The sequence below is a fragment of the Eumetopias jubatus genome, unplaced genomic scaffold (assembly GCF_037043125.1).
Source record: "Eumetopias jubatus isolate StellerSeaLion01/CBP00866 unplaced genomic scaffold, mEumJub1_p1.0 scaffold_4, whole genome shotgun sequence".
In the NCBI taxonomy this organism is placed as follows: domain Eukaryota; kingdom Metazoa; phylum Chordata; class Mammalia; order Carnivora; family Otariidae; genus Eumetopias; species Eumetopias jubatus.
Genome location: NW_028274810.1, coordinates 77,095,419 through 77,239,597, shown reverse-complemented (window position 1 = coordinate 77,239,597; position 144,179 = coordinate 77,095,419). Strand labels below are relative to the sequence as shown.

Below are 144,179 nucleotides of genomic sequence, written 5' to 3'. Positions count from 1 at the left end.
CTCCCCCCGCCCCATGAGCAACAAGCGCCATCAGTCCTTCGGGTGGCAACTCCCTGAGTGCTCATCGCTCTTCACTCGGCTCTCTACCAATCGCTCCCACTTGAACTACGGGGAAAGCATCCCACAGGTGCTTCCCTTTTTAGCCTCTTCCCAGGTCAGTTCATTTCCCCGCAAAGTCAACCTTCTCATACACATTCACTCCCTTGTGCAAAAGCATCTCCTGAGCACCTACTATGTGCCACACACTTTGTTCAGAGCTGAGAATACCAAAGCAAACAAGACACAAAGCTGATTCTATTGCTCTCCTGTTGATGGCTCTCCGCCACCTCACCATGGAACCCATGCTCCTTGCACCCGGCTGCCCCCTCCCATGAGGTCACTGGCCGACCTCTCTGTCCACAGCCCCCTCCAAGAACCCAAAGATTCAGCCATCACAAGACAACTCACTGTCTCCCATGCCAAGCACTCTCCTGCCCCCAGGCCTTTCTTCCTCCCCTTTCTATCTTTCTTTCCCCCTTATGAAAATCCTTCCCCTTCTTCAACAAGAAATGGCTTCAATGACATTTCTTCTGTGGAGTTGCCATAATTCCCCAGGTTGGAACTAATCACCCAATTCTCTTCGCTTCCAAAGCAGAGCTCTAATACCAGCATTATAACATTTATTTCTTCCAGGTTTATGGTTTAGGTAATGAGGTGGGGAAGTTATTATCTGGCGGCTGATGCCAGATTTTCTCTTAGGGAGAAAAATGTTGTCCTCTGGGAAAATACCTTGAACTCTAGCCCCCAGGTCCCTCCCTTGGGGTTCACAGATTCAGAAGGGAGGGGTCAAGAGTTGTTATCTGTGTTCCAGGGTGGGCGGGACAGAGGGTCCTCCCGCGCGCTGCCTCCCCCGGGATCCTCTCTCCCAGAGAGAGACATGAGTGAATAAGGCAAGTCTGGGGGAAAAGCAATGCAGGGGGCCGGGACACAGGGGTAAGGTGCTGGGATGAAGCAGCACGATGTGTGCAGGGAACAGGAGCCTGTCGCTAGCATGCCATCTTCGTGGGGGCATGGGAGCCCACTTAGGGCCACCTGTAGATTCTGTCTCCAGAACACACACGAGCACAGGTGTGCACAACAAAGTGTTGCCCTGAATTCTGGGAGGTTCACAGGCCTTCCGGACCTAGTCATAAAAAGTGAGTGGGGAGGAGGCAAGTGGACACATGTTGCCCAGGCTAAGAATGGCTGCACTGAGCACAAAAGTGAGGCCGGAGTTGAAGCTGGGGCCACAGGCGGGAGCCTGGCCATAGTGGACGTGGAACGTCGCGTCCGGGGCTTGGGGCTTGATTCTAAGTAGGATGGGCTGCCGTCAGCGTGAGTTACGAAAGCCATCGCAGAACGCCGCAAGATTTAGGGAGAGGTGTGCACAAGAGATGATGAGGGGAAGCAAGAAGGGGGCAAAAGAGGACAAAGTGAAGAAGCACCTAAAAGATGGGTTGTATTCAATTCCTACAGCAGCTCTAACAAATGACCACACATTTGGTGGCTTAAAACAACACAAATTCATTCCCTCAGAGCTCTGGAGGCCCGAAATCTGAAGTCAGTTCCACAAGGCTAAAGGCAAGGTGTCAGTAGGGCTGGTTCCTTCTGGAGGCTCTAGCAGAGAACCCATTTCCTTGCCTTTTCTAGCTTCCTTGAGGAAAGCTGAGGCATAGCAGCCTTCAATTTCAGCAGCCCTGAAGACCCCTCTGTGGCCTCACTGGACAGTCACACTCTCACCCTGGGACCAGGCCCCCCACTACGCGGATCCCATGGTGCCTTTGCATCAGCCACCTGCGCACCCTGCCTGATCCCCCAGTGTTCCAATCACACAGACAAGGCCCCTCCCACTGTGGGCAGCCACCAGCAGACAGTCCTTCCAGGACCAGCCAGGTCCACTCTGACCCCAGGCTCCAGTCTCAGCCCCAGCCCCACCTCTGCCCTGCTGAGGTGGCAAAGGGCTGTCCCGCCTGGCCTGGCTCCCACCAGAATTCTGAGACAGAGAGTGGAAATGGGGAGGAGGGAAAGGAGACAATCTCTTGTTACCCTACGTTCTTCTCAATCGTTTGGAAGTTAGAATTTTGCCATAAATCTTTATAAATACTGAGAGACAGTACAGCAGTTAAGGACATAGGTGCTCATGTAAGACACCTGGGTTCAAATCTGGCTCCTCTACCTCGAAACCACGTGACTCTGGGTGACTTGTTTTACCTCTCTGTAGCTCAGTTTTCTTACCTGTATAAACAGGAGAATACCAACAAAAGAACACCAAGTGCTTCGCACAGTGCCTAACTACCTCACCAGTGCAATAGTTAAAAGACACAGTCGACCTGGTTTTGAATCTCAGCTCCATTACCTATTAGCTGTGCAGCCTTAGGCAAGTTGCTTTGACTTTTCTGTGCCTCAACTTTCTCATCTATCAGCAGGGCTGAAGATCATCATTGTATCTACCTCATAGAGTTATTAGGAGTAATCGATGAGTTAGTGTACCTAAATCACTTCGAAGAGTGCCTGGAACAGAGTAAGCACCGTGTAAAATATTATTATTACTTAATAAGTAAATATTAACTATTATAAATATACATTGTGTTATTCAACATAAATAAGATCATACCATTAATATCATTCTACAGCTTGTCTTTTATACTTAACAATGTGTCTTGCATTTCTTGGACTCATTTTTACATCAGTATTTAAAGATGTTATCTTACTCTCTTTTAACCACTCTACTGCTGGATCACTGCACTGACCATAAGAAGGAAGTACCCAACTTATTTAACTATTCCCCTGTTGGCGAACGCTTAGGTTGTTCCTTATTGCTTTTATAAACCATGTTGCAATGACCATCCTTGCTCTCTGATTATCCCATAAGTATTTCTCTGGGAAAGATAACTACAGGTGACATGGGCAAGTTGCAGGGTATGTGCATTTTTATTTTATTTATTTCCTCTTTTCAGGTCCACATTTTTTAATTGAGGCATAATTGGCATATAACATGATATTAGTTTCAGGTGTATAACATAATGATTCGATACCTGGATATGCTGTGAGGTGATCACCATACTAAGTCTACTTTTCCCCTGGCACCATACAAAGTTATGTAATATGCAATATGATATTGTTGACTATAGTCACCAGGCTGTATATCACATCCCCATGACTTATTTATTTTATAACTGGAAAGTTATACCTCTTCACCCCTTCTCCTATTTTTCCTACCCCTTACCCTCCTCACCTCTGGCAACCACCAATCTGTTCTCTCCATCTTTGAGTTTGGTTCGGTTTTGTTTGTCCATTTGTTTTGTTTTTTAGAGTCTGCATATAAGTGAAATCACGCAGTGTTTGTCTTCGTCTGACTTATTTCACCTAGCGTAATACCCTCCAGGTCTATCCATGTTGTCACAAATGACAAGATTTCATTCTTTTATATGGCAGAGTAATTTTGCTTGTGTTTGTATACATTCTAAAACTCTACATTTTTAATCCCATTCTCCCACATTTATTTTTGATGTCACATTTTACAATTTTTTATTCTGTGTACCCTTTAACTAGATGTTGTAGTTACAGTTATTTTTGCTTCTTTTGTCTTTTAACCTCCATGCTAGCTTTACAGGTGATTAGTCCACTACCTTTACTATGTATTTTCCTTTACCGGGGAGATTTTTACTTTCACATGTTTTCTTGTTACTGATTAGTGTCCTTTCTTTTCAGCTTACAGAAGTACCTTTAACAATCCTTGTAAGGCTGTTTAGTAGTGGTACACTCCTTTACTTTTTGCTTATCTGGAAAACTCTTCTCTCTCCTCCAATGCTGAATGATAACCTTGCTGGGTAGAGTACTGCTGATTGAAAATCTTGCTTGCAGCCCTTTGAATATGTCATGACATTCTCTTCTGACCTGCAAAGTTTCTGCTGAAAAATCTGCTGATTATTTTATGGGGGTTCCTTTGTGTGTTACAGGTTGCTTTCTCTTGTTGCTTTTAAGATTCTTTAACTTTTGACATTTTAATTATGTGTCTTGGTATGGATCTATTTGGGTTCATTGTATTTGAAACTCTGGGCTTCCTGGATCTGGATGTCTGTTTTCTTCCCCAGGTTAAGGAAGTTTTCAGACATCATTTCTTCAAATAAGTTTTCTGTCTCTTTATTTCTGTCTCTTCTCCTTCTGGAACCCCTATTATGCACATGTTGTTCCACTTGATGTTGCCTATAGGTCCCTTAAGCTATCTTCACTTTTCTTAATTCTTTTATCTTTTTGCTGCTCTGCTTGGTGGAGTTCCACTGCCCTGCCTTCCAGGTCACTGATCCCACCTTCTGTTTCATCTAGCCTGCTGTTGAATCCCACTAGCATATGTTTCATTTCAGTTACCGTATTCTTCAGCTCTGTGACTTCTGTTTTGTACTTTCTTATATTTTCTATCTCTTTGTTGAAGTTCTCTCAGCGTTCATTCTCCTCCCAAGATCGATAAGCATCTCTATGACCATGACTTTGAACTCTTTATCAGGTAGATTACTTATCTCCATTTCATTAAGGTCTTTTCTGGAGTTTTATCTTGTTCTTTCATTTGAAACATCTTCCTGTTTCCTCATTTTGCTTGATTCTCTGTGCTTGTTTCTATGTATTCGGTGAAACAGCTGTCTTTCCCAGTCTTGAAGGAGTGATCACTGGAAGACTGGGAATGTGTTTCAGTCTGCCATCTGTTCAGTGCCCTGGGGTGCTAGCTTGCCAAAAACTGTCTCTCTAATTGTTTCAGTCCCATGGGGCCCTGAAATGCAAGCCCCCCTGGCCACCAGAGCCAAACATTCAAGGGGCATCCCCTGTGTGGACTGCATGTACCTGCCAGCATTGGTGGGGCCACAAGACAGTGTCAGGCCGGGGCATGCCTTCCCACCAGGTTGGTGGAACAGCATCATGGGGGTGTACTGGGCCAGGGTGAGCTAGCCCACCAGGTTTGGCAGGGTGGGGCCACAGTAGAGAACGGTGCCAAGGCAAGTGGCACTAGCAAGATAAATGTAGAGTGCAAGAATGGCAAGTGCCCACCAGTACCGGCGCTAGCAAGGGAGGAGAGTGCAAAAATGACACCCACCAGGGCCTCCTTCCCCAGAGAGTCCCTACAGACCCCTGGCCCCCTGGCAGACACTTTAAGCTTAGCCAACAAATCTCCTTCACATATGGTCCAGGTGCTTTTCAACCTACTACTTTTGTGGGTCCCGGGATAAGTGGGTCTGTGCATGAGTCCTTTAAGAGCAGAGTCTTAGTTTCCTACAGCCTTCCGAGTCTTCTGGAAGTAAGACTCATTGGTTTTCAAAGCCAGCTGTCTGGGGGGCTTGTCTCTCCAGGGTAGGTCCAAAGGGTTGGGGTGCCTAACGTGGGACATGGCCATTCACTCCTCGGGGATATGCTCCATATTTGTGAGATCTCTCATGCTTATGGGTCACTGCACCAGGCGTGGGGTCTTTAGCAAGACTACATCTCTGCCTGTTCTACCCATCTTTTTATCCTTTTTATCCTTTGCTGTGGAGGAGCTGTTCAGCCAGTTTTCAGGTCTTTTTCAGAGAGAACTGTTCTATATGCAGCTGTAGATGTGGTGTGTCCATGGCAGGAGGTGAGTTCAGGGTCTTCCTATGCCTCCATCCTCAGGATGTGTTGATTTTCAATGGACAGAAGTAGAGGAAGAACACTCAAACCAAACAGGTCCCCAAAGAAACTAGGTCCTTCTTCAACAGGCTGTAAGGGAAGGAGCACTTTTGGATTAGACGCTTCTTATGCCTTTTGGGGTATTTTGTCTCCTCCAGATGTTCCCTAGGCAGCCAGAAAGAGCCACTCCCACCTGCACCATACTCCCTGTGCATTTTGATTTTTGATGGATGTTGCTAAGTGGCTCTCCAAAGAGGTTCAACCAACTCATATATTATCCCCTACAGTGCATGAGAGCACTCATTTCCTCAACCTTTTCCAACACTAGACATCTTACCTATTTTTATAAATTTCTATCTCTCTTAAGGGGGTAGGAGCAAGTTCATTTTGCTGAGCCCTTTTCCATGAGGTTGAGCAACTTTTCATATGTTTATGGCCATTTGTATTTTTCTTCTGTCATCTGCCTGTTTACAGCTTTAATCTGGTTTCCTGTGGGTTATTTGTCTTTTTCTTATTGATTTTTAGGGCTTGATGATTGATTAGATGTGGGGAACAGGGAATTAAAAGTCACATATGGTCTTCAGGTTTGGACAAACACGGAGACCACGGGGCCATTCACTGGCATGGAAGCACTGAGGGAACGGTGCCCAGGTGGGGCTATTGGTACATGGTTGGACAGAGGCTGGAGCTCCACCCTCTGGGATGCTGCCATATCCCCCTCCCCTCATACACATGGGGCTTGGAGGGCTCCAGACCAGTAGTGTTAGCAACCATTACTCACAAATAATCAATAGCTACTGTGTCCACCATGTGCCAGATACTGTCCTAGGCAGTGGGAACATAGCAGTGAACAGACAGATAAGAACCCTTGTCTTAGTGAGTTTATATTTTAATTAGAGGCAGACAATCAAAGTTAACCACAAATAAACAAGATGATTTCAGATATTGATAAGTGCTGTAAGGCAACAAAACAGTAATATGATAGACAGTACAGATGGGGAGCACCTATGGTTGGGTGGTCAGAGGAAGACTTTCTGAGGTAACATTTGAGTCTAGATCTGCACGATGAAAAGGAGCCCTGCCGAGATTTGGAAGAAGAGCATTCCAAAAGAGACAGCAGCAGGAGTCGAGGATGGAGCCAGGCTGAGGCCAGATGTTACCGAAATGGAAAGAAGACCAGCACAGTTGGGGAGCAACAAATGTGAGGGTGGGTGGGGAGAGGTAGTATGAGAAGAAGTTGTGGAAATGGAGAACGGCCAGATCAGGCAGAGGCTCTTGAAGCCACGGAAAAGAGTTTGGACTTTATTCCCTACAAAAAGGAAAACTCTTCAAACGCTCTAAGTTTCTAATGAGGGACAGTCCTGATATGATCCACGCCTTAGAAAGCCACTTGATAGAGAATGGATTATAGAGGAGCAAGAAGAGACCAAGAAGTCCAAGGTGAATAGTCTATAGGCTGCATTTTGGGTAGAGCCTATAGAACCTGCGAATGGAACAAGAGAAAGAAAGGAGTCAGAATTGAGTGCTCATTTTCTGGCCTGAGAAATTAAGTAAATGGTGGAATTAGATGGGAAAGATGGTGAGGGTGAATACGGCTGATTCGGGCAGGAGTAAGAGAATCAAGTGTTTTATTTCAGATATGTTAAGTTCAAGGTGGTTATCAAACATCCTAGGAGCACTGGGGCTTGGGGGAGAGTCAGAGCTAAAAGTATAAATCTGGAACTTTCTGCAAACATATGGTATGCCGCATATTTATTGCTTTGTGGCTTGAAATCCAACTCTCCACCTTCTTCCCCAAAGTACCCAGATCTCCCTTTTAATAGAATTCTCTTATCATCTTGGCAGGAGGCTAATTCCCAGTCCACAGCAGCTCTGACAGGAGAGCTGAGCTGGGGAAGGAAGGGTCAGGTCATTGAAAACCTTCTCATTTTCTCCACCCACTTCCTGAAGCAGGCATGTGATTTAAGTTGGACCTATCAGACCCTCATTCCTGATGCTCTGAAGCTCAAGCAGGTGCCTCAAGGACAGAAGACACAAAGATCAGAGTCATGGTAGTGGCCAGTGTCTGTGAGGATAGAGACTCCCCTGAGTCTCAGGGAGAGTCTCATCCTCAGCCTGCAGGAACTGACCTTCACTGCAATTCCTGCTCCAAAGTCCCACCTCCTTTTTCCAGCCTGGTCTCCCAGCTCTCATGTAGTCTGGGAGCACCCCAATAGGCTTTTGGTAGATTTACTCTTTGCTCACAGCAGCCAGAGTTCCTTTCTGGTGCTCACAATCAGGAACCCTGACTGATATATAATATTTAAAGTCCTGTGGTTAGATGAGGCCACCCAGGATAACATTAACAAAGAAAGAAGGACGGAGGAGAGGATGAGTTCTCTTGTAGACGAGCCATGTTTGGAACAAAGACTTGGAGACTACGACAGACTGAATTGTATCCCCACAAAATTCATGTTGAAACCATACCCTCCCACCCAATATCATAGTATTTGGAGATGAGGCCTTTGGGAAGTAATTGGGTTTGGATGAAATCCTGAGGGTGGGGCCCTCATGATGAGATTAGTGCCCATATAAGAGACACACCAACAAGCCTGCTCCCTCTCTCTCTCTCTCTCTCCAGGTACACATAGTGAGGAAAGGCCATGTGAAGACACAGCAAGAAGGTGGCCATCTACAACGCAGGGAGAGAGCCTCCACCAGACATCAACCCTGCTGTTCCCTTGATCTCGGGTTTCCCAGCCTCCCAAACAGTGAGAAACAACTTCCTGTTGTTTAAGCCACCCGGTCTCTGGTATTTTGTTGTGAGAGCCCCAGCTGACGAAAACAGAGACCAAAACTTCCAGGGCACCAATAGCCCCCAGTGGGGAAGGTATTACTGATCTCTTTAGTAGTTAACCCAGCCTGGAGCTGGAATGGCTCTCTGGGGTAAGGAGCAAGATAAGGCCTCCTCAGTGGAGATCCTGGTATGGTAGGAGATGGCATATGTCCTGTCAGAGCAGAACCAGGGTGGACGATGAGAACGGTCAGAAGGATTTGTTGTCAACAATATTGCCACCAGTGGCTTAGCCCCGGGAGGTGATTGTCACAGTGTGGAGAACAAAGGCAATGTTGCAGTGATGAGGACGTTTAAAGAGGAAAAAAAAAAAAAAAAAGGAAGGGAGAAGGATACAGTCAGAAGGGAGGAGGAGCTCCTGAGATCCCAACCAGAGAAAATGTCCCTGTGGCCATTCCTACAGCAGAAGCCATATAGGAGTCAGATACCCATAAAGTGGAACCACTTACAGCACCCTGGGGCCAGCACCAGTGATAGCAATCCCTGAGAATGCACACCACCAACCACCTGCGTCTTCCCCAAGTCCTTGCTCCTGCACCTGAGCCTCATTCTTCACCATCCCAGGAGCAAGGACATTGGCTACAGCAGGGTGGTGAGAGCCAAAAAGGGAGCAGAGATCCAGGGGGTGGGGCCAGAGTCTGTGTAGCCTGGGCTAGGGCCTGCCCCCCAATCCTAGGGGGAGCACTCGGGGGCTGAGGACTGGACAGATGGGCCACACCGAAGGGATATGGATAAAAGGAAGAGGTGTTCCCACCCTGAGAGCATCGGTAGGTCAGATGTGTAAAATCTGAAGGTTCCCAGGCCTCTTGTTTTCTCACTTTACTATGTATCCAAATCACCCAAGAAGCAGGTCCCCTGGAATGTGTAGCTGTCAGAAGCCCCACCTTCCCGCTGCCGGGTCACTGAGAAATCCCAGCCTCCGCCAGAACCTTCCAAAGGGGCACGCTCATCCTCTGTTCGGCCTTCAGCAGGATCTGCCAGGTTGGAAAGCATCACTGTCCCCGGGCTGTATGTTAAGAGAATGGGGGGGGGGGGGGGGGAGGGGTGACAAGAAAGAAAGAGAAATGAAAATTAAGGACTTCAAAATTTTTTTCAAGTCTCACCGCAGCTTCAGTGACTCTAACCTTTAACCCCCCAAAAAGCATCCCTGCAGCTTTCAAGTGTCAACGAAGTGCTGGGCCTGAGTTATCTAACCTCCAGCTTGAAAGAACCAGAGCAAAAAGGTCAGAAGGAAAACCACGATACGTGGCAGGAAGTTTCTCTGCTTTAGACACTTGAAAGGTAGAAGGCGTTCAGAGAGGGACACAGCCAAGAGAAGTCACCCGTGTAAAACAAAAGATCTCAGCTGAGCAAGCCAATCCTTTGAAACAGCTTACTTGTGACTTAATTTGATCCCTTACTGTTCAAATAATTAGAAGGAATCTTTGGAAAACACAAAATTGACCCCTCACTCCCATGCTTCACACCTTTGGACAGCTCCCCAACGCCTGGTACCTCGTCTCCCAAAGTGTGACCCGCAGTAATGGACGTTGGGCAAACGAAGGGCTCCTTGCTGCTGAATAAGTTTGTAAAACACTGGGTTAAACCATGTTAGACAGGTTTTTCTACAGGACTTGTCAGAGCCCGTATTATGCTAACGGGCATCAGCCATTGCCAGGACGGCGAGGCATGCAGCATTTCCATACCTGATGAGACCACCATGGAATCCTTGTTTCAGGGAGCATCCCTCAGGACTATGGTTCCATGGATCACTTCGGGACTTACACCCAACCCCTTAGTCTGGCACTCCAAGGGTCTTCCACACCCAGCCTCGAACCCTACTTCTGGCCTCCTCGCCTTCCTGCAGCTACACCTGAAGTTCTAATCACACCAGTGATTTGCCCTTTACAAAGCACTTGAAACACTTTCGTCCTTTGCTCAGGCTGCACTCCCCGCCAGAGATGCCTTTCCTCCTCCTCTTTACCATCAAACTTCTACTCATGTTTCAGGCCCTTGCTCAAACACACGGCCTCAATGGACCTTCACCTGCTCCCTCCTGCAAAAGTTAACTGCTCCCTGTTCTAGGCTCTATCACAGAGCTGATCAACCTGCACTGTGATTAGCCCGAGTCTCTCTGTTATTAATTGAAAGCTTCAAAAAGGCTGGGAGTGTGAGCCGACTACGGAAATATGTGTTGGCAATATTAATAGCTTCCATCTGTTGGCACTTCCTAAGGCCAGGCATTATTGTAAGCTCGTGACATGCATTAACACGTGTAATCCTCACAACCTCACTTGCTGGGTAAGTACAACTATTATCAGTTATTATTAACCCGGTTTTATAGATGAGGAAGCTGAGACTCAGAAGACTTACCTTGCCCAAAGTCACACGACCAGCGAGTGGCAGGGCAGGGACACAGCGCTCTGCTCGCGAAAGTTGTATTATGTCCCTGGAGGGCAGCAGAGGTGAGCCAGAGCCCAGGGCCGGCTGATTCAGAAACCGCATGATGGCATCAAGGACGCGGGTTCTTGATATCTCTCTACGGTACACCCTCGGAGAATCAGCTCTGCCCTCGGGTTGGCTCCCCTCATGGTGCCAAAGCCAGCAGCAACAATTCCAGGCATCACACCCAGACACAACAATGTCCAGAGGAAGAAAGGGAACATGGAGTGGAGACTAAAAGCATTGTCTCCGGAGCCAAACAATGTTACTTCCCAGGAGTCCGACCACTGGCAAGTGAAGAGTATGCAAAGATATAGCAAAGGTGGGGGGCGCCTGGGGGGCTCAGTCAGTTAAGCGTCTGCCTTCAGCTCAGGTCATGGTCCTGGGGTCCTGGGATTGAGCCCTGCATTGGGCTCCCTGCTGAGCAGGGAGCCTGCTTCTCCCTCTCCCTCTGCTCCTCCCCCTACTTCTCTCTCTCTCTCTCTCTCTCTCTCTCTCAAATGAAATTTGAGATATTTTCTCAAATTTAAAAGAAAATTTTTGAAAAAAGATATTACAAAGATGGAACGGGCTGTCTTAAAAGGAGCTCCCCATCTTCTATCACCTCAGGTTTCCACCTATAAATTCTTCCAGCCCTTCTTGGCCTAACATACATACTCTTTTTTTAGGAATCAGCTTCAACCTCACCTCCTCCAAGAAGCCTTCCCTGATGGCACCACCCCCCACCAGCTGGATTTAATTTCTTTGCTGGGTGCCTCTGGGTAGTCTGCCCTTGCCTCATGGTTCTACTCAGCCCACAAGACTGTAATTACTTGTTTCGTTTTCTGCCTCCCACCCCAGACTAGGAGCTGAGCGAAGGTAGGAAGCATGAATCTTGTCACCATCCCCAGTAACTGCTACAGTCCCCACCCCATGCAAGGGGCTTAAGAAACAGCTGCTGGACGTTCAAGCAGAAGACAGAAGGTCACTAAACTGAGGTATTGGCACGTGGGCTTGGCAGTGAACTTCGATCACGTTCAGGCGTTGAGGTGGACAATTCTCAGGCACATCAGCTTGTACTTGCTCAGGGCCACAGAGGAGCCTCGGCCTCATGTCCAAAGAACAAGGTGAGCCTTGTGCAAGAAAAATGTCTCCTTAGGTTTTCCCCCACAATCTGGGATAACCTTCCAAAAAGTATAGTCAAGAGTCAAGAGGCAAAGCACAGACTCTTGAGTCACACAAACCCTAGAGGTTCAAGATCTAACTCTGCCACTTCCTGGCTGTGTTTAGGGGCAAGTGTCATCTTCTCTCGGGGCCTTATTTTCTTCATCTGTAAAACGGGGTTAAAAGCGATACTTCCTCCAAAGGGCTGTTATAAAGATTAAATCAGAAGAGTTCTACAGAGAGCCCGGCACATAGTCCCCAGTAACCACTGGCTGCTCTCTGGGTTGCCTGGGCGGCTCAGTCGGTTAAGCAGCTGACTCTTGGTTTCAGCTCAGGTCATGATCTCAGGGTCCTGGGATCGAGCCCTGCTTCAAGCCCCACATCGGGCTCCACGCTCAGCGGGGAGTCTGCTTCCCCTCTCCGTTTGCCCCTCCCCCCACTTGCACTCTCTCTCTCTCTCTCTCTCTCTCTCTCTCTCTCTCAAATAAATCTTTAAAAAAAAAACAAACTCTGGCTGCTCTTAGCAGTGTGCACATTCACAGTGACAAAGCAGTGTGGAAGGTGGTGGCCTGTTCTGTTTTTTTAAAGATTCGTTTATTTATTTGAGAGACAGCGTGCATAAGCAGGGGGAGGGGCAGAGAGAGAAAATGCTCAAGCTGACGCAGGGCTCGATCCCATGACCCTGAGATCATGACCTGAGCCGAAACCAAGAGTCAGACGCTCAACCGACTGAGCCACCCAGGTGCCCCAGTGGTGGCCTGTTTTATAACCAGATCTCTGGACTTAGTCTCTGGAGCCCCAAAGAGATTTGCTGCTGGGAACAGCACGACGGACAAAGGGTGGAAGGTTCGCTGGCCGAGCACACCACTGCCCCTCAACAAAGATGAACTCGTGACGATGGTCATCGACAAGAGCTGAAAAATGCAGAACAGTGGGCAGGGTCAAAGCCAAGCTCTCTGAGTAATACTGGCTAATTGCATATTGAGCTGGAGAAGTGTTTTAGGAATAGAACTCTCATCAATTTTTCCTCTAGGTCAGTTTTAGGAATCCCTGCCACATAAATTGTTGAGAAGCTCCACAGTATGTTGAAAAGGTATAGACAAGGAGTCAGGACACTTCGATTCTCGCCCCAGTTCTGCCTACTGCTCGCTTCCTCACCTTGAACAGGCCCCTGCCCCGCTCTGGCCTCAGTGAGCCCCGGCAACCTCACCAGTGTGCTCAGGTTCTGGGGCAGGTCTCACAGCATGGCAGCAAAGACAGCAGCCTTGCCTGGCTTCAAATCCCAGCCTCACCACTTAGAAACTGTCACCCTTAGCAAGTCATCCAATGTCCCTGAGCAAGTTTTGAGCTTGTTTTATGTCAACTGGGGATTATAATTATACCTGCTTCACAGGACCTACCTACCTCTGTTCTCCTACCAGCTCTTATGAGGATTAAAGGAGGTAATTACATAAAGCTCTTAGCCAGTCCCAGCACAGGAACACTCAATAAGTGGTAGCTGTTATGATTATTTTGAGTCGATAATTCTCTCGGCACTTTTGATGACAGGGAAGCCTGGGAAAACCTTTGCACAGACCGTGCATTTGACAGAGATGCATAGATCCCCTCCAAATAGGGACATCACAGCCCAGAGGGGTAGTGAGGGGCTCTATCCCAGGCTTTGTAGCTTTCTGCTTCATGCAGCCTCAAAGTGCCTTTGAAACAGTCAAACACCTTATCAAGGTCTTTGGCTCTGAGTCTCAGTCGCGTTAGGCGTCAGGTGCACTTTGCTACTTAAACTGATGGCTTCTATTCCCAACAAGGACTAACTCCACCTTAAAAAGAAAAAAAAATTGCTTGTAGGGTTTGGGAAAATGGCACACTGTACTTTGTATCCATTATTAGTTTTTAATCTTTTTCTTTAAAAGGAAAAAGAAAAACTTTTGCTCTGCCAGTGGTTAAAAACCTAAAACCTGGGTGGGAGAACCAGACAGACTGGGACTTAAATCCGGGCTCTCTACCACTCACCACCCATGACCAAGAAGAGCAAGTCCCCTCATTCTTGTAAGGCTCAGCTGGATCATTTGTAAAAGAGGATTAGAAATAGTACCTATCTCTTGGGGTTGCGGGTGGGATTAAATGTGGTGATGCAGGTAAAGCTCTTAGCATAATATCGAGCATCCAGTAAGGACTCAATAAGAGGGGGACATTATTGGGGTGCCTGGGTGGCTCAGTCGGTTGAGCGTGCGACTCTTGGTTTCAGCTCAGGTCATGATCTCAGGGTCCTGGGATCGGGCCTTGTGTTGGGTTCCACTTCCAGCGGGGAGTCTGCTTGAGATTCTGTCTCCCTCTCCCTCGGCCCCTCCCCCTACTCACATGCACTCATGCTCTCTCTCAATTAAACAAATAAATAAAATCTTTAAAAAAAAAAAGAAGGGGACGTTATTATTATCACCAAGAAAAGCTAGTGGGGAGATGAATGCATACACGATAAGGTGGTTGAGAGGCTGAGAATTCTCATTATGTAACCCACCCATGGCGGTGTTTAGCCAGTCGGTAAACACTACCAAGCGTGGACTACCCACGTGGCTACTGACGGGCTCAGACACACTACAGAGAGGTTCAACCCAGTCAGTCACTTACCCACTTCCAGATGGACAGAGCGCTGGTAACCAGCAAGTTCCTTCCTATCCCTAGATGTCAGCTTCCTTGCCTATCCGAGGGGAGGGCCAGAATGGAGGGTCTTTCAATTTCTAAATCTCTATGATTTAAGGATTATGCTGACTCGCTAAGCAACTGTGGTCAGCACGTTCACCTGGTTGCCTGATCATGGCCCTATTACGTCTTTCATAATTATTTAAATGTGTCAACTTGAAGCCTTACGGCAGAGAGATCTTCCAGAAGGGCAAACCCTTAGCGTGAAGTCCACACTCTTCAACATGACCGAGAAGGCCTGAGGGAGGTAACTTCCACTTCCTCCTCCAGCGGTGCGTGGCAACCCCCCCCCCCCCAGGGTTTTGTCTAGAGTCTTCCCACATGCCATTCTTGTTGCTTGAAACCCCCTGGCTCTTACCCCTTGCCCCTTTAGTAGGTTTCTTCCTGGAGAGCCTCCCTGACCACCACAGACCCAGAGGACCACCTCTCCGTCAGCCCCTGTTCTTCCCCATTGCAGCACTATTCCTGTTGGCTGGTCCACTCCCTCAATAGGTGGTAAGCTACTGAGGGTGTCTCTGTGCCCCCATCCCCAGTATTTCTGGAACTGGCGCCGTGCCTGGCTATGGAAGGCCATTGTAGCTCTAACTGGGGCAGATTCTAAGAAAGAAAATGCAGCGTGCTGACCTTCCGACTGATGGGCCAAAAATAAATAGATAAACAGTCAAGCTCCAACAACACACCTTCTTCAAAGTCTCTCTAGAAAAGGTATGAGAGGGGCGCCTGGCTGGCTCCGTCGATGGTGCAGGCGACTCTTGATCTCGGGGTTGTGAGTTGGAGCCCCACGTTGGGTGTCGAGATCACTTAAAAATAAAATCTAAAAAAAAAAAAAAAATAGAAGAGATAGGAGAGACACCAACCACACAAACTTGCACGTGTATGTGCTCCTATTTATTACCGGACAAGCAGATACACCTTTAACTCCGGGATGGGGAGGCGGGAGTTGGAGGGACAACCATACTTAGATATTTCCTCTCTGATATTCAGCCCCTACCCATCCCACTCCCACTCGAAGCCTTCGGGGGCAGGGGGCAGCTAGGACCATCTGGAGCAAGACAAGCATCATAAGACCAGCTCAGTCAGCCCAGGGGTTAGGCTAAGGTGCTGCTACCACCTTGGTACAGGAACAAGGAGGAAAACAGATCCCGGGCTGAGAGGCAAACATCTGTGCTCCCTCTGACTTCATTTTCTGGTATCCCGATCATTTAAAAACTTGAAAAAGAACAGGATGTCTTTTCTTTACCCGCATACCTAATTATCAAGAATACTGAAACTGTTTATATCCTTTTAGAGGAATAAGATAAGAAAACATCTTAAGAGGAAACATGACCCATACTTTAAAGGATGGACATCATATGCGGGAAAACATTCCAAATGAGATCAATATAAACAGGGTTCATTGTATTTTAAATAGCAGGACTTAAGTAGGCTTTTATTCATAACGGCAGTGGACAATCCTTTAAATTATGCTGAAGCATCAGGGGGACAAAAGGAGGGAGAGAGCTAAGTGTCCAGAAAGCCTATCTGCCCGATCCTAAATGAAGCAAAATTAAAATGCATTTTTCCAGAAAGCTAAACAAATTGTAAGGAACAATTAGGTAATGACTATTCCTCTAGTAAAAATGTATATATATTTCTGTGTCCCTATTTATAATAGGGCTGGAAGGTGTCAGAGTCCTCTAGTTACACGGCGGCTGGTTTGAGGCTGAGCTTTAATTTAGGATAAAAATACTCAAGGAAAAAATGGGAGCAGGGACTTCGGTCTAGATAGAACTGTAACCCACAGTTAAGGCTCTACCCAGCTAGTTGGTCCCAGCTTTTGACCATGAAAGCATCCGGCAATAAACAGTTCACCCTCAAAAAGCTCGGGTTCTGAACCCCGGTGGAATCGGCCTCAGGGTCTAAGAATGCAAATATCGTTTTAGGAGCAACCTTTACAAGTTATGTCATCTAACAGCACCTCAGAGACATGTTTATTTCTTAAGGAAAAAACAAAACAAAACAAAACCCGGGAACTTTCATGCTTTTGTTTGGACTTTTGAGACCGAGTTTACCAAAGTAATGCTCAGCACCATTTTACAGGGCTGCTGGTTAAAGATGCCATTTTGATTTTAATGGGCAGATCCGTGAAACCTACCAGCCAGGCACGCTCCCACCTCGGCTCCCCCAGCTACCAGGAGAACAAAGTGAAAGCGGACCCGCGTCCCGGAGAGTAGTCGGCGACATCCGGGGGTATTTCTAATTTCCTGATAGAAAACTCTCCAGTTAAAAAACAGGCTAGCTAGTAATCTATTTAAAACCACGGCTGACATGATAAATGAAACAGAATAAATGTATACAGAGAGTGAGCCTCCTCGGGAACGTGGGGCTGGGGGGGAGGACCGGAGCGCTTCTGCTGACAGCGACTTTCCCGTCAGTGGCCTGTCTCTCTTGGAGGCAGCTGTCAATCACGGGCCAGCCCGCGCTCCCGGGGGAGTTCATTGTGCCCGCAGACAGTTGTGGAATAACTGCTCCTAGGCGTCGGAGCAGCAGATGGAGTGTATCTGTCAATCATTGTCACTAATTATTAACTTCTGTCACTCAGAGCAAGGCAACATCTCGGCGCCTGATCCGCTGTGATTTGATCTGCCACGCCACCTCGGAGACAGACAGAGCAGCCCTTCATTCCGGTCACACTCCCAGCACTTTGCTGGGTCAGCCGGCGTGACTCAGTGTTCTCGCCGCCCCCCCCCCGGCCTTGCTCCCCGCCTGCCTGGTGCACGTGGGGGTGCACGTGGATGTGCACGGGCACGCGTGCTTCCGGAGGGCAGCCACCGCGAGGGGCCTCCTTCAGGGGCCCAGGCCTAGGGGGGGGAGGAGGGGGCGCTCCCGCTCATTAATTATTGAAAGGAGGACGGTTTTATCTTGCCCGCTGGCAGAACCAGGGCCAAAGTGTAAAAGAAGACCAATTTGGAGGGTTTTCTTCTCTTCACACCACCCTGGGACCAGCGATTATCAGCCAAGTTCACATTGATTATATTCCTCTGATCTTTTCTCAACCCTCTGATTTTGGAGCTGGAGATGTCAGCCTGAATAATTAATTAAGGCATCTGTAGCAGGCTTTGCAAACAGGAGTTGCAACCTAAGGGGATATTTGCTACCCTGGGTTCAGAGAGCCTCTCCGTGACAAGACTGGGAAGGGGGCTTGGAGATGTTCAAAGGCCAGCCTCCGCAAGAGCAGGACACGACACTTGCCCAAGGTCACACAGCTCCCTGAACCCGCACCCCCAAGGAAACCTCTCACCGCTCACGGAGCTCAGGAGCTCCTGGGTACTGTGCCGGCTGCCCTCCACCAGACCTTCTGGGAAGATGGACAAAAACCCCTTGGAGAGGCTGAATCACCTCCGGTGGTCTCCCACCCATGCTCTGGAGCCAGACTGCTGTGTGACGCTGGATAAGTCACTTAACCTCTCTGAGCCATGATTTCCTCATCTACAAAGCAAGGATAATTCTAGAACCTTCCTCAAAGGCGTGCTGCAAGAGTTAAATGAGAATATTCCAAGTTAAAGTACCCAGCACAGTGCCTGCCCGGCACATTTGAAGCTCTCAATAAATAATAGCAACGATTGTTCACACCAGATCAGTGCAGGGGCTGGTCTAATCTCAAAAAGTAAAAATTGGATTTTAAGATCCACTGGGAAATGCTCATCAATTATTATTTTTTTAAGTGCAAGTGACTATATTGACGTTGGCCAAACTCTTAAGTCTAACAAACCTAGTTGTAGCTCCCATAACTAGGTCCTTAGGGGCCCGTTTTGGTGGATTGACAAGGATTTGTGGTAAGCATATCAATCGTTTATGTGTAAACAGTAATGCATACTTGGCTGGGTCTCTTCACAATCAGTTGTCCTTTTAGGTAACTAAAGCACTCCCCCTCACTCGGTTGCCATTCCTATTTGCTTTTCTTGAGGGAAGGGGCTCTGGGGAGTTCTAGCCCAACCCTGATTAGAAAATAAACCCAATTCCAAATTCTAAAATCACAAAATCTGACGGCATTTGCAAAAAGCACCCTACTGTTTCCAGCACCTGCTGGGGATGCTCTAGGCCACCCGAGATGAAAAGCTGGTACTTTTCCCAACCTCCAAGGATCCCACCAGAGCCCCTGCTCCGGTTATGATGATGGTGTAACAAATTATCCCAAAACTAGGTGACATAAAACATTCATTTATTAGGCTCTTGGGTTCTGCGGGTCAGGAATTCAGACGGGGCACGACAGGGGTGGCTTGTCTCTGCTGCACGATCTTGGGCCCTCGAGACATGCTGCACCAGTGGGGCTCACTGGGCATCTCCCTCTTTCTCCAGGTAGCCCCTTCACATGATCTCTCCAGCACATCTGCTCCAAGGTAGTCAAGCCGCTTACATGGCAGCCCCAGTTCCAAGCATGGAGAGGAGAGGGAGGGGAGGGGAGGGTGAGGGGAAGAGGAGAGGGAGGGGAAGAGGAGGCAGGAGAAGGGAGGAAGAAGAGACACCACTTATCACCTTTTTTTTTTAAGATGTTATCTATTTACGTGAGTGAGAGAGAGAGCATGAGCCGAAAGAGGTTGGTGGGGAGAGGCAGAGGGAGAAGCAGACTCCCCACTGAGCAGAGCTCGATCCCAGGACCCCAGGATCATGACCTGAGCCGAAGGCAGACATTTAACCAACCAAGCCACCCAGGCGCCCCTCACCTATGACCTAACCTCCAAAGTCATGCAGCCTCACTTCCTCTACACTCTCTCTTGGTCAAGGCAATTACAAAGCTCTGGCCAATTTCAAGAAGAAAATCAGCCTCACACTTGTAAGAAGAGCATGAGTCGGGTGCATATTGGTGTGGCCATCTTTGGAAATACAGTCTGCCACACCTTCTATGAGCACTGTCCAGGAGGCTGGAAGCCAGACACACCATCGTCAGGGAAGGTTCATGGCTCCAGCTCTGGAAAAGGGTGAAAAAGCTGGGGTCTCCGTTGAAGGTCCCACATAGGACAGACACTCTGAAACCCTGAGTGGGAAGAGGTCTTGAGGGCACTCCCTTGACATCACGCTCAGCCTCTGCACATGGTGGCTTCACTCACAGCCAATGCCTTTGCCTAGCCTTTACCCTGCCAATTCCTTGAGATGAGTGGTACCCTCCAATTCCTGCAATATGCCAGGGCCTCCTGCCTCAGGGCCTCGGTATATCCCATTCTCCCTGCTAGGAATCCTCAGGGCCAACTGGCTGGAACAAATCACAGCGTCATATCGTGGTCACCCAGCAGAGCCCGAGTTTGCCCCAGCCTGTGGCTGCCAGCAGCCTTGCTCAAGGAGAGCTCATGTTTATCTGTTCTTTTCTCTACAGGCTCTATATGGGCTCCTTCCTGCTCTCAGCCAATAAACGGTAAGCCTTGCTGTCTAAACAACATCAAATTCTGTGGATGTCCCAGTTTTATGCCCCGAGTATGTTCAAGCCCTCCTGCTCAGGTAGACCAGACCCGGGGCTTCATGCAGACACTGTCCAATAGAACTTTCTGTGATGATGGAAATGTTCTATATCCAGTTCAATAGCCATTAACCACACATGGCTACTGAGCACTTAAAATGTGGCTAGTGCAACTGAGGCACTAAATTTTCAATGTAGCTTAATTTGATTAAATGGAACTTAAATTTAAATAGCCACATGTGCGGGCGCCTGGGTGGCTCAGTTGGTTAAGCGACTGCCTTCGGCTCCGGTCATGATCCTGGAGTCCCGGGATCGAGTCCCAGGATCGAGTCCTGCATCGGGCTCCCTGCTCGGCAGGGAGTCTGCTTCTCCCTCTGACTCTCCCTCCTCTCATGCTCTCTCTCTCTCTATCTCATTCTCTCTCTCAAATAAATAAATAAAATCTTTATAAATAAATAGCCACATGTGGCAAGTTGCTACTGTATTGGACAGCACAGATTGCCATTCTCGGGCCTTAGAGCAGGTCCAAATCCTAAGGCAGAAAGGAGATTCAAGGCTCAAGGACAACCCTACCAAAGACAGGCTCATCTCTGTGCCTCCAGCCCCCTTGGGTCCTGACTAGCTCGGACATCATTTAAAGAAGGGGAAAAGAAATGACAAAAGAAGCCTTCTCTACTGATTGCTCCATTCAATCCAGTCTTTTCTGAAAATTATATTCAGACCGCTTCTCTCACTAAATATTAGAAGGTCAAGGAGCTGGAATTCAGCATCAGAAAACCAACAGGCTTCTGCCCTGAGCATCCTCTCCATCATCCCAGCACCTGCATGGAAAGCAGAAAACATCCCAGGCCAATTTTCTGCCCTTTAACTCTGAGAGACCAGACTGCCAGAGCCACCCCCCAGGTGGTGAAAGAGGGCGCAGAGCATGCTACCAAAGGAATCTGAGAACACCGGATGGGCATTCGGCTTCATCTGGGACTGACAGGGGCTTTAAGCAGAATTAATGGCTCAGTGATGGGTCTCATTAACGAGGTGGGATTTTACCCTTTTCCTTACTGTGATTGTGGGGTGGTTCTTTTCCCCCTCTACTATTGAGTGGAAGGAATTTTGTAACAATGTTAGCTTATTTGCCATTTCTGAGAGGGGGAAAAATCAATTAAAAAAGAGTCAGGGAGAGGGTAAAAAATTAATTTCTTTATCATTTGTGCTGATCACTTAGGACAGGATTTTCCCCTGCGGGGATACCACAAAGAGTCACAGTACTTCTGGGGCATGTGATAAAGAAAAAGTTCTCTCTCCATGCTGATTAACGTTGCCATCTCCCACTCTTTCCTGCAGAAGGGGCTTGGAATTCTTCTGTTCAGTCTCCAGCTTGATGTAGCCCTCCTGACTTCCCCACCCACTCACCTTCGGGGTGCTCAGCAGAGGAGGTCCTATAAGGAAGAACCGGCCGTGGTGGGCTCCCGGTGGACAAGCGCACACCCTTTACAAAACCCAAATGCATTTTGTCCCTCCGGCAGACCTTTCTGGGGAAAACCTGGCTGTCATTCCCTCTGATGAATCTCTTCCTAGAAAACAGGGAATGAACTCCCCGACACTGAGCCTCCTCACCCCTCCCCCCGTACTTAGCCAGAAGCTTCTAGCGCTGCAAGCAAGTCTCTGTGTGCTCTCATAACCTCTGACAACTCCGATCGCTAACCATATTTCCGTTGGAGAAACTTTTATAAAATATTACAATCAATTCAATTGCATTAACACATTTGAACCTCTAAGTTCAACACAGTGGAAAACACAATACTTCTCTATTACATCAAGTGTCTGGTCAGATATATATCACACGAAACTGAAACCAGAGGCACTGGGGGACCCTGTTTATCCCAACTTAGCAAGAGGAATTATCTGACAGTTGGAAATGAAAAACTACTAATAAACATTACGGTTTATCGAAAAGTTTAAACAATAAGATTAAGGGAACTTCTGCAATATTAAGAAATGTATATTATCCTACTTTACCTTGCTTGGGGAATTCCTCAAGGATTTATTATTCTGTTACACCACCAAAAAGCCTGTGTTATGTTAAGGGATTCTGCCTTCCTGCCTGCATTCCACATGAATCTAAAATTAAGAGGCAATCTTTCTTTAGCACATTGTACTTCCCTAAATTAGGTTCGGTTTCCAGAGCAGGATTTGGAAATCAGTGTTTTTTTTTTTTTTTTTTTTTTTTTCCTCCAGGTACCATTGGCCCCTAATAATAAATGCTCTGGAGAAAACAGTCCCCTTTTCTCTAGTGCTTTTGTTGTTGGCACCGAAAGGCCGCTGAGGATGCTGGGATGGGAAGCTAACCTCCAGGGCCCAGGGCCCAAGGTACAAAAGATGGAGAGGAGGCCCAGGCTGCTGCAGGGAGGTGTCAGGCCTTTGGCCAGCCGGGAACAAAGAGGTCCTTGGGCTTTTCGGGCTTCCAGAAAGCAGCCTCCAAAATCCTCACAGATTGTGGGCTGAGTGGCCTTGACCCATAACAAAGTCCTGCTTCCTGGACTGCCTTGTTCCCTGCCTTCACACCTCATCTCTCAGTGGGTCTCCACTCGGCCCCCAACAGCAGACCAATTCTCCCTCCAGGCGTGAGGGACTTCAGGAGAGCAAGCTCCAGCTGGGAAAAGATGGCCAGGCATCTAACAGCCTCTTGAGATTCAGATTCCTCCACTGTAAATAGGGGGTGTTGATATAGTAACACAGAGGCAGTCCCAGCCTTGGGTTTACATATGTATATATGTGCATAGGGCCTTTTCAAGCCCTCCCAGGATATGACTTGAGTCCCCAGACTCAGATACCTATGGTCCAGATTCTGCTCCCCTGGATGTCTCTGTTCTGCCCCACATCTCCCCAGGTGCGAAACTCAGCCCCTTGACCAGCGTCCCCTGGAAATCTAGGCACCCTGATCCCTTGGTGAGTTCCAGTAGAATTTAGGAAGATTTGGGAGTGGCACAGGGAGTAGGGAGAAGGCAGAGAGACGGGCTGCATCAGACAACACAAAGAATGCTACCACTCTGTCCCTCAGGCCCAGCTTACCGCTAATAAGCATCCCAGCTGATATATCTCACAGCTGATAAGCAGCAATGAGCATGCCACCACCCCAGCGACACCTCCTCTACCAGGCACCCGTGTCTTTGAACTGCTTCTGCACCCTGAGTCATCCACACTCTCAGCCTCCTGGGAGAACAACTTCAGGGATCGGGGCTGATGATACAGCCAGATCTCCCTCACATGCAGCTCACGGGATACAGCCCATGGCTAGGATTTGAAGGTTTCTCTCCTCCACATTGCTAATTAGCACCTTTAGAAGGTGATTCTCTAATCCTGGTGGTGTTCGTGCCAGCCCAGCCTGAACAATAGGGCAGTTAGATCCAGAGGGAGAGGGTCCCGTGTGCTAGACCGGGACAAGGAGATGTACATTATTGTCTGGAGCACACCTGACTCCTTGGCTAGCCTCTAGAAATCTTTGTGTTTCCAAGTTCGGTTTACCCCCACTGCAGAATGGGCAACATTATCTGTCCATATTGGCTCTGGTTAGATCTTCACTGGTGCTGGCATCTTATATAATCTGAAACTCCAAACCAAAATCACTTTTGTCACCGAATTGCTTTATCTCACCAACCTGTTACTGTGGCTCTTTGATCCTCACCCCTTCCTTATGATCTAATTAACGACAGGCAGGTAGGTCTCTTAAACACCCCCCTCAGGTGGAGGTGTGAGGGCAGAGCTTGGCTCGGGCAGGTTAGCTCGTTTAGGATGAGCTTTCATCCACCATGTTCATGTATGTTGGAAATGTCCCCAAATGCATTTTAATCTCCATCTGCCATTATAGGGAAATTTTCCCAAATTTTTTTATTATTACATCTTGTAGTTCTAGAATATAATGTTTAACCATCAAACCACAAGACAGGCTTGTACGTCAAGCTCCAAATCTTTCCTCTCTTGGAAATTTCTGCATCATAAATCATTAGCTGAACACCCAAACATATAATGGTTTGCACTGGTCTTCAACCGTATTCTCTTTCTTCCCAGCGCAATGGAATTAACACTCAAACCTGACTTTCCTCGGGCCCCCAGGGAAGCCACCAGGCAGCTGCATTTCTAGTCCAAGGAAGGTTGTTTTGCCAAAGTGGATATTCCAATGATATACACATACCTGACTTACAAAATTTGGGAAAAGTAGCCGATGAAGCCAACTATAACAGAAACCTCCCCCGTGTGCAGCAGAACCCACTCATAGTGACATCTGCCCCCGTCCCTGTAGCCAGAGCCCCCAGATCATCTCTAAGGTGGAAACCTCTAAACCCAAGCACACCCTGTGCTTTGTGGGAAAGATGAGGGTGAGCTGCAAGGAGGAGCAGATGCTAAAAACAACAATGTCCTTCCAACTGAATGTTAGGAAAATCATCCCTGCTTCACAGAATCTCTGGCCACTTTAGCCCATTAGCCCATTTGTTCTTCACATCCTCCTGTGAAATAGGTATTATTGTACCCATTTCATAGATGGGAAAACTGAAGCACAGAAAAGCAGTTACTTGCCAGAGATCACACTGTTGGGAAGTTGGAGAAGTGGGAGCGTGTACTCGGGTCTGTCCACCTTTGAAGATCTTCCCACTAGTTACTCATAGTCCCCCCACCTCACTCCCCGTGCCCACCCCCATCCTCCAGTGTCCGAATCCCTCCTGCAGCATCCACGTCGAGGGGCCGTCCTGCCTCTGCTCAAACACCTGCTAGGATAGAGGGCTCGTGCCCTTCCGAAGCACCCTCTGTCCCCCAGCAGCAGCCCCATCCAGTGGGGAGAGCCAGGAAGCCATCCACCCCACACTGAGGTAGGATGATAAGAGGAAAGTCTTAAAACCTAGCTTCTAGAAAACTTAACAAGAACCACTCAAAACAGGAGAAGAAAAAAAAAAAAAAGAAAATACAGCAACACCCAGGAACCTAGCCTGCTCCAAAGCGCTTGTCAACTTCGCTCCTTGAAGGGAAACAGGAGCAGGGCAAGGAAATGGGTGATAGAGAAGACGTCACACCTGGTACTCAACCTCTGTGGGTCTGAGTGAATCTGGCTGGGCCCATCTGGAAGATGGTTCCTAGCACCAACCCAGCTAAACTTCCAGGGAGACTTGGGTTGGCCTTTCTCACATCCTCATCCTGCATCTAGGGGTAAAAAAGAAAAAGCTGCTCCCAAGGAAAGGACACACAGGGTACCAGGCTCTCCGCCGCGATCCTCACCAGGCACTTCATCTCCCAACTCCCCTGGGAGGTAGCTACTATTGTCCCCGTTTATAGATGAGGATTTGAGCGCCGTCTTTGTCTCTTTGCTCTGACCCAGGCATTTGCCTCTTGGAGCCCAGTTGCCCCATGCTGCTAGAAAGGGGCAGAGCCAGGATTTGACCCCACTAGACTTCAGAGACTGTGCTCTTAACCACTAGCTACACTGCCTCAGCGTATTATGACGCTCCCACAGCAACACGTAGTGTGTCTGCCAGTAACTTTTATTTATTTTATTTATTTTTTAATGCCCAAATCAAGCAACCCACAAACACAAAATCATACAGAAACCACAAGCCCAAAATCACTGGGTCAGAGAACAGGTTGCTAAAAAGCTTCTGAATTCACTTTCAAAGCCAGTATAACAGTAAAGCCTTACACAGGAAAAACACAACCGAAGACATTTTGTCTTAGATATGAGTAGTGAATAACAATCTAAATAGAAAAAAAAAAAGAAAGAAGAAGAAGAAGATAGCAGGAGGGGAAGAATGAAGGGGAGTAAATCGGAGGGGGAGATGAACCATGAGAGACGATGGACTCTGAAAAACAAACTGAGGGTTCTAGAGGGGAGGGGGTTGGGGGGATGGGTTAGCCTGGTGATGGGTATTAAAGAGGGCACGTTCTGCGTGGAGCACTGGGTGTTATGCACAAACAATGAATCATGGAACACTACATCCAAAACTAATGATGTAATGTATGGTGATTAACATAACAATAAAAAATTTAAAGAGAAAAAAATATATAAAACAATCTAAATAGATTATTAGTGACCAGAATGCTGCCACATATTGGACTAATGTAACTTGGCTAAATGGAGTTCATCCCAGGAATGCAAAGCTGGTTCAATTTTAGCAGGTCTGTTATAAGAACTCACCATAATAACAAATCAAAAAAATAAGTATCATCTTACAGATGCTGGAAAAGAATTTATAAATTTCAACTTTCAGTCCAGATTTTTTTTTTAAAGATTTTATTTAGGGGCGCCTGGGTGGCTCAGTCAGTTGGGTGTCTGCCTTCAGCTCAGGTCATGATCCAGGGTCTTGGGATTGAGCCTCGCATCGGGCTCTCTGCTCAGCGGGAAGCCGGCTTCTCCCTCTCACTCTGCTGCTCCCCCTGCTTGTGCTCTGTCTCTGTGTGTGTGTCAGATAAATAAATAAAAATCTAAAAAAAAAAAGATAATAATAAATGAAGATTTTATTTATTTGAGAGAGAGAGTGTGCGCACACAAGTGGGGGGTGGGGAGAGGGAGAAGCAGGCTCCCAGCTGAGCAGGGAGCCCAATCCCTGCTCAATCCCAAGACCCTGGGATCATGACCTGAGCTGAAGGCAGATGCTTAAGCAACAGAACCACCCAGGCACCCCCCCATATTTTAAAAACAGGAAAAAAACCTCTTAATTAAATAGGAATAGATGGTATTTCATTAACATAATTTATACACCTTAGGCATCAAAACAAAATCCAGACAACACTGAGTGTTGACAAGGATGCAGAGCAACCAGAACTCTCATGCATTGTTCGTAGACATGCAAATACTTTGAGAAAAGGTCTGGGACTTTCTTACAAAACTAAATATATACCGACCCTGCAACCCAGCAATTCTACTCCTACATATTTTCCCAAGAGAAATGAAAGCAAACGTCTCCAAAAAGACCTGTACATACATGTTCATAACACCATTATTCATACTAACCCCAAACTGGAAAGGATCCAACAACAAGATAATGGTTAAACAAATGGTGGTATATTCATATAACGCGTGTCTGAGCCTGCTCAGGCTGCCATAACAAAATCCCATAGACTAGGCAGCTTAAAGAACTGAAATTTATTTTTTCATAGTTCTGGAGCCTGAAAGTCCAAGATGAAAGTGCTAACATGGTCGTTGGATTGCAGATGGCCATCTTCTGGCTACATCTTCACATGGAGGAGAGAGACAGCAAGCTCTCTGGTGACTCCTCTCATAAGGTCCCCATCAGAGCAGGGCTCCACAGTGATGACCTCACATAACCCTACTTGCCTCCCAAAGGCCTTATTTTCAAATACCATCAACATATGAATTTGGCGGGAGACACAAACATTCAGTCCATATCAGTGAAACAATACTCAGCCATAAGAAGGAACTGCAGATACCTGTAGGACATGGACGAATCTCAGAAACATTATGCTTTGTGAAAGAAACCTTACATAAGAGTTCAATTCCTTTTATACGAAGTTCTAGAATTGGTCAAACTCATTTACGGTAGAAAAAACTCAGAACTGTGGTTGCCTGAGGTGGGGGCATAGGGACTGAACTCGAAAAGAGAACAGAACTTTCTGGAATGATAGCAATATTCTATATCCTGATAGGAATTTGGGTTACACAAGTGTATGAATTTGTCAAAACTCATAGAATGGCATACTTAAGATTTGTGCACTAAATTCTATGTGAATTTTACCTAAAAAAAAAAAAAAAAGAAGAGGAAGAAGCAGCAGAAGCAAACATTGAATAATAACATACATGCTGAAATTTTTGGAGGTAAAATGTACTGTTGTCTTCAATTTACTTTGAAATGCATCAAAAAAACAAGATGGATGATGGATGGATGAAGGGAAGGGTAGATGGATAGACATGCAATAAAGCAAGTATAGTAAAATGTTAATTGTAACAACCTGGCACTGAGAATATGAGTGTTCCCTATACAATTCTTTCAACTTTTCTGTGTTTGAATTTTTTCATAATAAAATGTTAGAAGAAAGAGCCAGCTTCATACTTAACAGTAAAATAGAAGCCCTGCCATTAAAGTCAAAAGTAAGTCAAGGATACCTTCTATCACCAATATTATTTAATTTCTTTCTGGAAGTGCCAGCAAGGTGGCAAACTCAAATGCCTTCAGGGGTCATGCAGGTAATTTTTTAAAAGTGAAGGTAATTAGGTTTTAAACAATAGGGACTGGTTAAGCTCCAGAATCATGACCTATCTGGGGGGCAGAGGTTCATGTGCCCCACTGTATTTTCTGCAGCAGGAATACCAGCCCAGCATTGTCTTACCACCTAAAATTGCAGGTGAAGCTGGAATTCCAGCTTTAATATATGGGCAAAAACTCTTGATTTTTTTCAAAGATGGTTCAATTATTTTGCAAATACAGAAAATACACCTGGTCCTCAAGCAGTTAGTTAGCAACCTCCATACTAGCAATTAGATAAGAAGAGAAAGAAAAAAGGCAAGATAACCCCAAAAGAATCAACTGAAAATCTATTCAAAAATCTAAGAGCTTCAGTAACATGACTGATTACAAATGTAATACATAAAAATGGATAGCTTTTCTATATATAAATCACAAGCCATTAGAAAATACACGGGAAGAGGGAAAATCCCATTTATAATAGCAAAAAAAGGAGATAAACCTAATAAGAAATGTGCAGGACCTATGAGGAAAACTTTAAAACTCCGGGAACCTGGGTGGCTCCATGCATTAAGCGTCAGACTCTTGATTTCAGCTTAGGGCTTCTCTTTGAGATTCCCTCTCTTCCTCTCTCTCTGCCCCTCCCCCACTCACATGTGCTCGCTCTCTCTATCTCTCAAATAAGTAAATAAATACTTTTAAAATAAAACTTTATAACTCTGCCGAGGGTATATCAGAAAGTATAGGCTAGGGGCGCCTGGCTGGCTCAGTGGAGCATGCAACTCTTGATCTCAGGGTTGTGAGTTTGAGTCCCATGTTGGGCACAGAGATTGAAAGGGAGGGAGGGAGAGAGAGAGAGAAACAAAGAAAGACAGAGAGAGAGAGAGGAAGGAAGGAAGGAAGGAAGGAAGGAAGGAAGGAAGGAAGGAAGGAAGGAAGGAGGGAGGGAGGGAGGGAGGGAGGGAAGGAGGGAGGGAGGGAAGGAAGGAAGGAAGGAGGGAAGGAAGGAAGGAAGGAAGAGGGGAGGGAGGGAGGAGAAAGAAAAGGCTAAATCCTGTTGCAGAACAACCAGCACCAAAATCTCGGTGGCTTAACACAATACAAGCTTACCTTTCTCACCTGAAGTCAGTTGTGTATCTGGGTAAGTGTTCAAGACAGCTGCCCTCTGTGTGTGGCTCATCAAGAGGCTCGCTTTCATCACCATCACCCTTCTCACACCTCATGCTTCCATGATCACCAAGCAGGGGAAGAGAACACAGAGAACTGCGCTTGGGTTTGTCATTGCCTCGGCCCCAAAGTGTCACATGGCACTTTTGCTCCTATTTCACCAGCCAGAACAGGTATGTAGCCTTGCCATGTGCAAGAAGCTGCAAGATGTAGGGGTATGAATCAAATACTTGGTGAGAATTTACTGCGTCTGCCCAGAGTAAATGAATATCATAAAGTGATCTTGATTTTAAAAACTCACAAAAGATATCAGTTCTCCCTACGTTATGCTATAAATGTAATATAATCCCAATTAAAGTACCAACAGGAGGGGCGCCTGGCTGACTCAGTTGGTGGAGTGTGCAACACTTGATCTCAGGGTTGTGAGTTCAAGTGTGGAAGTGACTTAAGAAAGAAAAGAAGGAAAAGAAAGAAAGAAAGAAAGAAAGAAAGAAAGAAAGAAAGAAAGACAGACAGACAGAAAGAAAGAAAGAAAGAAAGAAAGAAAGAGAAAGAAAGAAAGAAAGAAAGAAAGAAAGAAAGAAAGAAAGAAAGAAAGAAGAAAGAACCAACAGGATATTTCTTGGAACAAGACAAGTATATCTTAAGTTTACATGTAAAAAGAAACGTGTAAGTATAGCCAGAAAAATTCTGTCAAAAAAAAAAGTAATGGGTATGGGAACTAGCCCTTCCACACATGAAAACATAATACAAAGCATCAGTAATTAAAACAATTTGGTACTGAAACACAGAGAAACCAATCAATGGAAAGAATAGAGGGTCTAGAAATAGATATAAACACATTATTGGAATTCAGTGTATAATAAAGCTGATGTTTCAAAACAATAAGGAAGTTTTTTATTATTTTATAAATTGTGTTGGGACAACCGGGTAGGATTTTGAGGGCAAAAGTCAAATCCTGACCTCACTTCTTATACTAAAACATATTCTTGATAGATAAAAGATCTAAATATTAAATAAAACTATAAAAATACAAAAGAAAACATGAAAAAATTTGAAATTTTGGGAAGTATTTTAAGATCTAAGTAAGATACATATCCCATGAAATATTTGAAAACTAACAAATACAACTACACAAAAATTTGAAAGTGTCTGCCAGACAAAACAAAAACAAAACCAAAAGTAAATGGCAGCCTGAGAGAAGGCTAATTCCCACATTATGTAAGAACTTTCAGAAATCAAGAAGAAAAAGTCCAACCCAATAGAAAAATGGTGGCAGACAAAAAAGAAAAGAATACAAGTCACTTTTAAACATTAAAAAGATGTTCTGCTTCAGTCATCATTAAATAATACAACGGATTATTATTTTTCATCTATCAGATTGACAAAAAAAATTTTGTAATGTAATAAACCCTAGCGTGGGTGAAGACAGGGAGATGCCAGCATGCTCAGGTACTGTCAAAAGGACTATAAATTCGTGCAAGTTCTTTGAAGGATAAATGGGCGATAAGTTTCAAATTTTCAACCTACATGTCCTCTGACCCAGGGATTTTACCTCTAAAAATGTTTCCTACAGATATCCTCACACACATGTGCAGAAAGCACGCCCAAGAATGTTTGTTGTGGCTTTATGCGATCACCAGAAAAAGAAAAAGAAGAAAACCAAAAACCTAAAGATTCACCAATAAGCTAGTTAAATACGTAAGAAGTATAGTGAATGTTGTAGAAAGAGACAATAAAAAATGCAGATGAACAAGGTGGGAGAGGAACACCCACAGGGGAGATGGGGATTGGAATCGACTTCTCAATGTAGTCTGCTTTCTACTATTTTGATTTTTGAATTCTTTGAATTTATTATCGATTCCAAAAACAAAACTGAATTTTAAAACAACAAGAAAAAAGAATGAGATCGATCTGTATATGCCAATACAGAATGATGTGCAAATATGTTAATTGGGAAAAGCAAGGCACAGAAGCCTAATCTAGTATGCTACCACTTGTGTGGGAAAGCATATGCATTGAAAAGGTCTAGGAAGGGGGCGCCTGGGTGGCTCGGTTGGTTAAGCAGTTAAGCGTCTGCCTTTGGCTCAAGTCATGATCCCAAGGTCCTGGGATCGAGTCCTGCGCCTGGGTGGCTCAGCTGGTTAAGCAGTTAAGCATCTGCCTTTGGCTCAGGTCATGATCCCAGTGTCCTGGGATGGAGTCCTGCATCTGGCTCCCTGCTCAGCGTGGATCCAGCTTCTCCCTCTGCCTGCCACTCCCCCTGCTTGTTCTCTCTCTCTCTCTGACAAATGAATAAATAAAACCTTTAAAAAAAAGAAAAGGTCTAGGAAGATACATAAAAAACTGCTAACTAGGGCTTCCTCTGAAAGGAAACTGGAAATCTGAATGGGAGAACTACTTTTCACTTGTTTTTAACCAAGTAAATACAATTTCAATTTTTAAATCCCTAGCTCAACATAATTGGGCTGGAATCACCAGGAAGAAATCAGCAGAATCCCACAGAAACACTGATGCAGAGTTTGTGGGGAAAAGGAAGTGCCAGAGCAGGGAAAGGGCCCCCTATCAATACTCAGTGACCTGAAGTATCCATTCGGCTGGGCACTGAGCTTTGGAACAAGGGCAAGACGTCCAAGTCAGGCCCACCTGGGCTTAAACCCTGCCTTTGCTACTTCACTGGCTGTGTGGCCTCAGGCAAGTTCCTTCACCTCTCTATGCCTGTTTCTTTAGTAATTCAGAGGGAAGTATTACACTTGCCCATGTTGCGATGGTGAAATGACACAATCCTGGAAAGGCCTGGCATGTAGCAGACATTTAATTGGTAGCAACCGAAGCAAGGCTAACTTGACCATTGCTCGCTGCCACTCGGGAATATTCTCTGGCTTTTGGAAAGAATTAGATCGAGCTAGGCCTGATAACGTCGTAAGCTCTCCAGTCACATCCTTACATCAAAAAAGGCGGTGAGAGACCAGAATGTTTCTCAGGATTGCGTTTAGGGGCGAGGGAAATAAACTATTATCCCCTTTTGATGTTTTTTTCATCAAAATGTTATGAGTATTAAGAAGTCGTCCAGGCTCCCCACCAATCAGCAAAGGCCAGCTCTCTCTGGAGAAGTCTGCGACCCCGGGGTTGGAGGGACGTTGCCTTTTCACTTTCGGTACCGTGGTGTTGTTTGAGCTTTTCTCCACTAGCACCCAGCGCCCTTTTGCTTTTCAAAGAAGCCAGTACTTTTGCTTTAGAGAACGAATGGGCATCGGGAGCCCGGCCGCTGGGCCGCGGGGCCCCGGAGCGCGCGGCCCCGGCGGCCCCGGCGGCCCCGGCGCCCGCTGCGCCCGCGGGCCGCGCCTCCGCGCCGTCAGCGCCGCCATCAGCCGCGCCGCGTGCGGCCCCGCGCCCCGCTACTCCCGGCCGCTGGCCCCCGGCAGCAATAATGAGCCACGGCGCCGTGACCGCGGCCCTGGGCTGCGCCGCCGCCAGCCGCGCGGGCGCCGCATTAGCATGTGAGAGGCCTTCCTGTTTGTTCTTTTGTGTCACTTTCCAGCCCGAACGCTCGGCGCGTCCCACGCCGCGGACTGAGCACTGGGGGCCACCGACGCGCAACGCAGCGGCGCGGCTGCCTCCGGGTGACCCCTGCCTCCCGCTCTGCCCGCCAGACCCCACGCCCCCCGCCCTCGCCCGGGGATGACGTGCCAGGCGAGAAAGGGCTGCAACCCGGGGCAGAGGCAGGCCTCGCCCCACGGTCCGCCCTGCCCGGGGTCTTCTCCTGCCCACTGTCCCTGTAGCTGCGGTCGGGCGCACAGCCTCTGGAGCCAGGTGCGCTGGAGTGGAATGATACCGGGCCCTGGTCTACAGCCTCGGCTATGTGTGCCTCAGTTTCCCCACCTTTATAAATGAAGCTGAGTACATATCTCACAGGAGTAAAGGCCTGTAAAAGCACTTACCTTAGTGCTTGACACATTATCTAATTTATTCTTCAACAATCCTGAGAGGTGGGTATTAATACTGTCACAGTAAATGGGGCTCAGAGGGGTGAAGTGGCAGAGGTCTTGACAGCTAGGAAGTTACTGCACTGCTGGGGGAAGCAGCCAAGAGCAGAAGTCTTTGTCTCTAAGGTAGACTGAGGTGTGCACTTTGTATGCCACTAAAGTTCTCTGGCGCAGGAAGGCTCTCAGGAACAAATGAATTCAGAAGAGGGGGCTGGAGAAGAAGCCTGTGCTTGGGGTGGCACCTTTTTAAGAAGGAGCTAAAAAGCCCCCCCAGGTTCAGGTGTATGTGTGCATATGCACCTGATGCCCCAGCATCAAAGGGAATGGCTGCCTCTTTCTCCCATTCATGCACCAAGTATGTGTTGAGCACCTGCAATTGCCTGGGGGGTGGCGGGGAGTAGTGGGAGAGAGGGAAGGAGGCAAAACCTACTGTGAAGCTACAGTAATCAAGATGGTGTGACACTGGCATAAAGATAGACATATAGGTCAAAGGAATAGAATTGAAAGTCCAGAATTAAATGTTGACATTTATGGCCAATTGATTTTTGACAAAGGTGTCAAGATAATTCAATGGGGAAAGACTAGTTGTTTCAACAAATGGTGCTGGAACAACTGGATAGTCACAGGATCATATACAAAAATTAACTGAAAAAGGACCATAGGCCTAAATATAAGAGCTAAAACTATTGAACTCAGAGGAAAACATAGGAGTAAATCTTTGTGGCCCTGGGTTAGGCAATGGTTTCTTGGATATGACACCAAAAGCACATATGCACAAAAAACATAAGTTGAGTTACACCAAAACTAAAAACTTCCATGCTGGAAAAAGAAAGGAAGGAAGAGAAGGGAGAAGAGAAGAGAGAGGATAGACAATGCCCCAAATAGGGGGAAATATTTGCAAATCATATATCTAGTAAGGAACTTGTATCTAGAATATATAAAGAATTCTTACAACTCAATAATAAAAAGACAAATAGCTGAATTTTAAAAATGGGAAAGAATATGAACAGACACTTCTCCAAAAGGGATCTACAAATGGCCAATAAGCACATGAAAAGAAACTCAACATCATTAGCCATCAGGGAAATGCAAATCAAAACCACAGTGAGATACCACTTCACACCCACTGGGGTGGCAATAACCAAACAGACCAACAGCGTATGCAGAAATTACAGCCCTCAACACTGCCAGTAGGAACACAAAATGGTGCAGCCATTGGAAAATAGTTAAACAGAGTTACCACCAACCCAACATCTCCTAGGTATTTACCCAAGAGAACTGAAGACATACGTCCACACAGAAACTTGTATATGAATGCTCATGGCAGCATTATTCATAATAGCCAAAATGCAAAAAAAAAAAAAGTTCATCAACTGATGAATGGATAAAGGAAACATGGAATATCTGTACAATGGAATATTATTTGGCCACAATAAGGAATGAAGTACTGATGCATGCTACAACATGGAAGAATTTTGAAAACATAAAGCTAAGTAGAAGAAGCCACTCAGAAAAGACCACATATTGTATGATTCCATTGATATGAAAAGTTCAGAATAGACAAATCCATAAAGACAGAAAGATTAGTGGTTACCAGGTGTTGGCAGGGGAGTTATACTCAGAGGGAGACAAGAACAGATAACAGGAAGTAACTGCTAATAGGTACAATGTTTCTTGGGGGGAGGGGCGGTGATGAAAATGTTCTGGAATTAGAGGTAACAGCTCCACAACTCTGTAAATATATAAAAACCACACTTTAAAGGAGTGAGTTTTATGGTACATGAATTATATCTAAATAAAACTGTTTTTAAGAAGAGAAGGGGTTTGAGCGTTACTTGTGCGCAGTACAAGTCATTTTCAAAGTTAGGCAGGTTGGGGTCAAGGAGGACCTGAGTTCCAGGCACAGGGAACAGCACATGTGAACCTAAGACCTGAGAGCAAGAGAAGAGCCACGATGGGGGGCTTGGAGGCAGTCACAGGGGCTAGAGAATAGCAGGTGAGGGGGAGAGAAGCATGCACATGCGCAGACCTGGCTCACTCTCTCCCATACCTTATCCCATCTATAGCTGCCCATAACCTAGTCTCCCTCAGATCCCTCAACACACTACCCTCTCTTACATCTGCACCTGCTTTTCCTTCTGCCTGAACCTCCCATCATCCTTTCGCCCACCCGGCTAATACCTTCCTATCCTTCAAGATGCAGCTCAGATGCCTCAGCCTCTGGAAACGAGCCCTCCAACCTCCCCCTGCTCCGCCCCCCGCCCCCCTCCGCCGGCTCCCACCCTGCTCCAGCCTAGGACATCTCCACTTCTGTTCTCCCAGAGTTCCGCAGCACGCCTCTGTCCCGGGGGTTCTCTGGCTGGACGGTGAACTGTGAGCACGGTCATGTTCAGTGCTGAGAACCCAGCAGGTTCTGTAGGAAGAGCTCTGTGTCTGTGTTGGACAAGGGACTGAAGGAAAGGTAGAATGACCGCTGCTGAAAGCCGGCTTCTCAAGGCTCGTTTCAGCCATGGCTTTGACTTTCATCCTGACCTGTCCGCCCTCCCCAGCTGTGCCGTCCATCCACATTCCCCTGGGTCCCTGGAATCCATCTCTGGGCACAGCAAACCCCTACACTGGAAGAGCACGGTCACCGCCAAAAGAAGCCTGGCTCCACCTCCGGGCTGTGTGAGCATGCGCAGCCCTCTCTGCGCGTGCTTGCTCACCTGTCAAGGGATCATCGTTGCCTGCCTGGGCTTCCCTCCCAGGGCCATGTGGCTAAAATGGAGTGTGGCAGATATTCAGTGCAATCTTCCAACTCAAGTGTCCAAGGAATATTTTTTTTATTTTCTTTCAATAAATCCAAGCCCGACTCTGAAGACCCAGCCCTCTAAACCACGGTCAATTTTATCACTCATTATTGGGGTTCTTCCTTGCTCCAGGGTTGCCCCACGATCCTGGAGTCTTGGGCAGCACCAAGCCTCAGAGAGGCACCCTGGTCACCCGCAGTCATCTGCCCTACTTGTTCCCAAGGACATGCCCAGGAGGCCCAACCCCACAACCCCACCAGCCAGGCAGCTCTCCATGCTACACAGCCAGCCTTCTAAGGTCATGTTAGCTCTCCTAGAAATGGGTCCCTGCCATGCCCTTAGAGGGACGCACTGCCCTCTCCCTTTTCAGTTCCCTGATGGCTCAGTCTTCTCTTTTCTGATGCTTTCCAAGGCACTGCCCACTCTCTAAGACACGATTTATCGAAGGAGCCTTGGCTTTCAGAACAACTTCTGCTTTGTCCTGTGCAAGAATCCGTGAGGCAGAGGAATCCAAAGGGCCAGGCTATTGGCTTGGAGCATAGGGGTTGGGGAATAGAAAAACATAAGCAAAATGCATTCATACGTCAAAATTAGATCCTGCCACAAGCATGCACCCAAAAGCTTTAATAGATTGTGAAGGGCCAGGCCTCGGGTAGAAGCCACACAATGCCAAGCCCAGCCTGTGTGGTGCTTCAGTTACCTCTGTGTGCAGACATCATTTGGGAAATGCCTGCCATAGCAGGCCATTAACCAATAGTAATTTGTGGAATGGATGAAAGAACAGGAAGGTCTGATTTCTTCAGTTCCAAGCAGCAAGCTTTCCTGACTTAAGCAGGGCCATCAAAATCCAAAATTAGATGCTTAACACCTGACCTCAGCCTTTGGCCCTCTTTGGTTTCTCTGTTGTTCTAGATCAAGGGCAGGATCTGCAGCCTGAAGGCCCATGGGGACTGCCCCACCATGGGACTGCTACTGAAAAGAAAACATCTTGTTGAGCCATCTTGGGGACACCCACAGTAGCCCTAGCGTTGAACTAGAGCTTCCTAATGCTGAGTACCCTCCTTGCTTCCATATGGATTTGCACTTGATCTGCACCTGAGTCCTACCGTATACTTCTTTTTACACTGAGAAAACTATAGCACAGAAAGGTGGGTTCCAACCTACACCTGTCTGACTCCAGAGCCTGTGTTCCTAACCACCCTTGCTCCTACTGCCTCCAGTTGTTTAAAAAAAAAAAAAAAAAAAAAGGTCTGGAAATTTACCCAGGATGGAAGAAGCACATTCAGTACCTTAGCAGGGAGACAATTACTGGCTTCTAGCAGTTTTGGGGAAGGGGCTGCAATGCCCACTCAGCACAGGCCCACAACCCAAACCAGTGTGTGTGTTCCTGCCCCTTGATACCACACTCACGTCTAAAATGCCCTATGGTTCTGGGACTCAGAATACAAGGTCAAAAGGCCCAGACAGTCTCAACCATGTTATCCCTCCACCAAAATACCTTCAATGCTTTCCCATCACCCCCACAACCAGACCCTCCACCTTTCCCAACTGCTGTGGCTGAAGCATGGGTCTCAAGTCTGAAGACCTGGCTTTGTGTTCCTTCTGGGCCCCTGGTTTCCCATCTGTGAAATGAGAGTCACATCTCTCAGCGCTTGCCACTCCAGTGGCTTGACTCCATCACTATCTCTGCAACCTCATCTCCCAATGAGTGCCTTCATACTCCACCCAAAGCCCTTGCCTTGCCCTGGATCCCTCCTGCCTTCTCTACCCTGAGCCTTTGTGCATGTTGTCTCTTCCCATAAAACCTCTCACCTCCTAACTCTGCCCACCCAAATCCTCCTCGTCCTCCCAGCTCCGGCCCAAAATCACTTCCTCCAAGAAGCCTCCTCTGATCCCAAAAGGAGCCATCTCCTCCCCTCTGAACCCTCCCAGCACAATGCCTGCTGCTCTCCCAAGAGTCACATCTCCCTCACCTCCTTTTTATGGGGTTTTATGCCCATGAAGAGGCACAATATTGTTTGGGTTAAGGGCAAGGTTTTGAGTCAAACAAGGCTAGATTCAAATCCCAGATCCCTTGACTATGATGATCTTGGGCAAGTGATTTAATGGTCCTGAACTTCATTTTCCTTATGTGTAAAATAGGAATAAAACAACACATCCCTCAGAGGGTCATAGAGAAGGTTATATAAAACGATGCACATACGAACTCAGTAAATAGTGGGTATTACTATTGTCTTTTCTTTTTATGCAAAAGCTCCTTGTGGGCAGACATACCATCTTTCTCATCTCCTTACAGAAGCTCAGCAGAGGGTCCTTCTTGAGCATGGCTAAACATTTTTAGAATAAATGAAATGATCAGAAGTGGTTTTAGGCATACACCTATGTCCCTAGCAGAATTATTCACACCAAAAGCTGGAAGCAACCCAACTATCCATCAATGGATAAATGGATAAACAAAATGTGGTATGATCATAAAACAGAATATTATTCAGCCTTTAAAAGGAAGGAAATTCTGACATATGGATAGATGAACCCTGAGGACATTATGCTAAGTGAAATAAGCCAATCACACACACACACACACACACACACACACACACACACACATATATTATATGATTCCACTTATATGAGGTACCTAGTGTAGCCAATTCATAGATGCCAAAGGTGGAAGTGTGGTTTCCAGGGACTGGGGGAAGGCGGAATGGGGAGTTGTTTAATGAGTACAAGGTTTCAGTTTTGCAAGATGAAAAGCATTCTGGCAATTGTCTGCACATTGTAAATGTACTTAACACTACTGATATGTACACTTAAAAATGAGGAAGATGGTAAATTTTATGTTATGTATATTTTACACAATTAAAACTAAACAAAACTAAAATAAAATAAAATCAGTAACTTGTTTGGACCTTAAAAAAATAAAAGCAGATTTAGGCTGAATCCCTCAAAGGTCCCAGTAGGAAAAGAGCAGCTGAAAAGAGGTACTTAAAGCTTAAAATGTTTGAGTATAAATATTTTTTTAATGTCTGTGAACCAGCCATATATAAATACACTCAAAACGAGCTCATTTTTCTTCTCCTTTCTGCTCCGAAGGGTGACATAGAGATCATCAGCACAGGAGGGACCTGAACGACCTGCTGATTACAGGATAATATTCATACAATGAGGTTAAAAGCACTGGCTGAAAAGTTCTTTCATAAAACCTGCTACATGAGAAGAGAAAATAATTTATGAGAACATGAACAATTAGCACTTTGTAAAAAAGAAATAATGCACTTAACTTGATCCCTATATTTAACATCAATTAAAGATTATCCTCATGAATGAAACTCGACCTGGAAATTAACAAGGGATTTAAATTGCATTATGCAAGCGACAGAGAGAAGCGCGTGCACCAGTTCAGGGCTTCCAATATTCGGCTAAAATGGCATCTGCACACACTTCCTCATATTTCTGCGAGCTCAAAGATATTGTTGCAACATACAGGAACATTTGTTTCAGCTCCAAAATCCCATGATAAAAATCCCTAGGTAGTTGCAAGCAAAAGGTTGGCATCCTTCATTTTTAAAAATAACTTCTGGGTCATTTTTTTTTTACCGACAAAACTAACCAAGAGATTCCCTTAAAAAGCATGTCTGCACTGCTCCTAGATTTGAATCTGGATCATTTCCACAGAGCTATCCAAGTGAATCTATAGGGCAAGGCTAGATCAGAAATTATATTCTGGGTCACCTGGTTCCAAGTCACAGAACATTTTATTCCCTAAAATGAGCAGCTCAAAGGGTGTGAAATAGGTCTTAGAAAACAAGCATGGACTATATTTACGTGTGGTTTTTTAAAATAGTTACCATGTATTGAGCCAGACTATATGCTAAGCAACCCCAAACCCATGAGGCCGGTACTGCTAGCTCCATTTACAATGAGAAGACCGTGAGGCTCAGAGAGTGTGAATGGGCAGATGTGGAACTGGGACCCAGGTTCCTCTGTTTCCAGAGCTCACCGGTAGTCACTACCCTTTAGGGTGGAGGGCAGATATGGTGGCAGAAGCACAGAACCCCTCAGAGGACAAGCACAAGACCCCTTCCCTGAATGCTCCAGAGCCTGTATCAAGACTAGAGACTGACCTCTCTCAGTTTGTCTCCTTCTGGTACAAAGCATCCTGCTGCTTCCCAGGGGATATGTCAGGACCACAGCTCTGATACTGATTGCTAAGAACTGCCCTGCTGGGAGGAAGCAGAGAGTTTTTTGCCATCTTCCAGACCCCCTGGAAGAAAGGGTCTTATTCACAGCCCAGAACGTGCCCCTGAGAGATCTGGCTTTGTTTTTTTGCTATCACTGTTACTCTTGCCAGATCCAAATTTTCTGGTTATTGTTCCCGGCGTTGGATCTGGGGACAATTTACCTCTTTGCTAAAAGAGAAGGAGAGAGAGAAACTCAACTCTCACAATCCTGGCTTGGTGTGTGTGCGTGCAGAGCACAGGTTTCTCCCATTGTTATCTGGGGAAGAGAAAGCAGATGTTAACCACTACCCTTGAGAATTCACCTTGCTATGCTGTAAAATTCTGCATTATTAACATTCCAAAATCCTTCCACTCTTGTACGCATCTTAGATGGGAATGAATTTTTGAGAATTCAAAAGTGTGGAGAGGATGGAGGTGGCAGAAGTTTATTAAATTGGCCCAGGGCAGTTTTGAAATTTGAAAGTTTCTCACTCTCCATGGCTCTGGGCCAACTCTGCTGAGCAGTCTGTGTAGAGTTTTCTCGTTGGGTAGCCCTCTATATCCTCACAGAAGGTGAAAGGCAAGTACCATGGACTCCGGGGCATGCCAGGAAGAGGGTACAGTGGCAAAAGGAAGACACTCCAGATGACTTCACAGTCAGTGCACTAAATATTAGTTACATTAATGGATTGTTTTTTAAGACAAATAACTCTAAGGCAACCTGTCTTTTATATAAGCCAGCAATGAAACTCAGCAGTTTCTTCTTCCTCTGATCTGGCTGACCCATTGGAAAGTGACAGTTACGGTGTTTTTGTTTTTGTTTTTCAGTCTGTTTTGAAAAAAGAGAGCGAGAACCAGCAGAGCCAAAATCCACTCATTGCAAAACTGTAAAAGAATTTTAAAGGGTATTTCCCAGCCTACGAATGTGCTTTGCAGCAAGATAGCTGCAAGTTTCTGTAATAATAGAGAAGAGTAATTACGTCCAAGGCTTTGGAATTAGAACTTAGGATGAGTTCTGCCTCTGTCCCTTTCCAACTGTGTCACCTTAGGCAAGTCAACTAACCTCTCTGAGCTTCAGTGTGCTCCTCTGCCAAATGGGAATAATAATAGCACCTACCTTATAGGGTCTACTCTGAAGATTAAGTAAGATAATGGAGATTAAATCCACAGTACCTGACACATACTAGGTGCCCATGAAATGTTAGCTGCCCCACATTATTATTTTCATCATCCTTATTGTTCATATTGTTGGTGAGGTCATTTTTTAAAGCACCTTGGCCCTCAAGTTCAGTAGCATCCACACATCCTGCCCTAAAGTTACAGCTGGGGTTTGGTTTTGCAGCCTCAAGCAGGATCCCCTGAATGAGACAACTGGCAAAATAAAGGCCCCTTCCAACAGGAGAGGCTTCTCCCCAATCTACCCCTCCCCAACCCTCACTCCCACCCCCAGGTTTTGATTCCAGAATTCCCAACTAGGGAAGATACAAAAGAACATTTTGGGGGAGGGAGAGAAAAAAGACAAAATAGAATCTAATTCCTATAATTGATTAACTCTAGCCTTCCATTAATGGAATTTTTAATGTCCTATCTTTTAATGAAGAGATGGACAAATAGCCAGCCTCTGTGATCTGTCTTTCCAGAAGTAAGCTGTTCCCTAACCCAGGCACAAAATGCCACCCAAAGAAAACTCGGGTGAGTCCCGGCACCCCTCTGCCCCAGAGATGTGAGTTAGGAAGAGACCCACGGCCGGTCTGATGTAAAAGGTTGGGCCAGTCGAGCCGGGAAACGGGATGGACGTTTGTGCAAGATTGCCACAGATCGGGATGACACCAGAGACGATGGTCTCATTAACGAAACAACCGGCCAGGTTAAGGGACCCAGAGCCCACATTCCGCGAGCATTTGGGGCAGGGAGTCTGCCGCAGCCGCAGCGCCGGGGGTGGGAGGCTGAGCGCGGCTCCCTGCAGAGGGAGCTGTGTAGGCGCTCCCCCGCCTGAGTAGACAGCCATCCATCACTCCAGGAGAGGCAGCGGTGGGGACGTGAACTCGGTCACCTCCTCCCCCTCCTCTGCAGGCGCGGAGGAGCCGAGGCGGTGGCGGCAGCGCGGGGAACAGAACGCGCTGCAAACTGCTTGGCTACCGCTTTGCAAGACTGACGCCGCCGCCGACAACAAGTTTTGCCATTTCCTCCAACAGCCTCTCTCGCTGCCAGTTAGGACAGCCGCTCGGGGGGGGGGGGGGGGGCTTGCACGCGGTCAGAGGGGGCCCTGCCCAGGGGGCTCGGACAGGCCCTCTCTGCCCAAGCGTGCTCCGGGGCCTCGGGGACACTCACCTTCCCCCTCCGTGGCTGGCGGGCTCGCCGCGACCCCGCGCATGGCACGGCCGCGCGGAATAATTACCGAGCAATTCGATGGCCGGCCTGCCAGGTGCCAGATCCGAGTCCCCTTCGAAATCGAAATCCGCCGCCTTCTGCGTCCTTGGTGCGCAAGGCACGGTTAACGCCTGCGATCCCACACTCCGAGGGCTCTCGGCGGGTGAGCTCTGAGCCACTGTGGCCGGCCGGAGCCGACTTGACAGGTTCCATTAGAGAGCATCTCTTTCATGGAAATTGTAATCTTAACAGAGGGGTATGTGGGGGATCCTCGCACCTCCCTCCACCGCCAGGCAGGCCGCCTTCCCAGGGTGACGGGATCGGTGGATGTTCACGCCACCATTCCCTAACTCCGTGGCCGCCCTCATCAGACCTGACCTGCAGGGCCCGGATCAGGGAAGGCATGGCCTGGAGATCCACAGGAAGGAGAACAACGCCCCCTTCAACGCCTAACCCCACTCCTAGGACCTAATGGTCCATGCGCTGGGGAACAAAGCCTCAGATGCTTCTCAAAATCAATGCAAACTGTAGAACTTGGCAAGGACTAAATAAAGTCTTCTGAGCAAGCCTTATAACAGCAAGAATCCTAAAGTAGAAGACCAGGATACCCTGGAGTGACCTTGACAAAGGTCTTCCCCTCTGAGCCTCGCTGTCCCCATCTCCAAGTGCCAAGGCAAGGCCCAGTTTCTCAGAACCCGAAGCACTTCAAGTCTGTCACTGACCAATGCATAAAAACAGCCACTAGGCCAAGACAGATTCAGACTGAGCCCCCTTCCTCCTAAAAAGCACGGAAGCCACCTCCAGAGAAGCAACTTTACTGGAGCGGGGAGGTGAGAGGTGTTTGTAGAGCTCCCGGCAGAGTAATGTAGGACCCTTGAAGGCAGAGATCCTAAAAACTGGAGCCTAAAAGAAAGGGGGCAATTAAATCAATCCATACTTCATATCACACTCTCCAGAGACAATAGGACTGACCCCAGCCCCCAGGGTCCCACTTTCTCTCTACTCTGGGGAACACAGTGTTTGCCCCGCCCCCCCCAAGGCCACCTCCTCTACACAGCCATCTCTCTCCAATAGCTGGACCGCGGGGAGGGGCGGGGGTGACCCCACCTTCCATGGTGGGTCTTGAGTGGGAGGACCGTCGCTGTGACTACGAGGCCCGCGGAAACTGACCCCAGATCACTGCGCTGCTAGTACGAGGCTCATCACAACCAAGTCTGGGGGAGACAGAGGTTGGGGAAGGCTTAACCATAGGCCACGTCTAAGGGGACGGGAGCTGGTTAGGCCAGGTAGCCTCCCGTCGCGGATTTCATCCCGCTTGGCCTCGCCGGCCCGCAAAACCGGCCCCGGACGCGCGTCCCGCATTGCCCAGGGTTGTCCTGTGCCGGAAGTGCCCGCCACTCCCCAGCGCTCCCCGAGCCCTCGGACCCCGCGCCGGGAGAGCCTGGACCAAGCCCTCGCTCCAGTTCAGGAGCCTGGAATACTTCCAGCAACTCTTTTCCTTTGGTCGCATGGACCTTGCAACCCCGGGCTTGGGTGCCAACTGCAGCGCCTTCCGTGGAGCAACCCGTGAGGCCTGCAGCCAACCCGTCCCGAGCGTGGCGGAGCCCCCGGCGGCGCGCGCTGCGCGGCGGAGACCAAGGCTGCCATCTAGCGGGCGCGGCGGGCAGGCGCGGCGGGGTGGGGGGGGGACTGGAGCCGGGCCCGGGCAGAGAGGGCTCCCGGGGTCTGCGACAGCAAGTCTTGGAGGTCAGGGACTCGGGTGCAAACGCAGCACGAGCTGTGTGACCTTGGACAAGTCTCGGGCTTGTTGGAGTCAAACCTCCCTTCCCGGTGAAAAGCAGAGCATAGGGCTTCTCCGCTCAGGGTCGTCGGGAAGCGCGAGACCGCGGGAGTGGGGCACCCTCGTTCCTCGAGGCCACCCCCTCTGTGCGTCGGCTCCCCACCCTGCTCTTGTCCAAACGAGTCTTGAGCTAACCCCTTCCCCCAGAGACCGGAGAGGAAGGAGGCGCTGCGGAAAGGCAGCAAAGCAGGAATCCGCACTGAACAGCAGGATCCTTTTCTAGGAATTGTAAACCCAGAATTGTAAATAAAATGCTAATGATTTATTCGTGCTCAAACTCCGGGGGCTGCGTCTCAGCTTTTGAAGACAATTCCAAGCAAGGCTTTCCTGGAAGGCGGGCCTCCCCGCGGCGCCTTTCAGGGCTCTCCAGGGGCTCACGGGCGGTTGTTCTCGGCTAAGAGCTCCGAACCGTCGTTCACTGAGGCCTGAATGGGGTCAGAGAAGGACCGATCCTTTTTCTTCAACCCACAACTGAGCCAGACCCCTCAGCATTCACACATCATTCATTCAACAAATATTTACCCATCACCAAGTACCTATTAAGTCCTTAGCTGAATGCTGGTGATCAAAACAGACCTGGGATTCACATCTGGTAGGGAAGGTTGATTTAACCAACAATTCCACAAATAAATACATGCAAATTACAGTGAATGCCTTAAAAAAAAAAAAAAAGTACAGATTTTTTTTTTTACTTCCAGTATGGAGACCATGAAAGTTCTAAGAGCTTCCATGGGCCCTAAGGATGGCAGGGGAATGATCCTGCAATCAGCCTTTAGTGTCCTAAATATTTTAAGACATGTATGTAAATAATGAGCTTTTATAAAGACTTAATAATTCAAGCAATATGCATCTGCAGCTGTCCATGGTAGCTGTCGTGATGTCTGACCTGGCTGGGGAAGGGGAAGGTCACTGAGCCCCAGCAGGTGGAGGTGCATATGGCAGAGACCCTCCATCCAGCCCAACCCACTGAAGCAGCAGAGATGGCCTCACTTTCAGCTTCCTCTCCTGACTAAGCAGGAGGTGCGCAAGAACCTCCTAGAGGCTCAGAGGCACCTAGAGAAGCTTCACAGTGACCTACAAATCTTACACCTCCCAGCAGAAGACCTGGAGCAGCCCCACCCAGCCCTCTAGCAGCTACCTGCAAATGCTCCTTGCATACTTGGTTTTTAATGACTGTCTTGTCGCACTCTCCCTTTTACATGATTTCCTGAGAAATGGTGACTCTCTGGTCAACGCTGACCTTTCTCAGGTCCTTTTGAATGTAAATCACAATCTTTGTGTCTTGTTTCACAAATGTACTAAGGATGATCAAGGTTCCTGCCTCCACCATTAAGCTGGCTTTTTTGCATTTGGGGGAATCTCCATAAGACTATCATGAAATAGTTCCTTCATCACTGGTCACTGAAGTCCATATTGTTGAGGAAATCCAGACTTCCTGCAGAGGGCTGTTCTGAATGACCTTCATTCTTTCGTTCACTGGACAAATGTTTATTGATCTCCTGCTAGGGACTGACTCTTTACTAGGCCTTGGGGAAATAAGACCCATAAAATAGCTCCTACCCCCAGGGGGCTAACAGTCTAGGTTAAGCACCTCCTTTGCAAAGCAAAGAATTCTGGGGTTCCCTCCCCTGCCCAGCAGTGTGGAATTCTGGACCCCCAGCACAATCCTGTGTCCCTTACAGTAGCTGATGTTTTGAGGGAATTCATGAAACAAGTCCCTAAAGCTATAAAAAGAGATTGGTATTTGGTCAGGGCAACCAGAACCAAAATTTAAAAATAAAATAAAAAACAACCTCTTTGGGGCACCCTTGTCCCAAAACCCACCCCCTGGACTGAACTATATCAAAAATCACCCTTTATTTCACAGGGTGGAGCTCCAGTGGTTTCTTTAAAATAATTTTCATGGAAAAAAATTACTAGTCATAAAAGTGAATAAAATTCAGCTACGGGCAACAACAGGGGTGAATCTCTAATGTTGAATCAAAGAAACAAGACACAAAGAGCATATGCATAAAGTATGATTCCATTGATACAAAGTTTAAAAGCAGGCAGCAAGAAGCTATTTCAGTAGAAAATTTATGAAGGAAAGCTAGTAAGTGGTCATCACAAAAGTCAGGATAAGGATGCCTTCTAGGAGGGAGGGGCACACAGTGGGCTTTTGGGGGGCTGGCAATACTCTATTTCTTGACCCCCATGGTGTTTGCAAAGGTATTTCCTTTATAAATTATTTGTCAGATTGTATTTGTGTTTTATGAACTTTTCTATATATGTGTGATAGCTCCCACTAAAAATATGTTCAAGAAAAAGGAAGAAAAGGGTTATCCAGCCTATTTTTTAAATATAATTTTTTCAAACTGAATTCTTCAGTTTGGGGATCTATACCCTGCCTGAATTCTCTAAAACCACGTGTATCAACCCCTCGAGTCTTTCATGCAGCTGCAACAGATTCCTGACTCAGTCTTAACAGAAATAGGGAAGGCAAAGAGCTTGGCCCAGGAGACTTGAATTCTGGTTCTACAGCATTTCCAATTCACTGTGCGACCTTGGGCCAGTCCTTTCCCTCCCTGGGCCCGTTTCTTCTACTGCACATTGAGGGGCTTAGAGAGATTCCCCAGGCCTGTCATTATGTGGGAGGTGCGTGGTGTGTTGGGTGAGGTTTTCTCTGTTCAAGAAACCCCTTCCCATCTCCTGCAGAACCCACTCCTGGAGTCCAGCAAATCCTGCAGTGAGGTCAAACTGCAGAGCAAACAAACATCCCCAAAGCAAGGCCAACAAACACCCAAAGTTGTCTAAAACTGCAGCAAAGGTTGTTCCTGGGGGGTGAGCACCGCACCTCTCACCACCTCCCAGAACCTGCACACAGAATCAGCTCCATCCGTTCTCAGATTCCTCCCCTCTGCAGAGGCAAGAGCTGTCTTTGGGCCTGATGTCCCTTGGGGACGTGAGCACCGCTAAAATCCCATTGATTAATCAGGTCCCACCCTTGGATCAATGGCTGGCATTAGGCAAGCTTAGAGCAGTTTTATTAGTCTGGCTGCCCTCTTGCAGATGTTATAGATGAAGAAATAAAACGAGGAGGAGAGGGAAAAAGGACAAAATCATTAGTCTGAAAGGAGCAAAAGAGCATCTTCTCTATTTTGTATTCAGATTCAGAGCTGCGCTGAGAGCACGCAAAACAATCCATTTTTTTGCTGTTTCCAGAAGTTCAGCTCAGCCTCCTGATTTCCCATTTTGCCTGATATCTTAGATCCCAGGAGCATTTGGTCAGAAGCATCTGCCAGCCGGGCCTCTGAAGCCATTTTCCAGGACCCCGAAAACACCTGAGGTCCCACTCGTTCGTTCCTCCATCTCTCACTAGGGCAGGAGGCTTCTGCCTGATGCAGGGAAACAGGCTGGACTATCCCCCAGATAATCCATCTTGCAAGTGTCATATTTGCTCTAAGGAGACTGGCCCTTCACAGGCCTTGCAGAGCAGCCTGCCCCACGGTCCCCATCTTGCCAAAGCTTTGGTTCCAACTGAGGAAACCCACAGCCTTTTCTCCCTGAAGCTCTCCAGAGAGGCGCTTTGAATTAAGACCAGAAATGCTTTTAAAAGACCTCAGTCCCTGGCCTTCTAATGATGACCTCTTCCTTAATTTTGTGATGGCTTCATCTGCCTCCTTCGATCATCGAGGTAGCTATAAAAAGCTAAACACCTCCTACTAACCCCATTAGGATGAAAGCGGAGGATTTTATTATTCATTTTTAATAGGAAGAAGCTCAAACTCCCCCAGGAAGTGTAAAAGGTAGGGTTTTGATGTATCTGGTATGGAGAGGTGGCAACAAAGCAGACCCCCCCGAGAATGGCAAAGCCAAATGGGGAAGATTTAGGGACGGGGCTCTGCAGAAAGGAAATGATCTCAGGCAGCCCCGACCCGCTCCTCCAAGGCGCCTGAGCTCCGCGGCACGCACTGATTTCAGGCCGTGCCCGGGAATCCAGGAATAACCCAAATCCCCTGGAACACCGTCTCCTGATAATTGTCTGTTAAACATTTGCAACTCACACACAAAGGTAACTAAACAGAATGATTCCCTCCAGGACCGCACCGTTCATAACAGTAATAAAGCCCCTGCCATAGACAGTGTCATTATCCAAACGCCATTAACATCAATATTCGTATCAAATGCCATCTGGCAAACTGAAGCCCCTCTTACTCCAGGACTTCTCAACCTGGTGGGGAGGGGACGTCTGTGGCCCACTCAGCTCCTGCTTGGGGCGTGCGGGGCCGGGCCTGCCTGGGAGCGCAGGGCCAGGCCCGCGGGCTGGTCCCCAGAGGGTACCAAGGTAGACCGGAAGGGAAGGACAGGGAGGGCGACAACCCTCCAAGTTTAATTTATTCCCTGTCATTGACTTCTTTTCTTCAAGTCTTAATTATGAAGATGCAACCACCCATTCCTTCACGTTGTCATAATAAGAAACTGATGGAGTATTTATATAGATCCTCGGAGGGATCATTGTTTTGAAGAGAAACAGAACTTAACCTCCCGCCAGTCCTCAGGGCCACCTTGCAGACAGCGTCACACGCACAACCCTATACTTAAGTTGAAAAAGATTTCTGCGGGGAGTAATTACCTGACCCCAGAACACTGGTTCTTCCTTGGAGAGAGAGGCTGGGTGCGGGACGCACAGCCCTGCTCCTCCTCTGGGCTGGATCCTGCTGCCCCAGCCACTGCCTCCGTGCCACCCAGGCGGCCCCTGAGGACCAGAGGCCACCCAGCCGTGGGGCCCCGCATACCTGCGTCTGGGCACGTGAAAGGAAGAAAGAAGACAGGAGCCTTATGGGGTTGGGGTTTGACAAAGTGATGCTGGGCCCAGGCAGAGAAATACAGGAGACAGGAGCAGGGTCCCGGGAGATTCTAACAAACCATGCCCAACCTCGGCTTCCCCTCTGTCAGTTTCAGCTGTTATGATTATGAATATCCATAAATAAATACCTGCCACATGGCTTATGGTGAGGTTCGAATGAAGTCATAATAATGATAGTAATAATAATAATGGTCACCATTTATTGAGTTCGGTGTGTGCCAGGTATGATGAGCCTGAGGGTTTCACATTTTATCTCATGCCGTGCTCACCAGGACCATGTGAAGTTAAAAAGCATTTATCCCCATTTCATACAAGATGAAACAGAGGTTCAAAGAAGTTAGGTAACCTACGCGGGCCAAATAAACTCATATGTGGGTGCTAGAGTTTGAGCCCAAATCTACCCCACCCCCGGTTGCCCAAGCTCTTGGCCATCTTGTAAGCTCTGATAGGCTGAGCACGGGGTCTGGAGGCAGAAGACCAGGGTTCTGGTCCTGGCTCCACCCAGCTGTGTGGCCGTGGGCTAGTCACTTTGCCTCTCTGGGGCTCAGTTTATCTGGCTGCCTCACCAAGAGGCAGTGGTGCTCTTAAGGGAAGGCTGAGCCTGACTGCCCTTCCTAGTGGGCTAGTAGGTAAAGCCCTGCTCAGCTACAATGAGCTTCCCTCTGAGGAGCAGGTGACAGCCATAAATGGCAGGAGGCTGCAGCAGCAAAGAGGAGTGGCTTTGGAGAAACCCCAGGGCAGGAAGTTCTGTGTGAGCTCAGGACCCAGGGCAGCCGGAGAGCAGAGGAACCATTTCCAGAGAGTGACCAAGGACCAGAGAAGGTGCTGCTTGGGCCACAGGCTAAGGACAGGCCTCTGGCCCCACACAAGCCTACCTCAGGGACAATCACACCGACAGAACCAGGGACCTGGGCAGCGGTAAGAGGATCATCATTACCCTTCACAGCGGCTGCAGCATCCTGCATCCTGAGACATGACAGTGACCGGCTGCCATGGGCAGCGCTCAGAACGGCTCCGACGTGCACTGTCCCGGTGAACGTGAGGGTGGGATGAGGCAGGAAGCTCTTCTCTCCCCACCCCCCACCACCACTGTAAATCCTTCTGGGAAAAAGACAGGACTCAGTACATTCAAATAATTTTTTCAAAGTGAGCTTTCCAATATCGGAAGCATCCACACATAGCTGGCCAGGGATGTCCCAGGAGGAATTCCCACACAGAGAGGGAGGACTTTCAGTGCTAGAACTTTGGCTCTATAGAAGCCCTTTGTACTCACCCAGCACAAAGCCTCCTCACAGGAGACGGGGATGTGCTTGGAGAGGGGACAACGCTATTCTCTGGGAGAACGGAAGTCTTTGACTCCAGGGCAGCGCCGTCCACACTCTCTGTGTCCCCTGTGATAAGTCGAATGGTTCCCGCCCTGCCTCTCACTCCCTGCGTGCCCCCAGGGGCTGATGTGGTGGACCCTCGCCACGGGGCTAGAACAGGGTAGGGTCAGAAGCCAAGACAAAGCTGGGTTCCCTGGTGCGGGAAAGCAGAAGGGGGCAAAGTCAGAATGTAGCTCAAAGAGTCCAGAGCGAAGAGATGAGGTCCAGCATGGCAGGCCAGGCTCTAATGGAAAATCTGCATAATTGCACTAAATGGCAGCCAGCATTTTGAGCTCTCCTCTACAGCCAGTGAGGACTTGACTCAAGGCTTGGTCCGCCCTGTTCAAAAATGGCCTGGGGAGAGTGGGTGCTTGGCAGCCACCCAGTACCCTAGACTGCCCACAGAACCCTCTGAAAACCTCGGGCACATCTCTGACTCCGGTCTACTAATATCACAACCCTGACAGAGGGAACTTTTCCCTTTTCTACTTTTCCCTAATGCATGCAGGCAGAAGGGCCATTAATACTTAACAAAGAATGAAAAATCAAAGGAGGAAGACAATTTTTTACTGTATTTTTTAAATATTTGGGTAAGAAAAGTCAGATGTCAAAAAAAAAATCCCCATTTACATCTCTTAAAATGTGAGCAATTAATTTTTCCATGGAGGTTCACGCTCCCTCTGTTCATTCTGTTTGCAGGGTATTGTTAAGACATGCTTTGTAATTTGTTGCATGTTTAAATATTCAGTCTGTATTTCATTTGGGCTACACATTTAATTCAGCCAACATGTTCATTTTAAGATCAATACTGTCATAACTATGTTGAAAAATTAAATTATTGTAACTTTATTTACATTTCTTAAAAGTACTGTGAAAATTATTCTTAACCAGGACCTAATCAATGTTAGAGTCTAAAAATATGCCACTCTGCATGAAGCTATAAAAAGATTAATGTACATTTTTTTACAAGAAATTAGTAGCTTAATGAAGTGGATAAAAACGCTGTCACAATTTTTATTGGATCTAAATTGCATAGTAGTAGAGGTACAGTAAAGTGCCTTCCACATAATGACATAATGAGTCATGACTGGTGCTGGAAGGCTAATTTGCCCTTAACTGACACAAAACCAGGGAATTAACATCCCAGTCGCTCTACGCCAATAGCAGATGCATTATTTCATTGCACAGCAGGGTTTTTAACTAAACTCTTAACTGTAGAAATATTGATCTATTCTTCTGTGAAATGATGAAATTGAAATTTTTTTAAAAGGACGTCTTAAATTATGGCTGTTGCAGTGACATTTGCTTTCACAGTACCATGCCTGTCGACAGAGCAGATGCTACGGGAAAAATTTGGGGAGGCTCATACCTGGCTTTTAGAGTCTTTCATCAGAGCAGCGAGGAAGGGGGAATTTTGTAGGAGAGCAAATGCTGGTGTTTGAGAAACTGACAGACCGTCTACAGGTGCCCGGGTTCTGGAGTGAATGCTCTAGAACATTGTCCTAGCCCCTAAGTTGGTTCGCTTTGAAGATGATCTAGGGCTCGCAAGTTGTTTTGAGCAACACACTCACCAAAACAGTGATGTTCACGTTAAGTTCCAAAGACAAATTTAGTGGTAAAAAGTAGGATAGGGGAGGAGCTAGAAACCCTCCAAAGGGACAAGTATGAAGAGACACTGTACTGCCCTGGCTTCAGTTTTGTCACTCATTCATTCAGCCATTCACTCATTCATTCATTCATCTTAAATTTATTGGGCACCTACTGTGTGCCAGAGATGGATAAATACAACAACCACCCTTTGGTGGCTAATGGTTGCTTCTGTCAATAATGTGATGCAACCAAATTTGTTTAACCAAATGAATCAAAATTCATCTTGCTTTGAAATTTTCACAATAAACCTGGAACTAGAGGCACCTGGGTGGCTCAGTCAGTTAAGCGACTGCCTTCAGCTCAGGTCATGATCCCAGGGTCCTGGGATCAAGCCCCGCATCAGGGTCCCTGCTCTGCTGGGAGTCTGCTTCTCCCTCTGCCTCTGCCGCTCCCCCTGCTTGCGATCTGTCTCTCTGTCAAATAAATAAATAAAATTTTAAAGAAAACACACACACATACACAATAATTTATTAAAAAAAAAAAAAAACCTGGAACTAACTGCAGGTACTTTGAGCAATTACAACCCAGGAATTTAGATTTAAAAAGAACGGTTGCTGGGGGGCCTGGGTGGCTCAGTTGGTTAAGCGTCTGTCTTCGGCTCAGGTCATGATCCTGGAGTCCCAGGATTGAGTCCCGCATCAGGCTCCCTGCTCGGCAGGGAGTCTGTTTCTCCCTCTGCCCCTCCACCCTCATGTGCTGACTCACATAGAGATCTGACACCTCTTATGCGTCTCTATTTGACACCTTGGGTTACCATCCAAAAAAAACACAGAAGCAGCAAAATCAGAATTCTTTATGCTGGAAGGCCTGGGAAACCAAACTTATTTAACTCAATTCAACAAGCCTATATTCTATCACATGACCTAGACCCAGGCACACAAAATAACTAGATGTACGCCTATAGGCACCTGGTTCTCAACAACACTAAGTCACAGACAGACTTAGTTAAGCGGTTTGGGATGGACCTGGTATCACTATTTTTCAAATCACTCCAAGTGGTTCTAGAGTGCAGCTGGGGTTGCAAATCACCTCTGTAAAGGCACTCAACACAGCAACAGTAGAAACTGCACAGACCACGCTCAGGGAATTGCAGGACTTGGTGACCAGGCTCTGCCCAGGAGCTGCGAGGCAGGGAGCCACGATGGGCCACATGAGGACACACAAAAGAAGGGCAATCAGATACATTGGAAACTGCAGGCGATGAATTTGCTCCCCTACTCTGAGGCTAGGACCATGCTCTGCTGCATGTAAAAAACCAATAAAATCTCATCTTCTCTTCAATATTTATAGAATTTTTTAAAATGCATATATGTATATTGTTAATTATAGAAAAGGATACATATTCATTGTGGAAAAAAATTGGAAAACACTGTTAGAAAGGTAGAAAAAAAAAGAGGCTTTTCAAATCCCTGTTATTTTAAAGAGGTAGAAGAATCCATCAGTTTGGAAACACCCTCAAATTGATTGCTAAAGCAGGAATGAAAGGTCCTGTTCTTGTAACCCCATCAACACTGAGTATTATCCCTTAAAGAAATGCCCATTTGATAAAGAGAAAGGGAAGCCCATTGCTATTTTAACATGCATTTCTTCTCTTCCTTGCGAGGTTTTACCGTTTTTCATGTTTCTGGCTTCTTTGTGTGTACGTGTCACATACTAATATCTTCTCCTCACTTTCTTTTGGAATGTGTTTCTTACTGATTTATAAAACCGTATTAAGAATGTTAACTTTGGGGGCACCTGGCTGGCTCAGGACTCTTGATCTCAGGGTCGTGAGCTCGAGCCCCACGTTGGGTGTAGAGATTACTTAAATAAATGTATAAATAAACAAACTAAAAAAAAAAGAATGTTAACTTTGTGTATTACATGTTAACAAACATTTTTTCCTACTTTCTCCTGTTTTGGGTATAGTAGTGTGTTTTGACATAAAGAAGTTTCTCATTCCTTTGTAAGAAAGAAAAAGAATAAATAGAACTCTTTTGTAAATTGCCTCTGATAGCTTTCATTTCACTCTTCCCTTATACCCCCTGCTATGTTGACAAGCCCCTGGGACTTGGAGTGAGAAGATCAACACTCTCTCCCCAGCTGTGTGATTTAGGGCATGCCCTTCCCTTCTCTGAGCCTCTACTTTCCCCCATCTGCATCCTAACTTTTGTCGGGATGCAATTCAATCACCCCTCTCATGCAGAGAACTTTGCCATCTTATTCACTGATACATCCCCAGAACCTAGAACGGAGCCTTGCACCCCACAGGCACTCAATAAATATTTGTCAGTTGAATGAATTAAGTATCTGGCTTGGACCCTCGCCCAGAGGAGGCAATCAGTAAATGTCGGCCCCCAACAACAATCCCAGCCGGCACTGTTCCTAAGAGGTCTTTAAGGGTCAGAAGTTGTATCTCCCAGTCCTGCTGTTTGTATTTTTCCTTTTACGTCCCACCACAGTAAAGTACGGACAGAGTGCGTCGTGTGAGGCCAGGCCTCTCCTGAGCACCCCTGGTGGATACAAAAGAGGCCTAATGCACAGACCTGGCCCTTCAGCCTGGTGATGGCCCTTGCGGGAGTTCATTGTACATACAGAATAATTAAACGAGACGATGAGATGGGCCAAGAGATCAAGAAGGGAAAGGCAGTATCAGGGAAGGTGTGCTAGAGAAGGAGGTGCCCACAAGGGATTTGAAGGGCAAAGACACTTCCAACACACAGCAAGCCCCCTCTTATCCTTGATTTTTCTTTCCGAGGGTTCAGCTGCCCAGGGTCAGCATGGTTGGTAGGGAAGCAGACGATTCTCCTTTTGCTGTATCCTCAGGTCAATAGCAGCCTAACGCTATGTCACAGTGCCTGTCATTCCCCTCACTTCATCTCATCATGTAGGCATTTTATCATCATCATCACAAGAAGGGTGAGTGCAGAACAGTAAGATATATCTTTTTAAAAGATTTATTTATTTATTTGAGAGAGAAAGAGAGCACGTGAGCAGGGGGAGGGGCAGAGGGAGAGGGAGAGAAGCAGACTCCCCGCTGAGCTCGGAACCCACTGCAGGGCTTGAGATCAGGGACCCTGAGATCATGACCTGAGCCAAAATCAAGAGTCAGAGGCTTTAACCCACTGAACCACCCAGGAGCCCCAGGACAGTAACATATTTTGAGATAGAGACCACATTCATATTACTTTTATTACACTGTATATTGTTACAGTTGTTCTATTTTATTATTAATCTCCCGCTGTGCCTAATTGTGAATTAAACTTTATCATAGGTATGTATGTATAGGAAAAAACACAGTACATGTAGGGTTGGGTATTATCTGCTGTAGCAGGCATCCACTGGGAGTCTTAGAATGTATCTCCTGTGGATAAGGGGGACTACTGGTATAGAGGAGAGGAAGCTGGTAGGCCAGATGGTAAACCATGATCTAGGCTCACTTTTAGCCCTATGACTATTGGCCTAATGTGCTTTTTGGCTGCAGGACAATTATGTGTTATATTCATGATTTCCCTCACCCGGACTAGTTCACTTGCTCATTGACACTTGTACCATATGCTAATGTATTGGGTTTAAGAAAACCTCTCCTTTTATAGTTTTACATGTACAAGTTGGGGGGGGAATGGAAATCTCAAGAAAAGAAATGTGAAATCCAGAACATTCAGCCAAGTCGGGTTTTTCATTTCTGTTCTAAATAAGCCTCCTATGTGGTTTGTGTTGAGCTTCACACCTGGGGTTCTTCACTTTTTTGAGTGCAGACCCCTTGGGGAGTGTGGGGAAAGGCCAGGTTCCCTTTGTCCAGTTGGTCTGTGTGATTTTGTGCACAAATTCAGGAGTCTCCAAACCTTTCCACTGACTCCTAGTGTCATAGAGTGAGCTTCTTGCATTAGAAGTTTGCATCAGAAGAAGAATATCCAGCAAATCCCAGACTTGAAATTCTGTAATCATTATCATTTCCTTGGCCTGAAAATCATTATTTCTTGGCATTTGGCAACTGGCCACAAAACCCAGATCTTTCTCGTTCACTTCTTTCCAGAGATTATTTGCCTTCTCACTCACTACCTGACTGAGCTCCAAGCCAGGAATCATGATCTACATAGTGTGTGGGTATATTAAGTTAGGACAACACCAACTGCTATAACAAATAAAGCTCAGAATCTCAAAGAGGTCACAGCAGAGATGTTTACTCACTGTTATGGAGGGGTCCAATGCAAGTGCTTTCAGTCATCAGATGACCCTTCCAACAAGGTGATCCAGCATCCAGGTTCCTTCCATGTCAGGGCTCTGTATTTCTGACAGTCTGACAGTGTTGTTGTGCTCATTGGCAGCTACCTGGTGGAAGGGGAAAGGACCAAATGTAGAGGATCATACATGAGAGGATTTTATGGGCTAGGCCCAGAAGTGGCATGCATTGCTTCCAGCTTGCATTCTGTTAGCCAGAACTCAATCACATAACCATCCCTAACTGAATTGCAAGGGATGCTGGAAATAATAACCCTGGGGCCAGGAAGAGAAGCTCGTTTGTCGAACATACCCTGCCTCTGCCACCGTGGGTGCCTACAGCTACTCTCAAAGAGCTCTGGGGCAAGCTGCTTAGAATCCCCACATAGCCATTTTCCTTCCTCCTTTTGTAGACTCAGTCTCTAAGGCACTCTGTTACTACCAAGAAGGCAGACCTGGGCTCTGGCATCAGACAGATGGGACTTCAAGTCCAAGCTCTGCCAATAACTAGCAATAGGTTCTTGCAAGTTCCTTTGCCTGTCTGTGCCTCAGTTTACAAAATGGACCACAACAATAGCTCTAACCTCATGACATTAGGTAAATTATAGGAGAAGACATAAGTAAAGCTCTCAGTACAATGTCTGGGGAGTTATAAGCACTCAAATATGATAGTACCAATGCTACTGCTAATAATTATAACAAAGACATACTACTGGGGCACCTGGGTGGCTCAGTGGTTAAGCAACTACCTTTGGCTCAGATCATGATCCCGGGGTCCTGGGATCGGGCCCCGCATCGAGCTCCCTGCTCCATGGAGAGGCCTGTTTCTCCCTCTGCCACTCCCCCTGCTTGTGCTCTCTCTCTCTCTCTGTCAAATAAATAAAATCTAAAAAACAAACGAACAAAACAGTACTACTATTATTATAGGCTAGTCCATACTCTGAAAATGAAGAAAAAAATCCAAGAGACAAACTGAGATTCCTGTAAGAACTGAGATAAAGTGTGGCAAGGGTCTGGTCTGGAGTAAAATTAAAAAGAATACCAGTTGAACAAGCACTTTTATAAACCATCCTCTTGAATCTGAAAGAAATCAAGAATAAATAAGTTAAGGATCTAATAAACACATTGGGAGAGAGTCGAGGACCTATAGAAGCATAAAGTGGCCCAGATCTCCAGTTTGGAGGTTTTTCAAAGTCACCAATCCCCCTCAGCAAAATGAAGGTCTCTTCTTCGTTCTCGTCCTTCTGTCTCTGGGCTACATTTCACAGTGTGCAGTCTACCTGGTGTTCTTGCTGCGAGATCATTCTCACTGCTTCCCAGCCATCCTCCTCCGGCTGATTGACCATGGCCTTCTCCAAGCTCTCCCCTGGCCCTCTCACTCAGTGTGCCGGCTCAGTCTTCATTCAGCTCAGCTTTCTTCCCCTCCATCCTGCTCCGGAGAACACTTCCCCTGACACCTAGATGAGCTCTTTTTTGCCAAATAGCCTGCCCTTCTCAATTATCACATTTCCATCAGGAGACGGCCACTGGGGGTCACAGAGTGAGGAAACAGAGCCCTTCCGTCTTAGACATCTAACCAGGAGGAGCTACAGTGCAACACAAAAGCATCCTTCAAGCATGGAAATGGCAAATAGTTTCATTTCCCAAGTCAAGACAGGTATTAGGGAAATGGCCGGTAGTGCTATAAGCTTCCTTCTCGGCTCATCTTCCAAAACTGCAAAGCCGATGCCTTTTCTGGGACGAAGCCTCCATCCAGAGAGTTCCAGCACTGCTTTTTCAGAATAAGATAGGCCCAGTCTGCTCAAATAAATGACCACTCCCTTCTCAGATGCCTCATTACCTGGAACACAAAGTCCACGTACCTATTCAGATAGACCTGTGGGAGGGAGGACATGGAACGAAAGGAGGAATATTTATCATTTACCAAAATGAGGATACCCAGCACCTCTCTTTGAGAAAGAAAGAAAGAGAGAGAGAGAAAGAAAGGAAAGAAAGAAAGAAAGAAAGAAAGAAAGAAAGAAAGAAAGAAAGAAAGAAAGAAAGAAAGAAAGAAAGAAAGAAAGAAAGAAAGAAAGAAAGAAAGTTGTTTAAGATTAATATTCCATTTTTGTGGCCCAGGCTTTCATTCTGCAGCTTATGTTGTATTACGCCAAATTAATCGTTCTCCACGTGCCTTCTGATGTTTGATCACTTTAGCTCAAAAGATGCTTTTTACAGTGTAAGGGTCTTAATGTGGAAGTGGTAACACTCTCACAACTCATTGGGAGTAACAGGCGCTTTGAAGCAGGGGCTGGGGGGCACCAACTAGTTTCCTTCCACTCAGTTCCTCATTATAACTGTCCCTTCTGCAATGTTCTCAATTATATTTTAAACAGCTCTGAAGATGCATTGATGTAGCTAGTTCTTTTTACATTAAAATCTGTCTTTGCAGAACAGAGTCACAGCTGGGTATTGTGGAGAGTTGCTATGGCCCCAGAAGAAAGAAAAGCAAGTGCCCGTGGAAGGATAATGTATCCCAGACTTTTCCTTGGCAGCTTTAGCTCTCAAGAGTGAAATAATTACAACAGACCTCATTTGAGGCAGAGGAAACTGATGAAAGCAGATATTTTAATTCAAAGATGTGGATTTTCCTTCCACAGGAGTCTTTAAGAGCACACTCATCCACAACAGATGGCTCAGGGAGCAAGTAGTCCTGTCTGTTATAGGATTGTGGATAGAGCCATCTTCTTAAGGCCCCTTTGTAACCCATAATCCATGAGGCAAAGATGTTATGACCTTTGTCCTATCCTACCCCTTGTTAAAAAGCTGATAACAGACATAAAAAGTGAAAATCACAAACTGCTCCCCTTCTAAAATGTCTCTATCACTCTTGAATATTATCTCAGGGGAAATAACTTCAGCAATTCTTTGGATCTCTAAGTTGGGTGTACACTTGGGTGATTAACAGACAATTTAAACTTTCGGAGCAGAGCAAATACGCAGGAGCCAGAAAGCGAAATGCTGTGTTTAAATGGTACAACACTGCCACCTAGAGGTAAAACACCAAGGCATCGGACACGACAGTCAAACCAGGTGAAAAAGCTAGGCAAGTTGCTGCCCAGACCAGAAGGTCATCCCCTCTTTCGCATCAAAGTTGCAATGAAAGGCAATTTAAATGAGCACGGGTTTTCCTCAATGTGTGGGATATTGAGGAAGTAGCTACTGAGGAGTAGCAGAATATGCCTCCCCCATCACTCCCAGCAAGGACAGGTGGTGAGCAAGTCACCAAGAAAGAAGCAGGGAACAGACACACCTCAAGGTGCAGGGGGAGAGGAGTAGATGAAGGAAAAGGGAGTGGGTGGAGGATTTTAGGGAGAATATGGCATTTAAGCTGAGCTTAGCAGGATGAATAGAATTTCTACAGGGCAAGGGAAGCCGATTCCAGGTTGAAAGAACAGCAGGAGCTAACTTAGGCTCAATTGTGAAAATGCACAGGCTTTACTCTATTACACAACCAGGTCACTGAAGGTTTAATTAAGACACTTGGAAAATGGGGGTGCCTGGGTGGCTCAGTTGGTTAAGCCGCTGATGCTGGATTTCAGCTCCGGTCATGATCTCAGGGTCCCGGGATTGAGCCCTGGGTCTATCGAGCCCTGAGTCTAGCCCGCGTGAGCTCTCTGCTCAGCGGGAAGTCGGCTTGAGGATTCTCTCTTCCTCTCCTTCTGCCCCTCCCCCTGCTCACGCACTCTCTAATAAATAAATCTTTAAAATAATTTTTTAAAAAAGACACTTGGAAAATGGAATCCTACTTCCATCCAATCCCACGGAAAAGGTCTCGGTGAAGTGTCCTTCAGTGTATTCATTATACATGGCTTGAATAGGCATTTCTTAGTGTTGCACTGACTTAAGAACATGGGGTACAAACCAAGGCAAAAAGGCTTCTCTATTGCAGTCTTCTCAGAACCTTTAATATTTTACTGAAAGCGGTAAATCTCCAAGAGACTACAGAATGTCATTTCCAAAATTTAACTATAGAATTCTTTTTTTACAAAACATCCCACCGTAAGCAAACCTTCTTCCTTCCTACTTAGGGAAGCAAGGTCAAGTGGTTGTTTAAGGATGCAAGTTCTAGAATCAAGCTGCATGGATTCCAGTTCTAACTCCACCCCTCACAATTGAGTCTCTATGCCTCGGTTTTCCCATTCTCAAAATAGGAATATAGTCCCTACTTCACAAGGTACTGCGAAGATTATGTGAGGTAATACACACAAACCACCTAAAATAATTGCAAGTAGCTGCTGCCGCTTCATGTCTCTCCTGGCTGCTCCTTAGATCCACAGGCTTCCAACTCTGTGGGAGCAGTTCAGGGAAAATGCTATTAACGGAAACACTCCAGCCATGCCGAACTGCTGCCCACATTCCCCTTAGAGACTATGTTCCTTCAGGGTCTCTGGGGGAAATAGGACACTGTTTTAAGTTACTTTACTAGCTTAGATGGAAAATAGTAATGATATTCACTAATAATCTCTTTTGGATATAACTAGAAAAGCTTTCAACATTTGCAAACCAAAACAGGACAAATCCACAAATCACACACATTGCTTTCCCCAACTACAAAGCTTGTAACTATCTTAATTTTATCTTTAAAATCATTTCTCTGTAAAAGCACAGAACTCAAAATGTAGAAGGTAAATTCACATAACACCTCAGGCATTCTATATTGGGGCTTCATTGTATATATACACGTGCGTGTGTGCGTGTGTGTGTCTAGAGACTGTGAGTGAATGGGAGAGGAAGTGGTACGTAAAACAGCTAAACTCCTTGCTGCAGAAGACTGTAAAGGCTTTATTTAGCCCATCTGCAGCAGTGCTCTCCGAGGTAGCCTGGAACTGATAAACAGGCAAACCCCCTTAATTGTTTTATAAGATTCTTCCATTTCATTTTTTTTTAAAGATTTATTTATTTGACAGAGAGAGACACAGCGACAGAGGAAACACAAGCAGGGGGAGTGGGAGAGATAGAAGCAGGCTCTCCGCTGAGCAGGGAGCCCGATGCGGGGCTCGATCCCAGGACCCTGGAATCATGACCTGAGGTGAAGGCAGAAGCTTAACGACTGAGCCACCCAGGCGCCCCTTTCCTTTAATCCTGAGTTGTCTCCCTCATTCACTTTCTCTATTTCACTTCTCAAGTTTTCTCCTAAGTCACCCCCTGAATTTATAATTTTCCACAGTAGTAGGGGGTAAAAAAGTAATTCTTGGGCACTCATGTGCCATGGTATACTCATCTTGGGGTTTTATCTCCATTGAACCAATGGGAGCATGAGGCTGAAGATACAGGCAGGCTGCACTGGGCTGCTACATCCAGCGTGCAGGCTCCACATGCACAAACTATACCCAGGACTAGGCTGGCCAACCTTGGTTTACCAGAACAGCACCAGGGCACACCTGTCGCTCTGGCATCATTATGAATGGCATCCCTTCCACTCTCAATAGTATCCTGGCTTAGAGTTTAATTTATATGGTTATCCTATCTGTAACTCTAGACAGGCTTCTCTACTCCTCTGGACTTGTTTCCCTAATTTGGAAACGGATACAGGATTAGATTGTCTTTTAAGAGATTTTTTTTGTTTCTGTGATTTCCATTTCAAAGTTTTAAAATCGAATTCTAAAGTAATCCGATCATGAAAATTAAAATAGCTTTCAACCTCTACTACCTTCCCTTCTATAAACTAATGTATACCTAACCCCAACCAATTTAGATCCCACCTGACATTTAAGGGTCAACAATGAGTATCCCAGGAACTGGAAGAAACAAACAAGCTGGAATTGGTACACATTTTTTATATGGTGTCCTACCTAATTTATCTCCTTACCCCTTCCTGGCTTGGCTATAATGCATCAGTTACGCCAGGCCCTGCATATTCCTCACCATGAGGGAGATTTGTTGGTACGAAACACCACAACCCAAAAACCATTTTCACCTGGGCCTGGACTGCCTACCCTAAGCAGAAATGGGCCAGGAGAGATGTCTGGACCCAAGGCATGAAATTCCTGCATCAGGACAGAGCTTGAGGTCCTAAGACATACAGCCTCTTAACCATATGAAGCCGTGAAAGAAATGGACAATAGAATGATCAAGTGAGACAACCCAATGTCCCATCACCCCACCCTCCTCCTATCGGAGGCAAATAAAAAACTGATTTTGGAGTAAATACATTTATTGATACCCATTTTATATAGTTCAGTGAAATAATCTATAAATATAAAAGCATTTTCTTTTGGATATCACCATGGTCCATGTAAATACTCAACAGTCAGAATCATCTGCAGGAAGCACTCCAAGTCACACTGTTAGGTTTACAGACCTGAATATACATATTTCATTAAACAGTGGCACTTATGTACTCAAGTGGTCCAGTGGCTTTGGAATATAGGACTACTGGGCATGTCGAGTAAAAATAATGTCACTTTAAATCAATGGACAGGGTATCAACCATCAACAAAAAGAAACAATTATGAATTAATATCCTAGGTGAAGAAAGTACCACAGTTGACACTCGGTGTCAGAATACTGGAGACACAGTCTGTTTAATGACACATGTTGTGGCGCCATGTGCTCTCTCCAACTCCCAGTGGACAGCCCACCAGTGCCTTAGGGTCATTCATGGCCAACAAAACAGCAGTTCGTAAAGAATATAGACAGCTTAGAATAAAAGGTATGTAGCGGCTGGGACCAAGTCTACAGAAAAGTGAGCTAAATATTTCAACGACATAATGAATTTCTCCCCTAGGAGGAGGAGATTGTGGGGAAAACAAACTTCTTAAATTCCCATCGTTACACTGATCATGATCACTTATCTAATGGAGGAGAAAGAACCCAGATAGCTGGTACCCAAAACACAGGTGCAAACTTTTTCTTCTGTTTCAAAGTTTCTTCAACACTTCCAAGAGAATTAATGCAGCAGCCACTGTTGAGCCTTGCTCTTGACCTAATGCAGCATAAAACGTTCTCCTTTCTTCAGTAACAAATACAGGAATGTCCTTTGCTGCAGTCAGACCATGTGTCTTCTGAGTTAGCAAGCAAATGCATTTAAAACGTCTTAAGTGTGCAATGTCCAAAATTGCAATCTGAGAGGCAGTGTTAGAAATTAAGCAAGGCAGGATTTTTAGAGACTACTCAAATGAAAACCTAAGTGAAGCATATAAAAATTCAGTTCTTTCTATTATTTCCAACTGGTAATTGACAGCAACATTCTCTGGTAAGGATGGGTAAGTGGTGTTATCTCCAGGTCCAAAATATCCCAACTACTTAAAATAGGACCCCAAAGAGGAGAAAGACACACTGAGTTCTGTGGTCTCTAGAATTCTTTTTTGCCATTTAAAAAAAAAAAAAGAAATAGTAGCTTCAGTTGCACACCACTGGTTGAAGGGGTTTTCATCTGAATGAGAGACTCTACCCCTTGTCTCTAGTGGGACCGGCACCAGGATTCCCACAAGCGGCAGCTCCCCTGTCCTGTAGCACGTGGCATCTGACCCTGGAGTGAAGAGTAAGCTGGCACAGAGCCCCGACAGCTGGACTTCAGGCTAGATGGCATTTCGCGGCGTGCCATTGTGTGTCAGCGCTTTCAGGCTGGGGGCACTGGGCTGGTGACCACAGCTCCTGTGAGAAGTCACACCCACCTCAAAAACCTCATGAATGGCTTTCCGGAAACAGTGGAAGTTGTAGTCTATTAAACCTGTAAGAGAGAAAAAGAAGATCAGGCCCCCTGAATGTCAATTGTGAAATTATCTATTAGAAATATTTGATGACAGAAGGAAATAACTGGTTATGTATTAAAAAACACACATCGAACTGAGGAGTTTCTATGTTAGAAACGTGATAAAGCAGATACCAAACCGTTAACACTGGTTACCTCTGGGGCCTGGGAATGAGTAAATAAATAAAACAATCAGGGAGGTAAATTTGCCAAGAAAACCTACAATAAAATCTAAGGTGAAAATAAAATAATTTTCAAATTATCAAGCTTTTCCTTTCACAAGTCTTTTGGGCAGCCAGTGAAGAGCAGGAGGGAACAGCTGGAGCAGTAGTTTGGCACACTGCCCAGTAGAGCCCTGGGGTCTGGGAGGTACCAGAGAGGCCCACCAGCCAGAGCCTCAGTAGCCTACACCTGCTCTCCAGGCAATGCAGCTCCTTCTTCATCTGTTTGATGAACTGGCTTCCAAATAAGATTTTAGTCAAACAGTTCTGTTTTGTGATAGAAATGGCTAGTTGCCTACTAAAAATCCACTTTTCCCCCTTCTTCCTTAGTAACGGAAACCCAATTTCAGATGAGCACAATGATGCTCAGCTAAAACATTATACTTCCCAGCCTTCCTTACAGTTATGTATGGCCACATGACCAATTCCGGCCACTGAGATAGGTGGAAGCATGTGGGACCTCTGTGAAATCTCCTTAAAAGGAAAAGGAAGTATTCTTTCCCCAGTCTTGTTCCTCCTTACTGGAAGACGGAGCTCCAGGAGCCATTCTGGACCATGAGGTGACCTTAAGAATAGAAGCCAGTGAGAAGAATGGCAGATCAGACAAGCATCAATGCCCTTGAGGATACTGGGACATGAAGACGACCACACAAAAAACAAATCAAAACAATATGGCGTTAAAATGACTACAAATGTCAAAGAAGTCTGCAGGAGGGAGAGCCCAGTGCTGGGCAAAAGCAGCCAATGAAAACCTCAGGGATGAGGCAGAACTTTGGGGATACAGGCAAGGTTTAATTAGGCAGGAAAGAGGAACAATATTACAAAAAACAGCAGGGAGCTGGCAATGAGAACACAGCACAGGTGAAAGACAGGAAAGAAACTGGTGTGGCTGGAGATAGGGGCAGAGAATTCTCGCTGGGAAGTACTGGGAATCCAGTCTGACTAAGGAGATTAGAGCCAAATCCAGGAGGTCCTTCAGACTCAGGAAGGAAAAAAAAAAAAAAAAAAAAACTATAAAAGTTTTGGTAAGTTCAACTACATTAAAAATTACTTCTGTGAAAATGGTAAAATAAAACTCACAATCAGGGAAACTTGAACACTAGCCAGAGATCTGACGATATTATGAAATCACTGTGGTTTTTTTTTTATGTTTATTAATGGCACCATTATGTTTTAAAAAGAATGCTATCTCTTAGAGATACCTGCTGAAATCTGTAGAGACAAAATTATTTGATCAAGTCAGAGATTTGTTTTATAATAATCCAGTAGGGAAAGAGGTAGAGAAAGAAAAAAGACTGGCTATGATTTTGATAATTATCCAATCTGGATGATAGATAAAAGGGGTTCATTCTGTTACCTTCTCTACTTTTTTATGTCTGACAGTTTCCACAACAAAAGGGTAAAAAATAATGATTTAGCTGGTAAAGACTGACCATATGCTGGTGATTCTTGAAGCAGGAGGATGGGTATGTGGACACTCATTGTGTTGCTCTACTTTTGTATATATTTGAAAATTTCTGTAACCAAAAACGGTTTTGTTTTTAACTTTTTTTTTAAAGATTTTTATTTATTTACCTGAGAGTGAGTGAGAGAGAGAGAGCACAGAAGGAGCACGAGGAGCAGACTCCCCGCTGAGCAGAAAGCCCAACGTGGGGTTCGATCCCAGGAACCTGAGATCATGACCTCAGCCTAAGGCAGACGCTTAACGGACTGAGCCACCCAGGCACCCCCGTTTTTAACTTTTAAGATTAGAATGGAGGAAAATAAAGAACTCCTAAGAAGTACAAAAAGGATAAAGGTATATGAACAGGTAAAGTGCCAAAGAACAACCTTGAACTGGCATAAAAAGTACTTGCCATAAGGAAAACGCCTGCCCTAACTAGTAATTAAAGTAAAAATTAGAACCAAATGAGATACTATTTTATACCTACCAGACTGACAAGCGTTATCAAGGACACGAAGTGACAAGAACTCCCACACAGAGCTGCCAGAGGCGAAAATGGGAAAGCCACTTTGGAGAGCAATGTTTAATAAGGCTGAAGATGTATGAATACATTCTCTATAAATTCCACTACTAAATATATTCTAAGAGAAACTCTCCACATGTGCAATGGCAAACGTGTTCATTTGCTGCATCTGAGTATTTGTTGCAAAGCTATTTGTGATTTTAAAAATAACCTAAATGTCCAGCAGAAAGAAAATAAATTGTGGTATATTCAGTCCATATAATATGGTGTGGAGTGAAAATGACTGAATGAACTAAAGCTACATGTTATCAACACAAATCTCAAAAAAGATCTTAAGTGAAGAGAATGAGCAAGTTGCAGAAGACTACTTACATTTTTACATCATTTACACAGAGATACACAATACAAAATTCTATATTGGTTAAGGAAGATACAAAGTAAAATAATACATCGTCCATGGGAAAATTAAATACTACATTCAACATAGCACCAAAAAGACCTCCAAGGAGACAAACATCAAAGTCAACTATGTCTCTGCCATGTTTTAAGTTCTGAAGCTCAAACGTGAATACACACATTTTTGTTTATCCAAAAATGTTGTGTATCTGATAGAGTTCATTAATATTAACATTAGTGAAATAGTACTAATTCGTTCAATGTTAAATATTAAAAACAAAGACCATAGAGCAGGCACTTGTTGCAGTGAACAAGAGAGAGCGATGATAGATCCTTGAGGACTTAAATAACATGATGAAAGTAACTTTCTGAAACCTAGTCTGCCTTTGGAATAAAAGACAATACATACTAGCCCCTCAAAACACATGCTGAGCGCATCACCTCAAGTAGGACATGATTGCACCACCACGGGCCTTCAGGGAAGAGGACCTGGACTGACAGTGGGAATGGAAAGGAAACCCAAGAAACAAGTAAGATTTGGTGAAAATTCAATGTAAACAATACAGGAAAAGAAGGGAAAAAGGAGAACACAGAATGCCCTTGTGAAATGACCTGCAAGGGCCCCTTCGCAGTGCCACCACACAATCACCTGAGTACAAGATATCTGAGCTTGGACACCAGGCAATGTCATAACTGGTAACAACACTACAGTAGCCAAGAGGGTCAGGAAACAGAGGGGAAATAGTCATCAGTTTTGACAACATGTACAAGATGATAATCAAATATTTAAGTGAAATGTCTTACTAAGAGCTCCAAACATGGGACTGGAATATGGGCTCAAGTCAGAGCTAGAGAGGTGAATTTTTCAACCACACAGAGAACATTAACTGACCATGGTTTGGATGAGCTGACCAGGAGAATAAGGGAAGACGCAAGCAAAAAGACGTGGCTCTGAAAAACGCTCAGAACTGAGAAAAACAAAAGAAACAGAAGAGATCAGAGAAACAAATACATAAAATTACTTGGAGAGCTCAGCTTTAGGGAAGCAAAGAGAGAGGGAAACATCAAGCAAGGAGGGACTGGCAGGGTCACATGCTTGAGAAGGCTGAAGAGGCAACAGAATGAGGAAAGGCCACTGCGTGTAGCAATAAGGTAAGCTGGTAACCTGCCCAAGAATCATCTCCAGAAACAGGTTTGGGTGGAAGCCCAAGTGCAAGCATTCAGACATGTATTAAAAGGACCCAAAATAAGAAAGGCTGGAATTAAATACCTGATTTAACATAAAAGACCAAAAGTAGTCTAGACTATATATGGAAAGGAAGGGACAAAAGTAGTTTGAGCTGATACTCATCTAACACTGCAATATTATTTTCTCTGATTTTCAAGAACCTAATAAATTTTTACAAAGAACATAAAAACAGCCTTTTAAATTGCCATTACCTTGGGCGGCTGGGTGGCTCAGTTGGTTAAGCGACTGCCTTCGGCTCAGGTCATGATCCTGGAGTCCCTGGATCGAGTCCCGCATCGGGCTCCCTGCTCAGCAGGGAGTCTGCTTCTCCCTCTGACCCTCCCTCCCTCATGTGCTCTCTCTCTCTCAAATAAAATCTTTAAAAAAGTAAAATAAAATAAAATAAAATGCCATTACCTTTTCGTTCAAAACTTTCTTCCCTAAGAATGCAGACCAGTGCCAAAAATTTAGTCACTTCCTTTAAATAAAGGACAGTCGTATTATTCAGCTTGATAATTGCCATAGATTCTTTGTCATAAGCACTTCCACTTCCATCTTCCTTTAACCTGTTTTAAAAGAAAGTTTCATTACAGGTTTCCCAGCGAGGTATTGTCACATTTAATTTGCACAATGACAAGTCCTTCCACCACCCAGTTTCCCAAGGGTCTTTTAAGAAAAAATACTGGCTTAATTATTATATGGCAACAGAAGTTCCCATTTAAGAAATAGGGCTCCCGGGGGCGCCTGGGTGGCTCAGTTGACTCTTGATCTCAGCTCAGGTCTTGATCTCAGAGTCATGAGTTCAAGCCCTGCATTGAGCTCCACACTGGGCACAGAGCCTACTTAAAAAAAGAAGAAGAAGAAAGAAAAGAAAAAAAAAGAAATAGGTTCCCAGACAAGGATGCAGTATTCCATGCATGCACACCTTCATCTTGTTTACCCAGGATACATGGAATACAGGTTTTAAATCTTCCCTCATCCTAATCTGTATTGACACAGTATACAAAAAAGGACCTAACGTAAGAAAACTGCCACTAGTGAAAAAGGAGTTAAGTATAAAAACTAAAATGAATACAGTCTATCAAGATACTGTGGTATCCTGATGCTTACAAAGTAAGCCTTCAGGGTCTGAAAGCTATTGCCTTTACTAGAATTGTCAGAATTATACCTAGTCCTCCTTCAAAAGATATAAATCAAGAGTCAAGAAGGAAATAAATATAATAAAGTACAACAAACTGCATGCATAGATTGTGTTAAGAATGAGATAATGGATATTTTTCTTCACTTTTATAATGTGCCATATAATGTATAATGTATTTTACAACATACCTTATGCTGAAAAAAACTTTGCAACTAAATTTGATTTTTAAATTATGAAAAAAGCAGTTATGAAATTTTGATTTCTTTTAAAGAAAAAAAAACAAGTGTTCTATTCAACCATTTTTAAAATTAGGAATGGGAACATGAAGCTTTACCAAATAATATAACAAACAGAAACATCACATTTTCATTATGGAAAAAGTTAAGAGCAAAGGAGAGCATGTAACCACAAAAGTGAAAAACAAATAGAAGACAGGAACAGACAGGTAAAGAACATGTGAGAGAAATGCATTCTCCTATTCAGTCAGCTGGAGAAAGACACCAACAAATTAGGTTGAGAGACCAAGGTGAAGGGCAGGGACAGCAAGATGAAAGAAGAGTTCAAACTAGGTGAAAACAGAACAGATAAAGGACACAGAAAGCAAAGGTTATGTTAGAGCATCAGAAAAGTGCCTTGGGAGTGCTGATGTTAATACATGGGGGAGATGGGGGGGTCAGGGCTATTAGCAACAGAGGTTGTTGGCTTTTGAAATACCAGTAATTCTCCAAAGTTTTCACTCGTCCTCTGGACTATTCCACAAAATTACACCTTTGCTGGCATTTATAAATCTCTGTGTGGAGTTTGGTGAATTTACATAAAGAAAGTTTACATTTTAGAAATTTATTTTGGAAACTCAGATGTATGGGTCAAATTTGACACCCAAAATTCTGATTTCCTTGTTTCTTAGCTCTCTGAAAGATTAGGATCTCTCATTTCCATAAAGCCTGAAGTTAAATTAGGAACCAGTACCTACTCTGTTATTAAAAATAAATTAATCTACTTTTTTGATCTAGCAGAGTCCCTAAGGGAGAAGACACAGTGCAAGCCCCCCAAATCATGACAGGAGAAACTTTCAGTGACAATTAAATCTGGCACTAGCACACTTTTTCAACTGCTCTTACCCATCCTCTGAAGCAGTAAGACCTAGCAGTCCATCTACAGGGAAATCAAGCTCCAAGCGGAAGCACTATGGTCAGAACAAGTCCACTCCAAACAGCACCTGCCAGAGGCCTCAAAAATTAATCCCTCTGACAAACCAAACTAGTAGTCTTCCACCTGTCTGAGATCTTGCAAATATATATATATAACTTACCCATATATACAAGACACATCAATTACAACATCAATCATGTCACAGCAAAGTTCATAAGATTGCATATCCACAGGAGAACTGTCTGTTGCAATGTAGATTTTGCTGACAACATCGAAGAGAAAAGCTTTTTCAATACCTGAATTCTTGGAAAAACAAAATTGGGGAAGTATTCAGTTTTAAGAATCAAAATTTGTAATTTACCTAAAATCCTGAAATTATGGATTAATTTCATAATTTCACAACACAAGGACATTTTTAAATTGTATAACCCAATACCAAAGAAGCAAATAGTATTTGTTGAGAGACACTTCTGTTATCCAAAGAATAAAAGTGGAATCATTTCTCTGCTCTGATTTACTGACTTAACTGCACTAAATTTGTTTTTCTTCCTCCTCTACTTAAATGATTTATTCGCTAAGACACCAAAAAAATTAACAAAAAAAATCCTCCAAAATCCAAGCCATGCTACATTTTCAATAATCCTTTCTTGTTACAATAATCAACCTCTGATTTGAATGACCTTGCTACCAGAAAAGCTTTCTGTGGCAATCAGCAAAACATAAAAGAATTAGTTTGATGTCAACATCTAACATAACCCAAAAGCCCGAAAGAACTGGGGATCACTACACCCTGAGTCCTTCAAAGTAATGTCTAGAAAATATAATAGTTGAATGTTATATTTATTGAAAAAATATCCTTTTTTATTAAGTTGAGTCTTCAAAATAAGGAAGGTGAAATATGATACTAAGATTATGTTAGCAAGGAAAGGAAAAGATCAATTTTTCAATGTGACCTCCTATAAAGCAAATGATTAAGCAGGAGTCAAATTCCCAAAACCCAGACTTTTCCAGTTACTACTCTTCGTTCAGCAAACAGATGTCATGAAAATTTTTTTTTTATCATTAAGGTTTTTATTAGTTAAGAAAGCATGAAGAAATTTTTCATTTCATTTTAAGATCAAAAGGGTGAGCACTAAGGAAAGAACTCAGAAAATAACTCAAGCCTTTTTTTTTAACGTTATGATTTATTTTACATGTTAAGTGTGTCATTAGTCTTTCAGCCTGATTCAGACTAATTCAAGCCATTTTTTTGGAGAATTTGATAACACAAATATATTCAAGAAAATGGAATCAGAAACTGTAGTGAATTAGCTCACTTACTGATATAAAGATATTTAATAGGTTTTCCAAGGTCGGCAGTTGTGGGATGAGTTTCTGCACCACCTTACTAAAGGCTTCAAATATTGAATGGTCATAGATACTAGTCAAATAAAAGCTGAAAAACACAACACAGTTTGATTAATTTGAAAAATATCTTAAGTTCAGTGACAACTATAAAAATAAAATTTTAAGTTTCTTAACATTTGATTTCACTAAGTTCAAATAAAGCCTTTTTATCTTGCCTGTCATTCCCTACTGTTCAAGAGGACAAACGCAGCTTCCCCACCTGGCTTGTAACCATCCATCTCTTTACAGCATTTACAAAAGAGGGTACTTTCCTAGTACCCAGGAAAGCATTTTCAGATGCAGAAACCTGAATATTCACCTAAGTCTTTGCAAACTGGTCCAAAAAACCGGGTTTCTTAAGCCCATAACTGACAAAGACCAAGATAAAAACCAAGAGGGAGCACAGAGAGGGGTGACATTTATTCAGTAAGAATATAATTCAGGTTTCTACAAAAATGTCATCTCCTCAGAAAGCTCTTTCCTGACCCTCCTACCTAAAACAGCAGCCCTTTCCCCTAATTTTTCTTCATAGTACTGATAAGTACCTAAAATTACCCTATACATTTATTTGTAAGGGCTTCTGAGCTGTCTCATTCATCAGAATGTAAGCTCCATGAGGACAGAGAGGTTGACGGTCTTGCTCATAGCTACAACCCCACTGCCCTGAACAGTGCTCATAAATATTTGTTTAACAAACAAATGAACAAAATTGATGCTCAGAATGTATATAAATGACATAATTAGAAGGACAGGAGCTGGGGCCCTATAAAAAATAGGAATGGAACAGGAATCTGCCTAAAAGGACATACAGTGGAGAAGTAACACCCACAGATTTAACAAAACACATATGAAAAAGAGAGACCTTTCACATTTTAAACAATACAATTTTACCTGTTATTTTTAGCTCAGGGAGTATACTCCTCATCATGTAGTTGTTCTATTTATTTATTTATTTATAAGTATATATTACAAAGTCAGAAACACAGAACTGTGGCTATCACACTTTATAGGCAATTTAAAAATACTTTCAAGAAGCTGATCTAGGAACCCAACCCTATACAAGATGGGGCTCAACTCTAGATGTTTGAGCAATGAAACAAGTGAGGCCAAGATGACCCCCTCCTAAAGGCACTAGGGACAAAGGAATATTTTATTGTTTCCTTTAGGCAAAAAGGTTAGCAATATGGGAAGGTCCTTCAGGGACTCTGAGGCTTGGAAGTAGATGGGGACATGGAGAACCTGCAATGTACAGGGTATTTTAGTAAGCTGGGTTTCTGGAAACCGGAAATTGAATACAGTGTGATCCACAGGCGTGCCAGTTATTAATAAAAGCTTGATGCAAAGATTCTACAGAGGTTAACAAGGCCTAGGGCCCTATAAGGAACTAGAGAAAGGGATGGCATGTACCACTGGGGGTGGGACGCCCCAAAAAGGGACAAGGAAGTGGTGTGAAGAGGATTAGAATTCCCACGTGCACTAGGGAACACAGGACAATCACAGCCTAAAATCCATTGTTAGGAGTAGAGTCCCAAAAAGTAAGACTGAGGAAATTCATAGGGAAGCACTTTCACTTTCACTTACAAATAATTTTTTAAGCATGAATTACTGATAAATATTTTAAAATTTCAATCCAGACAAACTACAGATCAATGAGACTTTTTCTACATGACTTCCTAATAGAATAATTGAAAGACCTTGGAACCTGAGGCCCTAGGGAATATTTGGGGTAGGGATGGGGGGTGGCTTGAGTCTATAAGGAAGTCACTCTAACAGACCAGGGGTAGGGAGATAGCTATACATGTGTCTCTCCCCTGCTTCCCCTTTAAGCTGTTTATATCACCAAGAGAACATTTTCTACTTTTTATTACTCATATCTACCTATACCACCAAAAAAATACAAAATACAGAAAATATTCCTCATACACTTTCAGAACACAAGCACATAAATCATCAATCCTATCTAGTAGTTGTTCTTTAATCATTTCTGAATGGTATTTAATTACGAATCAGCAGTTCTTTAAACCTAACAGGAACCCTAAACAGATTTATAGAATAAACTCACCTAACCCAAACTTTAGAGATTCAGAAAAGCAGAAACTGTTTTTAAAACATACATAAGATACATTAGAGTCCAGACTTGAAAATGTACCTCTTTAAAAGGCTCTTCCTACTGAAAAAAATACCGTGAAGACTCAAGCTACATAGTTCTACAACAAATATGACAGAGTCCTTGAACTGAGGCAAAACGAAAATAAATAAATAAATGATGAAATCAAGAGAGGGGAGTCCCAAAGCAGATTTATGCCATGAGGAAACAGGCTGATTCCAGTCTCTTGAGATGAATTTTTAAAAGCACCAATGAAAACACTTCACATGACTTCAATCTCCAGGAAAATGCAAAAAAATTGGGAAAGTAACTTCTCAAATACCATCAGGTTCCCAAAATTGAATTCCACAAAGAGATCAAGAACATTACAGATTTGGGAAGGGTATACCAGTAACAGAAAGCTACGTGTTTGTAATGACAGAGATGGGAATACATTTACACATTTTTCAGGGCTCTCATATCAAACACACATGTTGTTACCTAAGGTGGAGTTTTTCTAGCCCAGCATCTGCAAGGTCATCATTGGCCCTTTGATGAATGTCCCTCTGTGTTTCTATTTTGTGATCATCAGACAGACCATCAACTTTGTGAATAAAAACCTCAAAATTCATGTCTGGGTTAACTTTGTAGGCTTTAGAAACAGTAATGTGAAGTCTTGTTAAAGCCTCCATGTAGTCATCCTGTAAGTCAGAACAAAATATTTTTTAAAAAGAAATCTTGTAAAAGTCAGTAACGAGTTAAGAAAGCCTCAAACCACCTCTTTCCCCAACCACAGAAAATATATTATCCTAATTATTCACAAATACTCCATTCAAATACATTAACTTAATCTCTCTAAATCTTTCATCTCTCCAGATAAAAAATTCAATTACCAAGTTAATGTTTGTAATTTTTAATATTGATAATGTAAGAAAAGGGAAAAGGAAATGGACATTTCTTCCCAACAGAATTTTTTTAAAAGTAATCCCAGCTCTGCCATTTATTAGATGTGTGACTTTAAGCAGGTTCCTTAAACTTGTGATCTCAGTTTACTCATCCATAAAATTGGAATTACTATACCTACCTCACAGTATTATAAAGAATAAATTAAACTGGATCATGTATGTGAAAGCATCCATTACAGAGCCTCTCACTCAGAAAGCATGCCTAACTAATGTTCAAGCTTCTTAAGGTCAGGGACATGTCCCATTCATCTCAGGGCTTGTCACATGCTAGGCCCTCAATAAATGCTTGTTGAGCCAAACTCAATTTGGACAACCAAGAAAACTATTCACTTTTATATTTACTGACTCAGTTCTCCTATTCCTCATTAGATTATGGGCACTGAGAAGATCTTTCCAGTGAGTGACATCACTATTGTAATAGTTAATGAAATACGGCAATATCCACTATTAACAAATAAAAGTGGAAAACTGCTCATTAACTGGAACTCAAAGATAATAAGCCACTATCTCCTAATCATCTCATATTCTGTACTCGCACAATGGCATGCCTGCTCCCAACACACCTCTGTAGTTCCATCTCCCATACTGCTAGGAATCTACCGGCAAAGAAATAATCTGCAAGAAGCACATAATAAAGAAGATAAAACACCTTTCCTTTGTGTCTACATCTTTTGACATGAGAAAAAAGAAATAAACATCATTATTCCTACTACCTGTGCATCGATGACATATATCAATGCTCCTGTTCCCCTGAAGATCATCTCGTAGTCAAAAGTTGGGTCAAAAAAGTCCATTTGCCCAGGAAAATCCCATATCTGGAAATTCACAAAGGAGCTATTGGAAATGTCATCTTTATAAATCTTGTTGGTACTTTCCAAAAAGAGAGTCTCGTTGGGTGACATTTTATGAAACACCACCTGTTAAAAGAAAAGATAATTTTACAACTATTCAACTTTGTATTTAAAGTTCAAAATTCCACCCTGAATTAACATATAAAGAATTTGATCCTATAGCAAAAATTTAAAAAAAAATAAAAAGTGAATGGTGTATCATCAATACTCACTATCCTTTTACTTCTGAGAGATGAGAAGGCACCAAATTACTTTCTATCAAGCCTATTTTGAAGCTGAAACTTTTCTATTTTCTCTGCACATAGTCAATCCTAGTAGTAGCAATGTCTCTCACGTCAACTGATTTTGTTTTCTGTTAAACTGTATTAATTCTGCCAAAATCTGCTTTAAGATTATAAAAGCTTATAGCTAAAGTTTAAGATTTTTTTGCTCGTTGTAAACTTACTGGGATGCCTGTATCAGGCTCTGAGAATTAGAAAGGTAACTGACTAGACTCTGCCTTCACTGAGTTTGCAGTCTTGTGGAAGAAATAAAACAGAAAGTAATTATACCAAGTAAAAAATGATATGGGGCGGGGGGGGGGGGGGACAGGAGAGGAGTTGACAGGGAAATGACTGCTCCCATGAGAAAAGAAATGGTAAAATTCACAGTGCTCACCATAGCATCACAGATCTGTACCTCTGAAACAAATAATACATTATATGTTAAAAAAAAAAGAAGAAGATAGCAGGAGGGGAAGAATGAAGGGGGGGAAATCGGAGGGGGAGACGAACCATGAGAGATGATGGACTCTGAAACAAACAAACTGAGGGTTCTAGAGGGGCAGGGGGTGGGAGGATGGATTAGCCTGGTGATGGGTATTAAAGAGGGCACGTTCTGCATGGAGCACTGGGTGTTATACGCAAACAATGAATCACGAAACACTACATCAAAAACTAATGATGTAATGTATGGTGATTAACATAACATAATAATACAAAATAAATAAAATAAAAATTAAAAAGGTAGCTTGAGAATCAGGATAATTACAATCCATACAATTCTAACATAAAGCTAATTTGTCTCTCACTGTTACTTTCTAGAAAAGGAAATGGGTAGTTACTACCAAAGTTTAGTCAATGAGTAACAAGCGAGAAGAATTAAATTGCTAAAACCCTACCATGAATTTACTCAAAATATGCTGTAGAGGTGAGAAGATAGATAAAACCCAGCAATCCAGTAAATTCGGAAGTAAATAAAACACAGTAATCCAATAATTTCAGAAGAAGGCTACTTTTTAAAACCATCATGTTTACAAAATATCACAGACTTATTTTGGACAGACCTTTGCAATGGAGTGGAAAGGGCAACAGACCAGGTATCTGGTGTTTTACTACCACTTGCGTGTGAGGGGGATGGCTACTGGAGGAGGCCAACCCTGCCTCAGTTTCCCCCTTACTAAAAAGGGTCTAGCCCTCCATTTATTCCTGACAGACCCGAAGTGAAAGCAAATGGACTGACAAAGGTCTGCAAATATTCTCGAGGTCTCAGAAGATTTTTGTATCGCACACATACCAGGAGGGACTATCACCAGCGATTACATTCGTCTGGCCCCAAGTACCAAAACTGGTGGAATAACAGCTCCCCAATCCCCAGTGATGTTAAATTCTCCTTCGTAGTAGTAAACATTAAAACGGCCAGTGACTTAGTCACAGCTCTTCCTGACGCAGGTCCCTGGGGCTCACCTGGGAAGCCCTGCAAACTCAAGTCACCTGAAGTGAGAGGAATACACAAAAACCGGGCAGAGGAGGGAGTCGGACAAGTTCTCCAAGTTGGAACTGCAGAGTACGTCTCAGTTTCGGAAAGGACTCTGGGGTTGGGTCCCAGGGGGCGGAGGTCCCGGGCGGTGCCACCGGCACCTGCCTCCCTCTAGCCAGTCTCGCCTTCGGGGACCCACTCGGCCTCGGCTGACTTGGGCGTGGACTCCGAGTCCGGGTGCTCCGCGGGCCTCACCTCTGGCCCCACTCCCCAGACTAGAAAAAGTGCGGTGGGACAACCCGGCCAGCCGGCCCCGGCCGCGCCCTCCTCCGCACCTCCCCCCCCCACGCGCCCAGCGGCCACCCGAGCCCCCGGGAGGGGGAGGGGGAGCCGGGAGACGCGGCGCGGCCCCACTCACCTTCTGGATGGAGGACTTGCCGCTGCGCCGGAGCCCCATGAGCAGAATCCTCGGCTTGGAGCTGTCAGCGCCCCCCGGGCCACAGCCTCCGCCGGCCCCCGCCCCAACCCCGCCGCCCGCGGCTGCCGCCTCCTCTTCCTCCTCCTCCACGCCGTAGCCGAAGTCCTTCGGAAACGAATCCGCCGCGCCGTAACTGCCGGCTAGGGGCGTCTCCTCCGCCCCGTACTGCAGGGACATGGTGCTGGAGCTGCCGCCGCCCGCGCCCTGACAGGCCAGGCCAGGCCAAGCCAGGCCGCCGCCTCCCCAGTCCGCCGCCGCCACCGCCCCCGGCAGCCTCCACCGCCGCGGGGCCCGCCCCCTAGAGCCCGGCCCTCATAGGCTCCTCGCCGAGGCCCAGCCCCTCATTGGCCGCCCGAGCTGCCACTCGGGAGCAGCAGGGTAGGTGGTGCCCGTCACGTGCCCGGAATCACCTGACTTGGAGCCGTGGAGGGGGGAGGAGGAGTCACGAGGAGGGTGGCCCGCCGGCCGAGCCCTCTGCCCTCCGCCCTAGCGAGCACCTCGGTCCTGCCCTGCCACGCGCCTTGCTCCTCGCCGCTCCCGTGCCTTTTTGGGAGCTGTGGAGGCCATCGCAACGGGAGATGCTCTCTGGGCATTTGAGGGAAGAACTGATTGTGCTCCTACAATGGTACTCGCCCAACCAGTATTTACTGATGCCCGCGATGCCCTGGGGGGACAAGGGATACCAAACTGGACCGGACTCGGACCCTGCCTGCCCTCAAGTTGCTGGGAGATTTAATAGAGATCGGATCTCTGCGTAAGTAGCTTCGGTATGAGATATGAAGTGTAAAGGTCAAAGGTGCAGATAAAAATGCTCGGGAGTTGGGAGGGTGAGAAAGTGTAAGGAGGTGGCGTCTGAGCAGGTCTAAATGGATGGATGTGCAAGGGTAGGGAGGAGGAGCCAGCCTGAGTGAGGGTAAAGCCTCAACCCAAGGCAGAGTCATGGGTGCGATTACAGGTCGATCTAGCAAGTAACAGGAAAGCAAATGCAGCCAAGCTAGAACAGCTTATCCTTACCTCTTCAGCAAATCAGACGGTGGTTACTACTACCACTTCAAACTCAAAAGGACTCAATTTCCCCTCCTTCCCATCCAGTCTACTTTTCATGTAACTTATATCCCCTCCCCGTAGAACATTACATCTTCTGTGACCTTCAGATCGCGATCACAGACCAAAGGAATAAATAATGAAAGCATACTAAAATGCTTTCACCAAATACGTTTGAGAAAGCTATAAGAATTTTCGCTCTTGTCAGGCTTTAGAATTGGAAATTTGACGAAACAAGATCCTCCCCTTAAAATGGAGGTGATGGAGGTGGCACTGATTTTCGAAAGAAACTAGCTTCTAGTTTATGAAAGGAAAGCATGTTCTTGCAGGTCTGGGACTTAGTTATGTCTGAATATGTAAGTTAAAGGTAGGACACATCCTTAGAGGTCATCTAGTCCAATCTCTCTCCTAAACAGAGTCCACTCTATAGCACCTCTTAGCTGATCGATAATGCAGCATACACTTCAGTGGTCCAAGGGAAAAGAGCTATCTCAAAAGGCAGCTACGTCCACTGAGGTAAAACTTTGTTTGAAAGTCTTCTATTTAGACCAAAAATCACACTCACTGGAGCTTAAAATGGAACAACACAGGAGTAGTCTTCATCTTTTTCATGACAGCCCTTCAAATACTAGGTTGCAGTCTTCATTACCCCTGAGTCTTCTCTGTTCACATTAAACATACTCTGTTCCTTTGACCATCCCTTCTATGCTGATGCCCAACAGAACTTTCTGTAATAGAAATACTCTACAACCATACTGTTCAGTATAGTAGCCAGTGTGGATGGAGCATTTGAAATGTTGCTACTGTGACTGAGGAACTGAATTTTTTTAACTGTAGTTGCCAGATGTGGCTAGTGGCTACCATATTGGACAGCATAACCTTTTATTATCAAGTACTATCAATATTCTCCCTGTTGATCATTCACTTTTTTACGTGCATTTGGGCTTGTCATCATCCACCAAATGTCTGGCACCTACAATGCAATACTGACCAATACAGCCTTCAGGGTGACTGTTTAAGCAGCTGGACAATATTTATATTAATGCTTTCGAGAATGGAATTTTTTTTTTAATATCCAGAGTATATGTGGTTCACGCTGATAATCACTAGAACTAGTATTTTGTCGGCAGTCCTAGTGCCTAAACTTGTACCACTGCATTTTTTAACCTAAATGTAAGACTTGACATTTCAGTTTTATGGTTTAGGCCCAGAAGTTGGGGTACTCCAAGTTAATCATTTTCAAGCTTGCTTCAATATAGTTTACCAGCCAGCCAACTTTGTGGCATTTATAGATTTCGCATTTCACCATGTAACCCATATGTAGTCCTTTACAATTTACAAGGCACTTTTCATCCATTATATTTAATTTGATCCTTACAACAACCCTGTGAGGTAGGCAAGATATGAAATCTACATTTTATAGATAAGGCAGCTGAAGCATAGTAGGAACTGAATGGATGACATCCTTTTTCTACTCCATTGAGCATCTTCTTGTACATTCTCTTCATCCATATCCTTGATAGAAATGATGAAGAGGACCTCCAGAGGCCAGGCGGACTCTGAACTCTTGAATAGCACTGACTGGTACAGCAGTTTAAACAGGTCAGTTCCCTCTTAAAAGTGTGATCCAACCCACTAGTTGCCATTCTGTCCAAAAGGATGGTACAAGAGACAGTAACCTGACTTACATAAACGCTAATAGTAGTCCCATAGTAGAAAAGCAAATGAGGGTTGGCTGCCAGAAAAAAATTCTACTTGTCTGTATTCCACAAAGGGACTGTCATACCAACTGCTTAAAGAAGCCAAGTCTCCCTCTCTTTCAGAATCCCCATGGGGCCAAGTTTTATTGTTCTTATGGTTCTTAGCACTTATTACCCACATTGTAATTGCTTATGTACATGTCTTATAACTAACTTCAAGTCATTCATCTCTGTAACACCCAGCACTCAGCCTACTGCTGAGCATGTAGGAGGCACTCAAATTGGTAAAAGATAAACTGATTCAAGTGAATGTTCTTCCAACAGTATCTGGCCCCCCTCCAAAAACAAACTTGTGACTAGAAGAGACACAGACCATTGCCACATTCTTGCCAACATGACTGATTAAAATGCCCTTACAGTTAGCTTGGTCACAGTTTCCAGCAAGTGCTAAGGTTTTTGCTAGTTAAATCAGCTTTCAATGGAGCATTCTGTTTTCTACCTGTGTTTTGACCGAAGAGTAAAGACAGGTTCTCTAACAATAGGGTTAGAATACACAAAATAGGATGACTCTTAATAATGTCAAGTCAGTCAGTAAGGAAAATAAGTGACCAACAAAATGAAACATCTGACTGTAGGTCTTCCAAAAGAAAGGAAAAGGACTAACAAACAAGAACATAGTGCTTTACCATTTACAGATCTTTCACATACATTCCATTTGACCCTCACAACAACCCTGTGAGGTAGGCAGCACTGATCTTATTCTTCTCATTTAACAGATGAGGAAAGTGAATCTCAGAGCAGTTAACTGAAGTGCCCAAGGTTCTACAGTTAGTAAATAATTTGTATTAATATCAGTCTTTGGCCTAAAAATTCAGCACCCGACCTTGCCTCATACTTTCCCTACCTACTTCACAGGGATAATGAAGATAAAATGAATTCAAGGCTAGAAAAATACTTTGAGGGAAAAAAACACTATATAATTATACCCGCAGACTATAATTTTCCACGATATATGGCTCATTCCCCATCTTATCCCAGCTTGTGCGTGAACCCAGAATTTTATATTGCCTCAGTTCTCTGCTCAACTAAGCAACTAAGTAAGGCAGGGGAACAGTGTGATCCTGTTTGAAGTTATATAAATTACAATCAGGGTAACTACTAGTATAGTAAATTGAAAAACAACACAGGCCAGGTGCAGCTAGGACCCACTGAAGCACAGAGCAAAGCAAGGCAACATCATCAGATAGGGCATGATTGCATAGAAGGAAACGTGGTGTCAGAGTTCAGACTGGCACACACATGGTTATCTAAGGCAAAGTGGTGGCAAAGAAGTCATTTGTTCCACATTATATAAACAAGAGCAGAAGATTCATGGGAACCTGTGCAAAAGCATCTTCTGTCACACATCTCTCCAGCTGCCTACAGAGGATATAAACAACAGTGTCATCTTCATTTTAAAGAATGACTATACCTGTGTTCATATCCTGCACTAAACCAAGGAACAGCTCCATGCTGAACTTCCTTGGCTAAAATACAACCAGTACCATCATTCCTAGTCAGATTAATAAACAGAATGTCTTTTAAAGTAATGAGTTAGATGGCTGTGTTTAGATTTTTTTTTTCCAGGATTCACTTTGGATTCTCCTGCTTTTAAGACCCAAAGAAAGTTATATTGAGTTTTTATTGGTGATTCTAAGTATATGTGTTTATAACAGTTAAAGTGTGAGAGGTGAATTCAACATATTAAAAGAGTTCTAGAGCATCTGTTCAGAAAAGATTATATACTATACAAACTATTCAAGTCATACAAAACCATTTTTTCAGTGTCTTTTCAACTGAGAAGAATCCTATTCAGCACGCTTCTCCTCCTGAGGTGGTTCATACTGAGCAAGCTATAGGGCAAAGACAGAGGAGTTTAGGTGAATTTTATTCTAAATTGGGTAAAAAAACTTAATAGTAACAAAACGAGTAGTTAACTATTATATTCAATTTAATTACTGAATCAGTAACTTTATATGAATAGCCTATCCCTTTTTAAACCATTTAAGATTAATACAATTTAAGATTTAATACAATCAAATGTAATGAAAACTCTTTCATATAAACCTTTAAAATTACTGGGAAACCAAAGCTGAATTTCAATTCAAAACTGCACTGCTCAAATACCTGATATGCAATAATCTATCTATATCTTCCCAAAGATGTTGTGACTTCTGGTAAGGGACTTACTCTCTTTACCCCAAGTTTACTGAACTTTCTCTTAAAAACAGAAAAAAATAATAATGTAACATATATTAATCTAGCCAGTCAATGAAGAGAAGCTCATGTCTTTGACTTAATGGGTGCCAAAGAGTTAACTGGTATTTGTGTTGTGGAATCTTGGACAATTTGAGATGCTGCATTTTCTATTATGCTGAGCTGTGGTTCCCTGCCAGAACACTAGGCTAAGATTTAGGTTGTTCCAATTAGCTGTCAGATTTGAGAAGATAATTAGACTTCACTGTGCTTTAGTTTCCTACCTATAAAATGGTTTGTGTACCTGTTTCGCTTATCTCGCAAGGTTGAACAGATAAATCACATTATGAGAAATGCCTAGAGTAATGTAAAATGCGTTATGTGATTCAGAATGTGGAAAAACCTCAAAGACTTAGAGTTGACTAATTGGAAGTTTATGAAAATTCTCATAGGAGTTTCAACAAAGAAAAAACTTGAGCAGTAGACAAAATTAAGTGCAAACAAATTTATGGAGATAAACACATTCCAGGGCCAGCACATACAACTGTGCAGATTATGCACTGCACAACTCTAAGAGGTGCCATTCACAAAGCATTGACCCTACAATGACCTACTTAAATCAACTGCTTATAACTCCCAGAAATCTCCATTTACTCATAAGCAGCATTAACCAATGTTCTCATCTTTTTTTTTTATTTTTATTTTTTTTTAAGTAGGCGCCATGCTCTGCGTGGAGCCCAATGCAGGGCTTGAACTCATGACCCTAAGATCAAGACCTGAGCTGGGATCAAGAGTCGGCCACTTAAACGACTGAGCCACCCAGGTGCCCCTCTCATCTTTTTCTTGATGCAGGTTCCCAAGAACCTCTTCTTGACCACATGTTGCTTGTCCTATTTACAATTTGTGGTTTTCTAGATAGGGCATCAGTTCAGCCTTGCAGTTAATCGAGATTATTTATCCTCCTCCCTCCCCTAATATCCATTTTAGTGAGGTTTTGTTCTTATAATCATTAAGGGTGAAATTATTTTTAACATGAATTCTTTTAAAACATTTACCTTTGTTTTCAGTTTTTTATTTTCTTCTACAATAGCTTCATATTTCTCTTTCATTTCTGCCAATTCTAGGCGAAGCAGCTCTATTTCTGGATTTTCTGGGGTAGCAGCTCCTAAGTGATGCTTTAAAAAACTAATATCAAAGTTAAGAATTTACTTGAGCTGAATGAAACTAATGAAATAGCTCAGAGTAGTATCAATATCTCTGATCATGGTCACCCCACCTTACCACCAACACTGACCCAGAGATCATCATTGCAAAACATAATGGAAAGTAATTTTTTCAATCGTCAAAAATATTTTAAATATTATCCATGTGAAAAAATAAAGAGTTCCAAAGATAAGTCCTTTTTCTGACTTGAAAGATGAAAAGGATACTCCAAAGCACTATTAGGTTTCTCTGGTTCTTCATATAAGGCTACCAATACTGCAAATCAAAAAGCAGAAAAAAGCAACAATTAAAGTCTTAAATTTGAATGACTGAAATTATATAGCCCAGTAAATATTAAATGCCTATTATACACCAAGCACATTGCTAGGACTGCCATACCATGGTAAACAAGGCAGATAAGGTCCCTGCTCTCAACAAATTTGCAGTCTAGTGCAAAAGCAAAGAACTAGACCAAAAAAAAAAAAAAAGCATCAAGCAGCAATACAGGATGATGGATTATGGGAGCACATTGGAAGAACACCTAACTCAGCCTAGAACACCAGGGAAGGCTCCCTAACGAAGGGAAATAAGACCTGAGCCTTGGCTATGAGGGTTTCAGATAAAATGGGAAGGTGAGGGTGTGGGGAGGGCAAGAGAACAACACATTGAGGAACTGAAAATTCAAGTATGGCTAGATGGAGCTGTGAACAATGTGGCAGGGAAGGAAGCTGGCAAGGTGGTCAGGACGCAGACCAGGGAGGATCCTGCAAGTTCGGTTGGACTTTGATCCTCAGAACAGGCATATAATTAAACAGTGTTAAGCAGGAGAGTGACAGGATCACTCTTGACTGCTGTGTGGAAGATCCAGAGTGGAACAAGGATGAAGGAAGGAAGAACAGTTAAGAGGCAGGTGTAGCAAGCCAGCTGAAAAAGATAGTAACCCGCACTAGAGTGATGGGAGGTGAAAACTAAGTAAATTTGAGAAAAATTTTGGAGAGAAACAACAGAGCTATGGTAATAACTGAAAGAAGCTTTGAATTCAAACTGTGCTTCAAGAATAGTTTCATATACAACATGCTAAGTAACCACCAACCAAAAACTTTACCAGTAATCAACATGCTCAAATCAATATTAAAATAGATGTTTTAGTTTATATCCGAAAGCTTATGTCAGCACTACCTTGCTCATCTTCTATTGAACAAATTCCTCCTGGGATTTACTACTCAGATAAAAATCTCTCTAAACCAGTGGTTAAATTTTTTGTGCATGGAACCCTTTGAAAAGTGACAAAAGCCAAAAAATGTAACTATACACAAAAAATGTGCATCTCTAGACTCCACGTTAAGCTCTGTTGCAAAACTTACACGCTTCCTTTTTATTTTTTAGTTTTAATTCATCAAAATAATACAGACAGTATGAAAAAATCAAATGGCAATGATTTTTTAACCCACACAATGATTTTTTAACCCACAGAACCACACTGAGTTCTGATAGTTATTCTTCTAAGTATACTTACAACCCTATTTTTTGAGAAATTGGTATATTTACATCACCACCACCCTCTCCTTTCAATGTTTTTCTTTAAATAATACTCAAACCTGTTTCTTCTTCCATTAATTTCCACTGATCTTTGCCAACTAACTTTATAAGACATGAATACTCTTATTACCCTTTCTACCTCTTCCCCACCCCATTTCTTCCAGCTTCTAAATTTCTGTCAGTGGTACTATGAGGTTGATAATTACAGAACATAATGTGTAAATGTCAAGTTTCCTGTGCTTTTCTATAGATTAAATATACTTCCTTTTTATCAGACAAGAACTCGATAGCCGGTGTTTCCCTTTTTTGCCTTAGCAGGCGGGATTTTTAGAGGTTGATATGGTACTCAAAATATCTCAAATGCTTCTTTTTCCAAATGACTTATCTTTATCTTTAGCCATCCTTATAGTGTTTTAATGTTAGAAGCAGTTTCAGATCCTCTTGGAAATACGCTGTATTAAAATTATAAATTAAATATGTGTAAAGTACCCATGTTTGAAGCTGAAAATCAAATTTTAAATAGCGCACATCAGTAGAGACATTATGTTAAGTTCTCTGATATTATTTAGGAGACTGGAAATCTACAGAGATTGAGGAGTTAGATGCCAGTATATGTGAGCAAGGGAAAAGAAGCCTTCAGGGGTTTCCAGTCTCATGAAAGAAGATCCATGTATGGCCACAAGGCTGTTACCTCCCACCAAGGTCACTTCTCTGCCTTTTAACATTCTGTCTTTTACTCCATCCAGCCACTCTGGACTCCTTGCACTTCCCGGAACTCTTGACATCACATTTCATTCAGATCTCTGCTCAAATGTTACTTTCAAGAGAGACCTTCCCCCACCACCCCTTATAAATGGCACACCCGTTGCTCTTTATCCTATCCCCTTTGCTGTATTTTTATTCATAACACTTCCCCCTGGCTGGCACTATGTATTTATTACCTCCAACTAGAATATAAGCTCATTTAGAGCAGGGGTTTTTTTTTTTTTCCTCCCCCACTGCTGTATCCTCAGTGCCTAGAACAGAGACCTGAATAAAATGGTGAAATAAATGAAAGAAATGAACTCATGGAGTTTTTTAAAGGGGGGGAACCCTTCAAGAGAGGGCAGAGAGGACACTTCAAGAGAGGACAGAGCACAGCACTTTCACAGAGTACTCCTGTCATGTTTGCTGAAATTTAATTGCAAAGAGATAAGGAAACTATTATCTGAACCTAAGGTAGATAGCAATTCAAAATTATCAGCCCATGCATGGGAATTAAAAGTCCTGCTTTCTGCTAAGACCCAGAGTTATTCTCCCAGAATTTTCTCCTAACCTTTGCTTCTGGCCAAAGAGCAGTTACCAAATAATTTTCCAGACACTTCTCATGGACCCAGTCATCATCCCTGACAGCTCTTCTATCTCCTTGAAAGTTCTAGCCAATGAGTTGAATGATACATAGCAGACATTCACATTATTGCTAAGCTAGTGAAATAAACAGTACCCCAACTATCTCTTGGAACTCTCCAGTTTCAAGCTCCTTACTCATCTTAGGTTTTGAACCCCCTTGGAGAAAGAGATACAGTGTAACAGCTTCCATCTTAAAAGGTGTAAACAATATAACCATTTTCATGTGCCCTCAAGCTCTTTAAACTGTAATTCTACTTATGAAATATGCACAAAGCAGGAATTGGTATAGCCGACGAAACGAGGGTTGAAAAACCACAGCCAAATTGTCTGAATCGCCTACTTTGGGGATTGAGTTCACTTATTTTATAGGCAACTTTGAAATCTGGTAATTTTCCCACTTGCCCTTTGTTCGAGGGAAAATGCTTCTTTACATAATTTTGACTCCGCCAAAATTGAGGGAGGAGTTGGGATCTCAAGGTCTTTAGCAAATATGCTCGCTGCGACCGCTCGAGGCAAAGCAACGGAAGTTGAGGGACTTTGCAACAGCTGCAAGAGTTTCACTCCCCGCCCGGAAAGTGGTAGCATGAGCGAGGCTACCCCAACTCGGGCGGCGTCCGACAGCCAGACGTGCGCCAGTCCCTGCTGAATCCCGAGGCCCACCTTGCCGGACCCCAGACAGTTCCCACCTGTTCCCCCTCCTTCCCCACGCCTTGGCCCGTCAGGGGCGCAGCGCGGAGGAGCACGGCGTGGACACGAGGAACCCTCTCCTAACCCATGCTCACCCTTGGTCAGCGTGTCCAGCACCCCCGACTTCTCCAAGTACCTCCGGAACTGCTCGCGCTTCGAGTCGGCGGCCTGAGGAGACACGGCGGGTCAGTGGCCGAAGCCCAGGGGCCGGAGCAGGAAGAAGGCGCTGGGAGTCCGGCAACCCCGCCTCCGCCTCGCTACCTCAGGCCCCCAAAACCTGCGCGCGCGCCCCCACTCCCACCCCGAGCCGACCAGCGGCTGGCTACCGCCCGCACGCCCCCAGCCACGCCGCGCCCCCCTCACTTTGTAATGGGCCATAGTGACAGCGGCAGCGGCGTAGCTGGCGCCCGAGACCGTGGCTGGCGGGCTCTGAGCAGCACTGCTCATGCGCGGAAGGGCGCGCGCGCCTGCGCATTTGCAAACCACAGTCCGAGATCGCAGGGATGTGGCCTGTTTTCATGACAACCAGGACGCTCTGAGTGCCCCATAGTGGGGTAAGTCGAAGGAGGCTGCGTACACCCGCCTCTTTGCTCCCGGAGCGCACCTCTCCTTCCTCTTCCGGTCTTTGCAGCGTTTCGGTTGCTGAGCGAGAGGCGAGTTTTTGCTAACTCCGGACTAGTGTCCAGGTGGGGCCAAAGATGGGCGTGGCGCCAGGGGGCAGGGCCTGCGGAGGCCGATAGCACTAGGACTGTAGCAGGGTGTGATCTTCGGACACCGGTCTGGAGCCGACCTGTCTCAACTGGGACCTCATTAGATGTGGCAACCTGTATGTGCTGGCTTCTTGGCTCTCATCTTGAAAAGGTGCGCACGACCGACGCAAGGCGACCCTTGGGTATGCAGTGTCTTGAGAGGAGTGCTTAGAATCGTTATGTTTCCGCTCCAGCTTTTACTTTTGGAGTTTGTTTTGTGGCGGGCTTGATATGGGCCTCTGGAGGGGGTGAGCAGTAACGTGCTAAGCTTTTGAGCGCTTACCGTGTGCCAGGCACTGTACTAAACACGTTTCTTTTTTAATTCTCATGCTATCCCTGTAAGGTAGGCACCGTTAATAAAGTGGCGAAGTTAGAGGACCAGGGAGGGTAGAGCTGCACTTCCAATCTGGGCACTGAAATCACGATGCTATAAAGCCATCAATCTTTTTAAGATTTTATTTACTAGACAGCTACATTGTCATACTCAAGATACATCAGGTTGCAGTCAATAAGGAAACTAAATTAAGTCCCAGGGACAAACAATTTAAACATTGTGCAGAAATAAAAGATTAGCAACTAAAAGGGAGAATTATGTAGAACAAGGAGAATCTCCTAAAGCTGTACTCCCTTCAAGGAAAAACCTGTTTCCAAACCATTAAGCCTCGATTCTAAACATGTGACTTTCCCAGAATCAGTTTTCATGAATTCTGAAGGGAGCCTGTGAAAAAGTAATCCTGATACTTGGTAACTATGTCTTTGAATTTAAAACTGCCCCTTCACCATTCAGAATTAATCTGTTTTTCCTTTTTGAAATGGGTTTGCAATTTTCTGCCTGTAACACCTGGTCTTTAGAGCTGCCCTTGTCATGCGTGTGCTCCATCACCACTAGGCTACTTCTATGATAACATAATATGCAGAATGTCTAGAAGCCTAAAGCAGTTCAGATCTGAAGGTCTGTGGGAGCCCGCCTACCAGTGAGGTTATTTGTCAGCAAGACCAAATGATTTGGAGGAGGACAAGCAGTAGGATTATTGCAGCTTCTGGCCAAATCAGATTTAAAGGACAACTGTCCCAAAGAATCAGGAGTGTCTGGAATGTGAAGCGGTTGGCAGTCTCCCAGTGAAGGAGGCAGGGTGCTAATTGTGCCCTCTCTGAACTGGCCCTTGAGGTTTCCTTTAGGAGGTGACACCTGATTTTCATATTCCATAGAGGGACAGCATGTAGATCTAAGCCACAACTGTTCCCAGGCACAGTTAGCAGGCGGAGGGAAAGCTGTTTGGGATGACTGCCCCATGTGGTTGTCCAGATCTATAGCAACACCTGGAATAGAACAGTGACATCTAGAGCAGTGGTTCCTTTTGCTGTCTTTGCCATCAATTTCTCTTTTTTCCCTTAATGGGCTACCCACTTCTTTTCTAAATATTTTATGAGTGTCTTCATTATTACATGAGCCGATGTGTTGAAGATGACTACACGTAGCGCTAAGTGTCCACATCTCATCAGAAAGTACAGTTTCTTGTTCATCCAAAATGCGTTTCTCATCATTTCCACTGTGATTGTCAGGATCTGCCTGAAATGCAGGTGAATTTAAAATAGGGCACACTGCTGTGTGTTTTTGCTTTTCCATTAACAGATAATAATCAGGTGCAGAAGAGAGTCTCTTCAGTGAATTTGCAGAGGTGCTCTGATATTTGGCATGATTTTGTTTCGACTTGTTCGCAAAGAATTCATTATGCTCATCCTTCCATTTATATTGTCCCCAAAGCCCTCTTTTAATCTTTTTAAAACCTAGGTGGAAAATTTCTAGAACATTTAAGAAAAGAGAAACAGTGGCTATAGATTGCATAAATAATAGGAATATTGTCTTTTCTGTTGGTCTTGACACAAAACAATCAATTATATTTGGACATGGGTGGCCATGGCATTTAACTAAAGGCTCTAAATGAAATCCATATAAAAGATACTGTCCAATCATGAACCCAACCTCAACCACGGAGCGAGTGAAAATGTGTACCACGTAAGTGCAAAGCAGGGTTCCTCTGAGTGGAGCTTTATTTAGTTTCTTTTGTTCCAGCTGACAAAGTTCTTGCTGCAGTCTCCTCCGGTCCCCAGGTATTTCAAACCCCACGCCCTCCAGGGCCCCTCTCAGTTGAGCTTTCCTCCTCTGCCTCTCTTTCTCCAGAACCCTCAGTCGGTACAAAGCATGGCCCATATAGACCAGGGATGGTGAAGACACAAATATCACCTGCAAAACCCAGTATCTAATGAGGGAGATAGGAAAGGCCTGGTCGTAGCACACATTTCTGCAGCCGGGTTGTTCTGTATTACAGATGAAGCTGGACTGCTCATCATTCCAGACATCCTCAGCTGCTACACCAAGAACAAGCATTCGAAATATGAACAGGATAGTGAGCCAGATCTTTCCAATGATGGTGGAATGGATGTGAACTTCCTCCAGGATGCCTCCAAGGAAATTCCAGTTCCCCATGTTTATTTAGTCAGCCAGCTTCACTCTGAACCCCATCAAATAGGAGACAGGTAAATTCTTCCATTCTGAAGGGCGTGCTATTTCGTAAAGCAAACCTATGGCCAAAACATGAACAAAGCATCACTCTCTTCATATGCTGGTTGCTCTACTTTTTCCCTAGAGAACTGTGATAATCTCACCAAGGATATATTTAAGATATCAGGAATTTAGGGGTGCCTGGGTGGCTCAGTTGGTTAAGCATCTGCCTTCGGCTAAGGTCATGGTCCCGGGGTCCTGAGATTGAGCCCCACATGGGGCTCCCTGCTCAACGGGGAGTCTGCTTCTCCCTCTCCCTCTGCCCCCATTTGCGTGTGCTCTCTCTCTCTCAAATAAAATCTTAAAAAAAAAAAAAGATACCAGGAATTTACAATCACTTATGTTTAGACCTCATAATGTAATGAAGAAAAAAAAAGAGGGGCGCCTAGGTGGCTCAGTTAAGCATCTGCCTTCCGCTCAGGTCATGATCCCAGGGTCCTGGAATCAAGCCCTGTGGCAGGCTCCCTGCTCAGCAGGGAGTCTGCTTCTCTCTCTCCCTCTGCCCCAGCTCATGCTCTCTCTCTCTTGCTCTCCCTCAAATCAATAAATAAAATCTTTAAAAAGAAAAAAAAGATACCTGGAGGAGGGGTTGTATATATTCTCTATGAAGAACAGAACTGTAGATGGGTGGCTTGGCTGGCTCAGTCAGAAGAGCATGTGACTTTTGAACTCGGGGTTGTGAGTTCAAGCCCCATATTGGGTGTAGAGATTACTTAAAATAAGTAAATAAAAATAAAAAAAAAACTGTAGGATTCCCTATGAGAAAGGAGTCTTGTTATTGTTAGTTGAAGTTTATTACTGTTTTACTTTGTTTAACTGAGAACTTTTGGAGAGGTTCCTAAAACTACTGACATGATCTTACAAACCTCTTTATTAAGATTATATGAAAACTATAACCAAAGTCAGTGATTTTAAAATTTCATTTATACACAAAGGAAAATGTGTTTCATTTGATAATTCAGTAAGATACAGCATTTAATGAAATCAGAGGAAACAGATCTGGCTCTTGATATAAGAATTTAGATTTGTTTTTTAATCCACATTTAAATGTCTAAATTCTGTTGGCTTTCTGGCAGTTGTTGAGCTTTTTTAGAAATCAGAAATTTCAGTAATATTAATATTCATAAAATTTGAATTATCTATGAAAAATTGTGTACATTTTTATCATCTTAAAATGAACTCCAGTTAACTAAGTAAATCTTTTTATTTTTTATTGTTATATTAATCACCATATATTACATCATTAGTTTTTGATGTAGTGTTCCACAATTCATTGTTTGTGCATAACACCCAGTGCTCCATGCAGAATGTGCCCTCTTTAATACCCATCACCAGGCTAACCCATCCCCCTACCCTCCTCCCCTCTAGAACCCTCAGTTTGTTTTTCAGAGTCCATCGTCTCTCATGGTTCGTCTCCCCCTCTGACTTACTCCCCTTCATTCTTCCTCTCCTGCTATCTTCTTTTTCTTTTTTCTTAAAATATGTTGCGTTATTTGTTTCAGAAGTACAGATCTGTGATTCAACAGTCTTGCACAATTCACAGCGCTCCCGTGGCACATACCCTCCCCAATGTCTATCACCCAGCCACCCCATCCCTCCCACCCCCCACCACTCCAGTAACACTCAGTTTGTTTCCTGAGTCCAGTTAACTAAGTAAATCTTAAATTAAAAAAATAGAACTTCAAGATAAAAAAAAAAGAACTCCAAAAATTCTCAACTATTTTTGTATTAGCAGAATGTTTTTCTTGACATAAACAGATGGCTGTTGTGGTGGTAGCATTATAGATATTTTCATTGTAACAATATTTGACCTATTTAAGACACATAGCTTGCTTTTTTGGAAGGAACAGTCAGGCTAGTTATAATTTAGATGCTTGGATTATCAAGCAGTACATTCCATATTAAGGTAGATACCCTAATGTATCTAAGAGGAAATATATCCCACAGGTAGGATAAAAAGAGAAATGTTTTCATAACTTTCATTCAAAATATCAATATGTGTTCTATATCCCTTATATAAAGGGAAATGTTACACAATTAAATACAATACTGGGATACTATAGCTAAATGATATGTTCATCACAAAAGTCTTATGAGTTATGTATGTTGTTTCCCCAGTTTACAGATGAGGAAACTGAGGCACACCTAAATTATCCAAGGTTGAGGCAGCTGGGTGGCTCAGTTGGCTAAACATCCAACTCTTGATTTTGGCTCAGGTCATGATCTCAGTGTTGTGGGTTCAAGCCTCACGTCCGGCTCTGCACTGAGCGCAGAGTCGGCTTGGGACTCTCTCTCTCCCACTTCCTCTGCCTTTCCCCCACCAAATAAATAAATAAAATCTTTAAATTACCAGAGGTCACACACTTGGAACTGACATTGAAAATCAGTGTGGCTCTAAAGTCAGGTCCTATTCTACTAAACTTATTTTTCCTCTTTGGGTGCACTTAAGATTTGCATGAAAGGAACATTAGGAAATCATCTGTTTTCTCTTTATTTAAATTAGGTATGTCAAATAGTGATCGTTTGGGCTTTTTAAATAACTGATTCTAAAGTCTTTAGTTCCTTTTCTAAAGCTTCATTCACTTGAAAAGATTTATAAAAGCATCAACCTTCTAAAATTTAGTTGTATTTCTGAGAGAAAATTTCTATTTAACTTTATTATGTTAATAATAATATATTCTTTGATCCAACAGTCCAAAACACTTTAAAGTGTAAGCAATGGTATCATTCATGTTGTTTATAATAATCACAAATTGAAACTGTCCAAAATAATTATCAATACAAGAAAGACAGTATTGTTCTTAATAAATAATAGTGCATCCATAGTATGGTACTATGCAACCAGTAAAAATGATAAATAAATACTAATGTAAAAAGACATTTAATACATTGTTTCAGTTTATAAAACAGAACAGTATGACCCCATAATTATATATTTGTTTATATGTAGAGATGCATACAAAAAAGCCTAGAAGGAAATTCATCAAGATATTAACTATGATAATCTCTGGGTGGTGTGATTACAATTGACTTTTTTTTAATAATTATATGCATTTTAATTTGTTTTTACCATGAGCACTTCTATAATCACAAAAAAATAATTTTTTTTCCTTAAGGTACAAAAGCATAGTATTTCCTGAAAGAAGGAGCAGTAAATTATTTAGCTACAAATCTTAGGTTCTGAAGCTTTCATAACTGACATGAATACTAGTCTACCTAGACTCAATCCCATAGAATTCAAAAGCAAAAAATAAAAACATTTCAAACAACTCTTTCTTAATTTGCTAAAACAGAGATTAACACAAACCTGTTTAGATAAATCTGAGAAGCAAATCATGCTTGTTCTCTGAAGGTGTCCCTTTGCAGGTGTAGAGCAGTTCAATTCAGTGCAGTGAGTCAGCCATCAGCTAAAATCCATTTGTGCTCATTGTTCGTGCTTCTAAAACCACTCTGTCCAATAGAACTTTTGCAACAGTGTTGAAAGACTCTGTCTGCACTGTCCAATAAGGTAGCCACTAGCTACATAGAGCCATTGGGCACTTGCATCATGACTTGTGTAACACAGGAACTGAGTTCTTTTTTTATCTTATTTAATTTTAATTAAAATTTAAGAGCTGCATGTGCCTTGTGGCTACTTTATTAGACGGGACAAATAAAGAACATTTCCAATATTTCTAATAACACAGCAGTTTAGAAGACTAAAGTTATGAGCCCCAAATTAAGCTGAATAGATGGTTCCTCTATAATTCAGAGACATCAAATTTAAAACACCAGATGTTTGTATGCTTTTTTTTTTTTACAGTAATTTTGCCCCCTGGGGAACCCAATTAGATATCACTGTTTTGGGTAATGTGAACCACGTTTGTAGTACCAAAAACTCTTTTCTGACTAAAAACAGTTTTTTATTTATTTATTTGAGAGAGAGAAAGAATGAGAGGCGGGAGGGTCAGAGGGAGAAGCAAACTCCCTGCTGAGCAGGGAGCCTGATGTGGGACTCGATCCTGGGACTCCAGGATCATGACCTGAGCTGAAGGCAGTCGCTCAACCAACTGAGCCACCCAGGCACCCCTAAAAACAGTTTCATAATTAGATGAATTCTGTTTCTCTCTCTGGTTTTCTGTTATGAACAATTACATTTGCATTTAAGTCATTAAAGGTCTCTCTTCAGAGCTAGTGACCTGATGGGTTGGACATGACAGATGACTGTTTCTTCTCTGGGCTTTTTTTTTTTCCTTAAGATTTTTTTATTTTTAAGTAATCTCTACTCCCCAACATGAAGCTCGAACTTACAACCCTGAGATCAAGAGTGACATGCTCTACAGACTAGGCCAGCCAGACACCCCTTCTTGGGCTCTTTGCCAATTAATAGATACTTTTCAGATTAAATGCAACTATTTCACAGGGAAAAAATTATACATATATATTCATATTTGTATATTATATAAATTACATATGTGTAATATATAAATTATACATAAATTATTAATAAACTTGAAAAACACTAAGTCTCAGTAGTTAGACAAATACAAATTTAAATGAAGTATTCTTTTTTAACTATCAAAATGCAGATTTTTCAAAGATTTACAATACCTGCTTTTGGCAAAAGTATAAGGAAACTTAACTAACATCTACTGTCAGTAAGAATATAAATGGATGCACTACTTAAAAGGCAGTTTAAATCTATCAAAATTAGCATTTCTGCTTGTGGATGCTTAAAATATTCATTCCGCAAACATACTCAAAGGCACCCTACACGTCCTAGGAAGTGCACATAGCACTGTTGATAATAGTACAAAATCAACAGTGTCCAGTAGAGCCGTGATTAAATAACCACAGTACATATTTATTGTCCGGCAACTCAGAGAATGAAGGTCTCTAGCGTCACATTGTAAAGCAAGTTAGCGAGCAACATGTGTAGTATAATCTCATTTATCCTGTTAAAACCCACAATCCCGAGACCCTGAGATCATGACCTGAGCCAAAATCAAGAGTGAGCCACCCAGGCTCCCAGATATGGAGCCTACTTAAAAAAAAAAAAAAAAAAAAAGCCAACAATCTAGGTTCTATAATAAGAAAGGAGACAGGCTTCTCAGCTTTCAGATTTGACATTTTACCTTATGTAAATAAATCCTACCCACTCCCAGGAGAGCCATTAGCCATGTAAAGAATGAGAAACCAGAGTCCAGGTACCCAGTATGCACCAGAAAGCTAGTTCTAGGTTCCTTGGGATCCTAGACACACTTCTAGAATCTTAGACTGGCAGTCCAGAAATTTTTCAGTCCTCTTTTATAAGATACTTCTACCATTTATGGCGCACTCACAGAAATGTTTGTTCCTATACTCCCATGATACTCTCAGCTTTCAGTATTTGGGGAACATAGCCTCATTAGACCAGTAGGGGAGGAGAATGTGGACTTTCGAGTCATTACCAACCTTTAAATCCTGTGCCCTCTTAGACAAGTTACTTGATTTTTTTTTTTAAATGAGTTTTCATGTCGTCCTTTCTAGATACAGAGTAATAGCTACCTTTCTGGGTTGTTGAAAAGATTAACAATAATGTATATAAAGCACCTCAAACAGTGATCTGTCCACCCCAACAGTGATAGAAAGTGATTATCAATAGTCTGGCACAGGTATGAAAAGTTTTTATTATCAGAACAGTACAGTATTTGTAGATTCTATCAAGCAGTCCCTACAATATATCCTCCAAGGAGAGCAAGTCTCTTAGAGGATCCCTACAATGCACACCACATGTCTGGAAAGAGCCAATCCTGCTTTTTCCATGCCTCCCCTTTTCTCTCTTCCTTTTCCCTCCCTCTGCATTCAGAAGCCCCTTACCTAAACCCTAACCCCTTTTGTAAACAGTCTTTGCAACTGAGGACTTCAGTCCTATTCTGACCTCTTTAAAAAAAGAGGTTAGCATTTGCAAGGACTTCTTTGTCTCTTCATAGACTTCAGTTTTTTCCCAGATGGCTCTTTGCATTGCATATTAGAGGCAGGTCAGTTTGCTGGGGAGAGGAAAATGTTGAAAAACACGGCAAATAAGACACAAGCAAAATAAGCTGCAATTGCTATCCAAAATCTCGGATCCTTCAGCAGTGCCTGATCAAAGCAGCTAAACACAGTGTAACCTATGGACATTCCAGCGAATCCACCTGCAATGTGGGCTGCAAAAGACACCTTGGGAGGAAAAGGAGAGAAATGAAAATAAGTGAAGAAAATGCTAATTGTATATTTTAGTTGCATCCCTCTTCCTAAAACACAAATGCCATCGGAGTCCAACAAGAGTCTTAAAAGCCTGAAGGGCAAGGAGGTGAAGCAAAAGAGACACAAAACTCCCATGTGCACAGAGAGGAGATGTTCTGAAAACATGCAGAGCTAAAAAATGTCATTTCATCAACTCTCCGAGTGCACAGGACCGAGCCATTGTTTCTCATTCTCTGTCACCATCACATTCTGGATGGTTCTATATGTCAAGAGAATGTGTTGCATTACCACAAGGGATCTCTGTGGGAGCCGTGTCTGACCCCACATAAATGGAATGTCAGGATGAAAACACAGCTGACGTATACACACAAATATGCAAACAAACTACCCAATTCAAAGACTAATAACAAAACTGGAAATCTCGGTCAGTTTTTTTTTTAATCCTGCAAATTCATCTGGACCCAAATTTTCATTGCTGTTTTCCAATCTGCTTTTTATTCTCTGTGGACAGTGAAATCCCTTCTCTCCTGTTTTGCTCCCAGGAGCCACCAGGAGGGCAGGTGCAAAGAAATAGAGCCAACAACAGTCAGGGCTCTGAGAGAGTTAAGTGAAAAGGACAATCCAAAAGTCTGATTTCCTCAGGAATTTGTTTATCTTCCAAATGGAAATCTGGCTGCCCTAAATCACAGACATTGCCCCTGTTCAATGACCCTTTTTATCTATTGGTATGATAGGTAAACAAGTTCTTGTTGAAAAAATAATAAACAACTCACCGGAGACCCGTTTGCAGGGACAAAGAACCTTCTGTAGAGAGCAAATCCCATATCCGACAAAACTAGAAAGAAAAACAAGCTGATGAAGCCCCAGGATTGCCACAACCATGCACCAGATGTTTTGGGTTCTCTTCTAGTCATGGTAGCAACTAACATTTATGGAGACACTCTGTACCAGGTGCTACTGTTAAGAGCTTTATGAGTATCAATTCACTAATCCTCACAAGGACCCTATGAAATGAGTATATCATCCCACTTGACAGATTTATTCATCCCACATGTATTGAGTGGTTATCTTCTGTGCGCCAGGCACTGTTCTAGGTGGTGGAGATACTGCAGTGAACAGATGAGACAGCCCTGCCTCATGGAGCTGACGGTCTGTTGGGGGAAGCTCACAAACAAATTAGTAAAACATAAAACATACAGTACAGCAAATGGCCAAGATGCAGAGAAAGGAAGGAGGATTAGGAATGCTGGGAGTAGGGTATGATTTTTAATAGCGTCAGGGACAATCTCACTGAGAATATGACATATGGTGGAGATAAGAGAGCAAGCAATGCTGACATCTGAAGTAAGAGTCTTCCAGGCAGAAGGAAGAGCCAAGTGCAAAGTCCCTGAGGCAGGAATGTGCCCAATGTGCTGGAGGAAGACCAGAGCAGCTGCGCTGGCTGGATGGGTGGTTTTCAAAGTGTGACTCCCTGCCCCTCCAAGAGCAACAGTAACATTCACCTGGGAACTTACTAGAAATTAAACTTCTCAGGCCCACCCCAGACTTGTACTAGAAACTCTGAAGATGAGGCTCAGAAGTCTGTGTTTTAACAAGACCTCCAGGTGATTCTGGACTACAGTTAGGGATAAAATGATAGGCGAGGAGCAAGGGACAAATCACGGAGGGGCTTTATGGGCCACTGTAAGGACTTTGACTCCAAGTGGTAGGAAACCTTTGAAAGCTTTTGAGTGACATGATTCAACTTATGCTTTTAAAAGATCATTCTGGCCGCTATACAGGAAGGAATGTAAGGGAGCAAGGACAGGAGCAGAAGACCAGCTAGGTCAACAATATGGCACCAATCCAAGTGAGGAATGACAGTGGCATCTTATCCACAAGGAAACCAAAACACAGAGGGTAAGTACTTGTCCAAGGCCACACAGCTCAGATGCAGGGGCAAGATTTGAACCTTAAGAAATCTGGCTATGTGAGCGCCCCTCTCACCTACCACACTAACTGCCTCTGAGTACCACCAGAGTACTGATGATAGGCCAAGTAAGGAGATGAGTCCACATTCTCCAATGGAACAGTGAAAGCCAGAACTCAGACCTTCTTCCAATAAGTCAGATCCATGATGCAAAAGGAGCTTCCGGGGTTTCATGGCCTAGAAGAACTCTGCCCTCCATGTGCCCTGCACTTGGAAACATCTCGTGTAGCTGTCACATTCCACAGCCATCCCCAACTCCCTGTGCTCCACTTAGTGAGCCACTGTGTGTCCCCAGAGATGAGAAGACCTAGTCCTTGCCTTTGGGAAAATAGCATCAGGACCCTGTGTTGTGGCTAGTTTCCCTTTCAATACTGTATTGATTGATGTCCAAGTGACTAGACGGGAATTGAGGTCGAGGAAGTATTCAATATTAATTTAACTGTGAATGACTATTACACAACATGCTGGATAAATGTGGTTGTGCTGTATTTTCAGTCATCATTTGTATTTCCTAATCCAGTGTAAATAAATAACACACAGGGCGCCTGGGTGGCTCAGTTGGTTGGGCGACTGCCTTCGGCTCAGGTCATGATCCTGGAGTCCCGGGATCGAGTCCCACATTGGGCTCCCTGCTCAGCGGGGAGTCTGCTTCTCCCTCTGACCCTCTTCCCTCTCGTGCTCTCTATCTGTCATTCTCTCTGTCTCAAATAAATAAAATCTTTTAATAAATAAATAACACACAGACAGAACTAGGAAAGTTCTTACTGGAAACAGTTACTCTGGCGTAGTCATCCAGAGGAGGAGGCCTCCTTTCAAAAAGTTCTTGTAACCCTTACCACGTCCATTCCTCCAACCTCTTTCTCTCTGATCATGCCCTTTCTACATATCTCTGCCCGGCTCCTTCTGCTTCCTTGGGGGAGTTTGCTTCTACGTCTGCTGCAGTAGCTACACTGAGACATGTCTTCCCTCCCAATAAACCAAGTTATTGTCCTTGCTAAAACTTTGACACTGATTTTAAGAGAGTTGCCTTTATATGGATTTTTTTTGAAGGGTGAACATGTGAGATTTCCTCTTTCAAAAAGGAAGCTCAGTTGCTTTGTTAGTAGACACATCCAACAAGAATGCTTCATGAAGGAAGGTCCTTCAGGCCAATTGTCCTTCATAATTAAGAATAATAATTTACCTTTTTTTACCTATACACTTTCCCAAGGAAATGTGTTTAAACTAAAAATATACTTGTATTTTGTTAACCTGGCGTGTGTTGTAACTTGCCTCATCTTCAACAGTAGGTAAACCAGAACAAAGAACGTTTAGAAATGGCCCGTGCCAGGGAGTGGGGAAGGTTAATGTTAACGGGTCTTAGCTACTCTGTAAAATAAAGTGACTTTATTACTTACCTCAGGAATGACATAATGTTACATAAACTATTTTTGGAGACTCCCTGTGCATAAGGAAAGGGTTTTTACGCCAACGTTGAAGAGTATTAAAACCATTTCCCCATCAAGGGTTTGGGGTCATTTTACAAAGTCATTCATAATTGTCCTAAAGGAAACAGATCGAAAACCAGGGAACTTACGTGTAGCAACATGTTTTGGTCATGGGACTTGTCCCTTGGTCCCGGTTATGACACTTAACAGCCCAGGTGGCAGTTCTGCGCCCCAGTGACTCTCCTCACTAACCCCAGACACTTGCTCTCCTTTCTGTGCTCACAACTTTCCCATACATTTTCAATTTCTTATGGACAAAAATATTACAGAGAGTATGTGTAACCTATAAACAAGTCACTTATCTTCTCTCAGGATGAAATACTGTTCTTACTGCTAAACTGTCCATAAACTGGAAAGAGACTGATTTAGTCTCTTTCCTCAGAGGTAGTTGGCCCTATTCCCAGCAATGCAGATAATTGAACTCTTGATACCAATTAGCAGGCCCATTTCTTCTTACCACATGGACAGCCGAAGTCTTAGGTTTTTATCAAGTATCACCTCCATCTTGGCCTTCAGATGTGACCCTACCGTCTGACCCCAGGGTCTGCCTTCTCCCCACCCCCTCCGTGCGACTGCAGCTTCCACCGGAGCAGGTCCAGAAACACGAGTTACTAGTCCGGCCCTAGCTCCTTTTTCTTCTACCCAGTGTGGCCTGCCTCCACCCAAAATCTCCCGTGACATTCAGACTCTGCTAAAGTTCCGCCTCCTCTCCAGATTGAGCACTCTTCCTAAATTCCTTCAGCATGTAATTCTCTGCTATAATTCTTGGAGATTTCAAAAGCCACATTTGCCATCCTTCTAGTTCCTTGACCTCTCCATTCCTTCACCCTCTGCTCCTGTCTTCAACCCTCAGCCATCACTCCATGCTTAGATCATAGATCATTTTTTTTTAAATCCAAAAATGTAAAAGTTGAGGAAGAAAATAGATTATGTCAGTGGTTTTCAAGCTTTCCCCGTTTCAGACAAAATCACATACAGAGTCCATTGTATGAATGAGAACAACCCAGAATCCAATGTATCAATGAGGAAACATAAGTGAAGCTATTGTGGTTAAAGTAGACAGAGTACCTAAAGCTCTACTCTCTTGACTTCCCGCACTGCAGAAAGAAACAAAAAGCAAAAAATTCCTGAAGCACTTCTAAAAACCACCCACGGGGGTCTGTGAAAACCCTTCCACTTACCTTTCTGCTTAGGGCTATGGAGCCACAATTCTTTGTCACTCCATGCTAGTGTTTAGGAAGAATGAGGCCCTCTAGAGGTCAGACCGATAAAGTGATAGGTGCAAAGGGTTCACAAAACAAACTTACTTATGAGGATGATGATCAGTAGTCTGACAATCCCCAAGGCAGGAATCATTTCTCGAAAATTCTTGCAAAGAGATAAATAAAAATAATATAAGCTATCTATCGGCAAATGAACCCTCGACTGTACTCTCTTCATCTGAAGATGAAAGTTTGAGTGTCAAATATTTACAAAATAAAGCAATACTGTTGCAGCCCAGTTTTCAAGTGTATTTGGGAAGTACAACGCTGTTGCACTTTAGAGAACAAAATCAATATTTAATTTCATGATATGAACTAGATATAATTGTATTAGCAGGAAAAAAATCTAAATATCAGTAATATGAAATCAATACTTAATGTGTCATTGAAATAGATGATAGATAGATAGATAGATAGATAGATACTGTCAAACTAAGTCTGATGAAATATGTCTAAGGTTTTTTTGGTTAATATTCATTCAATACTTTATCCTCTTTCCAAACAGGAGTTAGTTAAAATCTGGGTATTAATTCTTTTAGATAATTTCAAAAAAATTTAAAATATTGGTTAAAAAAATAAAGTTTCATTTTAGCTTTGAAAAATCTCAGTCCAGGGGCACCTGACTGTTTCAGTCAGTTGGGTGTTCAACTCTTGATTTCAGCTCAAGCCATACATGATCTTGGGGTCGTGAGATCAAGCTCTGTGTGCGGCTCTGTGCTCAGCAGGGGAGTCTGCTTGAGATTCTCTCTCCCTCTGCCCCTCCCCCTGTTCTTTCTCTCTCTCTCTCTCTCCAAAATAAATAAATAAATCTTTTAAAAAGAAAATCTCGGGGCGCCTGGGTGGCTCAGTCGGTTAAGCGGCTGCCTTCGGCTCAGGTCGTGATCCCAGGGTCCTGGGATCGAGTTCCGTGTCGGGCTCCTTGCTCAGCAGGGAGCCTGCTTCTCCCTCTCCCTCTGCCTGCCTGCCGCTCCCCCGCTTGTGCTCTCTCTCTCTCACTATCTCCCTCTCTCTGTGTCAAATAAATAAATAAAATGTTTAAAAAAAAAAATCTCAGTCCAGCTTACAGTACCCTCCTGGGTTACTAAAGGACTCCTAAGTCAGGGGCACCTGGGTGGCTCAGTCATGTCTGCCTTCAGCTCAGGTCGTGATCTTGGGGTCCTGGGATCAAGCCGCCCATTAGGCTCCCTGCTCAGTGGGGAGTCTGCTTCTCCCTCTCCCTCGGCCCCTCCCCCCCAGCTCATGTCCTCTCTCTATCTCTTTCTCTCTCTCAAATAATAAATGGGGGGTGCCTGGGTGGCTTAGTTGTTAAGCATCTGCCTTCGACTCAGGTCATGATCCCGGGGTCCTGGGGTCGAGCCCCACATCGGGCTCCCTGCTCGGTGGGAAGCCTGCTTCTCCCTCTCCCACTCCCCCAGCTTGTGTTCCCTCTCTCACTGTGTCTCTCTTTGTCAAATAAATAAGTAAAATCTTCAAAAAAAAATCAAATAAATCTTCAAAAAAAAAAAAAAACTGAGTCAGAAAGACATCTCCACTTTACTGAGTTACTTCTCCCTTCCCTTTCAATTTATTAACTCTCTTCCCAAAGAGGAAAGACACTAAAATACCCATATTTGTTCTAAATCAATTATTTTTAAACTGTTGTGGTCACAACCTACAGTAAGAAAACATTTATATAAAAATCCAGTATACACGTAAGTCAAACAGTATTACATGTGATACATACTGAAACTTTCTAATTTTTTTCTTTTTAATTTTTTAAAAATTTTTTATTACTTTAAGTAGGCTCCATGCCCAGTATGGGGCTTGACCTCAAGACCCCAAGATTAAGAGTAGCATGCTCTGCCTACTGAGCCCGCCAGGTGCCCTCTTCTTGTTTTAATTTTTGGTCACAATTCCTTAAACTGTGTTCACAACCACTAATGGGTTGCAATCCAAAGTTTGAAAAACATTTTTCTAAATAGCTTCTATTCTTGGAATAGTTTTGTAATTGCTTCCTATTTTCCTCCTAGAATATTTTTAAAGTATACCTATATGGTTAAAGGGTTTAAGAACTAGTCAGGATTTAACACTACAGGCTGTTTTAAAAAGTGGTTGACATTCTTACATACTATATCATGGGCATATAAAATGGTATGCCAACTTTGGAGGGCAATTTGGCATTTGTCTATGAAAATTTAAAGCCTTCACCCAGTAAATCCACTTCTAGGAATTTATCCTATCAACACACACACACACAAATGCAAAAAGATAAATGTAAGAGAACATCCTTACAGCATTATCCACAAGTGTGAATAGATGAAGTCAGCCCAATTTTTTTTTCATTGAAGGATTAAATCAGGGTACAGCTATATAATGTGCTGTGGGGCACTTGAAGAGACTGAAATGGATTTCTGTGTAGTGATATGGGTAGATGGGGTCAAGATAACTCTATGTTAAGATGTAGAACAGTATAGGGACGCCAGGGTGGCTCAGTCGGTTAAGCAGCTGCCTTCAGCCCAGGTCATGATCCCAGGGTCCTGGGATCGAGTGTCGCGTCGGGCTCCTTGCTCAGCAGGGAACCCACTTTTCCCTCTCTCTCCCTCTGCTTGTGCTCTGTCAAATAAATAAAATCTTAAAAAAAAAAAAAGATGTAGAACAGTATCTTTAAAAAATAGCAGGTCCGTTTTTGTAGCCTTAATTTTGGCAGGATTTTGAATACATCTAGAAAAAGGTCGAAAGGATGTATATCAAACTGTTAACAGATACTATATTTGAGATTTTTCAACTTAAAAAAAATTTTTTGGGTATTCATCACTTTTGAGATCAGGAAAAAAAAATAATGATAAAATATGAAAGGAAAATTTTGGTGCCCAGAAGGATGAGTGCTCAGTAAATATGATGAAGCTTCCCTGATCCAAATACCAGTTATTCTTTAAAAGAAAAAAAATCCATAGATCCCATTCCCAAAGTTCTTACCACCAGAACATTCATAAAATAGCCTCCCATCAGAGCATAGACTCCTCCCGAAGCACCCACAAGATATCTGAGCGGGTCAAAAATGGAGCTGGCAAGGGACCCTAAAGAAAGAAAACACAAAGGATCACACATAACTGTAAGAATCATGAAAGATAAATCTAATCTAAGACAGAAGTTGGGAAGTTTGGACCATTATATTGACAAGCAACAAGTTTATTTTGTTTGTCCCTTCCACACTTTAAAGGTATAGCTATGTGAGCTAACTACCTCAATTTTTCTGAAACATTAAATGTTCAATATGAGGACAGTATAACAGGGACCAAGAGCACAAACTCTAGAGCCGAAATTACCAGCTGTGTGACTTGAGCAAGTTTCTTAACTTCTCTGTGCCCTAGTTTCCCTACATAAAGAGGATATTAATAGAACTTACCTCAGTGCATTGTCAGGGGAAGTAAATGATTTGATATGTGCATCATGCTTAGAACACTGCCTGACATGTGTTATGTACTTGTTAGCTGTTGTTTCAAAATACTGCACACATTTAGCCAAAACTGTCACAATACCTGAGACATTCCAACATCTTATTATCTAATGGCTGGCTTTCTCATGGAGTAAATATGTGGCCTCAGAACCCTTCTCAATGTAGTATTCTATCAGATTCACCAAACAAAAGGAAATCTATTTTTCAACCCAATCTTAGATTGCCTGAACCAAAAAAGACTTTAAAACCACCTTATGCAAACTCTAAGATGGTCTCTCTCTACTGCTTTGTTCTACTACTTAGTTTTTTGCTTTTAAGGCTCTCTTTCATTCCTTAGGATACAATGTAATACTTGCTTTGTGCACGAAAGACAGAGTGGCCTTAAGAATCTTACAAACAGATGAGTAAACAATTATAAGATGCAGAACAGAACAACTACTATGATTTTTAAATGTAATGAATTTGCTATGGAAGCACTTAGGGAAAAAATGATTTTTTTCTGCAGAGGTGGAAGCCTTGCCACTCTGAGAAGGAGGATATAGCATTTTGATTAAACTCTAAAATATCTTTAAGGGGCACCTGGGTGGCTCAGTTGTTAAGTGTCTGCCTTCGGCTCAGGTCATGATCCCCGGGTCCTGGGACCCAGCCCCACATCGGGCTCCCTGCTCGGCGGGAAGCCTGCTTCTCCCTCTCCCACTCCCCCTGCTTGTTTCCTCTCTTGCTGTGTCTCCTCTGTCAAATAAATAAATAAAATCTTTAAAAAAAATAAAAATAAAAAAATAAAATAAAAAATCTTTAAGATTTGGAAGGAAAACAAAGGAGGAGAAAGTATTCAGGACTTAGGGAACTGAAAAAGCAAAGACATAGAAACAAAGGTATATGAATGACTAAAAATCAGTGAGTAGTCCAATAGGTTTAGAGGATGGTCCTCAAATGTCAACTTTCAGAATAGGGCTGGAGTGGTTGCCTTAATCATATGAGTAATTTATTTTTAAAACACAGATACAAATGTCCACTTCTGGCCATGATGAAATAACAAGGACAAGATTTTCTCTCCTGCTTGAAACAGCTAAAAGCACTGGACAAAATATATGAAACATTGATCTCCAAGATACTGGACCTCAGATAACAAAGGACAGCGAACCCTAAGAGACAAGAAATAAATGAGGTGAGTTGTCTGATTGCCCAGCTTACTGCCTTGACAGAGATTACAGGTTACAATGCATGAAGGGGGAAACCAGGTAGATCTCAGTAAACTTTAAGTTGATGAGATAGTGTGTAAAGTCCAGATAGTCCTAGGCAGCTGGAGTTTGCAAGATAGTGCACCAGAGAGGAAGGAGCAGCACAGAAAGAACTCCAGAGAGGAGCACGTGAGGAAATTACCTAAGCCAAGGAAAGAACCACCGGAAAGGAGTAGAGGGAAGAGCAAGTACCTTTGCTCACCCAGCACCAGAGAGGCTAAGTAACTTTCCAAACCAAAAAACTTCATAATTCATATGGGGCATTGCATAAAGTACACAGAAGGGTCCTACACCAGTAGTGGGTATTAATTAGCACTAAACATGACTCAAAAACACAGTTTCGCCCAGCAAATCTTACCAGGAAGTTTCAAACTACTTCCAAGTAACTGTGTTCCAGAACAAATTTAAGGGATATTTATAGGAATACAATAATATCCACCATCCAAAGGTTAAATGCCTAGCATCCAAACAAAAATGGTCAGACATGAAAAGAAACAGGAAAATATGACCCATAATAAAAAGAAAAATCAATTAAAACCTCCCCAAACTGACACAAGTGTTAAGTTTTAGCCAATAATGGCAATAAATCATTATTACAACTATATACTATCTGTTCAAAAATTAAGTGGAAACACACAAGATATAAAACACTCAAATTTCTAAAGATGAAAACTACAATGTCTAAGATGAAAAATACATTAGTTGAGTTTAATGGCACATTAGTGCAGAAGAAAAGATTAGTGAACATGAAGACATGGCAGTAAAAGTATCGAACATGAAACACATAGAGAAGAATATTTTTAAAAATAAATACAGCAGGGGCGCCTGGGTGGCTCAGTCGGTTAAGCAGCTGCCTTCGGCTCAGGTCATGATCCCAGGGTGCTGGGATTGAGCCCCACATCAGGCTCCCTGCTCAGCAGGAAGCCTGCTTGTCCCTCTCCCACTCCCCCTACTTGTGTTCCCTCTCTCACTCTCTCTCTCTCTCTCTCTGCCAAATGAATAAATCTTTAAAAAATAAAATAAAAATAAATAAATAAATACAGCGGGGGCACCTGGGTGGCTCAGTCAGTTAACCATCTGCCTTTGGCTCAGGTTGTAATCCCAAGGTCCTGGAATCGAGTCCTGCACTGGGCTCCTTGCTCAGTGGGGAGCCTGCTTCTCCCTCTCCCTCTGCTGCTCCCCCTGCTTGTGCTCTCTCTCTCTGACAAATAAATAAATTTTATAAATAAATAAATAAAGACAGTGGGGCGCCTGGGTGGCTCAGTCAGTTAAGCGTCTGCCTTGGTCTCAGGTCATGATCCCAGGATCCTGGGATTGAGCCCCACATCGGGCTCCATGCTCAACGGGGAGGCTGCTTCAAGATTCTCTCTCTCCCTCTACCCCCCCTCACTTGCTTATGCTCTCTCTGTCTCTAAAATAAATAAATAAATCTTTAATTAAAAAATGTTAAAGGAGGGGCACCTGGGTGGCTCAGTTGGTCAAGCGACTGCCTTCGGCTCAGGTCATGATCCTGGAGTCCCGGGATTGAGTCCCACATCGGGCTCCCTGCTCAGCAGGGAGTCTGCTTCTCCCTCTGACCCTCTTCCCTCTCATGCTCTCTATCTCTCATTCTCTCTCTCAAATAAATAAATAAAATCTTTAAAAAAAATGTTAAAGGAAATTCTCAGGCAGAAGGAAAAAATACCAGATGAAAATATGGAATTATACAAAGTAATGGAGGACACTGGAAGTGGTGATAACATGGGCAAGCCCACAAGATTTTGCCTTATTACTTAAATTCCAACAGAAGATAGGAATAAGCAGATAACTGTTTAACTACTAAAAATAATAAGTTAATTAAGTTGGAGGATAGACGGTCAATGTACAAAAAAAATCAACTTTATTTCCATGTCATAGCAATGAAGAATCGGAAATAGAAATTTTTAAATAGTACCATTTACAGCACATCAAAAATATGAAATATGGAGATAAATCTGACCCCCCTACACAAATGTGCAAGGGCTGACACTGAAAGCACAGTTCCTAAAATTTACAAGTATAAATTATACTTCATCAAAACTTTAAACCTCCTCTTCTTCAAAAGATACTATTAAGAGCATGAAAAGACAAGCAACAGACTATGAGAAAATATTTGCAAGTCATATATCTGATAAAGGACTTCTAATCAGAATATACATTATTATATATAACAAAGAATATAATCCAATTTTTAAATGGGCAATATTTAAGCAGATACTTTACCAAAGAAGACATGTGGATATTAAACAAGCATATGAAAAGATATTCACCAGCATTAATTGTCAGGAAATGCAAATTAAAACCCAGTGAGAGGGGCACCTGGCTGATTCAGTCAGTGGAGCATGCAACTTTGGATCTCCAGGTTGTGAGTTTGAGCCCCGCGTTGGGTGTAAAGATTACTTAAAAATAAAATACTTATTTTTATTTTTTAATTTTTTAAATAGTCTCCACACCCAGCGTGGAGCCCAACACGGGACTTGAACTCATGACCCTCAGATCAAGACCAGAGCTGAGATCAAGAGTCATTCACTTAACCAACTGCGCCACCCAGGTGCCCCCAAAATTTATTTTTTTAAATATAAATTAAATAAATAAATAAATCCCAGTGAGATACCATCATACACCCAATAAACTAGCTAAAATTAAAGACTGATGATAGCAAGTGTTGTTGAGAATGTGAAGGAGTTGGAACTCCTCGTGAACGTGTAAAATGGAACTACAGGGGCGCCTGGGTGGCTCAGAGGGTTGAGCGTCTGCCTTGGGCTCAGGTCATGGTCCTGGAGTCCTGGGATCAAGCCCTGCTTTGGGCTCCCTGCTCACCGGGGAGCCTACTTCTCCCTCTCCCTCTGCTCGCCTGCTCCTGCTCTCTCACTCTCCCTCTATCTCAAATAAATAAAATCTTAAAAAAATAATAATAAAATAATAAAAATAAAAGGGAACTACAGTTGACCTTTGAACAACATGGGTTTGAATTGCTCAGGTCCACCCTTATGTAGATTTTTTCCCACTAAACACAGTACAGTACAGAAAATGTATTTTATCTTCCCTATGATTTTTTTTAAAGATTTTATTTATTTATTTGACACAGAGGTAGAGAGCATAAGTAGGCAGGGTGGCAGGCAGAGGGAGAAGCAGACTCCCCTCTGAGCAGGGAGCCCGATGCGGGGCTTGATCCCAGGACCCTGGGATCACGACCTGAGCTGAAGGCAGACGTTTAACTGACTGGGCCACCCAGGCGCCCCTTCCCTATGATTTTCTTTAAGTTTTATTTTATTTTTAGTAATCTCCATACCAAAATGGGGCTCAAACTCATGACCCCGAGATCAAGAGTCCCATGCTCTTCTGACTGAGCCAGCCAGATGCCCCCTTTATGGTTTTCTTAATAATTTTTTTCTCTAGCTTACTTTATTATAAGAACCCAGTACATAATAATGTATACAAAATATGCTATTGGTAAGGCTTTGGGTCAACAGTAGGCTATTAGTAAAGTTTTGGAAGAGTCAAACATTACATGAGGATTTTCAACTGTGTGAGGGGGATCAGTGCCCCGAACCCCCACGATGTTCAAGGGTGAACTGTACTTTGTACCATATAACCTAACAATTCCACTTACAGATATATATCCAAGAGATCAACAAAAAAACTTCTACACAAATATTCATAGCAGTGTTATTCATAATAGTCGAAAACTGAAAACAACCCAAATGTCCATTTGTTGGTGAATATGTAGAGAAAACGTACAGCCACACAATGGAATATTTAATAATAAAAAGGAATGATGCGTTGATATATGCTACAACATCAATGAACAATGAAAACATTACACTAAGTGAAAAATACCAATCAGGAAAGACCTTATAGTGTATGATTCCACTTATATGAAATGTCCAGAATGGGCAAATCTAAAGAGACAGAAAGAAGATTGGTGGTTGCCCTAAGCCTGGGGAAGGGAGAATGGGGTGAAGAGTAAGGAGGGGTACAGGGTTTCTTTAGGGGACAAAAATGTTTAGAATTCAATTGTGATGATGGGTATATAATCCTGTGAATTAAGTTTAAAAAAAACATTGAATTAAATACTTAAATGAGTGAATTGTACGCTATATGACTTATATCTCAGTAAAGCTATTTTAAAACGTTGGCAGTTTCTTAAAAGTTAAACATACCATAAAGAGGGCACATTCTGCGTGGAGCACTGGGTGTTATGCACAAACAATGAATCATGGAACACTACATCAAAAACTAATGATGTAATGTATGGTGATTAACATAACAATAAAAAATTATTAAAAAAAAAAAGTTAAACATACTTCAGATAGGGTCCGGCCATTTCATTCCTAGGTATTTACCCAAGAAAGCTGAAAACATTTGATTACACAAATACTTACACACAAATGTTCATAGAAGCTTCATTCGCAATAGCCTCAAACTGGAAAAAACCCTAATGTCCATCAACAAGGAGAATGGACAATTTGTGGTATATCCCCACAATGAAATACCACTTGGCAATAAAAAGGAGTCAACTATTGATACACATAATAACATGGATAAATCTCAAAATAATTACGCTGACTGACAGAAACCAGACAAAAATAGAGTACATACTCTATGATTGCACTTACATAAAATTCTAGAAAATACAAATTAATCTATAATGGTCAGTAGTTGCCAGGGAAAGGACAGGGAGGGGCAGTAGAGAGCAGTTCTCACGGGTCACAGAGAAACTTTTTGGGGAGCGATGGATACGTTTATTATCTTGATTGTGGTGATAGTCTCATGAGTGTATACACGTATCCCCAAATTACTATATTATACACCTTAAATATGTGCAGCTTATTATATGTCAATTATCCCTCACCAAACAGAAAACAGAACAAAACAAAAACAGATGCCAGGGCTGCATCTTCCGAGATTCTGAGTCAGTAGATCTGGGTGGGATCTGGTTGGCTTTAGCTATGACAAGCTGTCTGGGTGATTGTGATGATCAGTCTGACTGGGGAACACTGGGGGGGATTGCAGACCAGCACTTCTGTCTTTAATGTGCGTACAGATCACTTCTGGATTTGTTCAAATGCAGATTCTGATTAGTGGGTCTGGTGTGAGGCCCAATATTCTGCATTTTAATGAGCTCCCAGGTGATACCAATGCAGCTAATCCATGGACCACACTTTGCGAGGAGCAAAGGCGGGGAAACTAAAGTTATTTGACATATTAAGCAATCTAGAAAAAAAGCAAAGCAAGAAAGCAGGCAGGAGGAAACTTTTAGAAGTGATGGACGTGTTTATGACATAGATTGTAGTGAAGATTTCACAGGTGTATACTTATCTCCAAACTCATCAAGTCATATACATTAATTATATACAGATTTTGGTATGTCAATCATACGTCAAAAAAGTTAATAAAAAAACATTTTACATCAAGCTCCCCTTAACCGCTTTATGTATAATTTCTTTTTGGAAAGGCAATGGGGCCACATAGTGGAGGGTAATGAGCAATCTTAGATGTTTTGACTTTCTTCTGGGCGCTGTCAGTGTGTTAGGAAGGATATAATATGATCTAATCTGTGCTTGAGGAAGGTGACCCAGGCAGCAGTGTGAAGACCAGAATAGCAAAGAGACACACACCTGCCAGGAAGGTGTTGCAAAAATAGGCAGAGGCTGTGAACAGGTTAATCACGTTCTCTCCTCTGAAACTGGGGCAGGGCTGATTCCACAGGTCGAAATCAAGCTGCGGGGGAAACCCGTGCAGATGCTAGAGCCAGGAAGAACCTCACCAGCCCAAAGGCTTTCAAGGGCAGGAAAAACAGGTGTGTGCAGGACCGGAAGTAGAAGGTGGAAAAACAGGTTCCACAAAAGTAGGGGGAAGCCGACTGCGGAGCTGTGTCACTGAGCATTGCCAAGTCTATCTCCTAAAGGCTTCCTACTCTCTGGCCCCACTGCTCAAGGAGGCTAGTAACATCAGTTAAAAAATTCTGAGCCCTGCAAAAGGTCGGACTGTGTCCCCCAAAAAGATGTGCTGATGTTCCAACCCCCAGTACCTCAGAATGTGCTATTATGTGGGAATAGGACTGTTGCAGCTGTGATTAATTCAGATTAGGTCATATTGGAGTATAGTGGGCCCCTCAACCAATATGACCGTGTCCTTATTAGAGGAGACCGGAAATGTGAAGGGAGAACTCCACATGACGATGGACGTAGAGCTCGAAGGGCTGCACCTGCAAGCCAAGGAATGACAAGGACTGACGGCCACCACCAGAAGCTAGGGAGAAGGGAGGAAGGATTCTCCCCCACAGGATCAGAGGCAGCATGACCCTATTTTTTTTTTTAAGCTTTTATTTATTTACTAGACAGAGAGAGCACAAGCAGGGGGAGTGGCAGGCAGAGGGAGAAGCAGGCTCCCTGCTGAGCAAGGAGCCCGATGCGACACTCGATCCCAGGACCCTGGGATCATGACCTGAGCCAAAGGCAGTCACTTAACCGACTGAGGCACCCAGGCGTCCCAAGCATGGCCCTATTGACATCTTGATTTCAGACTTCCAGCCTAACTGTGAGATAGTACAGTTCTGCTGTTTAAATCACCTAGTTTGTGGTTCTTTGTTACAGGAGCCCTAGGAAACTGATACAACCAGCCACTGAAATATAGGTCTATTAACTTATTTGTAGGTTGCATATATAAGCATTACTATACTAATGTGGGTTTTTTGATGGCAGGTACATTTTATTGGTTTTCTTTCAGATACTAATATGTTTTTAATATAAAAATAGAACTTTTAAAAATATTTACTTATTTGACGAAGAGAGAACAAGCAGGGAGAGCTGCAGAGGGAGAGGGAGAAGCAGTCTGCCTGTTGAGCAGGTAGCCTGATGCGGGGCATGATGCCCTGGGATCATGACCTGAGCCAAAGGCAGATGCTTAACCAACTGAACCACTCAGGCACCCCTAGAAATAGAATTTTTAAAGGATAAAACATTGATTACACAATATTTTTAAATCATTTTTACTTTGTTAATGGTACAAAAAAATGGGATTTTTTTTTTAAAGATTTATTTTAGAGAGAGAGCACGAGCAGGGAGAAGGGCAGAGGGAAAGGGAGAATCCTCAGAGTTCTCGCTGAGCATGGAGCCTAACACGGGGCTCGGTCTCACAACCCTGAGATCATGACCTGAGCAGAAATCAAGAGTCAGCAGCTTAACTGACTGAGCCACTCAGGTGCCCCTGGTACAAAAGATGTTTAGCAAATCATGAAAAGACAAGGGAAAAATTTAAATGCATGTTACTAAGTGAAAGAAGCCAATCTGAAAAGGCTACATGCTATATGATTCCAACTATATGACATTGTGGAAAAGCTAAAACTATGGAGGCAGTGAAAGGATCAGTGAAAGAAGCCAATCTGAAAAGGCTACATGCTATATGATTCCAACTATATGACACTGTGGAAAAGCTAGAACTATGGAGGCAGTGAAAGGATCAGTGGTTGCCAGGGGGTGGGGGTCAGAGTGGGGGTAAGTATGAATAGGTAGAACACGGAGGATTTGGGGGACAGTGAAACACTCCATATGATACTCTGATGATGGATACATGTCATTACACATTTGCCCCAAACCATAGAATGTACAATGCCAAGAGTGAACTTCTTTATGGACTTTGGGTGGTTATGATGTACCAGTGGAGGATTCATCAATCCCAACAAATACCCATCTGCAGGGGGATGTCGATAAAGGGATGGGAGTGGGAAGACTGTGCATGTGGGGGGGCAGGGGTTATGGGGAATCTCTGTGCCTTCCTCTCCATTTTTCTGTGAACCTAAAACTGCTCTAAAAAAATAAAGTCTTTAACTTAAAAAATCTTTCAATGAGCAGATTTATAAAATAAGCTTCATTATTTTTTGAAAATCCTCATTAAATACCATAACCCCAAAGTACAAATATATACTTCTAAATTCAGTTTTTTTCTATAGAAATTTTCTCTTACTCACTGTCATAGCCAAAATGTAAAATTTAAAAATGGCATGTAGTTTCAAATGGGAGGATTACGTTATTGACTCTGCTTACTCCAATTATGAAAAAAAATTGTGTTGTAATTTACCTGTTAATTCCCACCTTTCCTAGCATCAGTCATTTGTTCTTGCAAACTAATCAGAAAGTGTTATAAAATATGTTTAAAACCCACTACAACTCTTAACTGAGAACTCTTAAAACTGATGAGGAAATTGTTTCCTGCATTTTAAGTGTGAATTTCTAAGACTTGTTGCATCATTCCCAGCAGCAAAATCACACAGTGAGAGAACGATGTCCAATTATTAGTTTTTAAAATGCCCTTTCAGAGCGTAAGTATCTTTGGAAAAGCAGTTACGTTCTTTCTCCTTGTATGAGAAATGCTATTATGTCGTCAAAGGAACATATTTTGCATTTGCTTTTTCAACATCTGTTCAGTAGCATCCTACTGAAAGCCATTTGTTACCACAGGGGAAAAAAAGTCAGCAAATTAGACACTCATCTTTTTGTAAAGGAAAAATGCATAGTCTTTAAAATGAGCAAAAGATGAGAGGAATCTCACTGATTTCAAGACTATAGCTACAGTGGCATTGAGGATATGGTATTGGTGGAGGGTAACACATCGGTCAATGGAACAAACAGGAGAACCCAGAAATAATGCCTTACAAGTACAGCCAACTGATTTTTGACAAAGGTGCAAAAAAAAAAAAATGCAATGAAGGAAACAGAATTTTTAATAGATTGTTGCGAAGTCACTGTATTTCCAAAAAAAACACCGAAAAGAACCTCAGTCTAAACCTCATACCTTACACAACAGTGGGCCAACTCAAAACAGATCACATATTCCAATGTAAAGCATAAAACTATAAAAGACACTGTAAGAGAAAATCTTCAGGACCTAGGGCTCAGTGAAGGGTTCTTAGACATCACCAAGAGCCCGATTCATAAAGGAAAAAATGATAAATCAGACTTCATCAAAATTAAAAACTTTCGCTCCCCATTAAAGACTCTATTAAAACAGTGTGGCAAAGACAGCTACACATGGAGAAAAATACACCTGTCAACTACATATTCAATAAAGGACTGGGATCTAGAATATGTAAAGAACTCTCAGAATTCAATGGTTTTAAAAAATCTAATCAGGAAAAAAAGGAAAGAAATCTAATTAGGAAGTGGGCAAAAGACATGAGCAAGCATTTCACTAACGAGGTTATACACATCAAAAGATGTTCACCATCATTAGCCGTTTGAGTAAAGCAAATGAAGGCCATGATGAGAGATCACCTCATGCTTCTGAGCAGAGCTGAAATAAGAAATGGCAACCACACGAATGCTGGTGAGGATGTGGAAGACGGAATCACTTCTACACTACTGGGTGGAATGTAAAAAGGAACAGCCATTCTGGAAAACATTTTGGCTGGTTCTTTAAAAAGTCAGTAGGCACTACCATACAATCTAAGAACTGTGCGCTTGGGCATTTATCCCAGAGAAATGAAAACTTCTGTTCACAAAACACTGTACTTCTGTTCACAAAAACCTGTACACAAAGGTTTGTTAACAGTTTTATTTGTAATAGCCCCAAATGGGAAACAATCCAGATAGTCTCCAGTGAGTGAAGGGTTAAACAAACGGTGATCCATCCATACCATGGAATACTACTCAGCGATTAAAATGAATGAAGTATTGATACATGCAGCAACCTACATGGGTCTTCCAGGGAATGATGCTATGTGAAGACAGCCAATCCCAAAGGCAATATACTATATGATTCCATTTATATAACATGCTTGAATTGAGAAAATTACAGAAATAGAGAACAGATTAGTGGTTGTCAGGGGCGAAGGAAGGTATGAGGGGTGGGAAAGAAGAGGGTATGGCTATAAAAGTACAGCGTGAGGAATCCTTGTTTTGCACCTTGACAGTATCAACATGGGTATCCCGGTTGGGATACTGCACTAGAATTTTGCAAGCTGTTACCATTGGGGTAACTGGTTAAAGGATACATGGGACCCCCTAGGCATTGATTTCATACAACTGCAGTGTAAAAAAGTTTAATTTTTTTTTGAAAAAATGTTTCCAATAAATAAACGGATGGATGGGAATTCTAATATTTTCTCCCCAGGCCAAAGTGGATCATCTTAAGGAACACCCAATTTCAGAGATCACTGCATATGTTGCTAGTCTCTACTGAGCCTTTGGGCCCCTATAGCTCTTCTCTATGTTCTCCTCAAGCTGTCTTTCTTAAAAGCAAATCTGCTCATGTGACTTCCCAAGATCACTAGCCTGACACACTGGGCCTTCATAATCTGGCTGTTAAGTCTCTACCCAATATATATGCTATCTGCTTATCTTATCTCAAATATTTTAACTCTAATTACTTTTTAAAGTTTTTTGGGTTTTGGTTGTTGTTTTTTCTTTTTAGTAATCTCTACACCCAATGTGGGGCTCAAACTCATCATCCTAACATCAAAAGTAGCATGCCCTTCTGACTGAGCCAGCCAGGCACCCCTCTAACTTATTTCTTTTTTTTTTTTCAAAGCTTTATTTATTTAAGGGCACTTGGGTGGCTCAGATGGTTGGGCGTCTGCCTTTGGCTCAGGTCATGATCCCAGGGTCCTGGGATCAAGTCCCGCATCGGGCTCTTTTGCTCAGCAGGGAGTCTGCTTCTCCCTCTCCCTCTGCCTCTCCCCCTGCTTGTTCTCTCTCTGTCTCTCTCGCAAGTGAATAAATAAAATAAAATCTTAAAAAAAAAGCTTTATTTATTTAAGTAATTTCTATACCCAGTGTAGGGCTTGAACTCATGACCCTGATCAAGAGTCGACGGAGCCAGCCAGCTGCCCCTAATTAACTTATTTCTAATGCTTATCAGGTTCCCTGCAGTAAATCTTGACTTAAATGTTTATTACTTTTGCTTTGTGCATTGCCTCCTTAAGAGTGCAGAGGCACTGATTCTGTGTTACCCTCAGAATACTAACCTGCAGTCACTCCTGCCAGGTACACCAGCCCTACTCGGAGGCCTTTGTGGACCATTTCCAAGGGAATACCCAAAACGAGCTGCATGATGAGATTCCCCACGAGGTGCTGAACTCTGCGGAGACAAACACAGTAGTCAAATATGACTAACCCACACAGTTATTTCTTTGGGACATGAACAGGCATTGGTGTATTGTTTCTAGTTCAAATTCCATTTTCTAATTTTTTTAGGTGACTTTTTTGTTTAAATAAAATCTCAACATGGAGCCTCAATATGTAAAACAGATAAAAGGACATTGTGGAAGTATATATTTATTTTATAAGTTCTGTTTTATAACAGTGACTAACAACATCGAACAGAGAGCGATGATGGCTTAAGGAACAAAACTTGAAATTGGGCTTAGATGACAATTGCCATTTTGTCAGCCCCCTGCATCTGATTTTGTTTCGGTTGCACAGTATTGAGAAAATCCTAATGCACGCATAGTAGGCTCCATACCCAATGTGGGGCTGGAACTCTCAACCCCAAGATCAAGAGTCGCCTCCACTACCAACTGAGCCAGCCAGGCACCCCAAATTTCAATAGGTTTTTAAACAACGGGTCTTGCAATTTTAGGATATTCTTTAATAAAACAGAGATGGCAAGAGAAACCCCATCCCCGGTTCTACATTAAAAAGTTGAAGGGCGCCTGGGTGGCTCAGTCAGTTAATCGTCTGCCTTTGGCTCAGGTCATGATCCCAGGGTTCTGGGATCAAGCCCTGAGTCAGGCTCCTTGCTCAGCGGGCAGCCTGCTTCTCCCTCTCCCTCTGCCTGCCACTCCCCCTGCTTGTGCTCGCTCTCTCTCTCTCAAATAAATAATTAAAATATTTTTTTAAAGTTGAAAAGACAATTTACCAGAATAAAAAAGAAAGTTTACCCAGTAACACTAGCTAAAGTTAATATCTCCCATGTACTACAGTTTGGCATATAACATATTTGAGTGCAGGTGGTTTTTATTCTAGTTTTTAAAGAAGTAAAAATATTTTTAAATGAAATTCATATTATTTTGCCTGTCAAACCCCACAGGCATCTCTGGAGAATCTTTGAATGTATTTTGGTACATGCCCATATTATAGTCATCCTTAATTTAGTTGCTACACTGCACAAGACTTGTTTTTTTTTTAAGAGATTTCAGATTAAACCAAAAAGTTAAAAAATGAAATAGGTGTTGGATTTTCACAACATGTAGCAGCTTTCAGGATTGTGTTTTGCATTATAATTTACTTAACAAATACTCAGCAGAGGCTCTCTGGGCATAGCCTACAGAACAGATTACTTACCTTCATGACCACACGCACACCCAGCCACAACTATCACTGCCCAAGTCATCTTCAAAGACACACAAGAAGTAACATGTAATTCAGTGCAAACAGTCTAGCAAGGACAGTTGCGCTAGTCTTACGGGGACGTCAGACATAAAAAGAGTATTTGGAAATATGTGCCCTTTGTGAATTTGAACAAAGCCAAAGGAAGCCATCCCATCTTCTCCTTTGGGAACAGCTGGAGGACGAAGTGACCAGTAGGACAAAAAACCCCAAAGAATCGCCCTCAGCGTTCTTTCTGCTGTGCAAATAGCAAGAGCAGAAATGACATAAGGATGAGATCCTGTCATATACCCGGAATAGAAATACTAACTTTTTTCATCCAAATTTTATCTGCCCTTCCAGGTCCAGCTTGAATCCAGGTCATGTGGGAAACCATCCCCATTCTGATCTTTCCGTCTTTCTGTTTATATTACAGTAACTAATCCCACATCCATTTCCTTATCACTTGTCTGCATCCTCTAGTGAGGCTGGAAGAGCTCATGTTGACTTTGCGAGGGGTAGCCGTGTCCATGGCTCTGGCCAATGGGAGACTGGCAAGAGAGCTGCTTTCCTGAAGAAAGGGATGGATGTCACCAGCACCTGGGCCTACCCTTCCCCTTCCTGCTTTTAACGCCCAGCTACAGCCACCAACTTGCAGCCACAAGACAAAGGTCAAGGGAAGAGCAGAGATGCCAGCACCGAACCAAGAGGCTTGGCTTCCTTAAACTGATGAACTAACCACATACCTCGGGGCTCCTTATTTGGTAAAGAATTAACCTCCAGGGCTCCTGGGTGGCTCAGTTGGTTAAGTGACTGCCTTCGGCTCAGGTCATGATCCTGGAGTCCCGGGATCGAGTCCTGCATCGGGCTCCCTGCTCAGAGGGGAGTCTGCTTCTCCCTCTGACCCTCTTTCCTCTCGTGCTCTCTATCTCTCATTCTCTCTCTCAAATAAATAAATAAAATCTTAAAAAAAAAAAAAAGAATTAACCTCCATTTGTTCAGGCCCCCATTTGATTTTTTGGCTACTTTCAGCCAGAAGCATTCTGAAATTCTACAACCCCATATGTGGCCTGTCCTACACAGCCTTGAGGATTCTTTGTGAGGGCCTTACTATGTGTCCCGGTACTGCAAAAATTACATTATAACCACTTTCTCATTTAATCACAGCAACCTTATGAGGTAGGTACTATTACCCCATTTTATAGATGTGGAAACCAAGGCACAAAGAAGTAACTACTGTATGGCCTTGCCTTACTATTTAACTGACTGTTCACCCTTATAATTTTAAAGTCCTTGAGTGCAGGAACCACATGTGTTCAGAGCATGTTAAATGAAAAACCAAACTGAAAGTATCCATAGAAACTGGGCAATGAGCAATTTTGTCCTTATTTGTCAAGCCTCTGAGCCCTGTGTCCTGCCACGGATGCCTAGTTAGCCACTGGCCAGAGCCATCCTTCAAGGTGCAGGGCTGGGTAGGTCACACAGATGAAGTTGGCCTCATCTGAAGCACCCCCCCCAGGCTCCACTGGAGAACGGGGCCGCCAGCAAGGTGCTCAATGTCTGCAGTGGGCATAGTGAATCCTGGGTTGTGAGCAAGATCATTAAGGACTATTAGCATATAAGAAACTATAACTAAAAGGCAGGCACTGCATTGCCCGTTGCTTGTATTATTCCAGATGGACAACAGTAAAGCGCTCACGAATTAATTCTTTTTAAGTGTGTGGCAGGGGTAGGGAGGGAGGGACTGATTCATATCCTAAAGGGAACATTTTAACAACACAAACAACTCGGGGAACATACGTGTGGTTTAGTAATGATGGGGTCTCTTCTCTTAATATCCCTATATAAATACCAGTATCAGGCAGTTATAACGCAATATAAAGTACACTGGACTTGGAGTTAGCATGAATGGGTTGAGGTCCTAGTTCTGCAACTTAGCCAAGTGATATGGAGCGAGTAACCACATCCCCGAAACCTCAGACACAAAACAGCAGGGGTATTATGGACATGTAAGTGCCTTATCAATAATAAAGCACCGACCAAATGTTGGGGGTTATGAGTACTTGCAGTCACCTCCGACATCAGCGACTTAATATCATTCCTTACCCAGCATGGACCAGCATATAGGAGATAAACCTCCAGGCTTGCTCCCGCTTCTCAGGACTGTAGATAAAGGGACTCTCCAGGATGCCTATGTCCAGGGTGATCCACTGTTTCTGAGGCTTCCACACAGCATAGTAAATAAACACCGCCAACTGCCAGGGAGGGGCAGACATGAACGTTAACCACCTTCTGCAAAGAGTGGCCCTGTTAAAGCCTAAGGGCACTACTACCTTGCTTTCAAACGATTAGCTCTCAAGTGGGCCCCTCCATAGCATGTGCTCAGAAGATGACAGGAGTTAAATGTCCTTGCCGTTAAATGTCTGACCATACAACTGTGGTCATATCCCACTTCCTCCAGTGATGAGCAGCAGCCCTAGACCGAATATAAAGAAGACTCCTTCTGAACCCCTCTACCCGCTTAAATACCCTTCGCCCTCCCCTTCCCATTCCCACCATTTTGTCTTTTACTTACAAGTTAATATGAAATTAAGTCTCTGCTGGCTTCCAAGGAATAGAATGGGGAAAGGGAACAATAATAGCAGTACAGCACAGAAGCCCGGCAAACATGACCTTAACCAAGTGATGGAGGCTCATGTCACCAGGGATGTCATGTGGATGTCCTGTACTCCCTGATGTGACATGAGGAGAAAGGCACTTCGCCTCTGTGTGTTCCTCCCCAAAACCCGTAACTCTGATCTAATCATGAGAAAAACATCGACAAGCCCAGGTTGGGGGATCGTCTACAAAAACCCGGCCCATATGCCTCAAGACTACCAAAGTCATGAAGAACAAAGACAGACTGAGAAACTGTCACCGATGAGAGGACACTGGGGAGCCACAGCAACTAAATGGAATATGATACTTGGGGTTGGAGGGGACAGAAGGGAAAGAGAGAGGACATTAATGGGAAAGCTGGTAGAAATACATATTAAAAACTCCAAATGAGGGCGCCTGGGTGGCTCAGTCATTAAGCGTCTGCCTTCGGCTCCGGTCATGGTCCCAGGGTCCTGGGATTGAGCCCCGCATCGGGCTCCCTGCTCCGCGGGAAGCCTGCTTCTCCCTCTCCCACTCCCCCTGCTCGCGTTTCCTCTCTCACTGTCTCTCTCCCTCTGTCAAATAAATAAAATCTTTAAAAAAAATTTAGAAAACTCCAAATGAAGCCTGCAGTTTAGTTAATAGTAGTATACCAGTGTCAGTTTCTTCGTTTTGACAAATGTACTATGGAAATGTAAGGTATTAGTAATGGGAGAAATTAAGTGAGACATATACAGGAACTCTCTGTACTATCTTTGCAACTTTTCTATAAAGCTAAAATTAATCCAAAATAAAGTTTATTCCAAAAACTTTTATTTGAAAAACGGATCTTTCTGTGAGAGAACAGGTATCTCAGCACCCGCTCCACGACCCTTCTATAGAGAACTGCCTGCTCCACAGTACGGGCTACGGCGGTCATGTTTGGTATCATGTGACCTTACCCATTATTCCCCAATTCCCACACTCGCCAAGCACTCACACACCTGATTGGACCATGGGTAGGCCCGCCAACCCATAGACTGGAAAGGTAACATGACAGAGTGTGCCAGGAACGTTGATACATTAGCCTTTTCTTTATCTGAGCCGTAAGAGGCTAGGTCCCTATGCTGGTTAATGTTATGTGTCAACTTGGCTATATGAATTTGCCAAGAATTTGATCAAACATCATTCTGGATGTTTCTGTGAAGATATTTTTTAGATGAGATCAAAGTTTAAGTCAATAGACTTTGAATAAAGCAGACTACCCTCCATAACATGGGGTCACATCATATCAGCTGAAAGCCTTAATAGAACAGACTGACCTCATCTGAGGGAAAGGGAATTCTGCTGGTATGACTGCCTCTGGACTCCCAACTGTAACACTTACACCCAGGTCTCCAGTCTGCTGGCCTACCCTAGATTGTGACCTGGCCAATTTTCCATAATGATATGAGCCAGTTCCTTAAAATCAATCTCTCTCAATATACATGTGTAGGTAGGTGGATGGATGGATGGATGGATGGATGGACGGATGGATGGCATGTGTAGGTAGGCAGATGGATGGGTGGATAGATGTAGATAGATGATAGATAGACAGTAGATAGATAATGTGTGTTTGGGTATGTACACACCCCACTGGTTCTATTTTTCTTTTTCTTTTTTTTTTTTTTTTAAGATTTTATTTATTTGACAGAGATAGCGAGAGAGGGAACACAAGCAGGGGGAATGGGAGAGGGAGAAGCAAGCTTCCTGCAGAACAGGGAGCCTGATGCGGGGCTCGATCCCAGGACCCTGGGACCATGACCTGAGCCGAAGGCAGACGCTTAACGACTGAGCCACCCAGGTGCCCCTGGTTCTATTTTTCTAAAGAACCCTAATACAGTCCTTGTTAAGAAAACTGAGACATCCGTGGGCATTAAGAGGATTACATTAGAGACTTCCTAATGTCCCTGAAGTCACACCCCACACATACCCATCCCCTGCCAATTCTTTTATGAGACATCATGGCAGGTGCGATGAGGCTTAGGAGAAGCCCAGGCCTGGCCCAGTCGGTAAACGTGACCTTGGGCAAGTCATTCCACCTCTCTGGGCCTTGTACTCTTTTTCTGGAAAATAAAAGGGCTGACGAGATCAGAGTCTAAAAACACACTACGTGCTGCCCACAGTAGACATCAGTAGGGGATCCCATTTTTTTCCCTACTGAAATCTGAAGGGAGCCTATATAGCTCTTCTGGTTAGGCTTCTGTGTTGGCTCCACAAAAGGACCTTACCAATCAATCTAAGTCGGTTCATGAGATAAAACCAATTTGTGACCCCAAGATTATTTGGTTTCTAAAGCTCCAGCAACTAAAATTAAATGAAGCCACTGAAAACTGTAGTCGCTGCTGGGCAGGCGACTTGCTTGAAAAATAAAACTCAAACTTGGCTGAAAGTGACTGTGACCATAGGAAAGACCTAACGGGGCTCCAGAGAGGGTGAGGTTGAGTTCTGTGTGTGCTGAACTTGCCACCACCAAGCTCTCTTCCTATATGTCATCCAGTCTCTTCTCCAGATGTGATCGAAGTCCCCTCGCTTTCCCCCCAGTCTTTCTGCAATTCCCCGTGGTACTTGCTCTAGTGCCCACCACCCAACATACTCACCTCGGCAAGGCTGATGGAGATGATGAACACAGGGGGTGGGAGGCAGTTAGCTCTCTCCAGGTATGTTCTTCGGACCTTTTCAGGAAGCATCCATTTTGAGACAACCCTGTGGACCTTTTTATTCTTGAGGGGATCTTTACCTCCCCTGTCCTCTCTCGTTTCCTTCTCTTCTTCCAGCTCTCCTTTCATGTCTCTATCCATATTCAGATTCATATCCTCCATCTCCAAATCACGATCAGCAGCCATTGTCCTGGGTCCTCCCTCCACCTGAAAGGGCCATGAATGTCAAGGAAAAATAGATAACTCTATAGTCCTTGGGTCATGGCTCTTTCCTGGGCTCTCTGTATAACCATTGGTTTCCAAGGCCTTTCCTGTATATTAATAGAAGGCAATTGAAGATCTGGTACCCAAATACTCATAATATCCATACTCTCATCATCTGTGTTCAATCGTGACAAAATGCTAGGGTCTCCCCAAATGAAGGAGAAGACCCCCAGGGATCACTTCTGGTTTCATCTATTGCTACCACCTAAAGGATGGACTAGAGCCTTGGAATAAGAAACTGCCTTGTATACCCTTTCCTTCCCCTCTGCCACTAACTGTCAAGTCAACCATCAATGTAAGAGATGCCTTTGTCGTCAGGTGATGCATCTCAGAGCTTAAACCATGCACACTGCACAACTGAATCCAGTCTTGTCCAGCTAGAGTAAATGGTCTCCTTTCCCTTCTCCAGTTTCATCTTGCTTCTACTCAAAGGCCAAACATAGGTCTCTGATTTCTGATTCAGAATCAAAAATAATTTACTGGGCATCTACTGTGTATGAGGAACAAAGCTGGGGGCTTTCACATCTATTGACTTATTGGACTTCCACAATAACCCAGAAGGCAGGGATTTGTAGTCCCATTTATAGATAAAAAACTGAGCTGCCCACCCTGCCCCCCCCAAAAGATTCAAACCTACACCTTCTCTAAATTGCCCGTGTCCTTTCTAAAATACCAGCACTGCCCATTCTGTAGCACACTTGAGTTAGGAAGGCCATTCCTTACTGGTTCTCCAGGCACAAGGTCAATACCCTTGCTGAAACACATCTTCCCAGCAACTCTTGGACATCTGAAGCTCTTGGCAGAGTTCCTACTAATTTCCACATCAAGTATTTCCTTGAACTCAATCCTCAACATTCAATTATTCAAGGATTTATTCAGTAAATATCTACTGAACCCCTACTATGTATCAGGCCACCATCTACCCCAAAGTGTTCACAACGTAATGGAAGAGACAGAGGTCAATTAAAATCATACAGATAATTATATCATTACACTGTGATAGAGGACACCAAGCAGGTGCATAAGACAACCAAGGCAGCATGTCTGTAACAGTAAGGACTGATCCACATACTCTTTCCTTTCCCCGTGCCATGCCCTCTGCCATGTTCTAGCCTTCTCCTGTTGGTCTGGTTCTGTTATTTTTTACTCCTGGTTAAACTACTTAAATCATTCAAATGTTTCTGTGGTCAGAGTGGGGGGGGCTCAAAAATGAAGGGAAAAAATAATAAAACTAATGTTGCAAAATAGTACATAGAGTAAAATCCAATTTTTGTAAAAAGTAATGTACTGATACACATACAGGAAGAAATCTGGAGCATTATCATTACCTGCATGGTGGGATTCACTAGATTTTTGCCCTCTATTGTGGAGCCTGAAGTGTAAACAATTTGGGGGGGGGTTCTTTGGGAAAAATAATACAAAATTAAAATTACAAAATATAAAAATTGCAAAAGTGGATACACGGCCTTTGAAGGAGCCCATGCAAGTGACAGACCTGAAGTTTAAGCTTTATTAGCTTCAGAGAAAATCCACCTCTGTTTATATTTGGGTTTTTTTGTTGTTGTTTTTAAGTAATCTCTACATCTGATGTGGATCTTGAACTTACAACCCCGAGATCAAGAGTGACACACTCTGGGGCACCTGGGTGGCTCAGATAGTTAAGCAACTGCCTTCAGCTCGGGTCGTGATCTCCAGGTCCTGGGACTGAGCTCCAGGTCCTGGGATCGAGCCCCACATCGGGCTCCCGGCTCACCGGGGAGTCTGCTTCTCCCTCTCCCTCTGTCTCTCCCCCTGCTCATGCTCTCTCTCTGTATCTCTCTGTCTCAAATGAATAAATAAAAAAAAAAAATCTTAAAAAAAAAAAGTGACACACTCGACCAACTGAGCCAGCCAGGCAACCTTATTTGATTTTTTAAAGTATGTATTACTATTTTAATTTTTTAAAAAACTAATAAAGCCATATTTATGACACCTTTACCTGATCCTAACATCTCAACTACTGTATTATTTCTCCCCTCCATTTTGTGGCCCAATGTCTTAAAGGAGGAATCGATACCCTAACCAGCTGGTCATCTGCATGCCCCATTGAAACTGATCTCCTGAGTTATGCCCTTCAAACAAATCCACTTCCGGAGTGATGTGAGAGCACCACGTATGCAGAGCACATATGCAGAGCACCCTTGGCATTTCAAAGCATATCTCCACTGCAAAATCTCACTTACTCCTCAGAATTATCTGAAGTAAAAAGAAGGCAATGATTGTATGCCCAATTCTTCTCATCTTCCACCTTCCCAACAGACTCTCCTGTTGAAATCTCTTCCTCCATCTTTCATCTCAACCATAATTCATTCACTGACTTCCTTCTCCTGCTCCCCACGCAAAGGCACTCTTGTCTTGCAGCCGGACTTCTCTAACTCAGTGAAGAAGAGCTAGCGGCAAGGTCACCAGAGGACAAAAACACAGACCAGGGGAATGGCCCTGTCTTATTTTTCTTTGCACCCTCAGGCATTGGCCCTGGGCCTGGCATCATTAACAGAATAGGGGTTGCCAGAGGGTGGGGGAATGGGGGGAAATGGGGACTTGTGTATCTAATGAGTGCAAAGATTCAGTTTGGGAAGACAAAAAAAGTTCCAGAGATAGATGGTAGTGAGAGTTTCACAACAACGTAATGTAGTTAATGCCACTGAGCTGTACACTTAAAAACGGTTAAAATGGTAAATTTTAAGTTATGTATATTTCTCACACACACACAAACTAAATAATGTGAAACTTTCAAAGTCATTGTGAAGATTAGATCTAGTGTTTGTGTCACCAATATGTGCTTCACCAATGATATCTTATAATACTGATATTTTCAGCTTAGGTTAATGTATCTAAATTTCCTAAATGACCGCAAATAAAGTTTTTCACTGTAACTTTTTTAAAAAACATGATCTATGGCGCCAGATGACTGGGATTAGAACACAGCTCCACTACATATCATTGTAATGATGTGTACATCATTGTACACATCACAGTGTGTATACACAGTGTACATACAATATCATTGTATGTGACTTAGGTAAGTCACTTAAATTCTCTGAGCCTCAAATTACATTTTTTTTAAAATGTGGCAAAATACACATAATGTAAAATATACCACCTTAACCATTTTACAGTGTACAATTCAGTGGCATTAAGTACATGTACAATGTTAGGCAACCATCACCACTGTCTCGTTCAGGAATTTTTTCATTGCCTCAGACAAAAACCCCATACCCATTAAGCAATCTCTCTGTGGCCACCTGCCTCCAGCCCATGGCCACCACTAATCTGTTTTCTGTCTCTATGGATTTACTTATTCTGGATATTTCATGAAAATGGAATCATACAATATGAGGCCTTTTGAGTCTGGCTTCACTCGGTAGTAGTAAATCTTAAAGGTTCATCTGGGTTGTGGCGGCCCTATATCAGTACTTCGTTCCTTTTTTTTTTTTTAAGTACGTGCCACACCCAAATATGAGGCTTGAACCCACTACCCTGAGATCAAGCATCTTGTGGGGGAGGTGGCAATGGGTGAAATAGGTGATGGGGATTAAGGACGGCACTTGTTGTGATGAGCACCAGGTGTTGTATATAAGTGATGAATCACTAAATTCTACACCTGAAACTAACATTACACTGTATGTTAACTGGAATTGCATAAAAACTTGAAAAAGAAAAAAAAAAAGTCACCTGCTCCACTGACTGAGCCAGCCAGGCACCCCAGTATTTCATTCCTTTTTATGGCTAAATAATATTGCATCGTATAAATATATAAACCCATTTTTTAAAACATTTTATTTATTCACTTTAGAGATACATGGAGAGAAAGAGCAAGAGAGTAAGAGAGAGAGTACGAGCAGGGGGAGGAGCAGAGGGCCAGGGACAAGCAGATTCCATGCTGAGCACAGAGCCCCACGCGGGGCTCGATCCCAGGACCCTGAGATCATGACCTAAGCCAAAACCAAGAGTCAGATGCTCAACCGACTGTGCCATCCAGGTGCCCCTATAAACACATTTTGTTTATCCATTCGTCTGTTGAAGGACATTTAGATTGTTTCCATCTTTGACTACTATGAATGGAGCTGCTATGAACATCCCTGTGCATTGTTTGAATTCCTGTTTTCACTTATTTGGGGTATATTCCTTAGAGTGGAATTGCTGAGCTATATAGTAATTCTACAATTTATTGGGAAACTCTCAGATTCCATTTTAAAATGGGGATAATTCAGAAAAGTAAAAAGAAATTGGGAAAATGATAGAACTTACCTTATAGCATTGTTGGAAAGATTGTTCAAGGCAATGCATGTAAAGCACTTAGAATAGCATCTGGCACATAGTAAACACTCCATAATTGTTAGTTATTATTCGCTATAGATGGATGAGTGGGTGTGTGGATGGCTGGATGGAAGGATGGGAAGATGAAAGGGATGGGGCTAAGTGTAGGGCCTACTTTCACACTGCAAGTTACTGGGAATCAACAACTATTGAATTTATTTTTAAAAATAGTTCATTAGGCAGTTTCCACATTACAATAGATCATATTCAGTAAATTTAGGGAAGAAGAGAAATCCCCTTTTATGTTACTTTTCCCCAGCAACTTTTCTGAGAAGAAAGTTCCCTCCCCTACATCTACCACCCTCCCACTTGCCCAACCTCCCAGGGTCAGACACTAAGTCTGTAGACCTAACTATTTCATTAATTTTCCTTGAATGATGGTGATTATTTCTAGATGCACAACTTCTCATAATTGGCAAAACAATGTGGATGTAAGATCTGTAGCTTTTAACAGCAAATATTAAAGCATTTTAAAAATAAGTTCAGGGGCACCTGGGTGGCTCAGTGGGTTGAGCATGCGACTCTTGGTTTAGGCTCAAGTCATGATCTCACTGTTGTGAGATGGAGCCCCATGTCAGGCTCTGCGCTCTGGGAAGAATCTGCTTTTCCTTCTCCCTCTGCTCCTCCGTCCCCCACCCCCACCCCCACCCCCGCTCGCACTTTCTCTCTCTCTCTAAAATAAATAAATAAAATCTTTAAAAATTAATAATAGTTCAAGGGCACCTGGTTAGGTCAGTCAGTAGGGCATGCAACTTAATGTCAAGGTTGTAAGTTTGAGCCCCATGTTGGGTGTAGAGATTACTTTTAAAAAAGTAAAATAAAATGTTTAAATAAATAAATACAAATAAGTTCAGTTAGGGATGATTAACATTGTATTAATGAGCCCTACTGTAAATTCAAATACCATACATGATCACTTTATGAGGAAATGAAATTCTACATTGTTAATACAACTTTATAGCTAAAAAAGGAGCTAAAAAAACCTAAGGATTACATTTCCTCAAAATTTTTTCTCTAGATTTCAAATTTTCTAGAAATTTTACAGAGGCAAGCCCAGCATTTTAGGCAGTTTAGAGAAATGTATTTCCTGTGCTGCAAAGATATCTGACCCATTCGGCTTCGCCAAGACTCACTGCAGGTCTGCTTTCTTCCTTGGCACACACAGCAAAGAGATCTGACCTGTAGTTCCAGCTACTTCAGACGCTAGCAACAGATGAAAATGTTGGTAGTAACTGCTGCATGTTGGTTTTAGCTCTCTTCTCAATGATGGTCACACTCTGACTTCGAGCCCTGTCCGTGTGCCCTGTTTCTTGGAGACGGCGGCCCCTCCTTGATTAAGCATCTCTCTGACATCTGCTGCTCAATGCTCACAGGTGTGCTCCCAGACTCTGGCATTCCCTGGCCCTCCCACTCCTGTTTTATCTTCTGCTCCCACACCTGAATTCCTGAACACAGTGCACCACCTTGGAAACATTCCTGATCAAACAATGGAAAAGATTATCCAAAAAAAAAGAGAAAGAAAGAAAAGGATTATCCATACTCATGAGGCTGTGGGAAATAGGTGCAGTCTTTTTGGAAGGCAATTGGGCAGTACCCAGAAAATATGAAAAGCATATACCTTTCAATGGAATCACCCTACTCCTAGGAATCTATCCTGCAAATGTATTTGAGCAAGTACACAAAGCTGTATTTCAAAGATGTTCAGTGCAGAACGACTTACAGTAGTGAAAAATTACAAAGAACCAGAATATACTTCAATAGGGTTGTTGTATTTTCTGACAGTTCTAATTCTTTTTTTTTTTTTAAGATTTTATTTATTTATTTGATAGAGAGAGACACGGCGAGAGAAGGAACACAAGCAGGGGGAGTGGGAGAGGGAGAAGCAGGCTTCCCGCTGAGCAGGGAGCCCGATGCGGAGCCCGATCCCAGGACCCCGGGGTTAATGACCTGAGCCGAAGGCAGACGCTTAACGACTGAGCCACCCAGGCGCCCCCTGACAGTTCTAATTCTTAGGTAGTTCTTCCTTATACTGTGCTGAAATCTGCTCACCAGCACCTCTGCTCCTGGGTCCAAGGTTTTCCTCTCCAGGCTAATCTAAGGTTATACCGTTAATTTTGTCCTTGCATGGGTGTGGTCCAGATACTCCATAGGCTCTACAGGTCAGAGTGGGGATAGTCTCTGGAAGCATACATCAGATTACCAGAATTTTTGAAGGCCCAATTAAATAAAGCAGGAATCTCAAAACAACTCAGCAATGATTACAACACATATAGTCTAACAGATATAAAAGCATCTCAGCTATCAAATTATTCACTTGGTCACTCTCATCACGGTGTTACGTATGGAGTGAAATTATTTACTGCACTGACTGTGCTTTCTTACCCACTAAGCAAAGATCATCTGAGTTTCTTGGGCTTTCTTTCATGTTGGCTTGATGTTATGCCTCACCTCCTACCTTTTGTCTTCAGCAGGTGGCGGTCAACAATTTGTTGAAATCCGTCTCTCTTTCTCTGTCTCTCTGTCTCTCTCACACACACACATGCACACACACATACAGATCAAAACTGGGTAGCACTGCTATGGAAAGTTCTCATCCTACTAGTATGGAACAATGAGGGTAGATCGTTAAAAAGGATGTTGGGGCGCCTGGGTGGCTCAGTCGTCAAGCGTCTGCCTTCGGCTCAGGTCATGATCCCAAGGTGCTGGGATCGAGCCCCGCATCTGCATCGGGCTCCCTGCTCAGCAGGAGGCCTGCTTCTCCCTCTCCCACTCCCCCTGCCTGTGTTCCCTCTCTCGCTGTCTCTCTCTCTCTGTGAATAAATAAATAAAATCTTTAAAAAAAAAATATTCCCCCTGTGAACCAAAAGCCAAAGACCTTCCCTTCATGGTTGGCAAGTTTCCTTTTTTATTTTTGTTTTTTTTCAAGTAGGCTCCACACCCGACATGGTGCTCAAATTCATAACCCTGAGATCAAGAGTCACATGCTTTACCAACTGAGCCAGTCAGACGCCCCGGGAAGTATTCTTAAGAGGAAAAGTGGAAAGAACGTCTCTACATCCTGACTTTATCTGGGATAAGCATTGCTCATGTTATGAATCATGAAGCCATTGTGTTGGCCAAGGATTAGAAAGGGTGGAGCTGTGCTCATTTACCCAGAACACTCTTCTGCTTTAAAGAAAAAAAAAAATGTAGAAAAAGAGATTTCCATAAGGAGATTTACACGGGAGATCCTTGACAATGGCAAGGGATTTTTCCAAAGACCTTTCAGGAGCCTTAATATACCACATAGTGTCTCCCAAAATTATGTTATAAATTATAACCGGAAAGTTTTTAAGTGATTGCATTTCAGACCCTAAATAATTCTATAAATGCAGATGTAAACTTATTTATAAAATTTGTTGTGTGAGGAGTATTAATTAACTATGTTCAACACTTTGCACCCAAGGTCCCAAAGAAGAAAAGAAAATAGAACCTCGGTTAGTTAATTGTGCCTCTTCATCTTTAAATAAAGTTTAACCTCTCTCTCGAAGAGCAGTTTCTGCACTGGCTGAAACACTCATTAAAACAACTTCCCAAAGCCCTTTTCCTTGTATCTATGTGACACACATGGTAGATCGCTTGGTATCAGAGATCCTAGGCACCGCTGAACCTAACATTCCATGCCAAGTTTATCCAAAACTTCTATTTGTGGCCACAAAAAAACAAAAGTCAGTTTCTCAAGCTTCTTCACTTTCTTCTCATTTCTATTTCTAGCACTATCAAGTGATTTATTTTTAGGAGTCTTTTCTACTCCGCCAACAAGAAACAAAGATTTTAGTCACTGCATGCAGGTTACCTAGAGGCTGGAACTCATAGAGACGAGTGAAATCCCGTGAGATGTCCAAGTGGCAAGGCAGGCCTGGCTCACTCACTAGGAAATGATTGGCTCCAGCAAAGTCATTCAATTCACATCCATTTACAAAGGGCCTTTGGGGGTAGCTAATGAAATGCAAAAACCGTAAGTGCTGAAGCTGCAAATGTCAAGGGCTCCCAGTGTCTTCTTTTGATAACACTTACATAGTGGCCATTTGTTAGGGTTCTTGGGGAATTCTACATCTCATGAATCCTGGCGGGCAGCAAGGACCACTTCCCGCTACGGAAGGTAAAAATCCCCAGTCCTCTCGGTTCCAGGTCCCTAGGCAGCTAAGGCTCGCTCGGGTCGTGACTTTGGCTTCACCAATCTGCCGCACTGGCTTAGGATTTTTGAGGCTGGAGCTTGAAGACTGGCTAAGGTCTTTACAGCGGTGCACTATTAAAGCAGCATATCCAGTGTGCACGCGGTTGGGGTCAGGGTGGCATCGGGCACCCAAGGCCAGCTGTATCTTCCAAGCAGGCTGCTGCACTGAGCACACAGCGGCAATGGGGCCTTCTTCACCTACCTGGCCCTGCGATGTGGTTTTGGTGTAGTTCTAGGTACCTGGTCTCCTTTTGTCTCAGCTTGTTTCCCAAACCTTGTTTCTGCAGCCTTCCAATGATTCTGTAACCTACCTGTGATATTGTGATATACTAAGGTATATCTATTTGGTCTTCATCCCCAGTTCTGGCACAGCTCCTAAAACCCTTGGAATTTCCTGAGTGACAGGGGTGGGAGGAGCATCTTCTGTTATTCATATAAGCCCCTTTCAACCAGACCTGAGCTGGTGCTCCAAGGAAGCGACTCCCACAGGATGGGGGCTGGTTGCCTGAGGAAATAACCAGGTGATTAGAGGGTTGGAACTTTCAGCCCCACCTCCGGCAAGGGAAGAAGGGCTAGAAATTAAGTTTAATCAGCAATGGTCAATAGCCAATCACACCTATGTAATGGAACCTCCATGAAGACTCTAAACAGAAGAGTCAGAGAGCTTCCAGGTTGGTAAACACAGTGAGGCGCTGGGAGAATGAAACACCCAGAGAGCGCGTGGAACCTCTGCATCCTCTCCCATCCACCCTGCCCCATGCATCTCTTCCATTTGGCCGTTCTTGAGTTGTATCCTTCATATAAAAAACCAATAATAATAAGTAAAGCCCTCTCCTGAGTTCCGTGAGCTGTTCTAGCAAATTATTAAGCCCAAGGAGGGGGTCATAGAAACCCCAATTTATAGCCAGTTGATCAGAAGCCCAGACTCGCACCTGGCATCTGAAGTGGGGAGCAGTCAGAGGGCACTGAGCCCTTAACCAGGGGGGTAGTTGGTATCAGAATTGCTTGGCGTGAAAAACCCACATATCTGGCATCAGAAGTGTGAGTAGGAGTCGAGAAATTTTTCTTTCCCTACCCAATGTGTTTGCAATAAAACTCATTTACAGGAGTCATCAGCCAGAATCCGTTTCTGTCCCTTGCAGCCAAGAACCTAACTAATAACACCTGAATACCCAAGAAACTCTTCCAAACTCTACCTGGGGTCTTCCTGTTGCAAGTTAAACTCATTTCTTGTTCTGCATTAGGGAATCACAGTGTAAGGAGAGCACAGAACCAGGAGACCTGCTTTCTGGTCTAGACTCTGCCGCTTCCACGCTGTGTGAGCCAGGGCCAGTGGCTTCCACGCTCTGAGCCATGGTGTTCTACCTGCACAGGGAAATGGACACGCTGCACCAGACCAGGAGTTCCCCAAACAAGTTCTGCCTTAGAATCACCTTGAACGTTTGTTTTTTCAACATTTGTTTTTATACAGCTTCCTGGGCCCCACTCCTGAAAACACTAATTTAATAGATTTAGCAGATCTATGACAAGTGACGCAGGACCTTCGAGAACCACAAACTAAGGACTCCAGGGTCCACTCCTCTCACAAAGTCTGGGCTCTTCCAGTGGAGAGCAGAGAGAGTTTTATTGCTGTATTCCTTCTGCCCAGAAAGTTCCTGGCACACAGGAGGTGTTTTGAGAAAATACTAGCATCTGCATAAAGGGTAAACAAACTCTCTGCAACTTTTCTGTAAATCTAAAATTATTCCAAAAGAAAAAAAGTTTATTTAAAAGAATACGGGAAGGAAGGAGAGGGGAATTCTATCCAGACCACATCAACCAAGAGTCTTATATCACTTTGTGTTGAAAAATGCCTTCCACCACGCTTTTCCTCTACACCCTACCCCCTCACCCCATATCATTCTGCCATCACTGAGCCATCAGAGGAGACCGGCAAAGCCACCATTCCGTAATGGCTACGAAAGGGCCTGTCACCTGACTTTGTGTTTGGCACTGTGAAGACCCAAGTTCTGTTCCCAGCATACCCCTTAATTTCACTGTGCCTCAGTTTCCTCGGCTGTAAAATAGACCCCCTTTCTCCCCTCAGTATCTTACAGAATTATTGTAAGAAGCAAATGAAATAATAAGAGTTGCCATAATTGTGAGCACTTACTAGGGGCGCTGGGTGGCTCAGTCGTTAAGCGTCTGCCTTTGGCTCAGGTCATGATCCCAGGGTCCTGGGATCGAGCCCCACATCGGGCTCCCTGCTTGGCGGGGAGTCTGCTTCTCCCTCTGCCCCTCCTCCTGCTCCTTCTCTCTCTCGCTCACTCTCTCTCTCTCAAATAAATAAATAAATAAATCTTTAAAAAAAAAAAATAGTGAGCACTTAACTACATGCCAGATTCTATGCTAAGCACTTGATGAGCATTCTCTTCATTAATGTTCACAACCACCTTATAAAACAGGATAATAACAAAAAATGAAAATAAAAAAATAAAATAAGATAATAACATCCCCATTGTATAGATAAGGAAACTCAGGCTTCCAAAGGAACTTGATCAAGATAATGCAGCCAGTGAGGGGAGGGCTGGGAGAGGAGCCCGGGGTGTCTCACTCCACAGACCTTGAGTGTTCCTCTGCCTTGTGATTTCTATGCACCATCCTTCCCTCTACCCTCATCTCCTGCTTCTTCCTCCAGCTGCCCAAACAGACCCGGACTAGAGCCCAGGAGTTTCCAAATAGGGGCTGTCGAAGTGGCAGGTCATCGGCCCAGAGTCTGGGGCTGGGAATCCCCAGAATTCCCACTGCTGCCCCAGGGAGTCGAGATGGACACAGGCACCCAGGAAAGGAAAAGGACTCGCCTCTCTGAGAACCCAAATGTCTAAGTCAGGCTCACCTTCCCTCCTTTACCTTACCCAGGAAAGCACGGGCAAGGCCACCCACCTTAGGACAACTCCTCTTTGGCAGAAGAGACTTTGGATCATTAGTTTGTGCAGCTTTCCTAGTTGCATTCACATGAGCAGGTTTTAAATATCTGAATTGTTTCTTTAAACAGCTGGCCCCACCCACTCGTTGGTACCAGGCGGGGCCCCTGCCAAGGCTGAGTCTAGCCTTCATGTGGCCTGGGAGCCCAGGAGGCTGGGCAGCAGGGCTGTGCTGGGTGTACCCAATTTTTGCCCAGCCGGGCCTGGTGGGGAGGCTTTTGGTGGTGTTGCTAGGCAACCTGGGTAATTGGAGAGGCCACGGATTGGGCTTCTGGGCCGCAGAGATTAACAGCCTCCTTCATCACACTGCAAACCATCATTAAGCCCCGTTCCAGAGGCCTGCAGCAATCTCTGTGGTTGTAGCCTGAAAGAGTACTTTTTTAGCTACAGAAATTAAGAACCAGCTTTTCAATATTATGGGTTTGTGGCTGAGGTTGTTTTGTTTTTGCTACATCTCTGAGAATACACTTGGAATAAATAAGCGAACGATTTAAAAACAAACAAAAAATGCCTTCACAAACCCCCTTTTCCAAAAGTTTTTCTTATTCCTAAAGCAAAGCAAACTTGCACTCTCTGTGAGGGCAACTAAGGTAGAGACACTGCTTCCTGAGGTCTGTGCATGCCCACGACGTGTTAAAAGCTTCTTCCTTGGAATCCCACACAACTGGGGCTGTGGTTCAGGATGGGGGCAGCGGCAGGGCCTTGGTCCTGAGCAAGGCCTCTCAGCAGAATAATTTCTTTGCATCTCTCCCACTCAACAACAATCAAAATACCCCCCCTTCCCAGGCTCCAGCCACTTTCACTTATACTATTTCAATGGATCCTCCCTATGAGGATAACGTCATTACTAGTCCCATTCTACAGATGAACAACTAAAGCAAAAGAGGCACCCGTGATCATATACCTACCTAGTCACACCAAAGCTGAGACACAAACCCATTTTTCTGAAGCTAGATGGGCTCTCCACTATCCACACTGCTTCCCCCAGCACTACCTAAGATAGGCCATATAACTTTGTACCTTATTACAATATAAGTAATAGTAATAACAATACACACAGGCATAGAGACACAAGAACTTCATCTGTGTCTCCTACTATCCTCCACACATCATCCTTGCTGACTGTGGTCAGGCTTCCAAACCCGCCTCATGTACACTAAGGAATATAGTCTGGAAGAATTCCCAGAGATGGACACCCTACTTAAGTAGGTTAACCAAGTCTACCAGAGAACGGAGCTGAAGGAAAACACTGACCCTCAGCCATCTCCGCCTTCATTCGAGGAGCTGACTCTGTTTGACAGCATTTCGATACTACGCTGTCAGTCCCGTAAGTAAAGAGGCAGAATCATTGCTCTCATTAGATATTTGTAGTTATTCTTCAAAAGGGCTTTCACCGCCTCTTCTACAGTGTTTCTTGAATAGTGGTCCATCGATAGTGACCAACTGTGCGATTTTGCACAGGACTAGGGATTTCTTGGGATGTGGGACTTGAGGTGCTAAAATCAGGACAGTCCCAGGCAAACTGAGGACAGTCACCTCTCACAGACCACCTACATCGGAATGATCTGAGAAGACTGTAAAAAAATATTGACGTCTGGGCTCATGAGCCCAGCTCATCCACCAATGGCATCAGAGCCTCTGGAGCTAGGGCCTGAATACTGGTATATTTTAATGTGTAGCCCAGACTAAAAACCCCTGGATTCAGAGGGTCTGGGCTGGGGTCTTGCCCAGGAATCTGCATGCCTTTTTGACAGCTCTTCAGGGGATTCGTATGCATACTGTGGTTTGATAAGCAATGAATTCTTATGTGATGTATGCATTCACTGGACAAGCACTCCCTGAACGTCTGCTATATGTTGGGCTCTGGAAACATAAGAAAAAAACAAATTAAAAAAACACCTCCTATTCCTAGGTTCTCCCTATCCGGTGAGGAATAAAGATCTATAAATTGTCCCAGCAGAGAATACTGTGGTTTAGATTTGTTTTTTTTTTTTTTTAAAGATTTTATTTATTTATTTGAGAGAGAGAAAATGAGAGCATGAGAGGGAAGAGGGTCAGAGGGAGAAGCAGACTCCCCGCTGAGCAGGGAGCCCGATGTGGGACTCGATCCCGGGACTCCAGAATCATGACCTGAGCCGAAGGCAGTCGCTTAACCAACTGAGCCACCCAGGCGCCCTGTGGTTTAGATTTGTAAGTGACTCAGCACCATCAGGGTGATTATGGTTAATCAGTTCCCAGAAGCTTCGTGTGACAGATTAAAGATGGAGTATATTATTTGCCATTCCTCCCACTAAGATGTGGGGTTCGTTTCTCCTGCCCTTGAATCTGGGCTAGCCCTGTGACAGGTTTGGACCAGAATATGTGGCAGAAGTAGTACATCCCAAGGTCAGGCCCTAAGAGATCTGCAGCCCCACTCTTGTTCTTCTTGGAAGCCTAAGACCATTGGAAGGTTGACTACTGGGGCGCCTGCCTGGCTCAGTCAGTGGAGCATGCAACTCTTCATCTTGGGGTCATGAGTTCAAGCCCCACATTGGGCATAGAGCTTACTTTAAAAATATATAAATAAATAATAATTAAAAAAGAAGGTTGGAGGGCATGTGATGTAATGAGCACTGGGTATTATATAAGACCGATGATCACTGACCTCTACCTCGGAAACTAATAACACATGATATGTTAATTAATTGAATTTAAATTAAAAAAATAAAGTTCTTGTGAAAGTCAAAAAAAAAAAAAAAGAAATTGGGGGCACCTGGGTGGCTCAGTTGGTTAAGTGACTGCCTTCGGCTCAGGTCATGATCCTGGAGTGCCGGGATCGAGTCCCACGTTGGACTCCCTGCTCAGCGGGGAGTCTGCTTCTCCCTCTGACCCTCTTCCCTCTCATGCTCTCTATCTCTCATTCTCTCTCTCTCTCAAATAAATAAATAAAATCTTTAAAAAAAAATTAAAAAAAAAAAGAAATTGTGGAAATAAATAAATAAATAATTTAAAAAGGTTGATTACTCTGAAGCCACCATAAATAAAAAATTTAAAAATTTAAAACGTTGATTACTCTGAAGCCAACACCAAAAATGTAATGATGAAGCCCAATCTATTCGTATGGAGAGAGAGGTCATGCAGGAAAAGCATGGGGGTGCCAGACCTATGCATAAGTAAGGTCTTTTTTTTTTTAAGATTTATTTATTTGAGAGAGAGAGAGAGAACGTGTGCATGTGGGAGTAGGGGGAGGGGCAGAAGGAGAGGAGAGAATCTCCAAGTAGACACACAGGGCTCACTCTAAGGACCCTGACTGAGATCATGACCTGAGCTGAAACCAAGACTCTGACGCTCAACCAACTGAGCCACCCAGGCACCCCTAAGTGAAGCCTTCTTAGACCTTACAGCCCAGCTCATCCACCAAATGAAGACCGCCAAGTTGGTGACCCTGAGCCAACCAACACCACACAGAGCAGAACTGCTCAGCTGGACTCTGCCCAGATTCCAGAGCAACAGAATAGCATCCCGTACCATTCTGCCTTCCCATTGACATTGTTCATCTTGGTATGCTTCCATAGAGGAGACCGCTGGTGTCCTACCTGAAATATTCTCCATCTCGGTTTCTACTCCTGCCCCCCTCCAAAACAAACAAACACAACCATAAATCAGAGTAGAGCAACTCTCTACTCAAAACCTCTCAATGGTTTCTCACTGTCTTCGAGATAAATACAGGATCCTTACCAGGGCTGGTAAGGTCCTGCATGACCTAGCTCCTGCCTTCTTTGTGGAATTTTACCACTCTCCCCACAACATCTCTGTTCTTTCTTTTATATACAAATATATGTATCTTTTTATTGAAGTATAGTTGACATACAATATTATGTCTCAGGTGTATAATATACGACTTGACAATTATATACATTACAAAATGCTCACCACAATAGGTGTAGTTACCATCTATCACCATACGACATTATTATAGTACTATTGACTATATTCCCTATGCTGTACTTTTCATCCCCATGATTTATTTTATAAGTGGAAGTTTAACCCCTCGATCCCCTTCACTTATTTCGCCTATCCCCTCACACTCTCTCTCCTCTGGCAACCATCAGTTTCTTCTCTGTATTTATGAGTCTGTTTCTGTTTTTGTTTGTTTGTTTATCCATTTGCTTTGTTTCTTAGATTCCACATATAAGTGAAACCATATGGTAGTTGTCTTTCTGTCTGATTTATTTCACTTAGCATAATACCCTCTAGGTCCATCCGTGTTGTTACAAATGGCAAAATCTCATTCTATTTTATGGCAGAGTAGTATTCCATTATATATATCTCACATCTTCTTTACCCATTCATCTACTGATGGACACTTAGGCTGCTTCCATATCATGGCTATTGTAAATAATGCCACAATAAACATAGGGATGCATACATCTATTTGAATTAGTGTTTTTGTTTTCTTCAAGTAAATACCCAGAATTAGAATTACTGGATCATATGCTATTTTCATTTTTAATTTTTTAAGGAAGCTCCATATTGTTTTCCACAGTTCTTCTTCCTATCCCAAGAACACCCCAAGCTCTCTCCTGCCTCAGGGTCTTTGCACTTGCTGTTCCGTTGACCTAAACCTCTCTCCTCCACCCCTCCCACACACTCTAACATATATACACAAGGCTACATCCTTCATAACAAAGAGCACCTCCCTAGGAAGTCTCCCCGGACCCACCCCTCTGCCCACCCCGTATATTCTAGCACATTCCCTTGCTTATTTGCTCCCAGCACTTGTCACTATCTAAAAATATCGGATGTGTTTATTCGCTGTCTTTTCTACTAGAATATAAATTCCAGAAAAAGTAGAAAATGTGTAGTTTTTACTCCATTTGTAGGTGCTCAGTAAATGTTTGCTGAATAAAGCATCAAGAAATGAAAAAGGTAGGAAGTGTGGAGTAATAGAAATCACAGCATCAGAAATGCCTCATCTTGTTTCACTTCTGCCTCTGCTTACCCGTGGACAAGCCACTTCATCTCACCTGATCAGGAGCCTCATCCCCAGCATGACACACATGGCCAGTGATGTGTATGAGCCATATGCCAGAAGTCTTCACATTGTTTTGCTCACGAATCCCCATTACATTCTTTTTTAAGATTTTATTTATTTATTTGACAGATAGAGACACAGCGAGAGAGGGAACACAAGCAGGGGGAGTGGGAGAAGGAGAAGCAGGCTTCCCACTGAGCAGGGAGCCCGATGTGGGGCTCGATCCCAGGACCCTGGGATCATGACCCGAGCCGAAGGCAGATGCCTAACGACTGTGCCACCCAGGCGCCCCCCATTACATTTTGAAAAAGCTATGACCCTCGCACACATTGTATGATAATGAATAAAATCTTTTTCACAAGTTAAAATAGGTTCCAAGACAGAATTTTCTGGTATAGTCTTAGTAGAAACATGCTTTTAGATATGTTTTCATCTAAGCCTTGGAATTACAGATGTAGTTTGTTCAGTTTTTGGAAAATGTCTGCCATGTAATCCAATTGTCAAAGCCAGTGCTCACTGTCCAACCAATTAGCCAAAGCAGAATAATTTTCTGTCTGTAAGAAAAATCCACCTTCATTTTTTAAAATTTCTATAAATGAGTTTATCTATATCCCCATGACAACCAGTTCAGGTCCCAATTAATTCTACAATACACAGATAAAGAGCTAAGGCACTTCAATTAAAGTAGATTAGGATAATGGTTAAGAGCACAAATTCTAGAGGGGAGGTTCTGGAGTTCAAGTCCTGATTCTGCCACTTAATAGCTCTGTGACCTTGGACAGCCTATTAAACCTCTGGTTGCTGGGGTGCCTGGCTGGCTGAGTCAGTAGGGTATGTGCTCTCAAATCTCAGGGTCATGAGTTTAAGACCCACATTGGGTGTACAGCTTACTTAAAAAATAATAATAAAATAAAAAGAAAATAAATTCTAAGAGTCTGCAGTAAGGTACCACACCTTCAGTTTATCTTATCTGATCTCTCAGGAACAAAGCATTCTCCAGTTGTCCTTCTGGTTTTTATAGCCCCGAGCAATGCACCATAGAAAGATTCAGGACAAATCTAGTAGAGCTAGAGAAGGGAAATAATGAAAGTAGAGTTAGGGACTCCTGGCTGGTTCAGCAGTGGAGCATGCAACTCGTAACCTAGGGTCTTGAGTACAAGCTGCACATTGGGAATGAAGCCCACAAAGACAGAAAGAGAGAGAGTGAGGGAGGAAGGAAGGAAAGAAGGAAGGAAGGAAGGAAAGAGTTCACAAGGAGAACTTAAAAGAATACAGTCAGGGGGCGCCTGGGTGGCTCAGTTGGTTAAGCGACTGCCTTCGGCTCAGGTCATGATCCTGGAGTCCCGGGATCGAGTCCCGCATCGGGCTCCCTGCTCAGCGGGGAGTCTGCTTCTCCCTCTGACCCTCCTTCCTCTCATGCTCTCCATCTCTCATTCTCTCTCTCTCAAATAAATAAATAAATAAAATCTTAAAAAAAAAAAAGAATTGTTTGACAATAAAACATTAAAAAAAAAAAAAAAGAATACAGTCAGGGGCGCCTGGGTGGCTCAGTTGGTTTTAAGTGTCCGACTCTTGATTGCAGCTCAGGTCTTTTATTTTTTACAGATTTTACTTATTTATTTGACAGAGAGAGAGAGAGAGAGACAACGAGAGAGGGAACACAAGCAGGGGGAGCAGGAGAGGGAGAAGCAGGCTTCCCGCCGAGCAGGGAGCCCAATGCGGGGCTCGATCCCAGGACCCTGGGATCACGACCCAAGCGGAAGGCAGACGCCCAATGACTGAGCCACCCAGGCGCCCTGCAGCTCAGGTCTTGATCTCAGGGTCATGAGTTCAAGTTCCACACTGAGCTCCATGCTGGCTGTGGAGCCTACTTAAAAATAATAATAATAAAATCTAAAAAAAAAAAAAATTCTAGTCAGATTGCTTTCAGGAAGGAATACCTGTGGCATCTGAGGGCCTGGAAACTGATTCTCTGAAAGCTATGCACGTCCATATACCCCCAGTTCCATATTCAACGCAAACTCCCAGGGCACATTCTGAGCCAAACATAATTCCTGGTGCGGTGCCCCCCCCCCCCCCCCCCGCAACTCCATCTCTCTCCTTTATATAACAGAGCACAAATCAGCAAGCAGAATATCCCAGAATTTGCTCCGGATTATACAAATGTAAATCACTTGTAAAAAAAAAAAAAAGAATAGATGAGCAGTCACCCAGCATACAGCTGAGGACAAAGCACAGTAGATCAGGACACACGGCAAGTTAGGAGGCCCTTCGTGAACCATTATGAAGTCCTAAAACGGAAGTCCTAACCCAGGTCCTAAAGAGGAAGGTTCATTTCCTCAGACAGAGAGGAACCCTGTCAGACCTAGAGATCTTGGTGCCATTTCCCTGACCCCCATGCATCAGCCACACTTCTGAAATACAAGTCAGATGGTGTCCTCCTTTTGCTAAATCCCTTCAATGGTTACCCAATACACTTGGTGTAAAATCTAGTTGCCTTAACAAGGCTCACGGTCTGAGGCCTGCCTATTTGTCCTGCATTCTTCCACAGACACTCTACACTTAAGCCATACTGAGTCCCTAGCAATTCCAGCTCCAGCCCTCCACTAGGCCTTTTCATGAGCATCTCTCTCGGCTAGAATAGCTTCCTTCTCCAATTTGTTCTCCTAGCGAACTTTTCTTTTTTTGTAAGATTTCATTTATTTATTTGAGAGAGCAAACGGGGAGGGGCAAGGGGAGAGGTAGAGAGAGAGAGAATCTCCAGACTCCAAGCTAAGCATGGAGCCCAACGGAGGGCTCAATCCCACAGCCCTCAGATCATGACCTGAGCAGAAACCCAGAGCTGGACACTGAATCTGACTGAGCCACCCAGGCGCCCC

At 43.7% G+C, this 144,179-nt stretch overlaps 4 protein-coding genes and 1 long non-coding RNA gene across 5 annotated transcripts; 1 reads left to right on the top strand and 4 right to left on the bottom strand.

The window, feature by feature from the left end:
* Positions 1 to 62,967: 62,967 nt before the first annotated feature.
* RRAGC (Ras related GTP binding C) lies at positions 62,968 to 78,404 on the bottom strand. The gene is made up of 7 exons (XM_028123426.2): positions 78,073 to 78,404; positions 75,780 to 75,983; positions 74,603 to 74,802; positions 71,950 to 72,064; positions 70,790 to 70,932; positions 68,754 to 68,902; positions 62,968 to 64,503 (listed from the first exon to the last, which is right to left on the bottom strand). Exons 1-7 carry the CDS (start codon positions 78,307 to 78,309, stop codon positions 64,352 to 64,354), a joined length of 1,200 nt encoding a protein of 399 aa, XP_027979227.1. The 5' UTR covers positions 78,310 to 78,404; the 3' UTR covers positions 62,968 to 64,351.
* A 3,132-nt stretch (positions 78,405 to 81,536) lies between these two features.
* Positions 81,537 to 88,369, bottom strand: MYCBP (MYC binding protein). Its single transcript, XM_028123427.2, has 5 exons — positions 88,293 to 88,369; positions 88,025 to 88,097; positions 84,542 to 84,590; positions 84,167 to 84,296; positions 81,537 to 82,768 (listed from the first exon to the last, which is right to left on the bottom strand). Exons 1-5 carry the CDS (start codon positions 88,305 to 88,307, stop codon positions 82,724 to 82,726), a joined length of 312 nt encoding a protein of 103 aa, XP_027979228.1. The 5' UTR covers positions 88,308 to 88,369; the 3' UTR covers positions 81,537 to 82,723.
* A 169-nt stretch (positions 88,370 to 88,538) lies between these two features.
* Positions 88,539 to 120,137, top strand: LOC114224280 (uncharacterized). The gene is made up of 3 exons (XR_003612338.2): positions 88,539 to 88,790; positions 106,605 to 106,770; positions 119,606 to 120,137. It is a non-coding gene; the product is annotated as an uncharacterized LOC114224280 (long non-coding RNA).
* Positions 89,619 to 91,166, bottom strand: GJA9 (gap junction protein alpha 9). The gene has a single exon (XM_028123420.2). It carries the CDS (start codon positions 91,164 to 91,166, stop codon positions 89,619 to 89,621), a length of 1,548 nt encoding a protein of 515 aa, XP_027979221.1.
* RHBDL2 (rhomboid like 2) lies at positions 97,242 to 124,685 on the bottom strand. Its single transcript, XM_028123421.2, has 7 exons — positions 124,425 to 124,685; positions 121,276 to 121,424; positions 117,828 to 117,940; positions 105,122 to 105,222; positions 102,212 to 102,272; positions 98,222 to 98,283; positions 97,242 to 97,421 (listed from the first exon to the last, which is right to left on the bottom strand). Exons 1-7 carry the CDS (start codon positions 124,668 to 124,670, stop codon positions 97,242 to 97,244), a joined length of 912 nt encoding a protein of 303 aa, XP_027979222.2. The 5' UTR covers positions 124,671 to 124,685.
* Positions 124,686 to 144,179: the final 19,494 nt, after the last annotated feature.

What these genes read in the sequence shown, in the direction of transcription:
- RRAGC (XM_028123426.2), bottom strand. Translation starts at nt 78,309, where the DNA reads ATGTCCCTGCAGTACGGGGCGGAGGAGACGCCCCTAGCCGGCAGTTAC. An exon ending in CTAGAAAAACTCCACCTTAG is followed by an intron (nt 72,065 to 74,602) that starts GTAACAACATGT and finishes TGTGTTTTTCAG; the next exon opens with CTTTTATTTGACTAGTATCT. An exon ending in GATGTGTCTTGTATATATGG is followed by an intron (nt 68,903 to 70,789) that starts GTAAGTTATATA and finishes CTTTTAAAACAG; the next exon opens with GTTAAAGGAAGATGGAAGTG.
- MYCBP (XM_028123427.2), bottom strand. An exon ending in GCTGGACACGCTGACCAAGG is followed by an intron (nt 84,591 to 88,024) that starts GTGAGCATGGGT and finishes TTTGATTTGCAG; the next exon opens with TATTGGTAGCCTTATATGAA. An exon ending in AAACCTAATAGTGCTTTGGA is followed by an intron (nt 84,297 to 84,541) that starts GTATCCTTTTCA and finishes CTTTGATATTAG; the next exon opens with TTTTTTAAAGCATCACTTAG.
- GJA9 (XM_028123420.2), bottom strand. Translation starts at nt 91,166, where the DNA reads ATGGGGAACTGGAATTTCCTTGGAGGCATCCTGGAGGAAGTTCACATC.
- RHBDL2 (XM_028123421.2), bottom strand. Translation starts at nt 124,670, where the DNA reads ATGGCTGCTGATCGTGATTTGGAGATGGAGGATATGAATCTGAATATG. An exon ending in TATATGCTGGTCCATGCTGG is followed by an intron (nt 117,941 to 121,275) that starts GTAAGGAATGAT and finishes TTGTCTCCGCAG; the next exon opens with AGTTCAGCACCTCGTGGGGA. An exon ending in CCTGGCAGGAGTGACTGCAG is followed by an intron (nt 105,223 to 117,827) that starts GTTAGTATTCTG and finishes TTCTTTCTTTAG; the next exon opens with GGTCCCTTGCCAGCTCCATT.